The 132,658-nt window shown below is 26.4% G+C and overlaps 5 protein-coding genes across 5 annotated transcripts; 2 read left to right on the plus strand and 3 right to left on the minus strand.

Annotated features, from left to right (window-relative positions):
* Positions 1–1,863: 1,863 nt before the first annotated feature.
* On the plus strand, positions 1,864–4,670 carry LOC145836862 (spermatogenesis-associated protein 17-like). The gene is made up of 3 exons (XM_082944635.1): positions 1,864–1,983; positions 3,467–3,741; positions 4,019–4,670. Exons 1-3 carry the CDS (start codon positions 1,864–1,866, stop codon positions 4,668–4,670), a joined length of 1,047 nt encoding a protein of 348 aa, XP_082800761.1.
* Positions 4,671–23,098: 18,428 nt separating this feature from the next.
* Positions 23,099–32,982, plus strand: LOC145835514 (enoyl-CoA hydratase, mitochondrial-like). Its single transcript, XM_082943156.1, has 8 exons — positions 23,099–23,215; positions 24,864–25,058; positions 26,698–26,825; positions 28,715–28,814; positions 29,814–29,918; positions 30,431–30,550; positions 31,970–32,037; positions 32,770–32,982. Exons 1-8 carry the CDS (start codon positions 23,128–23,130, stop codon positions 32,833–32,835), a joined length of 870 nt encoding a protein of 289 aa, XP_082799282.1. The 5' UTR covers positions 23,099–23,127; the 3' UTR covers positions 32,836–32,982.
* Positions 32,983–36,042: 3,060 nt separating this feature from the next.
* LOC145836863 (decapping and exoribonuclease protein-like) lies at positions 36,043–37,128 on the minus strand. The gene has a single exon (XM_082944636.1). The coding sequence runs from the start codon at positions 37,126–37,128 to the stop codon at positions 36,043–36,045; it is 1,086 nt and encodes a 361-aa protein (XP_082800762.1).
* Positions 37,129–48,681: 11,553 nt separating this feature from the next.
* Positions 48,682–77,711, minus strand: LOC145836864 (origin recognition complex subunit 3-like). The gene is made up of 18 exons (XM_082944637.1): positions 77,679–77,711; positions 74,494–74,607; positions 72,915–73,035; positions 72,253–72,357; positions 70,234–70,370; positions 68,816–68,970; positions 66,430–66,592; positions 65,763–65,906; positions 65,311–65,417; positions 61,212–61,275; positions 60,344–60,460; positions 59,954–60,034; positions 59,385–59,553; positions 57,674–57,759; positions 56,635–56,735; positions 56,042–56,183; positions 55,582–55,770; positions 48,682–48,816 (listed from the first exon to the last, which is right to left on the minus strand). The coding sequence occupies exons 1-18, from the start codon at positions 77,709–77,711 to the stop codon at positions 48,682–48,684; spliced, it is 2,163 nt and encodes a 720-aa protein (XP_082800763.1).
* A 6,031-nt stretch (positions 77,712–83,742) lies between these two features.
* On the minus strand, positions 83,743–103,157 carry LOC145835947 (superkiller complex protein 2-like). The gene is made up of 28 exons (XM_082943718.1): positions 103,103–103,157; positions 102,617–102,839; positions 102,135–102,207; positions 101,318–101,477; positions 100,854–100,919; positions 100,386–100,448; positions 99,388–99,473; positions 98,162–98,350; positions 97,275–97,365; positions 96,878–97,021; positions 96,050–96,192; positions 94,883–95,066; positions 94,387–94,556; positions 94,026–94,111; positions 93,741–93,867; positions 93,258–93,368; positions 92,665–92,776; positions 92,130–92,206; positions 91,174–91,353; positions 90,104–90,207; positions 89,794–89,935; positions 89,377–89,538; positions 89,064–89,176; positions 88,242–88,464; positions 87,004–87,114; positions 86,240–86,467; positions 85,020–85,203; positions 83,743–84,383 (listed from the first exon to the last, which is right to left on the minus strand). The coding sequence occupies exons 1-28, from the start codon at positions 103,125–103,127 to the stop codon at positions 84,223–84,225; spliced, it is 3,738 nt and encodes a 1,245-aa protein (XP_082799844.1). The 5' UTR covers positions 103,128–103,157; the 3' UTR covers positions 83,743–84,222.
* Between the last annotated feature and the right edge of the window lie 29,501 nt (positions 103,158–132,658).

The raw sequence follows: 132,658 nt of genomic DNA on the forward strand, positions 1-132,658 counted from the left end.
CTTATTGTAAAATATCTCGACCAGAAGAGAAAACTTCTTCACTATGACCAACAAGTGTCTAACTTTTTCCCTCCAATAAAAGATTGTGAAAACTGGGAGGAGTAGGAGCTTGGTGAGCCCTTCAAACTGAGCCCTGACTGCAAAGAATCTGCAGAAATTTTTTTTTAAGTATTAGTATTACTAATATTTAGTATTTTAGTAAGTTGATTAATACGGAAATAAATAAAAACACCTTGTCGTACCTCTGCGGGTTATAAAAGTAACACGATGAGTCCTAAACTAGTTACAAAATGATTTTATCGTCATTTACATCCTTTTTTTGTTAGATAATAGTAATTGTTATCAAGCATAAAATTTATAAAACTGTTTGATATTACAAATTAGTTAAGATAATTTTTTTCAATTTGTATCTTTTTTTCAATTTTAGAGTTTTACATTGTTGGACTTGCATTTTGATTAAGCTATTGAGCTATAGCATTTATAGTATTCATTAAGTTAGTTTTCAGTAAGACAACAATTTGAGTTTATATATCTAAACCTTCTACCAACTTAGGACAAAGTTTTGCATTTACTTGATTAACCTATACTTTTTAAACGCAAACGTTTTTTCAAGTGTTAACTGAGTGTGTAAAACTGTAGGAGTTTTTGTTTCTGTTAGGAAATGTGTACTTTTAAGTTTACAATAAAAGTTCTCGACTTATAAATAGGGATAATAATATAAATTCTAACTTTACAATAAAAGTTCTCAACTTAATAACTAAAATAATATCACTTCAAATTTTAAAGTTTTATTATGAAAACAACTTTTCACTCCTTTAAAGAATTTAAACCAGAATTTTAGTTTATCAACGAAGTCTTATTCAAATAGAATGTTAGAAGTCTTAAATAATAATTCTATTTAAATAACATTTTTAATATTATAACTATCAACTGAAGACTTCGTTTAAATTTTTTAAACAAGTGAAACATTTTTTTTTGGTGTTAGTATTTAAAAATTTGTAGTGATATGTGAAAATAGTCAGTCTAACACTTAAACTATTCATCTATCTACTTTTAAAAGGTAGTAAAATTTGCGCTCTAAACAAATATAACAATTAGAAGTTTTTAAAAAACTTGTTTTTAGACAACTGAAGCAAAAATAATACTTTTTATGAAATTAAAAAACTATACAGTTAATTGAAAACTGACATTAAAGCAATTGTAAATATATTTAGCTAAAAGCAGACAATACAACAATTCATTCATTGTAATTTATAAAATTTAAACAGACGAAAGTTGTATGACAATGTAATTAGAATTTATCAAAGAAAAAAAAAATATCTTTAAATAAAAACCGCGGCATTTTTTAGTTAAAAACATACTTTTTAAAAACAAAAAAAAAAAATTTGTGGTAAAAACTTACAGCAAGTTTTTATAAGAAATAATTACTATTTACTAGTGCAATGTATTTGCTTGTTTTATCATATTTTTGGTTTGAATTAGTATTTTTATATTGTTTACTACAACTACTTTTTATGACTGCAAGTCGCGGAAGAAATTTTCTATATAGTGCGGCCCGCAAGCAACTTTTTCTAGAAAAGTTGGTTTGCGACTTATAAAAGGCTGCCAACCCCTGAAAATCAAACACTTACTTTTAACTTAATTTTGTTTAAAACTGACAAATATGTTCAATGCAACTTAAGGTAATACTAAATTATAATTAAACGAATTCCTCAGAGTATGGAAATTAGCTATTGTGACGTAATTATACTTCAAAACTAAATATACTCTAATCATAGTAAAAGATGAATATTTAAAGATGTAGCTGTAACTTTATTTCCAAGTTTTGCACTCAGCAACTGAAATTCAAAAACTTATTTTGTAATGGCAAGGTTATTGAAATTTTTGAACTACAACCACGACATGAGAGAAGTAATTTTTGATCTTACGGCGGCTGCAGAAGAAAACAGAATAAAAGAATACAAATCGGCAGTTATAATTCAGGTTTGATCCCAAATAGCATTAAAAGTTTAACCAAATAAAAGATGGCTATGTTTATCAAAGAGTTTTATATAAAAACAAAATATATCATCGATTTTTTTCTGGAAAATGCTTTTTCATCTGAGACTAGTATGTAGCGTTCTAACTGGTTTTTAATGATAAACACTAAAATATTTAAATAAGTTTTATTTTGAAGAATTAACTTTTTAAGCATCAAATGCATTTTAAAAACCAAATAAAAATACAAGTTATACTTTTTTCTAAAAGCAACTTATCATGTTTTTCAAACATTAACAAAGTTAATTTATTTTACAATCACTACTATTTTAACTTCACAAAACTTATACAAAGTTTAAAAAAAAAACTGGTGACTTTATAACCAGTTATTCAAATTAATTTTAAGTTTTTAATAATTCTTTTTATTATTTGTTATTACAACGCCAACTAGTTTGAAAAAACTTAAGGTACATTTTGATTTCTTCACAAACAGAAAAAAAAAGAATTAGTTTGTTTTAGCAGTAAAGCAACTTCTAAACTTAAGTTAAAAAGTTATGTAATTATTATTTAAAAAATCCACATTTTGATTTCTTAACAAACAGAAAAAAAAAAGAATTAGTTTGTTTTAGCAGTAAAGCAACTTCTAAACTTAAGTTAAAAAGTTATGTAATTATTATTTAAAAAGTTATATTAACAAAATACTTCGTCTTGTAATTTTTTGCATATCATTCGTACTAGTCAACCTAAACACTTCAAAACTAAACCTTTTTAATTCTAAAGGCTATAAAAAAGTAAGATAACTATAAAAATTCGAACCAAAACAGTTTTTGCGTGTGAAAATAGTTTAGTTTATTAATCACGAAAATTTTACAATATTTATATCTAGTGTTTTTTTTTTCCTCGATTTCAATCCACTATTTTATTTTTGTCTTTTTTTATAAATTAATTTCAAAAAAGTATGAACAAAGCGGTTACTTGTAAAATAAACTTCTTTAGAGAAGACTTTATTAGTTGTTATAATAAGCGTTTTTATATTTTTGATCATACAATTAAGCACGTTTGAGCTTATGATATTTTTGAGTTGGGCCCATTATCTTAATGAGATTTTTTCATAACTGCACAGTAAGCACACAAGTGTTAATAAATTTATGGTTATAATAATTTTTAATAACTTTAGGTTTATTCCAAAGCCAAAATAATTGTATTGGAGTAAAATAACTAAGTTTTTTGAACAAGTAGATAAACTAGTAAAATTGTTTTTTAAAAAGTTGCTCTTAAAGTTAATAACTAAGCTACTACTTACATACTAAATACAAACATACATTTTTAGTTTCAACAAAGATAAGCACAATTTAGTACAATAATCAAATGTTTAATATTTTCATAATACAACTACTGACTCTAAAACTTAAAGCTACTAGTAGAAAGTAACCATATGACTATACTTTTTACTAAAAATATCTTACTAAACGGTTGCAAAATTTTTCAGAGCTGGATCAGAGGCGTGCAGACGAGATGCTACCTGAAGCACCTCAGCCAAATGGCGGTGAGAATCCAGAAGAGGTGGCGGGGCTTCATCGCCAGGGCGCGCTACAGGAACCTCGTCGGCACGCTGCACACGAAAATGAGGAAAAAGTTTTACCACGCGATGGCGGTAAGGATACAGCGCGTTTGGCGCGGTTTTTACTCGCGCAAGCACAAGTTCGACTTCTACATCAGGAAGAAGTACTTCAATGCGCTGGAGGTCAAAAATCAAATCATAAGGTATGTACTTTTGCTTAAAATACTATTAAAATATGAAAAGCAAATTTGCTGCAAAATGTGCTAAAAATAGCAATAGTTTATACAAAAATTTCTAGATATTAAAAATGCATACTTTATATTCTTAATTACTGCTGTTTTATGTTGACAAACATTATTACTATTATTTTTACTTTAAAAGCAAGAGTTTACGTTTATTGCTGTTCTAATACATTTTAAATAAAACTCAAAAGTCTCACATGTCAAAAATAAACTTTTCAACAAAAAAATAAACTTACAGATTCGAGCTTGACAACTGGCGGACGCAAATGGACGAGCTGGACAAAGAATTGGCGCGAAAGCGCGAGAAAAAGCAGATGTTCATCGAAGCGCGACGAAAGCACCACCTGCTCTCGACAATCCGACAACCCGGCGTCTACAACTCCCCCTTTCGCCCCAACGACGCCCACAAGCGGATCGAGGGTCGCATGAGGGCGAGCCGACCCAAGAAGGGCGAAAAGTCCCACCGGCCCAAGCTGGACAGGTTCGCGCTCTACGAGACGCCCAAGAAGCCGCCGAAAACGCTGCCGCCGCTGAAGAAGGTGCAGGGGCCGTTCAAGGACCCCGAGGTGGTGCGGCAGCAGCGGTTGAAGGAGATCGACAACCTGATCCAGGGAGAATACCGGTCGGTGGACGAGAAGAGGAAAGTGCTGCTGAGGAGCGAGAGCGCGCAGGTGCTGGCCGGCCCGTGGAAAGTGGACATGGGCGTGGCCAAGGTCAAGTACGAGCTGTACGAGCCGAACTCGCTGACCAACGAGAACTTCGTGGACAAGTGGCGCCACGTGAGCAGGACCCACAGGGACTACAAGCCGGAGAAGTGGCTGGGAAAGAACTTTTTCAACTCGACCAAGCCGGTGGCTATCTTCAGCGAGTTGAACAATCCGTACTCTTAAAAGTCTTTTGAAGTTTGTAGACTGTGTAAAAAATAGTATAGAAAATGTAAAATGGTATTCAAAACCGATATATTGTTGTATTCATTGGGTGAAGGTCTTTTACTAGTTTTTTAATGCTTCTAATCATTTCCTTTTACAAAACTTTAAACTTGTCGAAAATTTGTAGAATTTCAATGAATATTCAACGAAAATGGTAACAAAGTCGTTAAAATACCTTGTCGTTTTATGATACATGATAAATAATAACTGTTAAAATTGTTAATTGCTAGTATAATAAATTTATTAAAGATTTTTTTGTTGTTTAATTTTATTAAAGTTCGTTAAATTTTATGCATAACAGTCATACACTATAGTTTATAGTTATTTTTTGCTTTTAAGAAATTTTACGATGATTTAGACATTAAAATTGCTTACAAAGTTGGTCTTTTAAACATGGATTACAAACATAAAAGTTAATAACAAAGTTTAAGCTAATTTATTTATGTTAAATATTAATATTAAAAGTGTTAATTTTAAACCATCAAAGTGTAACTTAATGCTAAAAATTTAAGAAAATTTAATTTTCCAATAACAAACTAAAAAATAAATAATTTTCAGACTTTTTTCTTTGGTTATTCTTCATACAACGTTTTTATTTTAGCTAAAAGTCATCATTTAAGCTGGGGTTGGCGCAAAAATTCCCCTAAAAACAAACCAAACGTACGATTTGCAGAAGCGGTTTTTCTGTTTTGAAAAATAAAGATCTTACAACATAAATCTCAATCTAAACTATTTTAATTTTACTAAAATGTATAAATCGCACACAGTTTTTTCATTATTTAACTAAACTTGTTTTTTCTAATAAATTAAAAAGTAAACTTGTAGTTTTTTTCTGTAAAGTGCGAAACAGCTAATAAGAAGAATAGACAACAACAAGTCTTCTAACATAACTAACCGAAAAAATGAAGGAGATGATTAGATAAAGTAAAAGTTTTTTAAATGAAGTTTTTTAAAGGCACAGGAGATTAATCAGAATTAAGTATTAAAAAGTATTAAATCAAGGAGTTTTACATAACTTTATAACAGACTATTTAAACTTTTTAAATTCAATACGTTTATTAATAAGAAACTCTCAAACAGTTTAAACGTTTAAAAGTATTTTTGTAACGGGGTTTTATCTCATTAAAATGAATAGTCTTCCAAACATAAAAATAGTTATTGATATCATTAGTCAGAATATTAGTCGGTTGAAAAGCAAATGTTTTTAGTTTTTGTGACAAAAATACTTTGCTAGCTTTTATCTATTTATTTTATTCTCTTTCTATTGGTAACTACTAGATAATATACTTTATTGATAACATTATTAACTAATACTCGTTGTAATGTTTAACACCTAAAAACTATCGTTCATTATCTCTTTTATACTAATTCGAATTTTTAGTTTTGAAAAATGTTTTGCAGTTTTGCTTTAATTTTATAATAAAAAAAGATCATTTAAATATATCATTAACAATATTTTAAATTACTAAATTTTTTATTTACTTACGACATTTCTAGCTAAAAAATACAGTTGTACGAAATGTAATAGTACGCTTTTCAAAACGAAAAGAAAAAAATACTTTATTAATTTATTACAACGGATAAAACATTTTTTCTACCACAAAATAAACTAAAATTTACCCACTGTTAAAAAAACAAGCGTTTGTGAAGTCAGTAAAATGTTAAAATTAGAATAATTTTTTGAGATTTATTAAAAGGGCTTTCAAATTTTTAAACCAGCCGACAAATAAATATCACTAATAAACTTCACTAACAAAAAGAAAAGTGGTAAATTCTAAATTTTAAATGCGTTAAGCAAGTTATAAGCTTCTGCAGGTTATTAAACTTTCAAACCCAAGTAACTATAATAACTTCCTTTGATAAACTTTAAATTCTATAACTTTTTTTGCTACTTTGTTTTATTATATTTTGTCAACGATTAATTTATTTTTTTTGCATAATAATTTGCACCACCATGCATTTCTAATAAAGTCTGATTCTTACACTTGCAATTGAAAGACGATAAAATTGAAAGACGATAAGGTACTTTGGAATCGTGACGCTGTGCCTTGCGACGAACTCATCAAAGACGCTGGCACTACTCATCGGACGCCTCCCGTATCTTCTTCCCATTTCTCTGTTGTACTCCCCTTCGGTCGGCTGCGGGCTTTCAACGTGCACGTGCTTGTGAAACTGGCGAAGCTCCCCGCAGGTGTCCCGGCCATGGACGTCAAGTATGCCTTTTAAACTATGTAGTTTTCATTTGTTCGGACTCTAGCACCTCGTTTACAAAGATGCAGCTCCTAGGAAAAAAGCTCTTCTTCGTTCTGAGTGTGGCCGTAGAAAACTTCCGGGCATTCGGTCTTGTAGGTTCCCTTTTTTATATAAATATCATAAAAAATCACAAGCATTGAGTTTTTTTAAACTTTTATATACTGTTTAAGTAATTTAATGCAGACGATTTGTTATTTAATATACAGTATTTATAGTTTTGTTAAAGTAATTTTATAATAAAGTTAAACTTCCTTTCCCTACCAGCCTTTTTCGGAATTTTTAAAACCGTTTTTCAAAACTTTGCTTATGCATCTTTCTTTGGTGCCGTGAAACGATATTAAGTTGTTTCGTTTTTAATTTGAAGTCTCAACCGGGTTTTTTTTCTAAGACTTTGAAAATTTTGCACCGTAAGCGTTTTTATGAAAGGTTTATCGGATCTGCATTCGTCAAAAAAAACCTTTCACTGTTTTGAATTCGTCTTTATCAAATAAAAGTATTCTGACGTCGTATTTGTAATTTTTGGTTTTGATAATTTCCATTTTTTTTCTTTTTTTTTTGTTCGTTTTATTGCTGAAACACATTTCATGTTGTTTATTAAACTATACAAAAAGATTTTCGGTATCATTCAATTTTAGTTTAGTTGGCTCTATATTGTTTTAGTATGTGAGAATATTAGAGGTTATATATAATTTATACCTAAATAACATTTCATAATATATTCATTTAATACAGATACTATTTACATGACATTTTTTTTTCTTTTTAAATTGGAGGAGTCAGTTATATAACTCAATAATCAATGTTTTCATAATAAATACATTGATTAAACATAACATATTAAACTAAAAGTCTTGATCACAGAACACATCTTAACATACGTACATACTCATTTCATCAATATTTAAAATTATAAAAACAAAATTTTAGAAACTTTTATTTGCAAGATTATAGAAAAATTTAACTTTAGATCATAAGGTGTTGTTCTTAGCTAAAAGTGACAAATTAAAGTACTTTCTTCTACAATTCAGTTTTATTCTTATAACATTTCTGATTAAATTAAACCATTATTTAAAAAAATACTCATTAGTTTTTTGTAGTTTTATCGAAATTGTCAATTTTCGACTTTAAGCAGTTTTCAGTACCACAGTTAAGATGGTAAGAATACTGGTGAGTTATTTTTTTCTGTGTGACATTTTGATAGGATCTTGAAATGTTTTCAACTTAAAATAAACATTCACGAATTAAGTACTAGTGTTAGACTTGTAAAAAAATATTCTCGCCTGGCAACACTAACTTCTATCTTAAAAGTTTGTGTATATTTTTCGAAAAAAAATTTAAATTGTGAATGTTTTATATTTTCATCGGACAAACTTAAGTCTTAAGTGACAAAATTTGCAAAACTAAATTAATTTTTTATGCTATTGTTTTTATACTAAACTATATTTTCCAAAACAGTCTTGCAGATGAACAACCAAAGGAAAAAAACTATCAAATTTAGCTATTAAAAATAACAGCTTAACAATAATCTTTAGATTATTTATAACTTATTAACTTTGTAAAGTTATAGTGCAACCACACTAAAAACCATATTTAGATTAAACCTAAACTTTACTAATACTAAATAATACTTGGGGCTATTCTATAAAACACTAGGCATGACAATGAATGAATATATTAAAGAACAGTTGCAAACACTAACAAATATATAAAGAACATCACAGCTTAGAAAATCTATTAACTTTGGTCAAAAATTTTACACAAGAATTAAATCTAATAGGAATATACTTTAAGAATGTATATAATTAAATAAAGATTTAGCTACTTGAAATTCAGATAAAAAATCAGTTATAAAGCAATAAATATTATTTAAAAAGAACTTTACAATAAACAAAATAATAACAATTAAATTCAGTTCTGGAACTACATCTGGAAGGTCTTAACTAGAATTATTATTTCAAGCTTTAGCCTATTTTTATAAAATCCTTATGTGAATAACTAATTAACTACTAGAAATAAATTTTCGATTTAAAAACTTATTTGTAGTAAATTTAAAAGAAGTATAACCACTTAATTAGATATTTTAAAGTTTCCTTCGCAATACTTAACAAATAAAAAACTGATTTAGAAAAAAAAATACTGTACACGCACAACTTTTTTATTTAATTTTTATATGTAACAACCATTCAAGTCGCTTAACTATTTTGTTTTTGGTAGTAAAATATTTTACAAACTTTTATTCAAAACACCTTTTATTCTAGGCTTTTTACATTGTAGAGAAATTTTTTCTAGCACTTTTATGTCTTGATCTTTTACTAATATTTAATCTAATCTTTTTAATGACACTGATGATTTACTTAACAGTCGTTCAAAAAAGTTAAGATTACTGTAATAAGTAGTTCAACTTTTAATTCCTATTATTTTAGGTACTAAACAAAATTATTGTTGTCTATTAGTGCTTTTAAACTACTGTTGTCTATTTTTGAGTAAACAAGCTACTAAATGTTTTTCATTTTTAATATTTTTCTCTAAATTTCTTAGTTTACAATCCTACAAAATATATAGCAAAACTTTTTTGTGAACATGTTTTTACAGACAAAACAATTTCAAAGTAAAGCTTTTTCTAATTGTTGCTTAAAAATAAAAAGTTTTAACAATCATGTTCAAATTAAATTTAAAAATTAAGCTATAAAAACATTTTAATTTATCATTCAACTGGCTTTAAGCTGTACGGTTTACTTGAAAATTACATAATTAATGTTTAGTCAGTTCGCAAAGGATGAATTATTGAAAATACCAACTTTTTTATGTAACTTATAAACATTAAATGATAAACCATTTTTTAGGCTTTTTTTTTCTCTTCCACTGTAAAATATTATAGTTTTTGCTTTTACATTGAATTTTAATTCTAAATACTCAAATAAAGTATTCGGATGAAGAAATTAACTCTGTTTAAATTCAAAATCTCCTTTGATTTTTTTTGCAATATCAAAAGTTCGTTTTTACTAGAAGTAAATTTTAGCAGCGTAAAATATATTTTCAAAAGTTCATACTTGATAACCAGACAGTTTACAAAAAGTTATGAAGTGTTTAAATAATAAAAAAATACCAGTATTCCTTATCCCCTATAATCGACCTCACAAATTCGAGGATGTGCAATAGTTTTATTTATATACTTATTAAGTTAAGATTTCTCTTACAACTTATTCTTACTCAGGTCATAAAACAAGACTAAACTAAAACTTTAGAGCACTATGATAAAATAAGTTTTTGTCAAGTAAGAAAATTTAATGAAAACAGTTAAAAAACGAACTGATTAAAATAATTTGGTTTTTGTACACGATTTGCAAAACACTTCAACATAATTTTGTAATCAATTAGTTGTCAACAGTAAAATAATGAAACAACATGCGAGTTTTCATTTAAAGTTTGAACAAAATTTAAATAGCTTGCTTTTTTACATAACAATCTATACGTTAAATTCTACAAACGAAAACTGTTAAAACCAATAATCACTCTTCACAACTGTTATCAACTACAAGTCAAAGCTGGTGAGCCAAGTGATTTTCTTCTTTTCCCCTTTGCTTTCCTTCGCATCGGCCACAACCTTCTTCGCGAGCTCGGCGCTGAACTCCTCGACGCGCTTTGTGGCGTGCACGCCTTTTATCCTGCAAACGTTTCTGTTTCCGGCCCGAACGTTCATCGCTTTCAGCACCCCCATCATGTCCGAGTTGCCTTTCACCCCCAAACCGCTGAAGTAGGACGAATCGATCAACCTGGCCAGCAACACAGAGTACTTCCCCACGACCGTCTCCTTGCCGTTGACAGCCTCCAGAAAACCTTTCACCTTATTCTTCCCTTCTTCAATACTCGAGCTTGGATACCCTTTTATCGCCTCCAGCAGTTTCGAGGGTTGCCACCCCAGCAAGTCGCATGTCTGGACGAACAGTGAGGGTAGGGTCAGACCGTAACCAGTCAGCCGCGACGCTCCGAAGATCTCGGCGCTTATCATCGTCGAAGGGACGCTCAGTTGGACCAGGTAGAGAAGGTAAATCTGTTTCCTGGCGCCCGAGTCGCCGTTGATGGCGCTAGCGAGCCGTAAAGTCGCGGATTCGGGGAACAAGTGCACCAGAGCTGGGACCTTGTTCTTTTGAGCCGCGCTCTTCAGATTGTTTCTGACGTAACCGTTGAAGCTGCTCGTGTCCATCTTGCGCAGAAGCGAAATCGTGTTGATGATGGCCAGCACGTAACGTGATAGGTTCTCATCCGTCAAATCATCGAGAACGGGACCGTAATGCTTTGAATCGTAGGAATTAACCTTCCCGTTTAACTCTGCAGGCTCGTATGCTTTTCGGCTGGCCTCTTCGTCTTTGAGTATCTGTTTTGCTCTGACACCGACGGTAGAACTTTCCAAAGTCAAGGAGTAGGCGACCTGAAGAAGGTGCTCCAGAGCGGTTGAAGCTTTCGTTGGGAAAAAAAGAGCTTGAACCGCTTTTTTTGTCTTCGTCATCAGAGACGACCGATCGGTTATTAGTTTGGGAATCGGAAAACTAACGGTCGAGAGATTGAAAACCGTTGGGCCCGAATCTCCAAGATGAGGACGCCGGCCGGAACGATTCGGCTCTTCGGCTTCTCGGACCGTGTGACTGAAATCATACAAACCTAAAGGATCGTCAGGTGAATCGCATAAACCAAGATACATGTCATCCAGACAAAATGGATCAGCAGGCGAATCGTACAATTCATAAGGCCTTTCATCTAGATAAAATAGATCATCAAGTCGGCCGTAAAAACCATAGGGCATGTCATCTAGATAATATGGATCGTCAGCGTAGAATTCCATGATTTATGGTGATTTGCGAGATAAAAGTCAGGTTTCAATCAATTGGTTTATTATACAAGTACTGTTTATAACGCTGAAAAGGGGGATTAAGATTAAGCATTACAAAAAAAACTTTCTTTAATTAATTTAAAAAATAAGTTTTCTATGTTAAAAAAACACAATACCAACTAAAGTTTTAAATGTTCCAAAGTAATCGTTAAGTAATTAAAATTTATTCACTACGCAGCACTGTAGGAAATGTTTACTTTTTTATACTTTACTAGATATTCTTATACACTATGTAATTTACGCAATAGTAATGTAGTATTGAAACTAAACAATTATTTAATTAAACAAGCGTAAAATGTGTCAGTTCATTACTGTAAACATTTCAGCACATACCATTAAGTTTATATTATATAGTTTATATTTTTATTTTACTTGTATATCAATATTCCATATACCAATAACATTAACGATAATTTTAAATCTTAATTGTTAAGACAAAGTTTTCTAAAACATATCTAGCTGCTATGAATTTTTCAATTTACTTAGACTTAAGAAAAATAAAGTCAAAAATTTCAACACAAGTAAGCTGAGTTAAATAAATTTATTTAAACATTGAAACCATTGTATTATTTTTTTCTATTATTTTTACGAACACCAACAATTAAACTTCCTCTTATTCCTAAAAAAAAATGTTAATAAGCATTAAATCAGATAACTGCTACTAAAAATAAATTCAATTTAAACGTCGTTATCTTTTATTAGTACTATTAACGCATGATTTTATTTTCATGTGAGAATGAAGCAAAATTATTCTAAGTACAACTCACTCAGTGTCGAAGTAACACAGATAAATATTTCAAAAGCGCAGAAATGCAGACGTAAGCAACATTATATATAAGAATTTTAAAAAATCAAACGTTGTAGTTAACAAGCATTTTTTTACCACCTATAACAATTCATGAAGTTCTTGAACATAATAAAGTGATTTTTACTTTAACCATCATTTTGTCAAAAAAGAAAGTCCAATCTTAATTTGATCTTTTTTCAACTTAAATACTTATTTTCATATAGTTTATTAAGAAAACACTTGTAAAATTATCTGCAAATAACTTGTGATGTAACAAAAAGAAAAAACTAAAAGGAATTGTACAATTATGTTGAACAAAAATAAAGTGTCAATTTAAGTTTTAAGTGTAGACATATTATAGAAAGATCAAGTTAATAAAAAGTATTTTTTATAGTTTTTACTTGAATATAAAATAATCAATGAAATTTATTAACAACTCATAAAATAAATAAAATACATAAATAAAGTAAAAGTTTGTTAACACTTTAAATCAATAAATACAACTGATTAATAACCAAAGGCAAGCAAAAGCAAACACATTGAAAGTAATCTTAATAATATGAGTATACATCATTTTATCATAAGAAAATGAACAAATTTAAAAAACATATCTCTTTTAATTATAAACTTCCGGAAAACAAAGAGCAGTAACTTAAAACAAATCAACAATAAAGTTAAGTTTTAGTCTTTTAGCTTTTTTTTTGTTATTAACGATATTTACTATCCAAATAAACTATATAAACTATAAAAAGAATTTACTATGTTAAACATTATATTTTCACTAAGTGATCTGCATTTACTACAATATATTACACAAAAATAAAGTTACACCAATCTTCAAGAAAAAAAGGCAAGAAATAATATCTAGTAACTTGTAAAAATGTAAAACTGAAACATTACACTTGGTGTATAATTTATGGTTTTTTACAGTAAATTCTATATTTAAAATAGTATAACATACAAGAAATCATGTAAATACTTGTATTACAAGTATAAAGCTGTTTCAAATATAACTAGCTGCTGTAATGTTTACTAAAAACAGTAAAAGAAAAAAATAGCACAAGTTAGCTCAGTAATTCATAAAAAAATAACTATTCAACAGCAGTAACAATTATCATAAAAAATAGCACAAGTTAGCTCAGTAATTCATAAAAAAATAACTATTCAACAGCAAATTATCTTACTTTCATATAATTTTTTTTAATCTCACTTAAAAACCTTATCAGCGAAGTTAAAACAAAAAATTTTTGTCCTTGTCAAACACGAGATAATTAAATTTTATCCTCCTTTTTTCAAATGACAAGTAATTTTTTGGGCCGATAAAAAACTTTTAAATTGAAATTTTTTCTTTTAAATTATGTGGTTTACCACAACACTTGTGCATAAAAAACTCTTTTATGGAAATACTTAAGTTTTTTTCTTACAATTTTTTATTAAAAGCTTTCCAATAGCAACTGCAGGCAACAAGTTTAAGTTCGTTGAACTTTTAAGAAAATTTAAAATGTTATTACATTCAAACACTTTTAATTTTGTTTGATTTGAAAACTAAATTTAGTTTTAGCTCAACTTTACTTCAACTAAAAAATCTAAAAAAAATTTTCCAAACAGATTTATAAAAAACTTTTAAAGTTATTCGAAACAGTGTTGAAAGTATAACGTACTTGAAACAAACTTGTACAACTTTTGAAAAAAATGTAATAATGTTATAAGGTATTCTTTAACCTTAAGAAATTATATAAGCGATGATTTGAAAATACATTTTTCAAAAATTGCTAAATTATTGCGACTCAATAATAATTAGAATGTGAAACCAAGATGTAGAAAGGTATAAGTAAACTTACGTTGTAAATAAAATCTTTATTATATACAAACAAAAATTACATGCTTAAATATTACTGAAATTTATTATTTATATAAAACTGATTTATTTCAAGTTAAAAACCATCTTGTTTTAGAACTTTTTTTTTGTTGCTAATATATGCATAAAAATTAAAGTATAAATAAAAATTGTAATAACTATATTGCTGTAGCTTTTAAAAACAAAAACAAACAATAAAAAAGCCTTAAAATAAGTTTCGTTAAAAAGTAAAACTAACTTTAAAATGCACCATTTAGTTTTTTCTTTGCATTCATTTTTGATAAAACAAAACAATTTTAAGAAAAATCAAACATATAATGCATCACCGAATAAGAAATAAAAGTTGACCAAAATAATCTTAGATTTTTATCAGTATTTTTGTACTTATACTACTTTCTGAGAAAATAGCAACTGAACTCCCATAACTTTGTTAACGAGCTGTTGAACAAAATACTCTTTTAATGCTTCAGAAACTCAAAACATAAATCTTTTACGAGCAAGCTATAAGTTTAAAAAAATAAAACAACACTTACAAACATATACGTCAGGCAGACTTGTTAAAATGCTAACAGTTACTATGGTAATTCAGCAATGAAGCCTATAAACTTTGGTTTGTTTTAAGTTAGTAATTTCACGCTCAAGTAAACAAAGCAGTGCTTTATAACATGTCTGACGTCAGGTGTAAGCAAGTTAAAATGCTGGTCTGGCATAACAACATAGTCATTTTGGCATGTCTGCTTGTAAGTAATCAGTTTTTATTAATTTCATTGCGAATAAAAACCAATTAAAAGTATTTGAACTTCTTGAAACCTTTAATTAGTTTTAACTTGTACCGGCTCAAAAACAAACTTAATTTCAGCATGAACTTTGTTTAACTTAAATTTGACCAAAATTTTTTTTTCGAGTAGTATCTACTGAAGAACACTTGTCTGCAAACTATTTTTAGAAACAAAGTGATGAAATAAAAAACGTGGATAAAATTTTGTAGGGTGGTTAAACAAAGTTCAAAACAAAATTTGCGTTAAGAACACACTAGATATATTGAGAAAATCTTCCTTAAGTTTAAGTTTATACTTGGTGTCAAAAATCAGAGTAATTAACTTAATATTTATCAGTTACTACATTTCAAACAATTTTGATACATGCAAAAAAAACAAATTGCATGCTTAAATCTATACTTCAACATTCTTTAAACAATTGAAAAATAGAACTGGCAAATTTTTACTACTGCAGGTTGAAAGAAAAACATTACATATTTCAAACTATATATCTTTAATTTATTTTCTTTTCTTATACATTTAGAATCAAAAAGAAATTGTAATATCAATTTTAACATGAAATCTTAAAACCATTTTTTACTTAAAATAATAAATAAAAATTGTAAGTCTTTTACTATCTTTACATATAATATTTACTGAAATAGAATTAAAAAATTGCTAAAAACCTCTTACAATAAACTAAAACAGGAGTACAAACAAATTAATATACATTTCATATTTAAAACAAATTCAAATTATCTTTTTTGTGTAATTGTAACATTATTAAAACATAATATTTTATTTTAGTTGTGTTGAGCTGAGTAAGAATAATTACAAAACATTTTGTTATTTTCATAACTTATATCTTCACTTTTACAGCTACTAAATAAACAAGAAAAACTAAACTAGTATTTTTTTAATTGCAAGAAAACTTACAAACGCTAAACAAGCATAAAAAAGTATTACTTAAAAAAAAGTTAAATATAAATAAAACAACATTGTATTTAAAGGTAACTTTATAATAAACGTTTTTCACCAAAGCTTTGTCACAAACAAATGAGGTAATTTTGTACGTTTCTATAGTTAGCTGCATATTTGTGTTCTTAAGTTAATATAGTTTTATCTTGTGCACCAAACCTGCATTTTACGTAATATTTTTTTAATACTTTGTAATTGTATTCTGTTGTACCAACAGAGAGAAAAAGTTTAAAATCAAACAAAATATTGTGAACAACATAATCACATAAGTTGTATATGTATGTATTATTTTCAGTACTAAACCTTCAGTTTACATTGGTGTAATCTTTAGTTTATGTGTTCTAATAAGTCAACTCAAGAGAGGGACAAAGTTTCAAATCAAATAAGCCAGATTTGACAATATAACCAACACTAAAGACAAAAAAACTCATACAACTTGAAAACTTACACAACATCTTCTGTACCAAACTTTTAGTTTACCTTTTGTTCTTGTCCAAATGTTTGTGCACAAAGTAGAGTCAAAAAATCCAGATTATTATGAGAACATTATGTTATCAATAATGGTTTAGTTTGTTTTAAACTTTGAAACTCTTGTAAGACAAGTTATGAGAATATAAGTACAAAGTATTAAAAGAATATAATGTAAACTGCAGGTTTTGAGCACAAGTAAATAGATAATTATAGGATTTATACTGGTTTTTCTTTTTTGGGTGTCAACTATGATCAATAACAGTTTATGTTATTTGAAACTTTGTCACCCTGTTGAGAGGACTCATGAAAATACAAAGTATTAAAACATATTATGTAAAATCCAGGTTTAGTGTACAAGGTAAAACTATATGAATATGAACATAAGAACACAAACATGCAGCTAACTATAGTTTGATTTTCAAGCCGGCTTACTCCAAAAAAAAATTGAAACAAAACTTCTCTGTTAGAAGGAGTTGATATAAAAAAAAATGTTTTTTATCAAAATTTATCACAAAGATGTCACTTTTTGATTCGTAAAAACAATTCTGAGTGACCAAAATCTTCAACTGTCCTGATTAGTGATGTATTGGATCAAAGTATCTGGATCCAGAAGCATAATTTCTTATGAATTCAGTTTTGGCCGGATCCTAATTTGAAAAACTACCTGGATCTAGTTAGATATTGATTTGAAAAAACATCTGAATCCATTTTGGAAAATAGTATTTGGATTTAATTGAGTTCTAATTTTGAAATATCCGGATTTGATAGATTGCTGAATTTACTTTACCTGTTTTAGTTCTTTACAGTGGTCTGCATAGCTTGGTTGAAAAAAATACATATTTGAGGGGAGGTTTGAGTGACCAAAATGCCTTGACTCATCTTAAGTTTTTTAAAATTGAATTCTTCATCAAAGTTGGTTATTAAATTACAAAATACTGAAACTAAATCTCAATAAGTTATTTAAAATCATTAGAATCCTATCCAAATTTATATTTGTAATACAAGTTTATTAAAGAAAAATCCAATGTTTTTATCATATTTTATAACTTTTACTGAGGATATCAAGGTTATAATTTCATTGCTATTAAGAAAAATCCAGGGAAGTGGGAACCCTATTTATTATTTGTAGTGCTATATTTAGTAATTAATTTAAAAAAAAGTATTTTCTTCTTAGTTCACAGCCTTTTTGGGAAATTTTAAGAAACACTAAGAAATTTTAAAAGTAGTAGTAAAAAAAAAATTAAAATGCTTTTATATGATATTGGCCGACATTTTTAAGATTTAAGTCTTGATATAAAAGACAAAATGCATGAAAGTGTATGGGAAATTTATAAGCCTACAACTGCTATGCAATTTTCAAAAAATCACATCAATTAAAAACCAACAAATAATTAATACAATAACTTTGTAAGATTAAACATGTTTAAAAAATAAAAAGTTTGTTTCATTACCTTAAATTTATTATTCAAAATCAAATATAGGTTTTAAATGTTAAAATTTATTAGAGCTAGAAAATTTACTAATAAGTGTAAAAAAAAAAGTTTTTTTAGGAAAACTACAAAATTGACAAAAAGTAATAGTACAGCTTAGGTTAACAGAAAATAACTAACTACTGAAAACTTAATTACCTTCATCTCAGTTCATTTTGTTTCTCTAAGTTTATCAAAACTTTAAATTAGCCAGAGTTTTTAACTAACTACAAACTAACCTACCTATCAGTAAGACAACCTGTATGTAAAATTTTAAGTATCACAATAACCTCTTTGTTTTTCAAGACAATTGAGTTTTTGGATTTTTTATAGTTTTAATTGAAGCTATGTGCAAAGTTAAGTTTTTAAAGTTTTTCTGGGGTTTATGTGGTAATGTCAGAATTGAAATGGAACTGAAATATCCTAATACCTGCTCTAAATTGCTTGTTTTAGGTAGGATTTTTTTTAAATGCTTAATTTCTTTGTTAATTGGTAATTTAAGGGATCGAAAATTTGTCACATGTAGATATGAAACATTCAATTTTAAAATTATATTATCAATTGAAATACTAAAACATATTTCAATTTAAAATTTAGTTTTTTTTATTTTATCTTTATGTTCACCTGCAAGAATTTAAAATTTTTCCATTACAATCCTATGCTAGCTAGCCACCCTGAAAACTATCAAACTTTTAGTTTAATCTTTAAAATTTAGTAATATTTAAGCATTATAAAATAACTTTATGTAGTTAAGTTATAATGGAGCAAGGGTTTAGATTCTAAACATTTTTAATCAGTCTATGGATAGGAATTTACATGTTGAAATTGTAATGGACGATAAGATTAGTTTTTCTATTCCATAACAGGATGAAACACAAAAAAGTAAATTACATTTTATTGTACAGTATTTATTGGTCTGAAAAGAAACTCATTTGATTTTAATTTAACTGTAATTAAGTCACATAACTTTCTAGAACAAAAGAACTAATTCTATACATTGGGCATTACCCTAAAATAAATTGTGTTTCACCATAAATTTTTTAATAAAACATAAAAAATTAGTAAAACTTAAAATGGTAGAAATAAGAATTAAAGTTTTTTATCTTTTTAACATTACTCGACAAAAGACTTAACACTTAAAGCTTCAATTCGAAAAACTACAACTAGAAAAAAAAATTAATTAAAAATTTCCTTTATTTCGGAAATTATTTCAATCACATTGCGCTATTTTAGTATGTATTGAACTATTAAAAAGTTGTTATGATGCAAAACACAAATAATGAATTTGACTACTACATAATAAATTAAACCTTAGCTATAGAAAAAACTTTTTTCTTGATATTTTATTCAGTTATAGAATTAAAAAAATTTTTTTTGATAAACTATACTGTTTGTTGAACGACAAATAAGCGCTCGAAATATTTGGTCCGATGACCTGGTGCACGAAAAAAGCTTTCAGTTATCTAGTCAAACACCGCTTGGATACCTTTTAATGTCTTGTTGTCCACGACAAATTTAATTAGAATATTCAAAAAACACCAACAAAATATAAACCAATTATAAAAATATTACAAAACGACTACTTCAATTAATTTTATTTCTTATTTATTTTAGAGATTCAAAAAATAAAAATTCAACCTACCACGCAACAGCTGTAAATAAACATCAAGTTTAAAATATGTTGCTATTCTGTCTAATTTTATGTCTATGATACGAGCTATGAAAACTATTTAAATAATTTATTAACCATTTGGTATAATAGTTTTTATTATACAAGCCTTATACTTTTTTACTAGTTAATTTTTTTTACTTGTTTTTAGTGTTTAAATGTAGTTTGTAAACTTTAGCTAAGCTTTAATGTCTTAATAAATGTTAAGTTCGATTTTAAAAGAGTTAGAATTTAAAATTTTGGATAAAATTGATAAGGGGAAGTGCTATAGATGTTACATATATTCTGTTGTATTATTTCTTAACCTCATTTACATGATACGATGACAGGAAAAAATCTAAACTGTCACTATTTTTGCTCGTACTTATACATTCTTATGAGTTTGTTTATTTCTGAATATTATTAAGGGTAGTTTTAAAATCCTACAACTTAATTGCATATTTGCTAAATCAACAAAAATAATATACATTTTATTTATTATACCCTTATTCCTGACCCACTTAACCTAAACATATAACAAATAAATCTAAAAAATAATTAACATTTAAGATTAAATCTAATATAAATAAAAAACTTTTTTTTTCTGACTCGGCAAATGTGCAAATGATTTGCTAGTTTTCAAGCTTCCCTTAATCAACTAGTAGCTACCTGCGTTGCAAACTTGGGAAGTCCCCTTAGATGTAATGCAAAGCAAACATTAAAATTTGTTCAATATTATCACCTTAATTGACTTTGACCCAAAAAATTTATGACCTGTAATAGCATTTATTGTTGCATACTTGCATAAAATAACTGAGTAGGTATGCTTGTAAGTTTTTGAAACAATATATGCTTTTTTGCTAAATTGAATATATTTGTTTCAATTAAACTTGCTTGAGGATTTGAGTTTAAGGATTTACCTTAACTTTATGGTTTTTAATGTCAAGATTTTAATTAACCTTACAAGAGTTTTCTAGATAACAAGCCACTGAGATGTTTTGTGTTTTCAAATGATATTTTTCTTTGCTTTGTTTATTTGTAAGTAAGTCAAAGTTTATCTTTAACGTGAGGTAAAATTAAACATGATGAAACTTGTTTGCATAACTCTCACATAAGGTTTATTGTTTAGTAATAAAAGAGTTAGTGATGATGTTTTCTTAGTTTTAATTTAAAAAAATTTATACTTTTTTTGTTAAGAAAAACCTGGCATTTGAAAGTTTAAAAAATATAAAAAAGTCTTGAATTTTGAACAACTTTGCTTAAAAATAATATAATTTATGATAGATGAAAAATAACATTGCACACAAGATTTAAAATGAAAAAAAAAAAACTGAGTTGTGTAACTAAGTAACCTATTTAAAGTTTAATAGTAAAATTCTAGAATTTATCATATATGTTTAGAAAATCAACAATACAAATCTTGATTAAAAAAAACAAAACTTATAGTGCTAAGTCTACTGCAAATTGTGCTAAGATATTTGTTTAAGTTAATAATTTTAAAGACATCACCCTAATTTAGCTTAATGAACTATGTATTTACCTTTAGAAAAAGAAAAAAATAGTTATGCTTATACTTTTTTTTTGTTTCAATGAATTTTTTCTTTACAAACTAAAACAAAATATGTTTATTTAAAAATGTGCACTGGTTTAAAGACAATTTTGAAAAATAAAAGTTGTTTTGAGGTTTTAATTACAATCAACTCTTGCAAATCTACACACTTATTTGGTTACACACTTTAGAACTCTCAAAAAAGTTTAAAAAATCTTTAATATTAACATTTTTCTGTGTATAGAGTTAGAAATAAATTTAAATTTTTATATATCATTTTAAATGCTAATATAAGAGAAGAAGGATTGTTGATAAAATTGATATTTTTGCATATTTAGTTTGTGCCTTTAATAAAAACCTTCTGAACTCTATGGCTTTGCTCTTTATTTTTTAGATATCTTTTTCCCCCTTTATAACTTTTAATCAAACAAAGTAAAACTTTTAATTTACTGAAAATATTTATGGCATAGAGTTTCATTTCTACTCAATAAATCTCTTATTTTTAGCTAATTTGTTCCTTGCCCAGCTAAAAACAGACTTTTTTTGCATGGTGTTAGGGAAAGATCTTTTTCACTAATACTATGTAATACAAGCTTAATCTTAGGTGGGCAAGGAAACAGTAAAAAAAAAACATTTTGTATACACATTAGAAATTTTTATTAAAATACTTTTCACTTTTATATATAATTTGAATTAAAAATGTTTTTATAAACAAAAAAGTGGAAAAGCCCACAAACTGTATTTAATCAAGTCCATTATAAGAAAACAGCCCAGCCAATGTAGTAGGTATATTACATACCTCTTGTTTAGTTATTTCTCTCATTTATTTACGCTTTTTTGCTTTGGACACAATATGCGTAGACTTGCAAGAGGTGACTGTAATTTAAGCTAGTTTGTAGTCACTCACTGTACTAAGATACTTGAAAAAAACATGGAATAAAGTTTCAAAAAAAAAACAATGGCTACTCGGAGTTGTATGTACTTTATTACTTTATTTAAAGTGAACTGATGCTCTTTTTTTTACATTTCTCTTAATTCAACACTTTTGGTAAATAAAAGTTTATGCATTGCTGCTAGCTTTGCTAAAATATTTATAAAAAAACTGTTTTTTTCACAGCTTAATGTAACAAAAAGTGTGAAAATGTATTTACGTTTCAGCTCTTAGTGATTTAAAAATAAAGTGTAAGTACTTGAAGGCCAAAAGCAGTTGTCTTCTGCATTTAAAATTAGTTGTTCACAGTAGATAAATTAATTTAAACTCAAAAGGTTTAAGTGTCTCGGTAGTTGCATGACAAAAAAACCTTTTTTAATGATGCTGTAAAATGAAGCAAGACTCTGATTTTGCATAAATGTTAAATATTTTAACTTAAAATATATTTTTGTGCATACTAAAATATATTAAATGCACATAATTTTAAAATATTTATTTTTTCTTTTGAAACAAATTCAAGCTCGCTAAAGTCAGTTTTTTTTTTCCTCAAAGAAAGGCAAACCTGATGTAAATACTTTGACCTAGAAGTTTAAAAATATTTAAATAAAAAAAGAGAAACACGTCAGTTAGTAATTATACTAATATCATTAGCCATAAAGTTTTTTTCATAAACTCAGAGTTTTTAATAAAAATTGCAAAACCTTTGAACTTAATAAAGTTTGATAATTGATTAAATAGAACTGTAAATTATTAAACAAAAACTATTTGTGTTAGTTTGAAATATACGACTCATTTATACAGACTTAAGTATTTAGTAGAAATATAGCAATGGCACTGTCTTCAAAATTTGTTTCATCTGGCAGTTTGTTAAGAAACTTCTGCAAAGCAACATGCGGTTCCAGATTCATGTCAAATGGTAAGTTGACTTGATAAGTTTTGAAACAAATATTTTGTTGGGTTGTGTTGTAAGCATTTTTAATACTTAGAAAAAATTTGTAACTAGTTTTGTATTTAAAAACTATAAAATATTTTTTGTATAAAAATATTTTAGTGTTTGCAGATTTTAATTGGTCACACACTTTTAAATTGTTTGTACGAATCCAAACTTGTAAGCTTTAAATCAATATTTATTTTTTTAATGATTAGCTTTATATGTATTTTTTTAATTTCAGTGTCAAAAATAGTTGTGCACTGCTAAAATATTTAGTGTTCTTTTACAAAAGTTGTATAATTTTAGTCTAAGCAATAAAAAAGAAAAATGTTGAAGTTGCTGACACATACGAGAACATCATAGTTGATAATCAATAGAATAATTAAAAATAAATATATATAAATTATTCTAACATACATGAGAACATTATTGTGAATTTGTACATACATCAATAAATACTATATGAGCAAGAAAAATGTTACAAACAATATCTAAAATTGCTGACACATACAAGAACATCATAGTTGGTAATCAATAGAACAATTAAAAATAAATATATATAAATTATTCTAACATACATGAGAACATTATTGTGAATTTGTACATACATCAATAAATACTGTTTGAGCAAGAAAAATGTTGAAAACAATATCAAAAATTGCTGACACATACAAGAACATCATAGTTGATAATCAATAGAACAATTAAAAATAAATAAATATAAATTATTCTAACATACATGAGAACATTATTGTGAATTTGTACATACATCAATAAATACTATTTGAGCAAGAAAAATGTTACAAACAATATCAAAAATTGCTGACACATACGAGAACATCATAGTTGGTAATCAATAGAACAATTGAAAATAAATATATATAATTTATTCTAACATACATGAGAACATTATTGTGAATTTGTACATACATCAATAAATACTATTTGAGCAAGAAAAATGTTACAAACAAGATCAAAAATTGCTGACACATACGAGAACACCATAGTTGATAATCAATAGAACAATTAAAAATAAATATGTATAAATTATTCTAACATACATGAGAACATTATTGTGAATTTGTACACACATCAATAAATACTATTTGAGCAAGAAAAATGTTGACAACAGTATCAAAAATTGCTGACACATACGAGAACATCATAGTTGATAATCAATAGAACATTTAATAATAAATATATATAAATTATTCTAACATACATGAGATCATTATTGTGAATTTGTACATACATCAATAAATACTATTTCAGCAAGAAAAAAAATGTTGAAAATAATATCAAAAATTGCAGACACGTACGAGAACATCATAGTTGATAATCAATAGAACAATTAAAAATAAATATGTATAAATTATTCTACCATACATGAGAACATTATTGTGAATTTGTACATACATCAATAAATACTGTTTAAGCAAGAAAAATGTTGAAAACAATATCAAAAATTGCTGACACATACAAGAACATCATAGTTGATAATCAATAGAACAATTAAAAATAAATATGTATAAATTATTCTAACATACATGAGAACATTATTGTGAATTTGTACATACATTAATAAATACTATTTGAGCAAGAAAAATGTTGAAAACAATATCAAAAATTGCAGACACGTACGAGAACATCATAGTAGAGAAGAAGGGTGCCAACGGTTCAGTTGGATTGATCCAGTTGAACCGTCCCAAGGCGCTCAATGCATTGTGTGATGCTCTCATGAGTGACGTCAACAGCGCTCTTGCCAAGTTTGCTGATGATAAGGACGTCGGTTGCATTGTTCTCACCGGATCACAAAAAGCTTTCGCAGGTTTGTGAAAGTTTGATGTTCAAAAAGTACTAACAAACTGTCAAGTGCTTTAAAATGCTATATGCAGTGCTTTAAAAGTTCTTAAACATGAAAAATAAACTTAATTTTATAGTTTTTAGTATGATTTAACAAAAATTTAGTTCAATTTTTTTTTACTTAAAAATAAATTTATATAACAGTAATATAAAAAGCATGCTAATTATATTTAAAATACATGAAAGTTTCATTGTTCTAATTGGTTCACAAAAAGCTTTTGCAGATATTTTATACTGAAAGTTGTCAATTGATTTTTAAATTTAAACTTTTTTAAATATATAAATACAGCAAGCTCTCACATAAAGTTTTGTTTAGTTGTTAAATTGTCTATTGCTAGATATATATAACAACAGTAATTTGTAGTTTGCTTCTATTCGCTTTTTGATAAATGTAAAATGGTTGCCAAACAATCAGGACACTCTTTATAACTCAGGATATTTTGAAATTTATGAAAATATCAGGATGACATTTGATAACTCAGTATAAATCAGGATACTATAATTTTTTATTGCAACTTAGGCTGACTTAGGATGTTTTGTTTTTTTTAATGAAAAACTAAGAATTTTTTTAAAACTAAAAAGTTCTCAAGACACATTGACACTAAATCTAGAGTGAGATTTATTTGATCTAGTTACAGCATTATGTCATTTAAATAATTAATTTTTTACAAGTGCTTGACCTTTATTAATTTTAAATTTTTTTATTGATTTAACTTTTTTTAGCCTTGCGGGTAGCTGTCTACTACTATTACAAATAAAATTTTAGTTTTTGTTTTAAATATGAAATTAATATTCATTATGATTTGAATTTATGTTAAACAGAAACAGTTAGAGACATATAAAGTTTTACTACTTTTTATATAGTTTTAATAAACTTTTTTACTATAGTTGCTTTTAAAGTATTATAAAATTATATTGTTTTATATGTCCTTAGTTTATAGATAAAGTTATTTGCTGTAACTTATAAATACTTGTTTTAAACAAGCAAAGCTAAAAATAAGTTTCGACTAGTACACTAAATTTTAATTATTTTATTTAAAATAACTGACATGATTACATATTATCAACATTATTTTTTAAAATTTCAAATGAATAAAATGTTTAACAAATTTTTGATGGTCATAGATGTTTTTAATTCAAGTTTAAATTAAAAAATGTGTTTTTAATTCGAAATTTAATCTTCATTGTTAATATAAGTTTAATAGTTAGTTTTAAACTTGAGCATTTTTTAAATAAAAACATTGAGTCCAATTATTTTACAAATACAAGTGTCTGGAAAACTTAAAAAAAAAACTACAGCTTGATTGGAACTAATTATTTGCTTCAGCAAAACAAAGTTTACAACAAAATGTGCTTACAAACGAAAAAAGCTTTGTTTTTTGTCATAACTTGTTTTTTTTATTACAGGCATTAATCAGTAACAGAACCAAATGTGAAACAAACTTAATCAATTAACTTATAAAGTCATTTTTATCAGAAAAATAACAAAGTTTGTAGTATTACTCTTCTTTGTTTATACCTGAGATAATTTAGATATAAAATGTGTAACCAAATAAGGTTTGAAATAACATTTCATAGCTAAAAATCAAATTTATCATTAACAGCCGGAGCAGACATCAAAGAAATGAAGGACAAGACGTTGGTGGATTGCGTTTCAGGAAACTTCCTGGAACATTGGAGCCAGGTGGCTGAAAACAGGAAGCCAATCATCGCTGCTGTTAACGGATACGCCGTTAGTAGTAGAATAAAATAAACATGATTACTTATACTATTTTATTATATTGTTTATTAACCATTGCTACTATTAGTGGTACACTATGAAGTATAAAGGATAATTTTAATAAGTTAATTTTTGATATGTTATTTATATATAAGTTAAATTGTTTTAACATGTACAAACCCCTTTAATCAGTTTTAAACATTATTTCACTCAATTAGCAATTAATCTTAACTGTATCCTCAGTAGTGATCTACCAGATCCTAATCCAAATTCATTTTATAAGTCAAGATCCGGCCGAAATCGGATATTTTTTATTAAAAAAAATCCAGCCGATTCCTAATTCGACCAAAAAAATTTGAAATCCAACCCGATCTTGTTTTTGGATCCGGTAGATCACTAACCCCAGTTATAATCAATGATTTCTGCTGTCAACGGATGTTTTGTAAGTGGTATATTATGAACACTACTTAACTTGATTTTTTTGTAATATACCTTGTTATTGCAAATTAAACCAACTATTTTTTTATTTCTTAACTTTATTTTATGAGCAATGCTTTCAAAATTAAGGTAATTCTTTTATCAAAATAATCTCAATACTCATAAACTGATCAGTATAAGCACAAATAAGAGTAAACTTACAATTAACACTTTTGTTATTAAAATCCTAGTTTACTTGAGTTGGTGCTGCTGTTAAGGGATACGCTGATAGTGGTGTTGTTTATAAGATATTAGTTTAACTTAATTGTTTTTTGCTACTTATAACAACTTTAAAAAATAGTTGCCACTTGATAAAGAAAGTTTTTCATTTTGCCATTTTGCAAAAAAAAAAAGCTATTTTCTTATTCCTGACTACGATGCAGTACATTAGGTATACTATATGGTTTCAACTTTTTTAGAAAAATGTAAAGAAATGTATGTTAAAATTTATGATTGGGAAAACAAGGGGTTACCATGTTAATTTCTCATGTACTATTAAATCTTTGTTTTGAACACACATACTGAAAAGGTATACTCACAATTCCCAACTAGATAAATTCCCACCCGCGCACAACTCACACCTGATTTTTTTTTGTTCTTACTATCACTGTTACCCCTAACCCTTACCCTTGGTCGGATCTGGTGGGGATTGTTTGCGGTTGAGAACTGATCGTGGGTTGGAACTGAGCGGTTCCCACTTGAAAAGTGTATGAAACTTATTTTGATATTTTTTTAAGTACTTTAAAATTACTTCTGATAGCTGCCAAGAATTAAACCTTATCATGAACCAATGGCGAGATGAAAGCATAAAAAAGTAGTTGTTGTGGTTTTTTTATGATAAGCTACTGGGCTCATAACCACTACCACTTTGGTGATTTATTCTGCATCACATTTAGTATTCTAATAATCTTTTAAATAACTAACTTATATATTATTTTAAAAAATATAACATCCAACTTAAATTTTAGTAAAATGCTAGATAAAAATAAAATTAGATCCCAGCTTAAGAAAACTAGTTGTTTATTTTTATTTTAATTATTTTAGTAAAGTTTTTAATTTATTTAGTCTAGTGTGAACATTTTATAACGATTTTTTTGCTTGTGTAGGATACTTGAATTATAACATGATTTTTAAATTACATTAACAGTTAAGGGGAGGTTGTGAACTAGCTATAATACTTTAGAAGATATTTTATTTACCTTGTGATATCGTTTCATTTACGGCTAATTTTGATAAGCTTTATAGGAAGGAAGAAATAAAACTAAACCTAGGAAATTGCTGATCATTTTAATTAATTTTTATTTGTTTTAATAAATAAACAGTTAAGGGGAGGTTGTGAGCTAGCCATCATGTGTGATATCATATACTGAACATATCATTAAGATACTTATATTATTTATTTAAAATTTTGTTTTAATTAACAGTTAGGGGGAGGTTGTGAGCTCGCCATGATGTGTGACATCATTTATGCAGGAGACGGTGCAAAATTCGGTCAACCTGAAATATTGCTTGGAACCATACCTGGTATGTTTTAATTATTGTTATATCAAGACAAAATTTGAAATAGTTCAGTTTAAATTTAACTTAATTGTTTAACACATGGTATGTGTTATTTTGATTAAGTTTGAATGTATTCTGTTGAATGGTTTATAAATGAAAACTGTGTGATTTTTACAGTAATTCTGAAAAAAGTTATAAAATTTTTCTATTATTTTTCTTAAGCAGTTTTTACTGATTAATATAAAGCTTAAAATAGTATTTTTACAGCAATACTTACAAAATTAATTAAAGTAGTGTCTGTTTTAGTTCTCCAGATTTCTAGTTTTAAGTAAATACTTTCAAATCAAACGTATCAACTTTAAAATGTAGTAATACAAGATATTAACAACATTTAAAGCATTGTCAACAGTTTTTTATAGAAACTGTTTTGTAATAAAAAACGCTTAGTCTTAGGTAAGTCCATATTTTTACTTAAAATATATATCTATTTTTCCCACTTATGTATAACACAATTTCACTAATATGCTAGTTAAACGCTTATGAAACAAGTTTTTTAAGTACCATTAATTAGAGTTATTTTAAAATTAGTTCTACTTTTCCAAGAATTACATTAAAAATCTGAAACCTGAAGATCATTCAATAATGAATATTTGTATGATATTTATTTTATATGATCAATATTTTTACTTTTTATCACTATTCACAATTTTACTTCATGAATATTTATTTGACGTCAAAAAGTTAAAAGTACTACTTTCATGCTACGAGGTCTCTTGTATGAAGCCTTATTTTTGTCTAATAAGATGTTTCCATCTTAATATTTATACTAGCTTTAATGTTAATCATTTCTCTAGTATGTAGTTTTTTCTATTTAATAAGATATTTTTATAAAAATATCAATTTTTTTTAATAAACCACAGGAGCGGGTGGTAGCCAGCAATTATTGAGATTTTTATATATTTGATGAATTATTTTACGTTATACTTTTTTATTTATAATATATAAATACATATAATACAACAGGAGCGGGTGGTAGCCAGCGATTGACGAGAGCTGTTGGCAAGTCGCTCGCCATGGAGATGTGCCTCACCGGAAACCAGATCAACGCTAAAACCGCTCTCAGCGCCGGTTACTTTTTATTTTAATTTCATTATTTGCAATAAATATATATGTTTTTTTCTGTATTTTTTTAAATTTTATGATTAGTTATTACTCAACTGGTCAAAAATCAACGTTAAAACCGCTCTCAGCGCTGGCTAGTTGTTTGTTTCATGATATAATTAATTTTACGTAATTGTATAGTGATTCTATGTTTAAGTGTATTGCAGTTTAAGTATGAAGCTTATTTATTTTCTGAGTTATGTTTATAAATGTTTCTTCAAAATATTTGTTACACTTTTTACATTTATACCCCTTGTAAAAAACACATGTTGTTATCACCTTTTTAAAACTAAAAGTTTTGTGGAATTTATAATTTTTGGAAGTATAGGTAACATTTTTTGAGTTTTTTTTAATGTTTTTTAATTTTTTTTTCAGAATTAGTGAGTAAGGTGTTCAGTAACGTATTATGAACAAAAATGATTAATTAAAAAAAATTAAATAGCTTAATTGTTCCTGAATAAAATCTTAATTATTTTCAGGATTGGTGAGTAAGATTTGCCCGAGAGAAGAACTTTTGGATGAGGCGATCAAAACAGCAGAGAAAATTGCCTCAAACTCAAAACTTATTGTCGGACTTTGCAAGGAAGCTGTCAACACTGGTAAGTTTATTTTATTTGTTGTATTTTACAATTTGATAAACAATTTTTTTTAGAGACTCGATTGTAACGATTTAATAATAACAATTTAAGAATTAAACTTTTTTTTGTTTTATAGTGTTTTTATGTCTTTGAAAATTGGAAAGCTGTTGATACTGGAATGTTGATTTTTGTTTTGATAAAACGTTTTCAGACACTCTGTTTTATTTTCCAACAAGTTAAAGAATTAACAGCCTTAAATATTAGAATAATTTTATGTCTCTATAAAACAATAAGTTTAGTTTTAACTTAGAGTTTTGTAGAGAAAATCTTTAGAGTTTGTATATATAGGGGCTAAACTACATTTAGTTTGTTGTAGTGGAAATATATAGTAAGTTGTTTTTACTATTTTAACTGTTTTTTAAACTTTGTTTTTTAAACTTTTTAAGTATGGTACGTTAATTAGATTGAATTTAATTTTGACAAGTAGTTTTTAATATTTTTAGAGACTATATTTTATCTGGAATAAGTTAAGAATATTTTAAATTTTTGAATGTTTTGTATGTTATTAAAAGTTTTATTTTGAGTCCTTATAGTTAACAAAAATTCCACAGTTACATTAAAATAAGATTTGAAAAAGTAATGTATGAAATTTAAATTTGTTTTGCCTCAAAATAACTCACAAAAAGTTTTTTTGCAAAGTTTATAAAAAACTTAACATCCAATTATTTTTTATACTGTTTAAAGGTTACAAATCTAAAAGATCTGATCTTTTGCTACCAGTTTTTATCTGGCATAAAAAAATTAGTATTTTTTAAATACGTTTTTATTTATTCACTGTTGTTTTTACTAATAAAGTTCTTGATTTTCTGTAGCTGCCGAATGTCTTAAGAGTTTATAATTAAAAAAATTCTTCTAATTCATTCGAATTTTAAGGTCAAAGCTTAAATTGTTTTGATTCTGTTCATTTGTTAAATTTATTACAACTTTAAACAAATTCTAATATATTTATTATTTGTTTTATTGCCCATTTACTTACAGGGTTGCCACTTTACCTGGAATCCTGGAAAAACCTGGAATTTTTAAGAATATTAACATGTTCAGTAGTAAAATTTCGGTTTGACCCAAAAAATTTATCATATAGATAAAAAAAAGTTTGTCATCACCAAAAATTTTTTTACTTAAAAAACACATTTTAAGTAGCTTTACAATATCTTTTCAATCTTTTGTACTATTTATACAGTTTCTTACCTTAAATTTAACTTTAAACAAAAAATAGACCCAAAAATGTGTACTTTTAAAAACCTGGAAGAAATTTGAAAAACCTAGAAAAAAATTTGGAAAAACGAGTGGCAACCCTGTTACTTAGTTGTTTTATAAAATGTATTTAAATGTTCTTGTTCAATCAATGATGCATTTGTAAAATATGAATATTATTTTTAGCTTTCGAAACAACGCTGAAAGAGGGAAATCATTTTGAAAAGAAAATATTCCACGCTACTTTTGCTACTGTGAGTTTTATTTGAAATATTTTATTTTATTAGTTGAACAAAAGTTTATTTTATTATTTTAAAACTTTTTAAAATCTTGATAATACTTGCGTAGTTTTTTTGCAATATTTGCTTAGTATTGCAAAACTTTAGGCAAATTGTGTTGAAATATCATCTGTTTATATTTTCTTACTGAATTTATTTAATTAAATGGTGTTAAACTTTTATACAAATTTCTCTTAATATTTTTAATAAATACTTGATATTAGCTGAATATCAGCTGATTAGTTTCAAATGTTAGAAAAATGTTTTAAGAATGCGGTCAACTGTTCTACCAAAAAATTGTTTTAAGCAATTTTTTAGAAATAAATATTTTTGACTTCTTTGTTTTTTATATTAAATATATAAAAATTATATAGCATAAATATAATCAAACACCTGATATCTTTAAAGGTTTAATACGGTATAAACAAAAGTTTTGATATTAATTATAATATATTTTTGCTTACTTATTGTTTTTCGTATCTTACTAAAATGTAACAAAAAAAAAACGAAGAAGCTATAAAAAAAATTTTTATTTACTAGATCAATAAACCTCGGATAACATTTTTTTTTTAATACTAGGCGTTATAATTTTTATAATAAAAAAGGCATACTAAAAGTATTTCTACTTGATATTTAAATAAATCATTCTTAAGTACAAAATTTAAATATTTTTTTGATAAGTTAATTTATTTTTACACTTTTTTGCAGGCTGATAGAAAAGAAGGAATGTCTGCATTCGTTGAAAAAAGAAAGGCAAACTTTACTGACCAATAAATAAACAAAAAGTTAATTATTAATTAGCTTCATCATTGTTGATACTGTTACAATGATGAAATAGCGTTTTTGTATTTATTTCTGTATGAATTATTTTTCCACCCTGTTTTAATTCAAATCTATCTTAGTCAATAAATTAGTTTTAGGTTTGTGATTGGGTTTTTATCGTATTCAAAATTGCAACTTAGCTTAAATTTATAATTACTGTGTTTAGATTTTTTAAAGCTTAAAAAACACAAGATAAGTTCTTGTATTTAATAAAGATTTTGAAATTGTATTCCACAACAGAAAATAATTATTTCTAAAATAAATCAAGTTGAAATATTCTGTCACGCTTTTTTAAGAAAGCATTATAATTAGTAATAAAATATTTTAACTATTTTAATAATATATTCATGCTTATAGTTATTATTAAAACTCTTAAAGCTTAAAACTGACTTTAAAACATTTGTTTAGCTGATTTCATCTAATTTGTCGTAGGGACTACTATTAATACAACTCAAAAGTTTAAAACAGTGTTAATAAATAGTTTCCTTAATAAAGAAAAAAAAAATACTTAAAAAAAACTAAACAGACTTATTAGTAGTGTAATAATAAAATGTCTATTAAACATGATACATTTGAACTGACTACTACTATAAGACTATCTAGATATGAGCTAGATTAAGTTGAAATGTAGTTTCAAAAAAAGTTTTGTCTTTCTTGAGGAAAGGGTGATTAGCTGAAATAATTTTGCCTAGGCCATAACAAAATGAAGTAGTGCTTTACTGGTCATAGTATTTACATATATTTCTTACTTGAAAATATCACTTTTGTGACATAGAGAAATGTTTTCTAAAAATTGAAACACCCGTTAAATTTTCACCTACAAGCTGAAAAAGATCTTTTATTAGGAAAAAATGAACTTGACTCTTCTGAATTAGTAAATTTTAAATGTACGACAAAAAAAATTTTGTTGAAAAGGTCGGCCAGTAACTGGAAATAGAAACACAAAAATACTTGAAAATTAGTGGTCAAAAAGCAAAAAAATCTTAAGCTGCAGAACAAATTTGAAAGTTCTGTGTGTAATTGAAGTCATGCCAGTTGGCGCGAAGAAATTTGTAATATTTTTGCATGTATCAAATTTGGATGTCTTCAGAATAAAAAAAAATCAATTTGAAAATAACCGTGTCAAATTATAAATTTTTGTGTTCTTTTTTTTGTAAATATGTTTTGTTCATTTAGTGTAAATTAATCAGTTTGATAAAGTTTGTATGGATAAGAATTATTTGTATTTTCAAACTTTATTATTAACCTGCTAAATCTTTGAAGATTGTCAAAATCGGCTAACTTAGACAATATTAAAGTATAAGTAAAAATAGCTCTTTGATTTTATAAACTACAAAAACAGCAAAAAAAAGTCTATAATAGTAGTTTTCTAACTTACATACACTGTTTTAGCTGAAGCGATATAACACCTACCCTTTATTTATTTTTTTCTTAAACGTTAGTTTTTAACTATTACTTTATCATTCAATAACTATCAAAACTCTGATTTCTAAATGACCGGACAAGCAAAAGTATGAAATTTTAAGTAAACTATTGTTTCAATAACTGTTATATTTAAGTTTGATTGTAAATAAAAACCCAAGTAGAAATGTGTTAGGTGGTTGTATACATAAGTCATAATAGATCGTCAGTGCTCTAAATAAAAAAGTATTATTTTATTTGAACAATATTTTCTACTTAATGCATTGAGGAGCTTTTTGTGAAAAACTTAGCTGAAAAAAAACATCTGAGTTTTATAAATCTAAACCTTAATTAAAACCGACTCAAAAGTACATAATCAGAAATTTGAAACTATTTAAAACTAAATTCAAACAGACCCTGAAAAAAAGATGGATTGCAAAAGCAAACTTTTCTAAAAATTGTTGTTTTTAGTGATAATAAACTTTCTTAACAAGTGCATATTTGTATCAGTTTTCCTGAATTTTGTAATTATTTTTCGGTTTTCTTGACTTTTCGGCAATCTTAAATTTAGTTTGCTACAATAGTTATCTAAGTTTGAAATTTCCATCTTAAATCGAAAGTGTGATTAAATATGCAATAAAAAAGCATTTGTTATTACTAATTTTTAAAATAAGAGCATAGTTGTGAATTTCAGCTGAAATTAATTTTATATTGTTATGTCTGTATGTTTTCAGAAAAAGAGTGCACCGCGGGTCGTATTACTTGCTATGCGGGCCGGAGTTTGTTGACCACTACGCTAAATCGTTATTTATGCAGATTGTTGTTATTATGAGTAAGAGGTGCAAACACATTTGCTAAAAATTAGCGCGTTGGATGCTGATCATAACATGTTTAGTGTTGTTTTAAAATCTGTGTTTTAACACTTTTTTAAATATTTGTTTGTTTAAAAGCTTCGTTGAAATTAATAAAATCAAGCTTAAAATTCACACAGCTTGACTTTTAACTTAAAAAAAGTCTTTTTTAATGTCATCATATTAATTTGCCTTTAGTTACTACCAAAAAAAACTTCAGTTGAAATTAAATTTTGTTAGCTGATTTTAAAGTATTTTAATTTTTTAAATATGCATATGTGTAAAATTTTTATTAATTTCATAAAAACGACCTCTAAAATCTTCATACTTTAGCTTAAGAAAAACCTAGGGTTAGTGATCATGCTAACAAAATTAAGACTTAAACATTCGCCTACTGTTTAAATATTTATGCTTTTTATTAACATAATATTTTTTGCTTCTTATAAAACATTTCAGACACTTTTTATCTGTTTTAAACAGCTATCATAATTAAAAAAGGTTCAATATACAGAGAATTTAATAAAATGAACGAACTTATAAAAATAAAAAGAATTTTGAACGCAATTTTTAAAGCAATAAAACAATATTGATAAAATTGTATTTGGCTAGCTGTAAATACAAAACTAGTTTAATGAATCAAAATAATTTACAAAAAAAACTATTGTTTGAACATGATTTGTGAAATTTATGAACATAATTAAAGTAAAATAGTATTTATAAGTGTACTTATGAATACTCTTTACTGACTGTAAATATAAAAACGTTATCAGGATTTTTTTGAAGACCAACCAGAAAAACCTCCCTAAATACGTAGCAATCAAATGAACCGTACATTTTTGTTTTTAACAAAAAAACTTTACAATGTTGCCATATTCCTATCAACATTAAGCAGTAAAACGCAAGCAAGTTATTTACTCATTTCGTCAAGGTACCAGCCTGGCAAAAAAGCGTTTGCAGAATTTTTTTCGAGTTTCATTTCAACAAAATCACTTTTAAACTCCCAACTCACCACGCAGCAGGTATCGATCTCGTCAACATTTTCCATCGCCTTCACAATTTCCCATAAAACGTTCCCAGTGAACCGGACGCACTTTGCAGGGCTCCAAGGGAAACCCTCTAAATGCTGCCTAGCTAAACTTGGCAGCTCACCGACTTCGAACTTCTCAAGTGACCTGACCAGTCCCTTTTCGTCTCTGAACCCGCAAACTATAGCTGGTGTTCCGCTCAAATAAGCCTCAAGCCACCAATTTAGCAACTTACTGCGAAAAAAAAGTTGCTCTTGTTTGAAACAAGTCATAATTTTGGTCGTTTTCAACTCGATATGGTTAGCCGGAGAGCCAATAAATCCCTTACCCTTGTCCACACAGTCAATTTGTGTCCCGAAAATTATCGGCAAATTGTCGCCGAATCGGGACGAAATTACAGAAAAATATGCTTCTTTGGTGTTGACCACCCTCTCTTGCCGTTTTTTGACGTCCATTTTCGTGTCGTTGCACGGTGCGGTCACGTACTTTTCAAACTTGAGGCCCCAATATCGGTGCGGTTGGTACTGTAAACAGTCGTTATCAGGCGCATGTATGTCATTCAAGTAAACTACTCCTTTGAATTTCTGCGCTACCAGCACCCATGAATTTCTTGTCTCGTAGTTTGTGCGCATCAGTTTATCTAGACATCTGCGTTTTGTCACTATCTGATTCGTCGAAGGGCTGAATTTGTCTCTGTTCGCCAAAATCCAGTTCAGCATGGTTCGGAGCCGGCCCTTTTGGTTGGGGTCTCTTATTACGAACTGTGTTCGGAAACCGTGATTCAGGTCGAACGGTTCATCGAGGACGATTCGCTTCCAGTCGTTGCGTTTTGTTTTCGGCGGGGCAAAGTAGCTCATCTCCTGGTTGCTGTCCCTGAACCTTTGGTTTTCGTCGGTTGAGAACCTGCCCACTTCAACCGGCTGCTGGTACGTCTGTTTTTTCTCGTTGAGTTCTTTTATGCTGAACATTATTTAAATCTGCGAAAGTATGTGTTGATTTTTAACTCAAAAACAAAAATTTCTTAGCTAAAAATATCAAAAACTTAAAACTTTACAAAATTCCAAAAACAATTAAGCTTGTTCTACATTTTGAACAAACTGTTTGATTCCGGTTCTTTAACTTAGACCATTTTTTTCAAAATGTTGATTTTGGTTATGAGGAGGTGATAAAGTAAATGGGTAATCGACTAGTAAAGAAGCGGTATATAATAAATAATAATATTATTTTTAATTCTACCAAGGAGCTGATTGTGAACCTGCTATTTTAGGAACTATTCAAATTTTACTTCTTTGTTCGATTTTTTATGCTTATTAGTTAGCTTACGCAGTAGTTTATCTAAAAAAATAAAAAATTATTATTAAATTACACAAACAAGAGAGATACCAGTAAATTACTGTATATGTTTAAAAATATAAATAATACCTAGTTTTTGTTTTATGTTTTCTTACCTAGTAATTTTTTTTTAACAAATAGCATTAATTTGTAGAAACATTTTGGGATTGAAAGTATAATGTTTATAAAACATATCTAGCTGCTATAAAATTTTTAATTTATTTAAATTCAAGCAAAAAAAATATGTAAAAGACTTTAATAAAAGTAAGCTTTGTCGAAATGATATTATTTACAAGCTTCAAACCGTAGTTTTACTTTTTTTCAAATTTTTTATAGGCGAGTTTGAAAATGTTATAACTACCAAACATTGTCTTATTTCTTTTTTTTAATTATAAGCTTTAAAAATAAAACTTTTTACCAACAGTAAGTTTAAATTATACTTAAACATCAATATGTTTCATAACTAACAACGATACATGGTTTTTATTTTCATTAGATAACAACAAAGTCGTTTATACGAGTTATCACATGACTCAGTAGTAAATTAACACAGTTTGTTCCTTCAATGCTGTAGAAATACAGACAAAAGTAATACTTAGAACAAGCAACTTACCAGTTTGAAATATTAATATCAAGCTCAAATTTAAATCAAAGAAAAACTATATAATGACTTTACTTGTAAAGCTTTTAAAAAACATAAATTGCAATTAAATTCGAACAATACTTGAATTTTCACAATGTTCACCATCCAAATAAACTGAGCAAAGTAGCAAGTGGTCAACAGAAAATTTTCAATTTGATTATGCATTCACGATAATATATTAGTAGGTAAAAAACAAAAAAAATCTTCAAAAAAAACGATAGAAATGAAAACTAATAACTTTTAAATAATGAAATTGATAAATACTTTATGTTTTTTTTTCAGTAAAATTACTATTATTATTACAAAATATGTAATTCGAGTTATTGTTTGTAGTACTAGTTTAAAGTTTTTCATAATCTATCTAGCTATTGTAGTATTTTTAAACATCAAGAAAAAATTGATAAAAAATCTAATACTAGTAACCTCATTAACTTATTTGTAATAACTAGTACTACATAAACTTACCTTAAACAACATTTTTTTTTCATTTTAAACTACTTATAAAACCTTCACGTTGAAATTGTTATTAGTGTAATGAAAGCTTTTAGTTTTTTTATTTGTCAAATTTGTCCACTTCTTTTTACATTGACAATGGACATGAAATTTTAAAGCTCTAAAACTAGATTTATATGATACAACCATAATAAAACACTTTTACATCTTCCGAGTATTTGTTAAACCACAACAATTACCGTTTCTTTTGTAATTTTGAGAAAACAGAAATCAACTCCCATAACTTTATCAATAAATAATTTCATAGATAACTCTTTCAACATTGCAAAAATACGCAAACTTTTTTCAACATTGCAGAAATACGTAAGTTTGTTTCTTACGTAAGCAAAAAGCTTTTAAACGATAATTTTAAGTATAGAAGTTTAAGTAATTTATTTGCTAACTAAAATCTAAAAGCTTTTGTAACTTTATTTAATTTTTGTTTCAAAAAAACTTTGTTTAGTTTAAATACTTTCAACTTATTTTCAACTCTTTTTAAAAGAACACTTGTGAATTTATGAGCAAACAACTCATAAAACAATTTAATAAAGCCATAATTATTTCTAAGTATCATTTTTTAATAAGTTTGCATAAACGATGTCTTAAGTCATATTTAAATTTGATAAAGCTCAAAAATAATTTGAATGTGAACCAAAAATTTAAAGCACTATTTTTATATAACATTAACTAATTTTTTCTGTAAAACAACTGCTGTTTTTCAGCAAAAATCGTAGCTAACTGGATTTTAACTCACTTTTATCACAAAACAGAAAACCTTAATAAAAGTTGTGTTTAAAAACTTAGATTTTTTAATATATATGCTTAGACTTAACAAAAAGTATAACAACTTTACTTGTTACTTTTAAAAGAGAAAAATTGTAATAATATTTTTGAACTGTATTTTATTAACAACTAATCTACTTCCTTTGAAACAATTAAAAATAAAATACGCATTACATAAATGAAATTCATATTCAATAAAACTTTTTAACCATTTCATTAGTATATGTTGTACTAAAAACACATAATTTTTTTATTACTCAGTCAGAAAACAGCAACTAAACTCCCAACAAGATATTTAATATAAAAAATCTTTCAGTACTTCATAAATTTGACAACCAAGTTAGTTACAATATTTTTACAAGCAAGCTAGTATTTAAAAAATTTAAACCAACTCTTATAAGTAATCAAGTTTGTAACATTTAATTGCAGATAAAAAATTAAACTTCTTAAAATTTTGAATCGATAAAAATGCAAAGTTTAAACTTAACTTGAACTTAAATTTACCTTAAGGTTTAAAATAGGGGTGGGCAACGTTTTTCAATCAACGAGCCGGATCCGGATAAATTAAGTCTTTTGCGGGCCGGAGCATTTCGAACTAGTGATTTACCAGATCCAGTATCTGGATCCAGCCGAAATATGGATTTTTTGATCTGAATCCGACTGGATACTAATTTTAAGTCGAGGTCAGGATCCGGTCGGATTTTAATTTTTTTAAAAGTTTTGGATCCGGCCGGATTCCAATTTTATAGATACAATTGATCACTTTTTTGAATCCTTCAAATTCAGAAAAATTTCTCAAGTCTGACAACTTAAGATGTAGATTGAGACGTGTCAGATGTTTAAATAATGTCTATAAATAGAATTGACATCGTAATTGACAAATATCGTACTTTAAGAAATACTTTGCTTGGGTTAATTTGGCACAAAGATATTCCAACTAAGTTAGAAAAACACAAAATATTAGGACAAAATGGTGTATTTATTGGTATACATTAATTAATAAAGTCATTTTTTAGCATCTTTTTAAAGTCAAATTCTTACAGTTATGTTTTGAAAAAGTATTATAAAACGTTTTATGATACTTTTGTAATATTAACCCTTCGCGGACTTGTCACTTTGCTCGCGGGCCGGATCCCATTAAAGTTAGAAGACGGTCGAGGCCGGTCATTTTCACTCTGCGGCCCGGATCCGGCCCGCGGGCCGTACGTTGCTCACCCCTAGTTTAAAACTTCTCGATTATTCTCTACAGTAAAATTGTAAAATTATTGGCAAACACTTTTTACAACAAAAAAAAAACATAGATAAAACTTGTTTGTTAATAGTTAATTTAAACTTGTTTAAACAAAACATTTAAAATATTTGGATACTTTTCTCTAAGCTTTAAATATTTAGTATGTGATTCCAAAAGTTACAGTATCTAATTTAATAAAACTCGTTAGAATTCTGATTAATGCAAAAAATAACAAAATGCATTCTTAAACTAAATTTCAACATCTGAAAAATAGAGCTTGGAAATCAAAATAAATCAACTGTTTTAATTTTTAAGTTTACAATAATGCTTTTAACGTTATAAATCAAAAATTCTATACTAATCTTCTCTTTTTAATTTCTAAAAAAAAAAAGAAGTTGTAAATTCTAAGATGTAAACTTTGAAGCAACTTTTTACTAAATTAATATAACATAAGTTTTTTGATATATTTGCTTCACAAAAAACGTTTATTGTAAAAACAAAACACAAACAAAAGACTAGCACAATTTTTGCAATAAGCCAAAACAGGAATATAGACTTTACATTGTTTTATATTTAAAACCAATTTAACCTCTTTTTTCTAAAGTAATTCAACGTGTTGTTATTGTAAAACTTTATATACTATTTTAAATCAATATCAAAACCCTTTTGCTTTTTTTCATGACTTATATCATCTGCTATACAGTTACTTGATAACTAAGAAATACAAAGCATTTTTAATGCAATGAAATAAACAAACGTAAACTAAATATAAAAACTGTATTACTTAAGTAGAATAATAAGTGAATAAATAAATGTTGAGTCGGAAATAAATTAACTAAAATTTTAAGACAAGTTATGCATTTTTTTGCTTAGATGCATTCACCAATTTTTCGCCACTTTTAGCGCTATAGAGCAAAACTTTCCAATCGAAACGGGTTCTGACTCTCGTTGAATTTCAGTTACATATTGTTAAATTCAGCATTATTATTCAATACATAACAACATTGTAAACAAATAAAATTAGCCCTAGAAATAATGATTAATGACCTTTATACAAACTTTCAAACAGAAATACAAAATGATTTTTAGTTTACTACCAAGAGCAAATTTCTTACTCTTAGCTTGAAAACAAAAAGTAACCAAAATAAATTTAAAAAAATGTTTACAATTGTAAAATCAAAAAAGGTGTAAAAAAAATTAAAATTTTCAGGTGAGTTTATAAACATAAGATCTATGGACCATTTTATTTATTTGAATTTTTTTAAATTTTAATACTATTAATAAAAATAGAAAATAAAACTGAAATTCAAACGAGAATCACAAATCTTCCAATTTGTGTGAGTGCAACAAAAATTAAAAAAAAAAATTTAAATCAAATATGTATTAACTATAGAATTTTCTAGTGACTTTTAAGCTTCGACAATCATTTTAAATATAATACTTTTGTTTGTTAATATTAAAACTCCAAAATCATTATTTTACGAACTTATAGTATATCAATTGACAATATTAGTAAGATCTTCAGTTATAATACATAACTAAAAATCAAAATAAACTTTTATTGAGAAAGCTTAGCTTAAGTTTACAATTGTAATTAAACGCATATAATCTGGTAAAGTTATAAAAAAACTAATGAATACTAGTAAAAAGCTTAAGGCTACTATTACTAAAACTGTTATACAAACTTGTTTCCAAATTACTTTAAGTAAGTAAAGCTTGTGAGTTAATAAACCAACCGTAAATCAATAAATTTGAAACTTTCTTCTTTGACAAACTGTTCCTAGGTTCTTGGACCAAATATTTTGACGCTTTTCTATTTTTTTTATCGCTCAATAAACAATTGGATGCAAGTTAGAAATGTCGATGTTGAATGAAAAAATAGTATACAACATGAAAATTTATTAAGATATACTAGGATTTTAATAAATAAACTTTTTGTTTTAACAATTTAAAAACATATATTTATTTAACACATAGTATTAGCTTTAAAACATAACCTTTAAGTTAATCAATTCTAAAAATATTTAACTTTATATCTGATATCATAGTTAAACTAATTAACTTGAAAAAAAAAATTACAGTAAATACTTATTACAAAGTTGCCACTCTTTGATCTGTCTTAGGTGACCAAAAACTGTCCTGACTATCCTGAATTTTTCCAGATCCGCAAAAATATTTTTTTTAACTTACAAAATCAATAGAAATTAAATTCATCAACATAACTGTCTATAAACTACCAAAATATTGAAACTAAACCAACTAAGTCTCTTTAAAGGTCTTAGAAAAATATTATAAATAAAATACAATAGTTTACAACAATCAAAAAAAAAAAACTTAAAGTAAAAATATTGATGTAAAGGTACCACCAAGAGCTCATTTAGGGTCACACTAAACTTCAAAAAAAAAAACAAGGAGACTGCTTGAAATTAATTCTATCTACTATAAGGACAATTTTTTTTATCTCTATCTACTACAGTGTTGCCACTTTTTAAATGTCATTCAAAATTTATAAAAAAACTGGTGTGAGACTTTCAAATATTGTAACACTAACATAAGTTTTACTGAAATACTATACTGGCCTGAGTAATCCTGAGTTGAAAAAATCAACTAGCCTGAGTTGACCTGAGATTTACAAATATTTCAAGCTGTCATGAGTTATACCAAGTGTGTGGCAACCTTGCTATTATCTTTATTTTTACCTAAAAGTTTCAAAACGTTTTCAAGTTAGTTAAGTTACTATAAAAAATAAAATTTACTTAACAATTTTGGTGCACAAGACTTTTCTTTTATTTATATACTGTGAACACAACTTTTAGAGTAAGAGAACTACTTACCAAAACTTCTGTTTGCATTCATCTCATTTAATAGCCGCTAAATAAGATATTTGTTAATACCATATTTTAAGTTTAACTTTAAAAATAAAACTTGCTTTCCAATAAGATAACTTTTGTAGTTTTCATTCAAAAAATTACAAAACTTTTTAAACTAAGTACAGGTTCAGAAATTAATCACATAAACACAATAAGACACAACTGAAAAGCTTTTGAAATGATTATAAAAGTCTTAACCTCATAGTTTACAACTCAAAAAATTATAAAAAAATCATCATGAATAACAATATATGATAAGCTTGGTCCATTCATAAGCAGAAAAAAAAAGTAAAATTTAAGAAGATCCACTGCTTTTCAATTGTTTTTACAATTTATATACTTTAATATCTAGAGAAAAGTAATGTTTTTTTTATTAGCTTTAAAAAATAATGTGTAGGTATATTTAAAATAAACACAGGGAAGTGGCAACCTTGTTTCGAATATTTTAAATATTTAACTTTAAAAAATGCACCTTAAATACTGTTATTTCAACAGCTCTTCTAGGAATTACCATTTAATAATAATGATTAAATTTTAAAAACGATGAGAAATAATAAATGAACGCTGGTTGCATTGAGTTTGGAAAACATTTACAAGATTTAAGCCTAAATAGAAAAGTAAAAAATAAATGAATATGTATTGGAAAAATATAAGCCTAAAACTGTTTTGTAACTTTGAAACAAAGTTGATATTGAATGATTTGTTTTCTAACCATTTAACACAGTATCAACATCCAAACTCCTTTCATTTCAGTAGAAATGAAACTTTAGTTCTAAATCCATTTAAATTTGCATAAACAAGTATCCCATTACACTATTACAGGGTATAAAATTATATACTTAATAACATTTCATTACATGTGTACTCATTAATATAAACAGCAGCACACTAACTTGAAAATCTTCATTAATTTTTCTCACAGAATTCTCTAGGATAATACAAATTCTATTAGATTAAATATTGCTGTTTGATACTACGTTCAGCTGTGAAATTTAATAATTGACTGGATTTGTAATAAAAAATAAAAATTTATTATGTTACATGGGTATTACCCTATTATCGTTTATGTTTCACTATAATTTTTTTTAATTATAGAAACAACTGTTGGTAAAACTAAAAATGTAGAAATAAAAAGAAAAATTTTGTAGAGTTTTAACATAACTCGACAAAAACTGATTGCTTAAATTTAAACAAAGTAACAGAATATTGATTATAAAAATACTTGCGTTTGTCATTTTGCAATATAAGTTCGTTTATTTACTCGTATATTAATCATATGAATCATATCATATAAGTCATATCATATGACATTATAAAAGTATGTGTTGAACTTTTAAAATTCATATAGATAAAATTCCATTTTTTTTATTGATAACAAACTAAATTTAAGCTTCAAATAATAGTAAAAAATAATTATTTTTTAATTGCAGATTTTTATGATAGTTTTATTTCAACACTTGTCGTTCAATCAATAAGCACATAAAAGGTACGTAGGTCGTAGACTGAGTATAACTTTACTAGCAAATCAAAAATTTTAATTTTGAAGCATCTTTTTTTTTTCAACACTTAAAGCGTTTTTTTAGTAAACAAGTTTAAAAATATGCTTAGCATTTTCTTTCATTGTACCTTCAAAGTTATCTAAAATTACAATATAATTGTTTATTGAAAAATTACTTTCAAAAAGTTTTGTCCAAGGACCTGGTGTACAAAAAACCTTTCGGTTATCGAGTCATACACCCGAACAGTTTAACGTCATGCCCAGGACAACGAGAAAACAAATCACGATTTTATATCTAAATAATTTGGCAGCGATGTATATCACTGAAAAGTTGAATTATTTACAAACATTTGTTTGTTTTATCTTAAAGTTTTAAAATTCTCGTGTAATTTTTTGAAAAAAAAAAAACTAAAATAACCGGTTTTTAAATTAGGTGATGACTTCACTTACAAAACAATAAGTACGGCTTGTATACTTAAAGATCAGTCTGAGCTGAAAAAAGCTTAGTCAGCAAAAAAAAAAAATTATTTATAACTTTATTTATTTGAACTTTATTTTTTGATTAATTTTTTATACGTTTAGTTAGGGATAAGGGTATAAAAAATAGTGTAAAAAAGGGCTATACAATTATTGACTGAGCTTTTTTCAGTTCAGACTGATCTATAAATATACTTTCTCATTAGGTACGTTACGATAAAACAACAAGTTTAAAATTTGTCATTATTCGACTTAAAATGTATAACTGATGAGTAATATATACCAAGCCTAACCCACCCTACCCCTACTTATAACAAAATAATCGAAAGAAAACTTAATTTAATCGAAATTCAAGTTTAACCAATCAGAAGCGCCTAGAACTTGCAGCTGAATACAAAAGCGAAGACTGGTGCGACCGTAACTATTGAGTGCACTTTCGACATAATCTTGTTGGAGCCACGAGAAGATGAAAGTTTTATTGTCCTAAATTTTTTTATTGATTTTGTGGAACGACAAATATATCATTCAGCTTCAATCAAGAAGGAGAACTGCTATTATTTTAAGAAAATCTACAAAATAATAACTTCTTTCTATTAGTAATAAGTTAAATAACGCGCGTGAAAATCTTATTTAAGAAAAATTTTGGTATTATAGCATAAATCTTTGGAAACTTTTTTTTAAAGTTAGATAATAAAATTTTGTGATGTAAAACAATAATGTTAACAAAATTTAAGTTCTTTTTTTTAGTTTAACAACTGTAATTTTTTATATAAGGATATACAAAATGATTACCGATTCTTAGTTGGAATTTTTTTTTTGTATTATTATTTTGTATTAGTTGGACTATTTTTTATGTACGAAAAAAGTTAGTCTTCATTTAAAAATAGTTATATTTCTAAGAAGAAAAACAAAATGCGGAAGACGTTTGAAAATAAACTATGATTTTGTGAGTTAATAATAAAAAACCAAAATCAAATAGCCACACTACCTTTACATAGTTATTAGTTTAATAAGGACTTCATAATTTTAAAAGGAATTTATTTTAAAACTAAATTTATTTATCGACGTACAAGTGTGGCTTTATTCACGATGTAAATTTTACCGTTTCTACTTAAATTCTTTAGTTTTAAAAAACCATAGCTTCTTTAACTCTACTTGTGAAATAATGTTTTGTACAGAATTTTTAGTTTAATTTGTCTAGTTTTCCAAATTTTATATTTTTTTAGGTTGGAATAGTATGAGTTGTGCTGTAGCATAGATGAAAGTTGTAAATTTTGCAGTAAATATAGCAAATCTGACAAAAAATTAAGAGTTTTCACTTAATATAGCACTCTGCATTTGTCTTCAATTTATTTTTTTAAAAACTAATAAATTATTAAGTTATAAGCTTAATTAATAAGTATTGAAAATTTACTGTTTTTAGTATACTATGGTATGTCTCATCAATCATTAAGAAGTAGTTGTTTAGCTTGTAACCGGACTATTAAAAAGTAATTTTTTTCAAAAGTTTGTTTAATAAGTTTAAATTGATTATAAAAACATTTAAGTTTTTTATTTGACTGATATTAAAAATAATTTGAGTCATCAAAGTGTAGTTATAATATTGGTTATTAAATCAAAAAAATGTTTTAGATTGTTACAAATTAAACTAAACTTTCAAGACAGTGTTAGATATATCTTTCGCAAATTAACAAAACATACATATATTAAAAAATGTTAGTGAACATATATAATAATTCTTTTTTTAAATTTATTCAAAGCCTAATAAAGCCCTATTTTATTCAAACCAGAAAAAAATCCAATAAAAGTGCTTAATAAATAAAGTTATAGCGTATTAATTTTACTTCTAAAAATACAATGAAAATCTATGGCAACAAAACAAATTCATAAGGAAGTCTAGTAAAAATATAAATTAGTTATGTAAAAGAGCTGAGTAATTTTTAATACTTGCGTCTAAACCTTTTTTAACAACTTTCTTTCATAAAAACGAAAACCAAAAACTAGAAGGTTATTTTAAAACTCTAAAAATATTTATATATAATTAAAAAAATCCCTTACCGTTTTCAAAGCCGCAGACAGTGAAATATTGGAGAAAAATTTTTGTGCACTCCGATACTTAACAACTACAAAAAATATATAACAAAGTTTTAAACTTTTTCAGTGTCTTTATATTTAAGTAATTAATGAAAACACTTAATTCATGTTGCTATGTATATCTTTTATAACATAAAAGTTATAATATAACCGTGCTGTATAAAACATTTTTTCACTTCACTAACCTATTTGTGCTAAGTAAAACAATATTTATGCACATACTTTGCACAGGTGCACGCTTTAGTAATTTTTTTTTGTATTTCAATTATTCTTATGATTGAACACTTGAAAAATTGCCTTTTTAAAATGTTCCTTTTTTCTGGTTAGTTTTGAAATCTTAAGCTAGTGAAAATTTCAGTTGAAAATATGTCAAACTTTATTTGCTTTGTCAACACTTTCGTTTAAGAAACTTACAATGCAAATAATTGTAAAGCAACTTTAATTGTGTTTTGTAATAAAAAAAAAAAAAGATGACAAAATCTTTTTATCTGTATGATAGATTTTTCGTGTCAAATCAAAAATTTACTACTTAACATTTCATTACTTAAAAATTGTTTAAAAATTTAAAGTTTTTTTTTTAAATTTCTCAAAATCCAAGTTCCTCTAGGTGTTTTAGCCTAAACTGTCAGATTCCAGGTTTTTTTGCCACCTTGAATATCTTTTTTGAAAAATAATTAAAATTCAATAGCTTTGTTCTAAGCAATTCTAAAAAATTTGGAAAACATTATTATCAATATAAACAAACAAAAGCAAATGTTGTGATTTGTTAATTCAAAAAATGTCACATTATGCCATGTTTTATAACTATCATTTCTAAATAAGTCGCTAAAATTAAATTTTTTTATCATCTTGAATTATTTAGGTTTTTTTTTACATTATTATTACGACAAAGAACTATTACTAAAGTTTTAAATTTCTTTAGAAAAAACAGAAATCATCTTTACAAATGAAAAAAACAGTTTTCGCAAAATAAAATCATTAAATTAATTAAAAATTTAATCTTTTACTAAGTTCAATTTATAGTTTTCATAATCAAGTAGTAGCAATCGAAAACTGCAAAACATTCTAAAAAAGGTAAAATATCAAATAAAACAAATTCTCCTAAAATGAAATGAAGCAGCACAAAGTAGCATAACTGGTTACCAAGTCAACCGTTGCGCATGGTCGATTTTCTTCTTTGTGGGTTTTATGAATCCCATAAACTGAAGTTCTGAAATCGCACTGAAAAACCTTGCCCTGTAAAATTTAGATAAAATTCAAATTACATAATACAACTAGCTATTGAATAACATCGATTGATAGTAATTTACAATAAAAATTAAACTATCTATTTAATACAATTTTATAATTATTGAGATTTTATTCAGTATTTAGTTATGTTTAGTGTAAGTATTTCAAAATATACAATTCAAACAAGTTTTTGTAGTAACGTACTACTTTATGGTAGGCTGGATTTGAGATTGATTTAACAGTTTAGACAGGGGTTTCCCAAACTTTTTTTCACATGGCTCCCTTTAAACAAATTTAAATAAGGTGAGGCCCCCTTCAACAAGACTACTCAAAAACTACCATTAAAAACACCTAAAACTTTTTTTGTTATGCTCTTCATCAGCAACTCCGGAATATCTAGTGTAAGTTACAAATTATGACCTCATGGCCCCTTTACTTCTCATGGCCCCTGAGTATCTGTCATAGCTTCCAAGGGGGCCACTTGGCCTACTTTGGGAAACCCTGGTTTAGACTCACTCTCAAACAACACAATTTCATATTATAATAGTTAACTGTAATTAGAAACGTCAACATTTTTTAACTTCAATACTTTTTAAATTTATTTCAAAACGTTTTTTTATCGTTTTAAGCTGCAAATGTTGTCTACTTCTTCAGTGCTTTATAAAAACAGTAATGTATAAAAAATAAGACTTTTTATTTATATAACTAGTATTATTTGAACATTTCTCTTTGAAATTTACGGTTCGCCTTAAATATTTCTTTTTATAAAATCTGATGTTAATAAAAACAGTTCATCTTATTGTTAAATAAAAAAATTTCCAATTTTTTAATCATTTTAAGCTCAATTATTTTCTTCTTCTTACACTGTTTATACTAGGGGGTATGTTAAAATATTTTATTTTCATTACCTTCTAAAACAGTTTCAAATTGTGTTTAAAGCTCACAAAATTTTTTTGGTTGAGTTGTCTCACTACGAAAGCTAGCCACCAAAGATTTTAGATTGGAGAATTGTCGAAAATTTTTGGGCTAAAATTTGCTGAGTCAGCAATTATTTATTTATTTTATTTTTAACTTTTAACACTAAAACTTAATTTTTTGTTATATTTTCGGGTAAGTTGGGTTAGAGATAAGGGCATAGATTTTAAATAACTATTTTTTATTTATTTTTCAAAAACTTTGCAGACTCAGCATTTTGCAAGTTGGCAATTTTACTTGCAGGTTTTTCAAGCTACCCCTAAAACCCATTGTAGTAATTGTATTTTGTTTCCGTTCTTCAAAGAACTTTCTAATGTAAAACTTACTCTCTATAATGATATGTTTTAAATCTTAAATTTAAAGTGAACAAAAAGCAAATAGAGGTTAGTCAATGCCAATAGTTTGGCAAAACATTAATGTTAACTTAGTTTTTCATTGGGTGTTTTGCTTTGTGTACACAAAGTCATCAAATGCAGTAAAGATAAAACTTAAATCTATTCGTGAGTCTTACAGAGCATTTGTAAAGTTTTCTTACGAGAAAAGGAGTGAAATATATAATACCTGAATGTTTTTTGAGAACCAATGCATACTCCTTTTGACGTCATAGCTAATGTGAAATATTTGGGAAACCTGTAGGGTGTAAAAGTGGTTGATGAAGTTTTATAATTCAAAAATATGTCAGTTTCCACAAACAGGATATTGCTCATCATTTGTTCATAGAAAATGAAAAATATCAAAAGAAAAGTAAAGTTTAAAAATCTTATTGAGCATATGATATGAACACTTTGCCAGCATCTTGTAATACTAACAGACTAGATTCATATGTAGAAGCAATTGTTATTTGCTCAACTACAAATGATGATAAGTGACAACTCAACTATTGTATACTTCAATGATGGATCTTGAATGGGTAGAGTTCGCAATTTTGTGGTTCAATCTGTCACAATTAATGGAAAGCAGCGGACTTTACTAACCATGAGCATTTTTACAAAGTCTCGTGAAAGCTTAGCTGAGTTTGAGAAATCAAAAATAAAAACATTATCAGCTGCCGCAGGCTACAAATATTTTGCAAAAGTTTCTACATGAAAAAGTTAATTCTTTAATCACTGATAGCACCGCCCATAATCTAAAAGTGTTTGACTCTGTTTGTCAAGATCTGGGAGCTGAGCAATCCCCTACCTCTGTGGCCTGTAACATGCATGTGTTAACGATGTTCCAACAAAAAGCTCAAAAAGTATAAGATAATCATCTTACATTGAAGTCAGATTGGCTAAAAAGGCATTCTAACATGAAAACCGAGCTCTTCAATTTTCAGGTTTAAAAGCGCAGGAAGAAACTTGACGTCTGATGAGTATTGAAACCTAATCTCAGACTTAGACAACTTGCAGTCACAAATATCAATTATAATAACACACTTACAAAAAGTTTTTACAGCATTACATCCGGAAAATTTATATAAAAAGCAAACTAATTGAACATGTTTGGGGCCAGGTAGTTACGTTGCTGTATTTTGTATTGACAGGTAAGTATGAAAAGCATTTAGCTAATGTGGTAGAAATTTGCATCAGAAATCACAGCAAAGAAGGTTAGATTTGGATATCTCCTGAAGTGCCTGAAGTTATTGAAATACTAATAGACAAGTATTAGAGCAGGGGTCGGCAGGCAGTTGGTGGTCGCGGGCCAAATTTCAAGTTTACAAAGTCTTCGCGGGCCGCAGTTTTAGTCTTAGTGACATTTGAATAATCTTTTAGTTTTAGTTTTAGTCGCACTAGAGAAAAGTTTTACTTTTATTCACCTTATCATTTTAAATAACTTTTAGCTATACATAGAATGACTATTTACATTAATTTAAATAAAATTAGAATAAAGTTTACGTTGACTAATATACTTAAAAGTTAATAAACTTTGTACTTTCATAAGCACTTACTAAGTTAAATTTAATACTTTTGTAATTTTACATACAATTTAACTCTCTATAAAAACCAAACTTGAATGTAATTTATTAGTAACTTTTATATATTTGTTATATTATCAACCCCATTTTTCATATTTCTAAGAATAAAACTTCAAAAAAAAGTTTTTGCAAGTTAAATAGTTTACATTCATTAAAAAATTTAGTAATTAGTTAATTTAATTAAATTAATACCTGTTTGTATTATAGAAAGCTAGAACAAATTCTTTAATATAATTAATTCTCGAATACTTAAATAAAATATCTTATTAGTATCTAGTCTTTTACATGGTTGTCACTGAAAAAGAAAAATGTCTGAGTTGTATCAAACCAGCCTAAGTTCATTAAAAGTTTAAAAAGTTAGTAAATCGTTGTAAATCAAGCTTAAGTACCTAGTAAAAATATCATCATCATTAAAAAGTACACAAAGTGTAAAAAACAAGAAAAAATTACAATTAGTAAACTACACTACAGTCATAAAAACTATTCTGGGAATTCTAAGATTTATTTTAAGTGTTTGAAATAAAAGTTTCACACACATCTGAGTTTTCAAGCTTTTAAAATAGCCTGTTTGTGTAGCAACTCAGTTAAAACAAAGTTTACAACATAAAGAAATAACGAAACTTATTAACAGTAAACAAATTACATGCCAAAAAAATATAAGTCAGCTGGAATGGGCAATTAACTTTCTTAAACATTTTTAACAAAAGTATAAAACTTAATTGAGTCATTAGCGAAGAGAAAAACCTCTTTTTTATTAAACATTACAGCAATTCTTTATCTGCAATAACAATTTAAAAATATTAGTTGTAAAATTAAAAAGACGAGGAACAAAAAAAAACGTTAGTTAGGAGTTATTGCGAGAAACGATAAAAAAACAAATCACCAAAGTCAGTTCCAACAAAGCACATGATTATCTTCAGTAACTACAGAATTATCAGTAAAAAGTTGTTAAGGCAAGTTATAAAGTAGCAAAATTTATTATTAATAATGAGATACCGTTTATAATTGAAAACTTTTTTAAAGAATTTTTGTTGGCAGTAATGAAAAACTTTTGTATATTTCTTCAATGACAACAAAAAGTCCTATTTAGGAAATGCATTAAGGTTATAAAGTCGCATAAATCAAGTTATGACTTTAATCAATATGTTAAGATGAGAGCACTGAAAGAAAAACTATTGCTCATCTGAGAATTTTTATTAGAGATGTTTTTTAACTTTGACACTTTAGTATAATTTCTTGGTTTAGTTCAACACGAAGCACAACAATCGGTGAAGTTTTACAAGTAAAGGTGCAATGCACCAAAAGTTTTTAGAAGTACAATTCCTTGTTTTATTTCTAGTATAAAGTTTAATTAAAGTTTAAAAAGTGTCTTATAAAGTATATCAATATTAAAAAACACTGTTAAGCTACTTTAGTATATTTTTTTAAAAATAAATGTTTATTTGCTAAATTTTTTGTGTCAAATTGAAATTTCACTACTTTACATGTAAAAATTGTTTGAAACTCCAGGTTTTTTCAAAAATTCTCAAATTCAATTTTTTTTTCCAAATTTTTTAAGCATAAATTTTCAAGTTCATAGCTTAAAACTGAAACTAACACTTTGGGTTGAGCAAAACTTACATCATCAGTTCAATTTGCCACTCTTTTAAGCAAAAAAGCCAGCCTGAATTAACAAAAACATTCCTGATATTTTTGTATACAAAAAACAATTCTAGCCAAAAACTTATAAAATGACTTAGTTGGCCTGAGATTTGAAGTCTTCAAATAGTGATAGTCTGAGTGTGTGTCAATGTTTATAAACTATCCCTAAGTCTAGTTTATATTAGATATGTAGCTCCAAAAAACAGCAAATGTGTGTATTGATATGCAAAGCATAAAAGTTAACTTAGTTTGACAAAATCAATGTTTGAAAAATGAAAATGTATTCCTAACAAAAACTATATTAGTTTATGTCATATATACTGTTTTAATTGTGTCTGTACAAATTTAGATATTACATGTAGAAAAAACAAACTTAGAAAATTATGCATAAACTAAACTTAAACTAACTAAAGTATTTTATAAAAAGTGGTTTAAAATATGAGCATTTTTTTAAGTTGGTGTGCATATAAATTAGTTCAAGTGCAAAGAAAACTTCTAAAAAATTAAAATGCGTCAAAACAAAACTTAAATAAACCTTTTTTTCTTATTACTATGTTATTTTAAATGTTTTTACACTAAAACATAACATTTACAAATAAAAAATATATAAAAGAAACTGAGGTATAAAAAATATTGGAAATAATATCTAAGCTATAAAGAAATGACACTTTAGTTAATTACTGTGCATTACTTTTGTACAAAATGGAAAACATTTGCATTTAGTTTATTTGATAAATAGGTATAATATAACTAACTTATTAAATTCAAGCACTCTGTTTTTAAGACAATTACTTGCTGTTGTAAAATAGAAGTTATTATGAAACTCAGAAAAATATCCTGTTAGAATGCTAATCTGTCTTTTTCACATTTTTAAATTAAAGTAGTAACTTCTTCTAATTATTTTTAAATGTTTTACAGAGACTTAAAACCAAACTAAACAAATTAAATCGAATTACCGAAAAAATTTTTACTTGAAATATATTTTTGCTCAGCGGGCCACTTTTACATGCTCGCGGGCCACAAAATTTTCTTTCGCGGGCCGCATTCCATTCAAAAAAATAACGTGCTCGCGGGCCGCAATTGGCCCGCGGGCCGCAGTTTGCCGACCCCTGTATTAGAGCATTGATGTTTCATACTTTTGTTTAAGTCGAACAAAATGCTGTATAAACAATGAAACTACTATAAGCTTAAACACAGTATTTGAAAAGAAAAATGAACAAGATCAGTTATTGACGTAAACATTTAAAAAACCTTAAACATTGTTAATTTGTTACCTGTCTTTTGCGTATATGTTGCTGACTTTAGACAATTTTTGCCTAATATAAGGAGCCCTGGTGGCTAGCTTTTGAGGTAAGTCAATCCAACCAAACTTTTTTTCTGACTTTTAAACATAATTTACAATGCAAAGAGTAAGTTTTCCTTTAGAAAATTCATTGAAGAATAGAAACAAAATACAATTACTACAGTTGATACTAGGTGTAGCTTGGAAAATCCGCAAATAAAATTGCAAACCTGTAAAATGCTGAGTCAGCAAAGTTTTTTTAAAAATATTAGAACATGATTTTTTAAAGTTTTTTTTTATGTATGCCCTTATACCTAACCAACCTTACCCAAAAATATAACAAAAAATAAGTTTTAGTGTTAAAAGTTAAAAATAACATGATAAAATAGTTTAAAATTTTAGCCCAAAAATTTTCGACAATTCTCCAAACCAAAATCTTTGGTGGCTAGCTTTTGGAGTGAGACAACTCAACCAAATTTTTTTTGTGAGCTTTAAACACAATTTGGAATCGTTTTAAAAGATAACTGAAGTTGTAATCAAAAAAATCAAAAATAGCATACCCCCCTATTTATACTACTTTAGTAAGAAAGTCGTTTTATTTATAAAACAATCAGACTTTGACATTTTCTCTTTGAAATCTGTTATTTTTCAATCCTCAATTTTTCTTTTAGTGTAAACTGTTAAAAAAATAAAGCTCATCTGACTACTCAAATAATAAATATTTAATATTTAAAAGTGTGAGTGAACATTTTTATCAGAAAAAAACCAACTGAACCAGGTGTATTATTAGTTTTTCCAGTCTTTTTAGATTAAAAATACTTTTCTAAATGTCCAACAAAATACATCTGTATCACAATTTTAGTCAACAAACACAACAATGTTTTGAAATATTAACAATATTCTTCATTATAAACAAAACCAACTGGTTTTCCTCTGAAACTTCTTCGTTCTCTTCGTCATCATTATATTCTGACGTCACAATGGCGTGGAAAGCTCTCATCCAATCGTAGATGTTGATGAGTTCGCCCGATTCCAAGTGCAGCTTGTAGACGATCGACAGGTCGGGAAGCTGAGACGAAATCATACTTGACTCGCTCAGTTCTTTCATCTAACAAAATATATATAATGAATTTTTTATTTTAATTAACTTTTAACAGAGTTAATTCTCATTTTTACTTGCGTTAAAAACATATTGAAATATTAAACATTCTTTAGTTTTAATTATAACTTAATTAACTTAATTTTTTTTTTTTTTTAAATAATTAACAAAACTTGTTTGTTTTTCTAAAACTGCTTTGGGTTTTAAAAGTAGTATTTTTCATTAACGAAATAGATCACTTTTAGATAAGTTCTTAAAACAAGCATTTTATTCAAATAACTTTCAAATAGCAGCCGGGGTCTGACAGTGCAGTTTGAATGTTGAGCCTTGGTGAAGCAAGTAATCTTTCTTTTATTGTTTGAGGAGAATCGAAATAAAATACTTCGTACAAAGGCATCGATGTGGGTGGCTTCAAGTTCTCTCTGTAGTAATAAAAGATGTTGATAAATTCAAGTAGTTATTAGTTAAATGATTATAATCGTAGTATTGATCAGGGTTTCCCAAACTTTTTTTTTTCAAAAGGCCCCCATTAGAGAAATTAAAATAGCCATGACTACTCAAAAAACACCTAAGACCTTTTTTTTGCTCTTCAACATACACTCCAGAAAATCTAGCTTAAGTTTCAAATTATGACCTCATGCCCCAACCCCCTTTGGCCCACTTTGGGAAACCCTGGTATAGATTGAAGTCTAGAAGGTTTATTTTTATATAAATTTTAAAAAAACCGATAATTAAAATCCTTTAATTTTTATTTTTTAATATTACATCTAAAGCTACAATTTTTTTATACTAGTAAATTATTATAACGTTTTTAACCTAAATATTATTTCGATTATATTAAAATTAACAAAAATAACAAATATCAAAGCAAACTCGAAATATTGGGTGATAGTGGTGAATATTTCATTCCTGAGTTTTTCGAATCTCGTCAGTTTTTTAGTTGTGGCTCTAACGGCTCGCCTTTCTCTCAATCTCTGTTGATTAAATGAAATAAATAAAGTATTAGTGAAATATTTGGGAAAAAGTAAATATTATACAATAAGACACTATCCCTAAATATCTATTATGAACTTAAGTCTTCAGAACAAAACTAATCATCAAGTTAATTGAAAAAAAAGTATTTAAATCAAAATACAATAAAAAAACATATATACTTTTTATAGATTTGCAAAATAAACATTTTTAAAACAAATAGTATGTAGGTAAAATTAAAAGTAATACAACTCCAGCGCTTTTATAACATTTATACGTTAGGGGTGGGTTTTCAAATAGGAGGTAGACTATAAGTAATAAGAAATTAAACACTGTGCAAATATGACAAACACAATACCAATTAAGTAAAAAATATGTGAATAAGTATAAAGTTGTTATATGAATGAGATTCTGGTAACTAACAAAAATCTTGATAGCAATTATCAAGACAGAAAATATTTTCTTCTTTTATAAAAAATTAACGTTAACTTTGTAATTCTTTTGTTACAATACATTAGTTTTTTTGATAAACTTTATTTTAATTTTAAACTTATGTTTTGTAATTGTTAAGCGTGTTTTACTCTATTTGTATAAACTAACATTTTGAAGTTGATATGTATATTTTACTTTCTTTAAACTTTCATTATGAAATTTGTAAGTCCATTTTATTTAATTTTTCGACTAACACTTTGTAGTTGATATGTATATTTTAAAACATTTAATCACTAAACTAACATTTGGCAATATATTTTACTTTATTTAATTATCCAACTAATATTTTGTAATTGATAAGTATATTTTACTTCATATAATTTCAAGTAACATTTTGTAATTGGTATGTATACTTTATTTCAATTAAACTAACTGTATTTTACTCTATCTACTAAAACTTACATTTTGAAGTTGATATGTGTATTTTACTTTATTTATTTGAACTTACATTCTGCAGTTGATAAGTGTATTTCACTTTGTTTAATTGTTCGACTTGATTGTCTTCGTTTTCATATTCATCACTGTCATAATAATCTGATAAAAATGATTATTTATTTACTCAAAGTTTCAACTATATAGAAAAAAAAAACTTTTAATACCAATGTTCTACAAGGTCACATGACAATTCAAACTCGGACAACTCAAATTCCGACAATTCAAATTTTTGAAAAAATATTTAAAAGACTATATCTCAATAAATGATTTGAATTTGGAAAAAATGAAAAATACATATGTATATCTTATTATTATCTACAAGCAATTTTTTTCTTTTTTTCAAAATCTTGAGGCCATAGGGGGGGGGGGGATAAACCATGTTTTTTACAAGTTGATCTTATTTTATAGAGTTTTTTCTAAGCTTCAAGATGCTTTTAATTGTTTAAAAAAATTCGAATCAATTTTTTGAGATATGACCAGTCAAAGTCGGGCCGCATAATAGGTTCCCTATGGGAAGGGAAAACTAAAACAGCAAAAAAAGACTATTTCATTTAAAATTTATCTCCTCCTACATTTTTCAAGCAATCTTCTTCAAACTTTCACAGTCTAATCTTAATACAATAACAAAAAAACGTTACTTTGGAATTAAAAAAAATTTTGTAAAAATGTTTTTTTTTTTTTTTTTAAATCACTTATTTTTTTTTTTTGTGATAAATTTTTCATTTTTTTGAATTACTAAAATTCTAAAGTAACGTTTTTTTCCTTTTATTATAAGGAACATTTCCTGAAAATTTGAAGAAGATTGCTAGAAAAATGAAGGAGGAGATAGATTTTTAGTGAATTTTAAAATATTCGAGAAAATTGACCCCGAAAAATTTGCGGCCCATACGTTTATAAAGAAAATTTTTTACAAAAAATTAAATATCTCAAAAGTTAAATGATATTTTTGAGTTTTATTAAAACTGGCTTGTAGTTTGTACTTAAAGCTTTCATATAAAAGCCAAAGTTTATTTTTGTAAAAAAAAATGTTGGACCCCCCCTATGGCCTTATATGTTTTTCAATTTTTTTTAAATTAATGAAAATAACTATGTTTTTTACTTTATTTAAACCACGTTTGAAATTATGTTTAATTTTTTTCGAAAAGAAAAAAATGATTTGTAGATATTAATATGACCTGCATATGTAATTTTTATTTTTGACAAATATACATTACTTTTTAATTTGTGGCCGTTTGAATTTTATTTTTCAAGAATTTGAATTGTCGTGCATCCGTTCTACAAGTTGCTAGTTTTATATCTAAAAACACTTTAAAAAATGTCTAAACATTTATCAGTTTGAGAAAACGTTTGATCTAACACCTAAAATTAATAAAACAAACTTAAAGTTTTATAGTATATAAAAAGTGTCCAACAATTGGTATTTTAAGTTTAAACTAATTTTTAAGATCTACATTGAATATACAAATACAAAATTTTTAGGTTTTACAATATTTAATATTTGAGATATCAGTTTGAATGCTGTTATGATAAACATTTAGTGGATTTAAAATATAAAATAATACTTTATCAAACTAAAAAAAAAAAGTTAATCAAAATGTTTTAACGTATATCTACTCTTTACACTACAAAGTTATTTTCAAAACCTATTATTTTAAATAAAACCTATCATTTATTTTATTTCAATAGTTAGTTTATTTACATAAAAAAAACTCTTTAAGTCGTACCTAGATTAGTGTCGTTGGTTAATGTGTCTAAATAGTTGTCGATTTTCATTACCAAGCTTTCCGGAGTGCACACTTCGTTTTCTTCAGATTTCTCAATAAACTCCAGTTCCTTTTCAATCTCTTCGGCTAACGACTCCAACAACTCGATGACTGTTCCTTTGTTGGAGACCTAAAGTTTTTAAAAAAATCGTTTAAAAAATGCCCATAGAGTTGTCTATAAAAGTTTTTAAACCAGAACAATGTAACCTTTTTTGTGCAGAGAAAAATTAGTGTTTTTTAAACATCAAGTATTATAGACCTTAAAACTTTTTTTTATAACTTATTGAAATTTTAAAGTTAACTAAGTTATTCAATAATATAACTTTAAATGTGGTCATTAAGAATTGTTGTAAGTTAAAAAATTGAAGTTTAAATATCACCTAAAAATACAGAGAAGCCTCATTAAACTTAACTTTTAACTGTAAAATTTAAAAGTTAAATAAGTTATTTAACAATATAAATTAAATGGTTATTGTATTATCAGATGTTTCAAAACATTCAGTTTAAAACATTCATGTTTCAAATCCAACCTTTAAATACAGAGATGCCTCCTTGAATGAAGGACAATTTGTCACTGAAGTTTTGTGAACAAGACAGAATATTTCTCGTAACTGAAAAATTAAATTATTACTTTAAAATATTAACTACAAACTTTAACATTTAATTACACAACAAAACCATGAGTTTTGAGTTATATAAAATTAAAGTGTTTTACAAACAACGGTTATTGCTAAAGAATTTTAGTTTTATAAAATACTTAAACGACTGTTACTATTTTACAATAAACTTCGTTCTTTTATATAATTAAAAAAATATTTCATTCATAATTTAACAAAACTTTTTTAAATGCATAACCCCCAACGGTTTATTTTACATATATATATATTTTAATTACTTTAAAATAATTTGATAAAACAAACCTGCTTGCCCATGGGAGCACCTGGTATTTCTTTCACTAGCAGGTGAAGACATTTGAGAAAAAGAAAATATTTTTCGTGGTACCGATATATTTCTTTCACCAACTTTTTTGTTTCTTTCTGTAATTATAGGTTTTGATAAAAACTGAAAAAAGTTTTTAAAAATTTAAAGTTTAGGACTTTTTATTTCACGCACTTATTGTTGAAACTCTATCGTTAAATTAAATGTTACAACTTTAATTCATTTATCATGGGAATAAGGTTGCTATTTAAATTTGAATAGTTTAACTATTTTATTTTTTCTCACCTTAGAAAAACTTTAGAAGAAAAAACTAGAAGAAAGTATTTTAAATTGAGTTGAATAAGTCTAAAATAAAAACTAACTTAACGACCAAGTTGTGAAACTTATTGAGATAAAAACTCAGTCTGTTTTAAGACTGCTTTTTGAACGTAAAAATTTAAACTAAGAATGTTTCTTACTAATATCTTTAATGGAAAGTTTTGCTAACAAAAACCCTGAGTTATAGTCATTGAGACATAACAGGGTTGCCACTGATTTTTGAAAGTACATGTGTTTCGGTCTATTTTTAATTAAATTAAAATTTAAGGTTAAAAACTGTGTTCACTAACACAACAACATTGAAAAGATACTATGAAGCTACTTCAAATATGATTTTTAATAAAACAAATGTTGATGATGACAATTTTTTTTATCTACGTGATAGATATTTCGTGTCAAATCAAAATTTTACTACTTAACATGTAATTTTTTTTTAAATTCCAGGTTTTTTTTTTCAAAATTTCTCAATTTCCATGTTTTGTGGCAACCCTGGTATAAGCAACATTATAACAATTAAAAATATAAACTAACACGAAGCAAGCCGGCTGTAGTGAGTATTTTCTTCGCATCAGACGTATTCATCTTTGCTAGATACCTAATTTTAAAATTTTGTATCATTGTAAAATGCTATATGATGCATATGAGTACAAATGACTGTTTTTTGTAAGTAGGTAACTAAATATTTCACTTTACAAAGTTTTGATTTACACCATATGACATAGTTTTATTAGAGAAGTTTTGTTTAAAAATATAGAAAAATCGAACAAAAAAAAATTAATTTGTAGGAAAATTTAAAAATTGGCAGAACATGATTTCCTTTGAACTTGTTAAAAATTCTGGTATTCTGATTTTATTTAGGGTAGCTGTCAAATTTGAACGAAGGGTCACTTTTGCACAGGGGTCGGCAAACTGCGGCCCGCGGGCCAATTGCGGCCCGCGAAGGGTAAATCTGCGGCCCGCGAGCACGTTATTTTTTTGAATGGAATGCGGCCCGCGAAAGAAAATTTTGTGGCCCGCGAGCATGTAAAAGTGGCCCGCTGAGCAAAAATATATTTCAAGTAAAATTTTTTTCGGTAATTCGATTTAATTTGTTTAGTTTGGTTTTAAGTCTCTGTAAAACATTTAAAAATAATTAGAAGAAGTTACTACTTTAATTTAAAAATGTGAAAAAGACAGATTAGCATTCTAACAGTATATTTTTCTGAGTTTCATAATAACTTCTATTTTACAACAGCAAGTAATTATCTGAAAAAACAGTGCTTGAATTTAATAAGTTAGTTATATTATACCTATTTATCAAATAAACTAAATGCAAATGTTTTCCATTTTGTACAAAAGCAATGCACAGTAATTAAATAAAGTGTCATTTCTTTATAGCTTAGATATTCTTTCCAATATTTTTTACCTAAGTTTCTTTTATATATTTTTTATTTGTAAATGTTATAATTAGTGTAAAAACATTTAAAATAACACAGTAATAAGAAAAAAAGGTTTATTTAAGTTTTGTTTTGACAAATTTTAATTTTTTAGAAGTTTTCTTTGCACTTAAACTAACTTATATGCACACCAACTTAAAAAAATGCTCATATTTTAAACCACTTTTTATAAAATACTTTAGTTAATTTAAGTTTAGTTTTTGCATAACTTTCTAAGTTTGTTTTTTCTACATGTAACATCTAAATTTGTACAGACACAATTAAAACAATATATATGACATAAACTAATATAGTTTTTGTTAGGTATACATTTTCATTTTTCAAACATTGATTTTGTCAAACTAAGTTAACATTTATGCTTTGCATATCAATACACACATTTGCTGTTTTTTGGAGCTACCTATTTAATATAAACTAGACTTAGGGATAGTTTATAATCATTGACACACTCTCAGACTATCACTATTTGAAGACTTCAAATCTCAGGCCAACTAAATCATTTTATAAGTTTTTGGCTAGAATTGTTTTTTGTATTCAAAATATCAGGAATGTTTTTGTTAATTCAGGCTGGCTTTTTTGCTTAAAAGAGTGGCAAATTGAACTGATGATGTAAGTTTTGTTCAACCCAAAGTGTTAGTTTCAGTTATAATATATGTTATAATATATCAAGTTCAAGCTTTGAACTTGAAAATTTATGCTTAAAAATTTTGGAAAAAAACTTGAATTTGAGAATTTTTGAAAAAGTCTAGAGTTTCAAACAATTTTTACATGTAAAGTAGTGAAATTTCGATTTGACACAAAAAATTTAGCAAATAAACATTTCTTTGTTAAAAAATATACTAAAGTAGCTTAACAGTGTTTTTTTAATATTGATATACTTTATAAGACACTTTTTAAACTTTAATTAAACTTTATAGTAAAAATAAAAGAAGGAATTGTACTTCTAATACTTTTGGTGCATTGCACCTTTACTTGTAAAATTTCACCGATTGTTGTGCTTCGTGTTTGCACTAAATGAAGAAATTATACTAAAGTGTCAAAGTTAAAAAACATCTCTAATAAAAATTCTCAGATGAGCTACAGTTTTTCTATCAGTGCTCTCATCTTAACATATTGATTAAAGTCATAATTTGATTTATGCGACTTTATAACCTCAATGCATTTCCTAAATAGGACTTTTTGTTGTCATTGAAGAAATAAACAAAAGTTTTTCATTACTGCCAACAAAAATTCTTTAAAAAATATTTCAATTATAAACGGTATCTCATTATTAATAATAAATTTTGCTACTTTATAACTTGCCTTAACAACTTTTTTCTGATAATTCTGTAGTTACTGAAGATAATCATGTGCTTTGTTGGTACTGACTTTGGTGATTTGTTTTTTTATCGTTTCTCGCAATAACTCCTAACTAACGTTTTTTTTTTTGTTGCTCGTCTTTTATTTTACAACTGATATTTTTATTTCTTTAATGCAGATAAAGAATTGCTGTAATGCTTAATAAAAAAAGAGGTTTTTCCCTTCGCTAATGACTCAATTAAGTTTTATACTTTTGTTAAAAATGTTTAAGAAAGTTAATTGTCCATTCCAGCTGACTTATATATTTTTGGCATGTAATTTGTTTACTGTTAATAAGTTTCGTTATTTTTTTATGTTGTAAACTTTGTTTTAACTGGGTAGCTACACAAACAGGCTATTTTAAAAGCTTGAAAACTCAGATGTGTGTGAAACTTTTATTTCAAACACTTTAAATAAATCTTAGAATTCCCAGAATAGTTTTTATGACTGTAGTGTAGTTTACTAATTGTAGTTTTTTATTTTTTTTTTACACTTTGTGTACTTTTTAATGATGATGATATTTTTACTAGGTACTTAAGCTTGATTTACAACGATTTACTAGCTTTTTAGACTTTTAATGAACTCAGGCTGGTTTGATACAACTCAGACATTTTTGCTTTTTAAGTGACAACCATGTAAAAGACTAGTTACTGATAAGATATTTTATTTAAGTATTCTGAATTAATTATGTTAAAGAATTAGTTCTAGCTTTCTATAATACAAACAGGTATTAATTTTAATAAAAAACTAATTACTAAATTTTTTAATGAATGTAAACTATTTAACACGCAAAAACTTTTTTTTGAAGTTAATATTTTTAGAAATATGAAAAAAGGGGTTGGTAATATAACAAATATATAAAAGTAACTAATAAATTGTCTTTCAAGTTTGGTTTTTATAGAGAGTTAAATTGTATGTAAAATTACAAAAGTATTAAATTTAACTTAGTAAGTGCTTATGAAAGTACATAGTTTATTAACACTTAAGTATTTAGTCAATGTAAGTTTTATTCTAATTTTATTTAACTTAAATAGTCAAATTATGTATAGCTAAAACTTTTCTCTAGTGTGACTAAAACTAAAACCAAAAGATTATTCAAACGTCACTAAAACTAAAACTGCGGCCCGCGAAGACTTTGTAAACTTGAAATTTGGCCCGCGACCACCAACTGCCTGCCGACCCCTGCTTTTGCACAAGCAGACAATTTTGCACAGGTTGAATTTATTTTATAGTTTTTTATTACTTTTATATTTTTAAATATAGTTATTTTTTATACTATCACTGTTACCCCTAACCCTTACCCTCGGTCGGTAGCTTTTTTTCTTTTTTACTAATTTATATTTATTCATATACCTTTTTTTTAATTATTTTTATTATCATTGTTACCCCTAACCCTTGGTAAGTCACTTTTTTTTTTCTTTTTGTTTTTTATTAATTTATCTTTTTCTTTTTTTACTCTGATACGAAAATAAACTTTGGTGCAAAATCGAACCTAGGTACATAATTGTCTTCGTGCAATTTTGTGCCCTGGTGTAATTTTGTCTTTGCGCAATTTAGTCCCCTCGTGCAATTTTATCTTCGTACAATTTTGACCCGTTCCCATTTTTTTAGTGTATCAATTCTAGATTATTACTACGCTTATCTAAAAAATCATGCTTTGCTCATAAATAACACTTCAAGTCTACATTTATACTAAGGTCATATGGAATACAAAATTTAAATGTAGAAAATAAACAAACAGTCAATGATAAAATATAACAAATATGTAAAATTTTTAACAGATTCAAGATGGGTTATTTGTTTGAGCATTACAAAAATACATAAATGTTTAATAATAAAATAATTTATTAATTTACTTTTTAACAGATTCAAGATGTGCCACTTGTTTGAGCTGGTTATTTTTAAGTTGATCAACAGCGAGTAGTGAGCTTTCTACATCCATACAACATAACACGCTCAGTGGCTGAAATAATAATATTTGATGTAAATAGTAATTTGTTACAAGTTCTTTTTTTTTGTAATCCTTGAGAAATGGTTATTTTAAACAGAAATCTACAAATTATTACTATTACTGACTTGTAATTATTCTATAATTAATAAATATTGACCTTTTAGTACAAAACTTTTGTCTACAACGTGTTACTTTTAAGTACCAAAAAAGATAACAAGCTGAGAAAACATTCTTTTTAATTATAAACTAAATATTAATTAACATTTCAAAACAAAACATTAAAAAAATCACAAAAAAAACGAATTAAAAATAGGCACAATCATTCAATCAAAATTCCATATATAAAAAACACCAAACCTGTTTCCTGTAGTGTTCGATGACGCAGAATTTCAGTGATCTGATGAAATTGTTGATTGAGAAGTCGAACCTGAGAAACACGTCTATCAACGTTTGAACGCATCTACCACTCAACTTGAATGGTACTTCCTCTGTTAACAATATCTGAAAATATTTTAAGATAGTAATTAAGTTGTTAAGTATTTGTTGAATATATTTAAATTTAAGAATTAAAGACGATTTACATGAATAAACTCTGACGCTACAAACTTAAAATAGTTGTTATATTAAGTTAAACCAAAAACAAAACATAATTGCAAAATGTTACACATACTTTATATGATGAAATGTTTAAGCAGTTACAGTTATTTATATTACAAATATAAAGCTTAAAAACTAACCTATATAACATACATAATCAATATTATAAACAGTTTAACATAAGCTTAAACTATCTATATACACATTTACATTATACTCCAAATTTTAACTACAAAATTTAAAAATAATATTATTAGTTTTCATTATTATATATATAATATTCTAATTAAATTTTATAATATTTATTTTCTACAACTACTAGTATGTTATACTTTTATAATAGAATAATTATGTAATATATATGATTATTTTCAAAAATTATGAAATAATAATGAAACTACTCATCATACTCATCATAATTTCAAACCTTTTTAAATATAATCGCCAGGTGTCGCGAGGGAGGCGGTGCGTTGAACTTGGTGATGAGGAGCTTCACCACCGTGCTGTGGTCGATCAGGCGTGACGATATTTCTTCCCACGAGGTGGAAACCCCCAGTATGAAAACAAAGTTAACTTTTGACGAGTGAAAGCTGTGAGGAGTTTTGAAAATGTTTAAACTTATTTTTGATGTCTAAAAAGCAAATCATCTAGTTAGTGGGTAGTGTTTAAAGAGAAATTGTTTTAAATTGAAGTTAAGATAAAACTTAGACATTAAAATGTTTAAGATAAACTGACAAAAAACGTTGATTCTATGCAGGTAATAATTTTTAACTTAATACTACGTTTAGAAAAAAAAATTCTTAATGTTAATGACAATTTTTATTCTACTTCTAAATAGCATGGTTGCCACTCAAAAAACTGAGAAGAATTTCCTGACTTTTCCTGACTTTTTCCTGACTTTTTACCAAAGTTTTCCTGACTTTTCTAAATCAAACTCTTAAATTAGACTTATTCCAAAATACATAATCTAACACTTGAAACTATATAAAACTTCCAATCTAACTTTAAAAACAATAGTTTTTTGCTGAATTCTAGAATCAAACTTCCAGTACATCACTTAAACCATCTGTGTATGATTGATGTTTGTAATAAACAGCTCTATCAGCAAAATTCTTGTATTTTTACCTTATAAACACAGCTTGTCTGAAAAACGAAACAATTTTTTAGAAAATCCTAGCATAAATGTATCTAGATAAACAAACGACATATAAGGAACTTTTACAATTAAAACCTTGAATTAATAACGAACTTTCACAACTAAAATCTTAAAACAATAACAAGTTTTTACAGTTGAAACCTTAAAACAATAAATAATACTATTTTTTAGAATTTCCTAGTATAAATGTATCTAAATGAACGAAACAACATATAAGGAACTTATAAAATTGAAACCTTAAATTAAGAAGGAACTTTCACAACTCAAACCTTAAAACAATAACGAACTTTTACAGTTAAAACATAAAAACAATAAAGAAATTAATCAAATACTGTTTTTTTAAATTTATGTACTAAAATTTATTTTCTCCGTTTTTTTATTAGCACTTCAACCTCTTCATCTAATGAAGTCATGGTTTATCTAATTACTCATTTACTCTCTATCAGTAATAAGCTATTTATTTAACTAAAAAAGTAAACTTTAGTCAGATTTAGCATATAAGTTGTAAAATAAATCTAGTAATAAAATTTAGCGTATAAGTTAAAAATATCTAGTAATAAAAAGTATTTACTTAAAACATGTTTTACTTATATAAATTGTTCACTTAGTTTTATAAAATACTACCCAAACTATACAATATAAAATCCTTAAATAAAAAATAAAAAAGAATATAATTAAGTGACTGTAAAAAAAGACATAAAAAAGTAAACTATATATCTGTTGTATAAAATATTTCCTCTTATCATTTAGTATAAAATTTGTAACAAATAAATATACTCTTATTTACTTTAAAAAGTTGAGTTACTCTACAAAAAATAAAAATAATAAGTAAATTTAATCTTGGCATATACCTCTCTTATAACTTATTTAAAAAATTTAAACAAATTTGAAAAAATTATAAAGAGGTAAAGTATACACATTAACTTGTTACATCAAATACTAAACTAACTGGTTAGTTATAAAGAACTCAATTGTTTACTTGGACAAAAAACTCTTTGATTCTAAAATTATGCTAGATAAACTTTTGTGTATATATCACAGTTTCACTATGGAAGTGTCCTTGCTGCAGATCATAAATACTAAAAAGCTTACAAAAACTGCTTGATAAAGTAGGGTAGTTGTTCAATATGTTAATATAAAATTTTTGCAGTATTATAAAGGATATTTTACTAATTTATACCAGCTGAAGGCATTGGAAATAAAACTAAATATTTTTGTAAATTTGTAGGAAAATTTTGGAATTTTTTTCTGACTTTAAAGGACTTTTAATTAACTTTTACCACTTAAAGGCTTTGGAAAACAAGGAATTTTGTAAATTTAAACTGACAACATCTGACTTTTTTTATTTTATTTTATCAAATTTCCTGACTTTTCCTGACTTTTTTCAAAACCCCCCATTTTTTCCTGACTTTTCCTGACTTTTGTAATTTTTTCAAATTTTTCCTGACTTTTCCTGATTTCCTGACTTTTCCTGACCGAGTGGCAACCCTGAAATAGTCCTGTAAAAAATCAATTTATACTTTTATTTCAAATCTGTTTAAGAAAGTAATAATTTTTCAACTTGCATTAAACACAAAACTGAGCACATGCTTTATTTCACAAAAAATTATACTTCAATAAATTTAAAAAACTAATAATATATTTTAAAGAAACAAACCTTGAAGTCAGTATAAAATCATGGAGTAATTCCCTGGAAAACGCTTCTAAATCTTCAAACACCACAACGATGGGAACTTTATTTTTATTCTCATAATTTTTTGAATTGAGTTTCTTTTTCTTGGCTGGCGAGCAACTGCCTTCACGTGAAACGCACTTTACAATTGTTTTTATTTTTGAAAATAGTTACACAATGAGAAAGATAAAACTTTTTTTGTTTACAAATTTTTAATCTTTTTATTTGTATACTATTATCAGTTTTTAAATATACAACAAACTTTTTCAACACTTTAAAAGTAGAAACTGTTTTTTTTTTTTTCTTTTAGGAAGTTTACAATCTCGTTTAACAAATAATTTTAAATATAAATAAATATTCAGTAAAAAAAAAATATTCTTTGACATATTTTAAACAACTAAACTAATAGAAGCAGATGCATGCTTTTTCAAATCAATATAAAAAGTTTAAAATTTTATTAAACAATTAAAATCATCACGACATTGACCACTCTACAACATCTGACATAGTTATCGAGTTTGTTATAATCATACAATATAATATTAAAAAATTTGCTGTATATATATATTAAAATAAACTTACAACAGATGTTCTTGTGCTAAAACTTTATTTCAACTAACGGCGTTTCACTGCTCTCAAATAAATTTAAGAACAGATCTACGGAGTCTCAAAAAGCTCTAAGAATTCTTAGAGCTTTTTGAGACTCCGTAGATCTGTTCTTAAATTTATTTGAGAGCAGTGAAACGCCGTTAGTTGAAATAAAGTTTTAGCACAAGAACATCTGTTGTATACATTCCGATAAGCTTAGCTTATCAGGATCTCCAGGATTTAACGCCTTATAACGTTACATCTTAAAATAAACTTATTAATAAACACATTAACATAGTATATTTTAACATCTGACATGATAATCAAACTAAATATAAAAATTTCAATCATTAATTACATCCGTACTAAATATAGAGTAAGAAACTTTACTTTTAACTTACATTAACATACGATTTTTTAACGTTTGAAATGGCAATCAATTTTATTATTAGTATATTAAGGGCATGGGGGGGGGGGGGGTAAACACCTTTTTTTTGAAATTTGATCTTATTTTATATATTTTTTACTAAGCTACATAATGCTTTTTACAGAACTAAAAAAATCAAATTAATTTTTGAGATATAGCCGGCCAAAGTCGGAGGCAACAATAGGTTCCTTATGGGAGGCGCAAACTAAAACGGCAAAAATAGACTTTTTACTAAATATTAATTAAAACAAACATTTTTTCTTATTCACATTGACATGCCATTCTTCAACTTCTTGCACAGCAATCAATTAAACTATTAACCTTTCAATCACTATTTAGTATTATTACTCTACCAAATATAAAGTAAAAAACAATATTCTTCACTCACATTAACATACCACTCTTCAACGTCCGACATGGTAATCAAGCTTCCCTTCTTCTCAAAACTAACTTTCTGTTCTGCACTTTCTCCTTCCATGAACTTGGCGAGCTGGCAACCCATCGACTTCATCAGTGTTTTCATGTCTACAAAACGCATGTTTATATAAATACAGCAGTATTGATATTGCATTAAACTTAACTTACTTTAACATAAAACCTTTAAACAATTTTTTACAACGTAGGGTCTTTTTTTTTCTGATTTTACTAAAATGTAATGGAACATCACAAATAAGGTGTACTTACCATGAGAAGTTGCTTTTAAGGCCATAGGAGAAGGGGGGAGTAAAACACTTTTTTCCAAAAATTAACTTTGGCTTTTATATGAAAGCTTTAAGTACAAACTACAAGCTAGTTTTTATAGAATTCAAAAATATCATTTAACTTTTGAAATATTTTATTTTTTGTAAAATGTTTCCAATACAAACATATGGACCGCAAATTTTTTGGGGTCAATTTTGGAAATGTTTTAATTCGATAAAAATCTATCTCCTCCTTAATTTTTTAAGCAATCTTCTTCAAATTTTCATGAAATGTTCCTTATATTAGAAGTAAAAAAAAGGTTACTTATGAATTTAAAAAATAATAATAAAATAAAATTATAGAAAAAATTTCAAAAAAAAGTTTTTTTTTTTCAAAAAAAAATATATTTTTACTTAAATTTTTTTAATTCCAAAGTAAGATTTTTTTGTTATCGTATAAAGTTTAGACTGTAAAAGTTTGAAGAAGATTGCTTAAAAAACGTAGGAGGAGGTAGATTTTAAATAAAATAGTCTTTTTTTGCTGTTTTAATTTTCCCTTCCTATAGGAAACCTATTATGCGGCTCGACTTTGACTGGTTATATCTCTAAAAATAATTTGATTTTTTTAAAACGATAAAAAGCATCGTGAAGCTTAGAAAAAACTCTTTAAAATAAGATCAACTTGTAAAAAACATGGCTTCCCCCCCTATGGCCTTAATTATTTTAAGCAGGTTTACTTTTCAGAATTTACTACACAATAAGTTGTACTAAAAGGCTTTTGTTTCAAATAATTAGAAATCACATACTGCTTGCAGCATTATACTTATATAGTATTTCATTCTACTACACTCTAGTATTTTTTAGATCCTCTTTTCACTTAAACTAAAGAAAATAATAATTGTTTTGGTTCTTGGTGAAGGTAAAGAAAAAAAACACTAATGAAAGCAACTAGAATACACATAAGAAACTTTTTATAATACTGGGTGATCAAAATGTTAGGATTTTGATAGTTGAAGAAATACCTAACAATATAACAAGACTCATCATTGTTTCGAAACCCCATTTTTGAGAGTATAAAAATTAAAATTTTTTGATACTTTATAAGATTTTGTTTCAAAAATCAAATAAAAACAATGTATTATCTTTGGAGGTATATTTTATTTCATTTAAATTAGAAGAGCTAAAAATTAAAAAAGGTTACTATTAAAATTACTAATATTTTTAGTATGTCATCAGCAATAAATATACTAAAGTATTTATATAAAAAGTGATTTAGATTGGTTTTCATTTATGAGCCTCAAAAAACTTTCTTTTATTCGCTCAAAAGTCAATTTTTTTTTAGACAGTACGATTTTACTTTTGAAGATATTAGTATTTATTTTTATTTCATCAAAGTTATTTTTCAAGATTATTTGTAAGCTGTGAGTATTTTATAAATAAACTTTAATAAAAGACTTCTTTTGATATCTGCTTAAAACATTTTTTGTTAAATTATTTAATTATAATAAAATACTTTATGACATAGTTCAAAAAATACTTGAAAAATACTATAGTAAAAAATTATTTTTTAATAGTTTAGTACACTAGAAATTATGTGAGAAACTAATTAGTTTAATATTTTAAGTAATATCAAACGAAACTAACTAATGCATTGACGAGAATTCAAACTGACAATATAGGGTGAAATATTGTCACTTGTAAATATTAATAATTAAAACAAAACTAACTAATGCATTGTCGGGAATTCAAACTGACAATGTAGGGTGAAATATTGTCACTTATGTGGTTGGTCAGTGATGTGAACATTTCACCATGGTCTGGCATGTTGACACCTTGATATAAATTAAAACATTAGTTTTTTGTATTTAGGTTATAAATTTATGTTCTTTGACAAAAGTTTACTTTTTTTGTTAACAATAAGAGTATTTCAAAAAACTGACTTTTACATGTTTAACTCTTTATTTGGGTCATAAGTTTAACACCTTAAAAAATAAAATAGATACAAAAAAATTTTAAAAATTATCATGTTATACTATATTGAAAAGAATAGAAGTTTGATATTTTTTCATATTTTTTTTGATTTATAAAAGTTGACATTTACATGTTAAGTTATACAATAGGGTAATAGGGGTACAATTTTTTTAAGTAAACAACATTGACCCATTTTTGAAAGCATAACTATTTGAAAATATAACTATAAAATATTTTGTAGAGTGTACAAATTAAGTTAAATCTAAAATATAGTCAGTTTAGTATAAAGTATTTAATACTGATGCGTGGATAGAAAAATAGTACTTGAAATTTATTTCCTTTTACGTTTTTAAAGGTTTAAAGAGTGTGAAAATGTAGTATAACAATTATTACTTTAATATGAAAAGGTTCTAAATACCTGTAATTATCACTGCTGTTGGTATTTTCGTGTAACACTTATTTTCAAAAGAATTCTTTTTACCTCCCACAAACTCAATAAGTGTCTCAAAAAGATTTTTTAGCAGTTGTTCATGCAGTTTCTGAATTAATTATAAATTTTTTGTAAGCTTCTATAAATTAAAAATAAAGTTAAATATAATAATACAAAAAACAATGTATGAAAAGTGCAAATATTAGAAATACTTCAAATAAACTTTTTCAAATTATCAAAAAAATAAAATCGAACAATAAAATTAGTTCCAAGAGAAAGTTTAAAACTACATGTAAAAGATTTAATAAAATTCGTCCAAAACGTCTATATAACACGTTTCTAAGATGCATAAATAGTATTACAAACCTTTTTAAAGTAAATCAAAAGCATCACATAAATTAACAAAATGAAAAATATTGTCATATTTTATAAGTTTTCAGATGGATACATATTTTGTAATTAAGATGTTTAAGAATTACTGTAGCTCCAAAAATATAATACTGATAATAAATCAAAACTTAGACGAATCAAAATTAACAATAATCAAAACTGAACATATCTTTAATTTTACACCAATATATTAATTAGCTAAAATTATTTTTAAAACACCAATATATCAAATAATCTAAGTATTTCTTAAAAAACTTAACTAAACAATACTAGCAAAAAAGGGTCTAAACTTATTTTTTCTAAACTAATAAATATTTTGAAAAAATTAAAAACAAAGTATCTCATTTCAAAAAATCCATAAGTAAACTAAAACTTTTGAAATTTACAGTGATTCAAAAGTAAATTAAATTGAAAATGGAGATATATTTTTGGTTTAAAAAAAGGAAAAATATTAAAAAAACTAATCATTTTCCAAAATATTGTAATAAATTTGTAAGACTAGTAATTGTTTAAATTTTTTATCTTTTTGTTATTAAAAACTTTTAAAAAAATTTAAAACTAATATTTTTTAATATTTTGTATGAGTACTTAACATTAAGATTACTGTAGTTAAATTGAACTGCAGCTCAGTTCAATTTTATAAATGTTTATACTGGATAAAAATGTTTATATTTATACTTGCCATCCTTTCAGATTTTTCATTGATAATAAAATATTTAAACACAAGGATTTTTTCTTCAGTTACCAGCTTATGTAATCAAATAACTTTTCAGAGTTAAAAAAAAATTTTACTCTCTTTTTTATTGTAAAATATATTTTTCAAAAAGAAAATACTGAAACTTACTTTGTCAAAGAAGTTAAAAAATATTTAGTTTAACTTTTTTATTGACCACAATTCTATATAAAGTTTACTTTTCCACAAGATTGAGATTCATGTATGGAGAATAGTTTTTTTTATATATGAACTACAATATAATTAAATTACAAATATTAAGCAATTTGTCTAAAATAATTCTACATTGTAAATTTTAAAAGTAGTGATTTATATTAAGACTTAGTTAGATTTAGTAAACTTTAATCAGCAATTTTAAATATCTAAAAAAGTAAAACAAATCAACTAGTTTTCAATAACAGCTTTAGATCTGTTGCATCTATAAAAAAATAAATGATTACATACTTTTACAGTGTCATGAATGGTGTCCCAAACAACATTTGCGAGTTCTTTTTGAACAGGCGCCTTTTCATCTTCTATTTTTGTTTTTCTTTTCTTTGCAGGGAAAAAGAAGCAACCCTTAAGTTGTTTTACTTATCAAAAAATACAGTTAATAACTGTTGTAGTAAAATTTCTTTATAAATAAAGTTAAACTAAAACTATAAATTTAACTTCCATCAGTTAAAAAAGAGTTGATCATACCAATTTGATCATCAGACCACAAGCTTCGGTAGACTGAAACCGGTTTTGTCTTGTCTGGACAAGTAGAAGCCTGGATGAAACCGGTCTCAGTCTACTGAAAGCTTGTGGTCTGATGATCGAATTGGTATGATCAACCTTTATGTTAAACTTGAGCTTGTCTCACGGCATACGAAAGTCCAGGCTTCTGTTCTGCAGACTTTTGCCGATGTTTTAGCTGATTTAATCAGTAAAAATGCACACTAAAAAAGTTATTAAAGTTGTGAGTATTTGCATGTGCTTTATTTCTTAGCAACTTTTATTTTCAAAAATTTTAAGTCAATGTACTAAAATGTAAATACTAATTACAGGGTTGCCACTTTTAGAGTAAAAAATACTAGCCTGAATTTTGAAGAAAATATTGACAGGCTAATACAAAAATACAAAAAAATGACAAGCTAAAAATTAGAAAAATTACTAATAACACACTAGTCTGAGTTATCCTGAGTTCATGAGTAACTGTTAGATAAATCAAATTTTATGTTTAGTTAATCATCACTTAAAAGTTAAATTTAAAAACTAATTTAAGAATAAAATCTGTTGAAAAAAAATATTGCAAACACAAAAAGTATTGAAAATAAACATATTAATAATAAGTTCTAGCACTTTAAGAGCTACATTTTGCTAAAAATATTTTACTAGCTAGTTAAAAAAGCAATAATGAGCCATATATATAAAATTCCATACTGTATTAAGCTGCTGTACAATTTGCATATATACTCTTTAAATTTGTAAGGATATTACACTCTTTATTTGGTTTTTAAACTCATAACCTTTATACCAGTATTCTTAGTTATATTTCAAATTAATCTTGTCCATTGTTATACAAACAAAAACTGGTTCAGCACCAAGCAAAAACTAGTTTAATTCAGAGAAAAATCTTGATTAAATTTAAAATTAAAAATAACTACAACCAAAAACTGGTTCAGCACCAAACAATAACCGAAAAAAAAGTTTAATTCAGAAAAAAATGCCATTTAATTTTTTAAACATTGTTTAACTATGATTATCTAGGTTAGGTGAGAATTTGTAATTAACTTAGTAAAAAGAACACTTTTCAACTGATTAACAATATCTTATATAAACATTGAACTTAAAATTACAGTCTAAAGAATTTGCATTGTTGTTTGTTTAAAAACTGAGTGCAATATCAACTAGGACAGAGTTGGTCCAAGTATGGCCAGCAAAGCAAAAATATGTTATTTGCTAGTTACTTAAGAAATTCTAAAATATATTAAAATATAAGGTTTTTTAGAACTTTCAATTATGTGGTAAAGATTTTTTTGTGTATAAAGTAGCCCTTAAGCACTTTTTCTCAAAATCTGCCTATTACTTCTGCTTGCCCATGAACTAGGAGTTTGTCAATAAACTGTATTTACTTAAACAATTTTTTCTATACCAAGTTTTAAGTTATTTGAAATATAAGATTATGAGAAATATCTGATAAAAATACTCAACATGATAAGAGTCTTAATGACATTAAAAACTTAAAAGCTGAGGCTATAAGATCAAAACAACCAAACAAATTTAAAAAAAGATATTTTATAGCTTGAACCACAAAAAATGATCAATAAGTTTTTCATATTATATGTTTGGTCTTGATTCACAAAGCTCATCTATTACAGGTATATTACACTTGTATACTATTAAAATCCACCTGCGTTCAAAATCAACCTGATCAAAATCCACCCCATTATTTTCTATATTTTCTTTATTCAATAATTTATTTTATATATTTTTTGCACTTATTATTTATTTTTCACTATCACTGTACCCCTAATCCTTGACCTTGATCGGTATGGTAGGCAATCCTCAAATTCAGTGGATTTTAATCATGTGGATTTTGAACATGTCCCATTACACTTCAAGTATCTAGAATTGCTAACACAAGATGACTATATTAGAGCAAATATGACCTTAAATGCACCTATGACTTATACAGAAATGCTTCATTTTATAAATTTTTTACAAAACTGCATATTCTGAAACAAATTAATATTTTCAGTAAACTGTTCTCACATTTTGACCATACTGACACTTCTGTTAGCAAGTACAGTGCTTATTCACTTATCCGGACTTCACTTATCTGTACGCTCACTTATCCGGATAGTTTTGGTCAGAAGAAAATTCAAAAATATTTTAATAGTAAACATAAAAATTTATTCAAAAAGTTTTGCAACTTTCTAAATTCCATGAGTTTTCTGCTGAAAAGCGTGGAAAAACTATAAAACAAACGTCTAATATTTCTAATTTTAGTAAAACTTCCAATAAAAGCTAGTTTGTTAGGAGTGATATGTTTCCGTTAAATTGACTTTCAACTTAGTTAAAGTTTTCCGTTTTCTTTTTGTCTGATTTTTTAATTAAAAAAAAGTCTTTCATTTCATTTAAAGAGATAGTTAAGAATATTTTTTGTTTTTAAAGATAAATTTAATCTATATTTTCTCATAAAAAAAAATTAATATTTTTCTAAATTAATAGTTAGGGCACATAGAATTATAATGATGAATTTTACTTGCTTGACCCATAAAAAATGTATATAGTTGCAAAGAGTTAGTAAGTCTAATGTTTTTCTACAGTAGAAAAAATAATATGATTAACCTTAAGTTTAGCTTTTATTATTTATCATTTTATTATATATTACTTATAATAACTATGTATTTGTTTTTACCATAAACTTTTTATATGCATTGCATTATATGCAGCAGTTATATTATTATAAGAAAAAAATGATTTTTTGTAGTTATCCGGACACCTTTACAGAAAAATCTTGCCAATTGTGTCCAGATAAGTGAATAAGCACTGTATAACTATATTTCAATTAATAATTTATCATAACAATTTAGGTATTAAAGGCACATAAAATAATAACAAAACATTTTTACTTTATAATTAAAACATATATTTTAACTCACTTTTGAAATTGAAATTGTGTTTTCATCATCCATGGTTGAAAAACCAAGTTGTTTATAGTAAAAACACTATTATTGTCCTAAATGTGTGCTGCATTTTAAGAATAAAAATTTTTGCCGGCAGAAAATTCCCAAATATGAAAGTAGTATTAATTGCTATTTTGAAACTTGCACAACTGGCTTGCGCAAGTAAAATTTCTAGTAAAATTATTATCAAACTAAGTTTTATAGATGTGTTGAACTGTAATTTTAATTAAAAAATATCTGCATAAAGACTGAAACTGTTATCTTAAGTTTTACCAATTGTAACAGAAGTGTTGTTATATATTTTATGTAGATTGTTTATTGAACGATAAAAATGGCTCAAAAATTTTGGTCATTACAGTTTATTGAACGATAAAAACGCTCTAAATATTTTGTCCTAGGACCTGGTGCACAAAGAATTTTTTAGTTATCGGGTCGCACACCACGGACATCTTTTAACGTACTGTCCAGGACAAAGGACCTAATGTACAAAAACCGACTATTAAATCATAAATCACGGATAGGTAGTTTAATGTCCTTTCTAGGATTAATTAAACTCTAATGTAAGTGTAACAAAAAACTATACAAATTTTAAAACCAATAAAATAATTGACAACTTCAATGCATTAAAATTGTACAACATAATGTTCTTGCAAAAGCAGCTTAACTGATTGAAGAAAAACAAAGTCATAATAAGTTGTTTTGGCAGAATAGGCTTCATTGTTTTAGCAAAACTCGTCAGGATAATGACTCAAAGTACTGACTGCAGCACAAAATTAAATCCTATTGTTAATTAAAACTATTAATTGCCATTCAGACTTCAGAGTTAAATCCTATACAAAACATTATAAAGTATCCATAATGTATTACTCGATAACCGAAAGTTTTTTTGTCTACTAGGTTCTTAGACACTAAATTGTATTTTATAAAATGAATTAATACACTAAAATTTTACATGACAATATTCAAAAAAATCATTTATCCAGCACGGAATACGGCAACCTTTTATGAACTTATGGTTCTAATCTGTTTACTATATAAATTCCTTCTTTGGTCCCAATAAAAAATCATTTTTTGGTCACAGTAGTTTTGCGAAATGTTTTTTTTAAAGTAAAAAAAACTTGAGAAAATGTGTAATGGAAAAAACATAAATAGCTTGCGGTTTACTTAATACTTATAGTTAATTGAACGTCAAAAAAAGACCACGGGTCCTTTTAATGTCTTGCCCACGACAAATATATCAAAATAAGCATGCTTTTAAACTTTTTATAAATTATTTTTAAGTTGCTTTTACGGCTTTTCTTTTTTTAAAGCTAAAAAGCACATAAATTGATTTTTTATTTTCAGTTGCCTAAAAAGTTTGCCGACTCTAGGTCAAGCATCTAACAACGTTTTTAAAGTTATATTAGAAAATACTTTATATATGGCTTTGCTTGTCAAAATAAAAAACATTTAAGTTAGGGTTTCCCAAACATTTTTTTGAAGGGCCCCCTTTAAAGAAATAAAAAAAAATCTATGGCCCTATCGAACAAGATTTCTAAATTACCTTTAAAACGCTAAAGATCTTTTTATTGATTTTCATCATCATTTCCAGAATGTCTAGTGTAAGTTTCAAATAGTGACCTCATGCTACCCCCTCCTTGGTCCGCTAAATTTCTGTAATGGCTTCCAAGAGTTTTGTTTCTTTTATAAAATCATAAGTATCATTAGATAGACACAATCGAGATTATTGTTTGAATTTTTTTTTTGGTGAACAAGTTGTATTGTTATAAATTTTCGAATTATTGTTTAAGCTTAGAAAATGTTTTTTCTAAATATACACTTGAAAACGGTAGTTGTTTTTTACTGTGCTTAGGTTTCTAAAATTTAGCCTATCATACTAATTGAAGTTTAAACCTAATTAGAATTAAGAAAAACTTAAGTTGCTAAAATTTAGCTTATCATACTAATTGAAGTGTAAACCTATTTAAAATTAAGAAAAACTTAGGTTGCAAAATTTAGCTTATCAAACTAATTGAAGTTTAAACCTAGGTTGCAAAATTTAGCTTATCAAACTAATTGAAGTTTAAACCTTAATAGAATTAAGAAAAACTTTGGTTTTGCTAAAATAAATCAAAATGTACTATATACCAGTTCTTCTGAAATGGGGTTCCGCGAAGCCTTTCGAAACTTAAAAAAGAAATTTTCGTCTCGTTGAATTAAAGAAGCAGGTGTTCACTTTTCTTAAAAATGAAGGCTCAGAATTAGTGAAGTTCTTTAAAGATGATGTTTTTTGGCCAGGCTAGCTTATCTTACCGATATTTTGTTTGATATTATGTAAAATTAGAATTAGGAGTTCCGCGGAAAAGTTGAACTTTGGAAAAGGGTTCAGAAGCACTGCTATATACTATGCGAATTTAATATAAAAAAGCATTTTTTTTAATATAGTTATTTGGTGGTGAAATTTTTTAAATATCAAGCAACTAATTTCATGAGAGAAAATTTTAAAATAAAAAGTTCATTTGATGCTTGAGGCAATAGTATTTCAACAATTTATAATAAAAAAATGGTTTACTAAACACTAGTAGTAATTTTAATGATTAAGAAAATTAAAATCATTTTCAGTAAAAATTTATAGTCTAACTTTTGAAAAGTAAAAACAATTGGATTTTAAACTAAATTAATTAATGAGATAAAGTTTCTTCAGAAAAACGCTTCAATACTTTTACAGCTTTATAAGCAAAAAGCTACTTACTTTTTTTTAAAAAGTGAGATAAAATAATTATAAGCTTAATTTGCAAATAGGAAAAATAGTTCCATCGAAAAAATGTTTCAATAACTTTACAGATTTATAGGCAAATAATATTTAAAACTGACTCGTTCTTAATACAGAAATCGTAGAAGTAAGACCAAAAAAATTGCTAAAAATGAAAAGCGTTTATCTTTTTATATTTTTACTTTCCTTGTCAGCAATTGCATCCGCCTTGCCAACCAATCACGTGCTACCAGACCCGGAAGATAGGGACGAGACAAACGTCCGTAACCCCATGCCCGCCCACGAAGTGCTACCCCGCCGCGAGGCCTGGCACAAGATCAAGGTTAGGATCCAGGCGGGACGCAAGACTCCGGTGGACAAGGGAAGATGCGCCCTGTGCTCCTCCTGCTTCAGTAGGCGCACGAAGCAGCACGTGACGGCGTTCAAGCACGAGAGCCACCTAGTGTTCGCATCTAGCGCAGGTGATGAAAAAGACATGCTGGAGTACAGGGTGGTGCTGAATGACAAGGTTTACTTTTCCGCAGTCAAGTATTTTCCGGAGAACACGAATGATGCTATAATGTTTACCATTGAAGAAGGTTTGTTTTGGTTTTAGAGTTGTATAAAACATGATAGTGTTAGTTTAGCTACCATGAGCTCAGTACAAGGCTTGTAGTATTATAATCGTGTAATTTATGTTAAACTTTTTTATAAAAAAATTATTACTTTACTTAGTGCTCAAAAATATTAAACAAGGGTATATAGGTAATTTCATTGTCCTAAATTCAAGTCCGCTTTAATTTAAAATTTAATATTTCTTTAACTAGTTATAATACCACAGTTGCCACACACCCAGCTCACTTAGGTTAACTCAAGTTAATTTAGTATTAAAGAAAAATTCAAGCTACTGAAGCTAGTTTGAAAATTTTTCAGTTGATTTACAAAAAATCAAGGAAACTTAGACTTATTTGCAACCTTTTGCAAAACATAGTCTAGTTTGGAAATTTTTCAGAAATTTCATATTTTCTTATGTCTCAAAAGCTCTTAAATCTTCAAATATAAACTCCATTTGTGTTATCGTTAGTGTTTAATTTCAAATACTAAAAGTTTACTAACAGTATATTTTTTAGTCTTTAGCCATTAAATATATTTTGTAATTTATTTTAGACAATCAGGCTAGTTTTTAAATAATCAATGCTTAAGTCTACATGTATAACAATCTAACTGTATTAGTAAATGTAAATGATGGTTTTATTAAAGTATTTTTTTTTAAATTGTTTAGCTGGCATGTAACATTTTTTAAGTATTTTATAAGCATAAGCTGTTTTTTTTATGTTTTATATTTAAATTTAATACCACAACTGTTTTAGCTGTTAAAAAGTTATTTTTTAATTTGGTTTATCCTTAGTTAGAATTAGTATTTTATAACTTCTATTGAACTTAATCCTTTCTATAAGACTATAAACTTTTCTATATTTTTCTAGCATAAACTATGTTTATGTCGAATTTTTTCTATTGATACTTATAAGTAACTACGGCGGCTTTAAAATAAGTTTCAAGATCAAGTACTACAATAATTACAGTTTTAAAACTATACTTAACTAGATTTTCAATAAAATAGCTCACTTACTTTGATTTTTAAATAAATTCTTTTCAACTTTAATTTCAAAAGTTTTATTGAATATAATTTTGGCTGCCTTAAGTTATAATATATATATAGCTGATGACTCTATTCTATATCCAATATTAAATATACAAGGCATGTGTTTTTTTTTAATTTATTGTTCTCAACTTATTATTTCTTGTAGATCACATTAATATATGGATTGGTTTGCTGGCTTTTTTTAAGTAACATATAGTAGTTAATAGATTACTTTTTTCTAGCCGTTGTTCCAGGTAAGAATTTTTTAAAACAAAGGTTAAGTTTTAAGGTTAGCATTGAAGGTAGCTTGTCTACCAAAAATTAAAAGAATGTTAGAAAAGTTAATTGAAACAAGATCAGACTGTTTTTTCAAAATTATTTATTTCAATATTTTCAAAATGGTTTTGAAAATAATCCCCTAAAATAAAATTTAATTAAGTTTTAAACAAAATCAACTTTTTGTGTACTTTCATTCTTAACTTTATGTTTCTTTCAGTTTAAGTACCTAGAATTTGATGCCTCGGTCCATCGTATTGACAATAAACTTGTAGGGTTAAACTTCATAAAAACTACGAAAATAAAACTTATCGACACAAAAATAACTTTAAATAAATTGAATTTTATAACCAATTGAAGCATAGAACTATATAAAGTTTTAAGTTACGTTAAGTGTTTACATCTTATGAAAATAAACTGACTTTTAAAGTTTTAGTAACGTTTAAAATTTAACTTACTTTATGCTAGCGACGAATTAAATGAACATTTAAGATTAAATTAACATTTTAATAACAACACAGAACAGAATATAAAAAAGTGTAAATTTTCAGTACAATTTATTCAAAAAGTTGCATTTGTTTTTATACTACTACCAGTTATATACTGTGAAAGTTCTAACATAAATTTTACTTTGATTTCATCATAAAAGTAACTTAATAGTTTATGTCAACTGTGTCAAAAAAAAACTTTGTACTTAATTTCTGAATATTAATTGTTTTAAAAAACTAACGAAACTTGACTTATAATTAAAATTGTTTTAAAGTTAAAATTGTGTAACACTAATTGTTTTATATATGTAAAAAAACATAAGTAAATTTTCTAAATTTGCATTTCAAATATTTAAACTAAAACAATCTATGCTAGAAAATTAATTTAGCTAACACCGAAAATATTCTTTTACTTTACTTAAAACAGTAACAAACTATAGAAAAAATACCAACCCAACAAAAAAGTAAATGGAAAATATTAAATGTTTTTAAAATATAAGTTTTAATACAACTAAGTAAATTTACTAAAAATGCTAATTTTAACTATAAAAGTATAGTACTATAAACTAAAAAATAACAAGTGAAATTTTAAATATGCACAGTAAATATAAAAAAAATCTTTATCTAACTCAGAAAGTTACACATAAGTTTCATTACAAACTGATAGATCTACTACTTAATTTTAAATTTAATAAGTTGAAATTTTTTTTGTATGAACTCATGAGATTATATATCAAAATTTCATGCTTCATAGATTATATTGATAAGCTTGAAAAAAGTTTACTTGAGATTATGTCTCAAATTATAAACTCATAAAAAATTTAGTGTGCTTTTGTATATTGAACATAGTTTCATAGAGAACAATCAGTACTTAAATAACTTTATTGTAAGTTGTGAGAGGAATTTAATACATAATTTCTGTTGAGTATATATACTAGTGGGAAAGACAATGTATATATACGTTGAAGAGTGTAGATACATTTTCATTATAAAAAAATTAAACTAAAAATTTTTATGCTAGAAACTTAAATCAGCTGAAACAAAATAGTAGTAGGTTATTTAAATTAAAATAGCACAAAAAAAATTACCAATCAATTAACAATTCTAAACATCTTAAAATAACTTTCAATAAAATTTCTTATTGAGTATTGAGACTAAAAATAATTTAAAACAGTACGGAAAAAATAGAAAAATACTAATAAAATGAGCATTAGATTCAACATCCATGCAACTTCTTATTGAGTGTACTTCTACTTTGATATTTTCATGTAGTTTATTATTGAGTATACAAACTTTTAAAACATTCAAAAAAGGTCATATAATTCTATATAAAATAATTTTGAAATGAGGTGAAAATATTTTCAAATAATATTAAAGAACTTCTTATTGAGTGTAGAGACTGGCGGCAAACACGATGTCACGCTTGATTACTTCGCTGCATTTCTCCATCTTGTCGTACAAACTGTCATCCCCGATCACCCGTGCTGCGTTTCTCACATCCCTGCAAACCTCGTTTAACCGCTGGATCGTTCGCACTATTATGCCTGTGTGGTTTGATATGTTTATTATAAATATAAAAATGTGTTATACCGGAATACTGTCAACAAGTGTTAAAACAATTTAAACTTAGTAAGTTGGCCCTTAGAAACATTTTTTTTAAGTAAGCATTTAAATTAATTAACTATTCTTGTTATGTGTATTTACATTAGTAACAGACAAACATTGATGTTAATTTTTTCTTTCTTAGATATAAAACTTACATTTTTACTTTCAAAGTCAAGAATAGATTTTCTACTAAATTATATTTTCATAAACACAAAACTTTAATCACAATATCAATTTTACAGGACTTAAAATGAATGCTAGTTTTGTTAGTCTTAAGCTAAAACTATTTCAATCTATTTAAGTTATCAAAATAAAACACAAATAACTCCAACTTTTTGGCACGTCGGTTAGTAGGGTAATTTTCTCGAAATAAACAAAAAAAAAAACAATTAACTTAAAAATAATTCCAACCTTCCTGCACATCAGTGATTTAGGTAATAATAAAAACAATAAATAAGTTAAGTAATAAAAATAGTTACAATAGTCCTTGCCTTCCTGCACATCGGTGAGTAGGGTAATTTTCTCATAAAACATAAAATAATAAACACAATATAATAAAATAAAAAATTCCCAACCTTCCTGCACATCGGTGAGTTGTGTTATTTTCTCGAAGCTCGTCCCCATGGCCCACTGGTAAACCACTTCCACCAAGCCGAACTTGAGCTGGTTGGTGAAATCTTCAACCGACACCTCCCTCATCCCGCACAGCTGCTGCGTTTCCGCTATGATCCCGCACCTCGCCTTGATCTGCCCTATTCCCTGATTGATTGAAAAAAAAAATTATTGGCTAACTTCTTTTTACCTAATTCTAATAATAAATGTCATACTAGTAACATGCTAGTATGACTAACATGCTAGTACTAGTAACATACTAGTACTAGTAACATACTAGTAACTTGCCTTGATCTGCCCTATTCCCTGTTTGAAGAAGATTATAAGGAGAATGAGGGAGAAAATAATTGAAATAATTATTACAAGTTTTTTGAATAAATTTAAACAATTTTGCTTCGCATGTTGCCTTTACCTGCTCTAATTTTGCTTAAAGAAGTTTTTGTATTGTTTCAGGTTTTTATCAGAATTATACTTTTTTTACTTTAATGTGTTAATGAATTTAGTACATAGTACCGCAGTACTATTGTATTTTTTACTAGTATTATAGTAAAGTACTGCACCTCGCCTTGATCTGCTCTATTCCCTGTTTGAAGAAGGTTGAAAAATTATTGGCTTACTTCTTTTTACCTAATTTTTATAATAAATCTAATACTAGTAACTGTTATGGTTTAAAAGTTAATTTTATCCCGTACCTTGCCTTGATCTGCTCTATTCCTTGCAAGAAAATATTTAGAAATAAAGTTTACAGCTTGTTTCAAGTTGTTATTGAATTAAAATTTTCTTATGCTATTTTTAAACCAAGTGAAAAGTAGACTACCGTAGTAAATAAGATTACAAGTATTTAAAGAAAGTAAAAATAGAGGTTACTAACTTATTTTACTTTAATCAAAGTAATAGCATGAAGTATACTAGTTAAATAGATAAATACATGAATTATCTATTTTGTCTCTTGTTAAAAAAATATGTTTCTGTAAACATTTAATTGTCGTAACTAAACAAAAAAAATCGAGTTAACATTTTAGCGGATTAGGTATGTTAAAGTTTAAAATGAATTCTAAAAAAAAAATTAAAAATTTTTCAAACAACAACATTGCTCTAATGAAAATAAAACAAATGGTCCAAAATATGCAATTTATATTAATTTTTAATTAAATATTTCAAACTCAACATCCAATCAACAAACCTCCTTGATTGGTTGCGGAATGTTCATTTCCTCAATTGATTGGTCGACCCTCTGCTGGAAGACCACGCAGCTCAGCAGCGCCGCCACGTGGCCGGGCTCCATTTGGGCGAAAGTGTTGTGGAAGACGAGTTCGGTCAACACCAGCTCGTGATTGGCCAGTTCGCACGCCACCCTGCCTTTCAATTGGATGGTTTGTGAGTCGTCGATGTAGTTCAGCTCTTTCAGTACCTGGACAAAATTAAAGAATTTTTTTTAAATGTCATTTAAAACTGTTTAGTTTAAAGAATACTTTTTTTCGTTTTAAGTTTGTGTTATACCTTAGATAAGTTCAAGATATTAAAATATATATCAAGATTGCCCAATTTTTTTATTTCTATAAACTATTTGATTTAGTTTGTTTTTCAGCATCTAGAAAATAAAGACGGGAGGTCTGTAATTAAGAGAGATTAGAAAATAAAAAAAGATTTTAAGTAAAATTTTGTTTGAAGTAGCTAACTTTTTTTAAGTATTTTTTAAATGAAAACATTAAAGTAACTATCTACCTAAAACAAACAATACTTGAATTAAAAAACATACTTAAGTTGATTCAAGACATATCTTAAAATAAAAAATACTTTAATTGTTACATATTTGGTTTTTTTTGTACAAATTTGTGTATTATTTTCAACTTAATTTTTTTCAAGTTAAAGCTGTACAATACTACATTCTTTAAAAAATGTATACAAAAATAATAAAAAAGTATATACACATGCAAAGTAACAAACTTGTACTCTCTGCTGATACTCTGGAAGCAACAAAAGGCTTTCCTCGCTCAACCGGTACCTCAAGTTATCCGCTTCCTCCTCCAGTTTCACCAACTTTGCCACTTCAAAAACCTGAGTTGATAATTAGAATATAATAAGACTTAATTATATGAACCTTTTTCAAATTAAGCTTCACAGACATTAAAATAACATTTTAGTTTCGTTGTTTTAAACCTTAATATACAAGATTGAAGATCTTATTATATATTTTGTTACAGCCGTAAGTCTTATTAAATCAAACAAAACTTTCATAAATAGATTTTAATAATAAATTTTCAATTTTATTAAACAAAACAATGTTTCACTCGTTTTAAGGCGAGATCTTCAGTTGTTTAAAATCTTATTCAAATAGAATAAGTATAAAGTACGCAATAAATAGATTTAGTTGAAAATGGTTTATTTACTTAAAGAATTGAATAAACGAAAGTCTTTACATATCTATAGTTTTTAATTAACGTAGCATGCCATACACTATACAATTCAGCAATTTGGAAACAATTATTAACAAAACTTATTCAAATACAAATTTTAGGTTTTAACATGGATGCGTCGGTACATTAAAAAAAAGTATTAACAAATATAAGTAAATTAACTTTAAATACTTGTAATTTAATAAAAGGTTTCTGAGTACACATGAATAAAATATCAACAAATATCTTAAAAATTATAGAAATTTTATTTTAAACATGGGTTTCTGTGTTCATTTGAATAAATTCTAATCAAACATTAAAAAAAAATAACACTACCTGAAGCTTAAATATTGGTTCCTGGGTACACTTGAAAAAAACATAAAAAAATCTATTAAATCCAAACCTGTAGTTTGAACATTGGTTCCTGGGTGCACTTGAACAAAATATTAATAAATACTAACAGATAAAAATTAATTTAAATTAAACTACCTGAAGCTTAAACATTGGTCCTTGAGTATTTTAGAAAAATATTTAAAAAATATACAAATCCGAACCTGAAGTTTGAACATTGGTTCCTGGGTGCACTTGAACAAAATAATAATAAATACTAACAAATAAAAATTAATTTAATTTAACTACCTGAAGTTTGAACATTGGTTCCTGGGTGCACTTGAACAAAATAATAATAAATATTACAAATAAAATCTAATTTAAACTAAACTACCTGATATTTGAACATTGGTTCTTGAGTATTTTAGAAAAATGTTTTAAAAATATACAAATCCAAACCTGAAGTTTGAACATTGGTTCTTTGGTGCACTTGAACGCCCCTGATTCGATCTGCTTCTCGATAAACTTCATCTTGCAAATCTGGTCCACCACGTCCAAACTGTTCAACTGGAACGCCTTCTTCAAGTCTATTGTGACGTCACACCCGTCTTCAGATGCTTGCTGTATCATCCTTGTGAGCTGGTTAGCTGCCACCACAGTCTCCTTGGCGGGCGGGTTGTCACTGAATGTTGTTTTTAAGTATTTTTACTTATCTATTTAAAGTAACATTTTTTACAAAAATTTCATTTTGTTTTAAGCTTCAATTTTTGCTTATAAAATGTAGTTGTATGTTTTTTTTTATTATAATTTTTGTTAGCTTTAAATGACTAATTCAATTAGCTTTATTAGTTTTTTTTGTTAGGCGGGTTGTCACTGAATAGTGGAAAGTTGCTATGTGTATTTTCATTTAACTATTAAACTAACTTGTTTTAAATTATTTTTAAATTTGTTATAAGCTTTTGACTATTTGTTTTAGTCGTGTCTTTTAAATTTTTTTCATTTTTCAATACTTTATAATAATGTAGATAAAGCATTTATAACTTGAAAACACTTGAACTCAAATAGAAACTTTAAAGCTGTACAAAACGTTTGGTGAAATATTCTTAATTAAACTTTAAAAAAAAATCCTGTAAATAAATAAAACACCAATGTACTAAAACATACAACTTTACAAACTAAATTGTAAAAGTTTGTAAACAGCTTTACAAATTTTGTGTATTAGCTTTTGACACAACTGTTCAAAAGCTAAAATTGTCAAGAGTGTTTAATAATGTAACAAACCGGAATCTGGGTATTTGTCTGTTCTGATGATCTCTGATGATCATATTTGAATCAACTTTCATTGTCTGATTGGTTATATGAACTATCTCACTCACTTCTATTTGTACCACTTCCTATATATTTAAAAAAATTATTACTAGTTTAACTTTAATAAACAAATATAACAGGCTTAATGTCTTTGCGTACAATAAACTATAAAAATTAAAAAGACTAGTTATTTTCAGAGCTTTGAAAATTAACTAAAATAAATAAAGTGTGAACCTAAACAGTCCAATTTATACAACTTTTCACTAAAAAAATAAAATAAACAAACCTGCGTAATTTTTTGATCCGGCACAAAAGCTTTTCTTCCCATGACAATCATCGGATCCCATTCGCAAGCATTCTCACTTTCATCCTGGTCAACCTGATTGTTCTCGTGTGAGACAACCAGGCACGTTATTTTGTCTATCTGGTGGTGCTCTGTCGTTTTTACCTGTATGTTGGAATTAAGGTTGAGTAAAGTTTGAATTTTAATGTTAAGAAATAACAAAAAAAAAAGTGGAAAATCACATAGTTCTGACCTTTATAAAAGAGAGGTCTAAAATAACTCTTACAACAAAAACTTTAAAAACTAATAGTAATAATTTCTTTACAAATACTTTTATGGGCAAAAATAAGTATAAATATTTTAAGATTTTTACATACAGTTTTTTATTCTTGTAATTGAGTTTATATACAAGAATAATACCTTCAAGATAGCAGCCATGTAGTTTTTGTACATCCTAGTTTTTATGATTATAATTCTTCCACATTGCATTACTTCGCTTGCTTTTGAAGTGGTCAATGAATGTTTTATTACTTGCTTCCTTAAGTCCAGAAGCTCCGTACAGCTGACATAGTATGAAAAAATTATTAAAAAGTTTATTGTTTGTTAAACTTAAAAACTTGGCTCTTTATAAATAATTTATAATATCTCTTTTAGGAAACCAGTCATTAACACTACTAAGGAGTGTAATGAATAGAATTCTTAAAACAGCTAGTTATTTTTTACAACAAACCTTTTTATATATTTTTTGTAGTCTAAAAAGTTTGGTAGGTGTTCTGGTAAATCTCCGAGTTTTTCTACTTTTTTCTGAACTTCTTTCAGTTGTTTTTCTTGATCCTTAAGGTAATAAAAAGTTTTACCAAGTTAAATGACAGAAATATTTGTTTAGAAAAATTATGATGGCATAAACATTTCTCTTAAACATTTACTTAATTAATATAAAACTAAACCAACTATGTTTTCGATAAAAAGATGCTACAAAAAGATAATTTTATACAAGCTTAGCTTATGTTGTAAAATATGGCAAATGAAATCAAATAGTCCCATGAAAAATAACATGAAAACGAGTTAAAAGAAATCATCTTAAATAAGGTTTTATTAGTTATTATCTTAAAACCTTGGAATTCTTCAATTCTCTCACAACTTGTAAATTTGTTTGTTAAAATAAAGACAAATTAAGAAAAGGAAAAAAAAAAGTTTATAAAACCTTGGAATCCTTTCTGTTATTGAATTTACTGAAACTCTTTTTCATAACTTATTGTTTAGATCAGTGGTCGTCAAGCTAATCAAATTCTGTGTACACCAAGCTGCAAAAAAATCGATGCACCTCAAGATCTAATTTTAATAAGCGCCGCTAGTGGTGGGACTACGTAAACACTTTTATTAGTGCATTTCTCCTTAAAAGTCATAAATCAGTTTGTATTTACATGCAAACCATTTAACAACTGAAGCTGAAACTTTTTACTTACTCATCTTTTCAATTGACCTCTTTATTTGTTTGACCTTATATTCACAATGATATTTTAGAATTTAGTTATATGGTTTTATCTTACATACTTATTAATTGAACACTTCTCCGCAATTACTACAAAATTCCCAGTTAAGTATTCTTTAAATACTTTATTAAATATTAAGTACATACTTAATCTAACTCTATGTTTTTTTTTATATAATTTAAAAATTTCGTGCACCCCAAAAAAAGTTTCATGTACACTAGTGTGCACCAGTGTAAACCTTGACGACCACTGGTTTAGATTGTTAAAATAAAGACACAAAATAAAAAGTATTGCAATTACTATACACCTTGGAATCCTTCCTGTTGTTGAATTCACTGAAACTCCTCTTCATCACTTCCTCCACCCTCAGTTGCTCCACCCTCAACAGGTTGAGGATCATGGAGTAAGTGAGCCGGAACTGCGAGTTCAGCTTCATCGGGCGTCCGAGCATCATCGCTGTGAGTTCCGATATCTCCGGTACGTCGCCCTAACAGAAGTGTTAATTGTGATGAAAATCTACTAACTATTTAGTATTTGATTAATTTTGAAACTATCAAGCTTTTGAGTTTGGTTTGCATCATCTAATGATGATTTTTTCTTTACTTTTAAATTAGAGATTTGTACATGATTTTGATGAGTTACTTAAAACTAAATTACAAAAAATAAAAACTATCAGTTACTTAAAGATTTTGGTATAGAAGCTATTATTTTATTAAAAATCTTTACACTTCAAATTACTTTTATTTAAAAAAATTTCGCAAAATAAATTAATTTTTAAACTGTCAAAACTTTTGAGTTTGCTTTGCATCATCTAATGATGATTTTTTCTTTACTTTTAAATTAGAGATTTGTACATGATTTTGATGAGTTACTTAAAACTAAATTACAAAAAATAAAAACTATCAGTTACTTAAAGATTTTGGTATAGAAGCTATTATTTTATTAAAAATCTTTACACTTCAAATTACTTTTATTTCAAAAAATTTCGCAAAATAAATTAATTTTTAAACTGTCAAAACTTTTGAGTTTGCTTTGCATCATCTAATGATGATTTTTTCTTTACTTTTAAATTAGAGATTTGTACATGATTTTGATGAGTTACTTAAAACAAAATTACAAAAAATAAAAACTATCAGTTACTTAAAGATTTTGGTATAGAAGCTATTATTTTATTAAAAATCTTTACACTTCAAATTACTTTTATTTCAAAAAATTTCGCAAAATAACTAACTAAATAAAATAAACAATGTGATAAGAATTTACCTGGCAAAGTATTATAACATTTCCGTGAACATCTAAACCTCTTCTACCAGCTCTGCCAGCCATTTGTATGTATTCACCTGGTAATTAATTATTAAAAAAAATTATTTGTATTCATGATAAATTAAATAATTTTTTTAATGTATTCGCCTGGAATTATTAGAAAAACAATTATTTATATTGTCAATAAACAAGCAATAACGATCACGTTTAAACATATCTACCAGATAACATTGGCTGAGTTGTCAAAATAATAAATTCTTTTTTTAATAAAACTTGCAGCATTCTTTTAAAGATTAAATTAAAAATAATTTTAGTTAGTAATATTATTTACAAACATCTTTCATACAACTCAAAATACACTTAAACAATTACAAAACCTAGCAGTAGATTTCTCATTCAAATACCATGGTGCTTATTTGAATTGTCAAACACATTATCTTAAATATAAATTCAAACCTGGCAATAAACTTCTCATTTGCGTATCATCAAGCTTAATCTAATTATTAATATTTTTTATTTCACATATTTTTCAAACCTGGCAATAGATTTCTCATTTGAGTACCATCGTGTTTTCTCAACCTGTCAAATGCCACGCTCCTTGCGGGCATGTTAACTCCCATCGCGAATGTTTCAGTGGCGAATAGTAACTATAAGTGTATAGTTTGTATTATAATGTGAAAAACATATAGAGATATTGTTAGAAAATACGCATTATTAAATTACATTATTTTATTATATATTATATATAAATTAAATTATAATTTGTAAAACCAATTACAGTAAGTTGAAATTTAAATCCTTTTTAAATTGAAACTTTTGAAATATTTTGAAACTGGAATACGTATTTAGTATATTAGATTAAGTAAAAATATTTAACTATAAAAGCAGTCTTACTAGTAATTACAAGTTTTAAAGTCTATTGCAAAATGAAAAAAATTAACAGCTTTATTTTTAGTTAGATTTAGGAAGCACTATGTATTAAAGCAATTCTTAGTGAATATAAAACAATAAAACTGGTATAATATTTACTTAACAATATTTTTAGTATATAATGAATAGCATCATTAAACAAAAAAAACCTTATAACTTTAACAGCAAAACTATGAAAATCAATATATTCAAACTAACTTTTACCAATCCTCTTGCGAATAGCATTTCGACAACTTCCTTCAAAATGGGAAGAACTCCAGAATGGTGAACTGCAATTCCTTTCTTCAGTAGCTCTTGCATTCTTACTACCTATAAATTATGAAATATGGAACTAAAAAATAATACTTGCATATAATGTGTTTAATTAGCGAATTTATGCAGTTGTTGAACTCTCGCTACCCAATTTAACTAAACTTAGTTATATTTTATAATTTATTTTAACGTTGCATAGATGCTTGAGTAGTTCTAGCATTCCCACTACCTAAAATTTTCATTTCTATTTATGTAATTAAAGATATATTTTGTTCAAAAAGTACATTGTAAAACATGTATTACTTTAATTAGAAAAACTTCAACATATTATCAGTTTATAGTTTATATAGGCTTTCAGATAAATTTTTTCAACAAATCTCATTTGAAAACGAATTCAAACAAGATTTAAAATATATAATTTATACAAACTTGAGGCAATTTGCGGTCTTCTTCCTTGAGTTTGTTGACGCACCTGCTGAAGAAGATGTGGATCTCGCTTTTCTCCTGCATCGACGTCAGGTCCAGTGATATCAGTGAATTGGAATTCTCGTCACATCTGAAATAATTACAATATATAATTTGTAGTTGTTTCAGCGAATTTGAATTTCCATCGCATTTAAGAAAGTAAAAAAAAAGTAGTTAATTTTTTGAAACATGTACTTTATTGTAGTAAATTAAACATTATTATTAGTATTTTACATAACATCATCATACCTTTTTTTGGATAGTGTGAAAGCAACTAATGGAAGTTGGTCCAACTTCTTAAGCCGAGTTATCAAAGATAACCACACATTTCTTTCCTGTAAATTTGTTTGAAATATTTTTTCAAAACATTGATATACTTAATAACAAACTTTGAAAAAAATAAAGTTTCAACCTGGAACATTAACTTATGTTTTTTAGAATGCAATCTAAAACTACCATAAAGGTCAAAAAGTTCCGTCTAAACTTTGAAACTTTTGTTAAAGAAAAGTTTATCAAAAAACAAAACAACATTACAAGATTTAATAAACTTAATAGTAGTATTACAACTTAAAGTAGTAAACAAGTCATCACATAAAAAACAAATACTCACAGCTGCAGAAGAAGAGCCACGTCCGGTCTTCTTGCTTCCGAACGATTTTGAAAATTGCGATTTTCTCTTCTCTTTAGCCAGCACCGCCTGCCTGTACCCCTGAACCGACAACTCCCTCTTGCTCGAATCCAAGATGACGAACATCTCGTTCGAAGTCTTGTTGCACTTTCCTTGGATTGAAATTGATGGTAGTTTTGCGTTGAAAATAAAAAAAAAAGGTTTATGTGGAAATTTAATATGAACAAAAACTTGTAAATTTTAAAATATAGTTTTACACAAACATTCAGGTTTTATTTTAATTATTTTCTATACTTTATGTAAAAGACAGTTTTACTTATATTTTATTTTTACTGACTGAAAGATTTATCCGTAATAAACTAATATAATAACGTGTTTTTTTTCTAACTAGTAAAATAATAATACTGTCGTAAAAAATAATAAGTAAACTTAAAAAATATTTAAGGAGCTAAAAAAAAAATAGCTTAAATGTTACTACCAGTGTACAAATGATGCACCAAGGGAACAGGCCTCTTCAGTGTTTTTATGACGTATATTTTCTTGTGTTTGATCTTGCCCACCCAGTTGGCGAACTCCATGTGATTGGGTGTGGTTGCGCTTAACATTACAACGTTGCACCTCTCAGGCAGCATAATCAACACTTCCTCCCATACAACTCCTCTCTGTGTAAAATAAAAAATTAACTAAAGATTTATTTTATTTTAATAATCAACACTTCCTCCCATATATTCCTGTCTGTATGAGTTTTTTTTAAGATACAAAATATAAATAATAATTTTTTAAAACATTTCTTTGACCTACATAGTGTTGCTAACAAACAACTTGTACTAAGGCTTAAAAAATTTCTTATAACCACTTAATAATTAGATTAAAAAATAATAAGTATTTAAAACATCTCTATCTGTATAGTTGAAAAAAAGTTTAAAATTTTTAAATCCTTGTATTACCACAACTTTATCTAAACTTTTGTGGAGCCAGCCCAAAATGACTGTATAATACTAAATTTAAATTGTTTACAAACAATTTCATGGCAAAAGTGACAAAGAAAAAACTAATTTGATAACAAACATATCTTCAACCAATATACAGTTACTAGAGAATATCTAAATTTAAGTAAATTACTGTTATAAGCAACATATATCTATCTTTTTTTAACAAAACACTTGTAAAACCAAACATAGTCAAAATATATAATACTGGTTACGTTTACAAATACTTCTACAGTCAACAACATATACTTTAATATAATTTTTAAATTATTATTTTTTTAAGATTGCAAAAGCTTTAGAAGCAGCAAATTCAATTTCTATTTAAAATAAATCCACTTAATAGTATAACATAAAAAGTTACCGTCGTTTATTTAATGAAAACAAACAATAATAAACTTTAAACTTCATGACTATTATATACTTTAGTATTTCAAAAACTTTCAATTTTTTTTTTCAAATCTCAGCGTTGTTAATGTATTGCATCTCAACTAAAATATTTTGTTTATTAATTTTATTGTTACTTACTTTACCAGGTATCTAAATTTTAACGTTAAATAAGTTTAGTATTTTTTAAACAATACTAGTAAGTATATAATCTAACTTAAAATATTTTCTTTAATAAACAATAATCACATCAAAAATATAAATTCTAAAACCTCAGCGTCATTGATGTAGTGCACTTCGTCAAAAATGACCCATTCCAAGTCTCTTATGACGTCACTGCCGTTGTACAGCATCGACTTCAGTATCTCTGTCGTCATAATCAGGCAGGATGCTTTCGGGTTGAGCTGGATGTCGCCTGTGATTATATCAGGTTTAAATTAAAATTATTTATTAAAAGCTTTCAAAAATATTATATCTATGTTAAAGTATTATCATTTTAATTTATCATTATTCATGATCAAACACGATGATTTCGGATTTAGTTGGATGTGATTGCTATGATTAGTTGATTAAATGTTAACAAATTTTAAAACACATGCAATCATGCATATCAAATTAGATTTTTTGACTGGTTGATTAGGTTAGGGGTTTGCATAACTTGAGTTATTCACTAGCTTCAAAAAATAAAATAATGCCTATGGAATTTTGTTTGTATGGTTATAAATATTCATTGTATATTTAAGGTTAAACATTCTTAGATCTCTACAGTGGTTAACTTAGTTAGTAGCTTATAAAAAACTTTATGATTGTTTTTGAAGTTTAAAAGTATTTGTCCAGTATGCTAATGAATTCTATTTTTTGCTTGTTAGATAGTATACAATAAATTTGTTGTTCATCAATGTTACTATGGTTAAATTGACTCTAGTGACATCAAAAAAATACTAAAAACGTACCTTTGAAACTTTACAAAGATTTTAAAACTATTCAAAAAGTTTTCTTATTCAAAAAATTGTACAGTGAAATAAGCTCTATGCATATTTATTGAAACACAATGGGTTCAACTACACATCATTACAAAATAAAAACATTAATACAAGTACCTGTCACAAGACCGACGTCACTGAAAGTTTTTTTGAAATCTCTGAATTTCTGGTTACTCAGGGCTTTTATGGGTGAAGTGTAGATAACCTTGGTCATATGCTTAAACGCTAGTGCAATCGCGTACTCGGCAACTACTGTTTTACCTGTTCAGTTTTGTTTTTTATAAATCTAATTATTCTTTAATCAAGATAAAGGACAGATTAAAATACATTTACATATACATACGATTAATTTTTATAATTAAACAAATATCTTGTATAAAATCACATCGTATTAGCTAGTTTTTTTAAACAAATAATGAAACTGAAATATAATACACAGTATTAAACACTTTAGAAATATTCTTTTACTTATAATTCTAAAAAAACCTTAATTAAAACAGCTTTCTTAACAAACCAGCAGAAGTATGAGCTGCAACAAATACGCTTTCATTTTTTTCTAATCTCAAAACCGCTTGCTTTTGAAATATGTCCAACTCGAAGGGGTACTGTATTGTATAAGGTTAAATAATTTTAGTTAAATAAAAAAAAATTAACAGAATAATTTCTCTATGAAAATCTGATAAAACTTGCTTGCTTCAAAAACATAATATGTTTAAAAGCTTAAGTTGGATTTTTTACTGTGCAATTGTAATAACAGAAACTTATTTTAGTACAAAAGTCTATCTATATCAGGGTTTCCCAAAGTGGGCCAAGTGGCCCCCTAGGGGGCCATGACAGATACTCAGGGGGCCATGAGCAGCAAAGGGGGAAGAGGGGGGGCCATGAGCAGTAAAGGAGCCACAGGGGGGCCATGAGGCCATAACTTGAAACTTACACTAGATAATATTCTTGAGTTGCAGATGAAGAGCAAAAAAAAAAAAAAAGGTCTTATGTGTATTTTATGGCAGTTTAGATACTTACACTAGATATTCTTGAGTTTCAGATGAAGAGCAAAAAAAAAAAAAAAGGTCTTATGTGTATTTTATCGTAGTTTATGAGTAATCTATATGTTGAAGGGGGCCATTACTTTTTCAAACTCTTTAAAGGGGGCCATTAGCAAAAAAGTTTGGGAAACCCTGATCTATATTATATACCTTTATTTAACATAGTTCTATCAAATTTTAGTTTTACTATGATGCACTTTAAAATACCATGCTGAAAATAAGCAATATATATTGTACACAGAATTAACGTAAATTGAAAAAAATAATGAAACTACTAATACAAATTAGTATTATAAAACTTCTATAAAACTACATGTTTCACAATCATCTCCTTATATATTAAAACAAACACCAAAACCTTTTTGGCCATGTTGGGAACTTTCTGGTGGAAATCGTCGAGTTTCTGCGTGACGTCAACCTCCACCGCCCACTCCTTGACTTCCACCTCCTTCTTCTCATCAGCCTTTGTGACGTCATCAGGGAGAAGATCGTCGACCTGCGCGTCATCTTGCTGCGTATCAGCAACAACTTCTTCTTTGGTGTTTTCCTTTAAAAAAATGAATAACATACTTTTGTAACATTTTTAAAGAATAAAAACTGTTAAAAAATTAGCCATAAGTAATTTTTTAAAGAATTTTAAAGAAGCCATAAAAAAGGTAAATTTTTCTTTTTTTTTTTTGAAATTTGATCTTATTTTATACAGTTTTTACCAAGCTAAAAGATGCTTTTTATTGATTTTGATATTCAAAAAAATTTTTGAGATATAGCTGTTCAAAGTCGGAGGCAACAATAGGATCCTTATGGAAGGCGCAAACTAAAATGGAAAAAATAGACTATTTAACTAAAAATCTATCTTCTCCTACGTTTTTTGAGGAAACTACCTCAAACTTCAGGAAATACTTGGAAAAATCTGTTAGAAAGAATAAAAAAAAAAAAAAAAAAAATCTTATATAAAAAATAAACAAAAAAAAAGTTTTTTTTTTGTTGTAAAATTTTTATTTTACATGTTTTAAAAATTCTGTTTTGACAGAATTTTCTAAACATTGCAAGGAACATTTCCTAAAAATTTGAGGTAGCTATCTCAAAAAACGTAGGAGGAGATAAACTTTTAGTGATTTCTAGTTATTTGCCGTTTTAGTTTGCTCCTCCCATAAGGATCCGTTGCCTCCGACTTTGACCGGCTATATCTCAAAAATTATTTCTAATTTTTAAAATCTGTAAAAAGCATCTTGTAGCTTAGTATAAACTATATAAAATAAGATCAAATTTCAAAAAAATAGGTGTTTACCCCCCCTCCCCCCCTATGCCCTTAATAAAAGAGATTACTTGGTAAAGTAATATATTTGTGGTAAAATAAACTATTGTAAAAATGTTCTATATATTGCTTATTTTGATGTAAATAAATAAAAGTACTTTACATTTAATGGAAAATAGTTTTAAGACTTCTGATTATTTTAGTAAAATAAAGTTATAATTCAGTAAAATTAATAACCTATTTAAAAAATCTAAATAAAATAACACTAATGGTTGTTTAATATAATCTTATAAAAACAACTGATTAAAATAAACAAAAATAATCTTTACTTTTTCATCAGTTTCTGTAACTGCATCAACGTCATCTATTTGAAATTCCGCCAAAATGTCGTCAATATCTCTCACTTTTTCTTCTTCTGAACATATTTAAATTTTTTTTTTTTTAATTCTAAGTTTGATATTAAACTCAATATAAAAAAAGCTAAAATGTTTACATATGCTTTGCTATAGAAAAATTATTCTATCTGATTTTACTATAATACTACTCTTCCGTTGAAGGATCTATCAGTTACAAATAACTTTATTCATTTATAAACTTGTTTATTAAAACCCTTTTTTTTAACTGATAAATATTATTATTTTGATGAAGCTCTGCTCAGTATTACAATAAATTGTGTTATAAAAGATTTAAACATTTATCTGTTTAAGCTTTAAGTTGAGACAGTAGTTGTTTGACTTAAAACAAAAACTAAAAAAAAAAACAGATGGTTGTACAATAAATCCAACTTAAGAGTATTATTTTTTTATGAGTAACTTAAACCTTGATCTGATACGAAATTTCCTTTTAACAAATTTAAGATTTCAAAACATATAACAAAATTTTCAAATGAAGTTGAAATTAAAAATACTAAAAAGAAAATAAGTATCTGAATGTATAACTCAAAGAATATTTTGAACAATCTTTATAAATTTAAAAGGAAAAGAATAGCAAATAAAATACTGAAAATGTAACACACTTCAAAAGCTCCAATTGTGTATAATTATAAAATTCATAAATAAAAATAAAATATGACAATTCATTATTTTTAATTAGTTAAATTGGTTTACTATACTAAAGTTGTTTAAAACTACGTTAAGAATTTTTAATGATGTACTTAGCAGTTAAAGTACTAAGTTTTGATTTTGATTCTTTTTTAGTTCTAAAGGCTTTAAAATTTCTAATTAAACTGTCATTTAGAACTGACGTAAGCTATCTTGAAAATATTTAATTTCAAAGTCAAGTAAGCCGTGTATCAGTATTAAATTTGTAAAGGAAGTAGAAAAGAAACCTTTACTTTCATCTTTATTGAAGTTCACTCCACTTGTAAAACCTGGAGGGCAGGTCAGCAAATCTAAAAAGAAAATGATTATAATTTATACTTTCTAAGTTAAAATTAAAAAAATATTTAGAAAGGTATTATACAGTTTTCAGGTTAGTAATTCTAAAAAAGTTTTGATTATAAATAATAAATTTCAAGATAAAATTGAAGTAAATTGTTGAAAGATGTTATATAGTTTTAAAAGTGACACTGTCGTTAGAACCATACTTTGTTTAAGTTTTTTAACTGGTTGCAGTGTACTATACAATATAAAAAAAAAATGGTTATGTTTCAAACACTTATATAGAGTCATTGATAAAATAGAAAATAAAGTACTTTATCACTTTGAACAAATCAATTAAAAAAACCTTAAAAAAATAAAACATAACCAAAAATTTTAATTGAATATAACTTTTATTAGAACACTGTTTTAAATACTTTCTCCAAGTGAAATATTTTCTGTTTCATCAACAATCACTTTAACTTCATTTTCATTCATTCCACCTAAAAACAACATATAATAAGTAAAAAAATAGGTTACGTTGCAAACCATTTATTACAAACTTAACAATACTAAGTTTTATTTATAAAATGTTACAGTTTATATTTAATTAATATTGGTAGAAAACAATAAACTTAAAAACTATGAAAACCTTTTATTGAAACTCACACAAAATTTATAACTATTTCTCAAACAAGTTTATTTTAAAACTTGGTAAAAAAGTCTTTGTGTTTGCTTTGACAGTGAATTTGTTTATATATTTTAATCATATACTAGATGAAACTTTAAAAGTACATCAAGGTGATGATAAAAAAAAAGGAAAAAAAAAAGTTTATACAGCAAAAAATTGTTTTTAATATCAAACTAAATTTTAAGTTTTATCAAATCTGTTCATAACAACCAGGCCAGAAAGGGAAGTTGGTCTTGTTGCCCCTCAACGATTGGTTGGGTTGGTTAGGAACTCTGGTGAAATTGAGCGAGTTGGAACCTGTCACCTCCGCCATTTCCACTTCCTCTTCGTGGTAACCGGTCATCTCACCCGATATCGGGTCTCTGTCCACCTTCATACATTTGTTGATTGAAGAGTGTTTAATTGGTAATATGTACTTAAGTAAATGTACACCTTCATGCATTTGTTTTGTTATTAATATGAGTTGAATTGGTTTCGATGTGGAAACTTTGTTAACATATAAACTTTTGTTGATCATAAAATGTCTTAAAATAACTAATGAAATATACAAATTTCAGTACAAAGTAAAAACTTTTTAAATTCGAGAATCAGAAATGTTTTTAAAATTTAAACAGCATTTACAGTTTATTTTTATTTACTGTCCACCTACACATTCGTTTTAATTAGTTGAGTTTAGTTGTTATGAGAAGTTATGTTTATAGTTACATAACTTTAAAAAATCTTAACAAACTTTGAACTATAACACACATTATTCATGAACAGCATATGTGTAAGAGTTTACTTTGTTTGAGTAAAAATGCACTTATCAGAGAAAATACAAGACTAAAAATATACAAATACTATTGATAATCATTTAAAACAATTATTTGATAAACAGTGTTTAGCTTTTTGCTTTTGTCAGCATAAATACATCTGATCAAAAAAACTGAAATTTTAACTATGATTAACAACAGATTTGTTTTTATAACTAATTAAAACACTTTAACTTTTAAGAACTTCAAAAAACATATAATTTAAACCAAATTACCTTCAAAGTTGTAGGTAAAGAGCAGGGTTCGTGGCAGTACAAAGAAGAATAATTTATTTCTCTTGGTAAATCCCTGTTTAAATAAAACAACTGTCAAACTTTGCTTTATAAATTAGGTTTCAAATAATATCTCAGTTCCAACCCACAATCAGTTCTCGACCGCGTCAAATTCTCACCCGCACAACTCCCATTCAACCAGATTCAAGAACCGCTTACCACAAAGGGTAAGGGTTAGGGGTAACAATGATTTTAAAGAAAAAAATTGGTGGAAATTGTGCGGGTGGGTATGATCCAGGTGGGAATTGTAGTTATACCATACTTTGAAAACATGAAATTGACAGTGTTTTATTTTTTAAAATCAAAAATTTCTGAAACACTAAAAAAACCTAATTCTTTTTTAATAATAGTATTTTTAATTGTAGTTGATAACTTTGAAAAACATATGCATGCTCTAATAATAACAAAGCATAATAAACTCTTACTTGATAAAATGTTTAGTAGTGTCATTTATGTAAGTGTCATTGGCTTTAAGGAGACTTTCTCTCAATTTTTCCTCAAAACTTTTTTCAATGGGGGGCAAGCCGTAAGGAAACAGCATTGGAGGAACCTTCATTTTTTCATGGTTGGTTGTGAGTTTGCTCGGAACCAGCTCCAGTAAGTTTCCGGGGCCAGTATCCACAAGAGCAAAATTGTACTCCAAGTTTTCTAAAAAAAATTGATTTGATGTATTTATGGAATATAATAGAGTTTGATAAGAAATGTTATAAATTTTTATTATTTAATGAGTCTTCTCAAAGTAAAAAAGTTTAAAGAATTTTTTAACATGTTAAGTTAAGCACGCAAACCATTTGCATATAATTATAGTAGTATTTTTATCAAATATATTATACTTAAAACAAATCCAGTTTCTCTTATTAAAGTCAAGTTTTAAGTGTTTATTTTGATTGCAAAGTGTTTTAGAAACTTACTTTTATTTTTGTTACTTTTCTCCATTTTCTGGATATTCAATTAAAATAAATATCTAAATATAGTACTATTTTTACAAATAATCTTTTAAATTTATATAATTTATAAATAGTGTATTATTTAATCGAATAAATATTCTAAATCTCTTAGTATCAATTAAGTTGTGTGACTTGATGAAAAACTACAAAATATTTTTATTCCTTTTTATATACATGTTTTAAAAGTAGTAAGATCAGCATAAGTTAGTCATAGATAGCTAAGAAACATATAATAAGTAATATAAATAACTTAGTACTTAGTTTTTAAAGAATATAAACATACAACAACATTATAAATTGACATCATCATACTTTTAGGACATTAATTTTATGTAGACATTAAACCTTTAAATAGAATTACATTTTGCAATAAAGAAACTAATAAAAAGAAAGTTTTCTAAAATAAATATACTGAAAAAATTTACTTAGTTTTATAGAAGTATGCCATCCAAACTACTAATTATTAAGGTCATGGTTTTTTTATTTACAAATTAGAAATTTTTGTAAAAGCTTTTTCTCATTAAAACTTTATAAAAAAAAAACACCAGTCTGTAAGATTTAAAACTAGCCTAAACTTATGAAAAAGTTAAATAAAACATAGTATATACTTTACACTAAAAAAACATACTTTTAACTGAGCTAAAATACTGAATTTTATATAAAATATGTAACTATTAATAAAAAAAGCTTAAATCAAAACTTACTAAAAACTAGCCTCAGATTTGGGAAAACAATTCAAACAAGTCTGAGTTTGCCTGAGTCAGCTTAAGTTTAACTAAAATGCTTAAGTAGCCTGACTGTGTTGCCTGTTTATTGTAAATTAGGACATAATTCCCAAGCTTTTCAGGGTATAAACTGAAATACTAAAATTCTTGTTTGAAAAAATTAAAGTTGAGGTTGAATTTAAAGAAATTTTCAAAAAAAAAATTAAAAAAAATATATAATACTAATTTATCTTCAATATCATTTAATATAGTTACAAATATATATAGTAGGTTCCATTAGTATGTTATTTTGATATGTTTTAAAAGTTTACTTGTAGTTGTTTTATTATATCTTAGGAGGGTTTTATTATCCAATATATAGATTGGCATTTAATGGCATTAGTTTTATCTAAATGGTAACAATTTCTGTTAGGTTTTTATAGTTATTTAGATTATGAATAGTTAGTTTGGTAGTGATCATTTCCTTTTATGTTAGAAAAGTTATTAGGGCTGCCACTGTTTAAAATAAATAACCGACCTAAATGACCAAAAACTTGCTTATGTTACACAAAATTAGCCTGAATAGGCCTTAGTACTAATTTATAAAATAACTAAATTTATGAGCTTAAAGCGTAAAAAATACTGTTAATCAAGCTAGAACACTAATTATAATCACTATAGTAAAATTACGTTATATCTTTCTAGTTGATAGTAATTAAAATAAAAAAACTTTAAAATTACAAAAACTAGCCTGGGATTTCCTATTAGTTTAAAATATTTCAAACTAGACTGAGTCATTCTGTACTCTTCTTATAATTTTAATTAGCCTCTCTTACTATGAGTGTGTGGGAAAAATGATACATTGAGATATTGATTAAAATAATTCTATAAAATGGTAAAATTGGCAATAAATTTTTACAGGGTGGCCACTGGTTTCAAAAAAGTTTCTTTGAGATTTTCTGATTTTTTTCCAGAATATTTTGTCTTGTTTAAGAGTAAAATTAAGTTTAAGGTTGAACAATGTACTAAATTTGCTGAAAATATACTTCAATACAGTGCTTATTCACTTATCCAGACACGTTGGGCAAGATTTTTCTGTAAACGTATCCAGATAACTAAAAAAAAATTTTTTTTTCATATATTAATATAACTGCTGCATATAATGCAATGCATAATAAAAGTGTTATGGTAAAAACAAATACATAGTAATTGTAAGTAATATATAATAAAATGATAAATAATAAAAGCTAAACTAAAGGTTAATTAATTTATTTTTTCTAAAGTAGAAAAACATCAGACTTACTAACCCTCTGCAACTATATAAATTTTTTATGGGTTAAGCAAGTAAAATTGATCATTTGTAATTCCACCTGCCCTAACTATTAATTTTAAAAAAATATTAATTTTTGTTTAAGAGAAAATATAAATTAAATTTATCTTTCAAAACAAAAAACAATGTAAACCTATCTCTTTAAATAAAATGAACAACTTTTTTTTAATTAAAAAAACTGACAGAAAGAAAACGGGACACTTTGACTAATTTTAAAGTCACTTTAACAGAAACATATCATACCTAACAAACTAGTTTTAATTAAAAGTTTTACTAAAATTAGAAATAATATACGTTTGTTTTATAGTTTTTCCACGTTTTTCAGCAGAAAACTTATGAAATTTAAAAAGTTGCAAAACTTTTTGAATGAACTTTTGTGTTTACTATAGAAATTTTTTTGAATTTTTTTCTGACCGAAACTTTCAGGATAAGTGAGCGTCCAGATAAGTGAAGTCCGGATAAGTTAATAATCACTGTACTACTTTACACTTGTGTTATAATAAACAAAATTCTAAATAACATTTTTTGTGTTTTTTATTTTTTATTAGACCCTTTTTTACTTAATTGACTAATCTTTTTATATCATTGAATAAATATCAAGTAAGTATAATTTTAGATTTTGTTAGTAAACTACTATACTTTTTAATTTAAATATTTCTTGTGTCTGTTTGCATTGTTTAATTCCTTAACATTTTTTTATTTACAATTACTTTTGTTGTTTAATTTTAATGTAAGATAAAAAAGTAAAAACTTTTTAAATTTATTTTAAAGATTTTCACCGTTTTAATTAAAACTTCTGAGAAATTATTTACAAAATATATTGTATAAAGCTTGATGACAGAAAGGTCTTTCTTGACACAAATCCATTGACCATAGTTGTGAAAGTTCATTTTATTTTCTTTAATTATACTTATAGGTTTAGATGTATAAACAGTTTCAGAAACGGATACTTTAAAACATAAAAAAATATCTTTTGGATGTACATAGATTTAATTTTTATCAAACTTTTTTTAGAATACCTTAAGTTATATTTATAAGTATACTTTTAATTTTAAACTTTTTTTTTTGCAAAATACAATCTTTGTTTTTTTATCCTTAATATTCAAGTTTATTATAAAATCAGGTCCTTATTACATATTTATTAATCTTTTTAAATTCTAATGTGTACATAACAATATTATTTTTCATTTCAATCTTAAATATTTTTTCATTTCAAAAAATTATTATTTACAATATTGCAATAAGAGTTTTTTGTTTTAACTTTGGTTATCTCCCTACTTAAAAACATTTTTAAGGTCTTGTATTAGTTTTAAAGAAAGTATTTAAAACATAACAATTAACAAATAATGTAGTAAATAGTTTAAGAACACAGCTTGTTAAAATTATAAATTTTTAATTTTGAGTAAGAAATTTTTAACTTTTTTTAATCATCTCTTGTCAACAATTTAAAACTTAACAAAAAAAGTATGAGCTTTATCTAAACAAAAGTTGCACAATTATTTATATTCTGAATGACAATTCAAATTCTAAAAATTTTTAACAACTAATATTTACTACTTTTAGTAAACCTTTATTTTTTATCTTCTTTTTCAATAAAAGTCTTATTAAGTAAACGTAAGAGAATTTTTTACTATAATACTTTTGAGAATTTGTTCGCTAAAACATCTTAATGTTTTATGTCAGTTATTTCTAGCATCTGTGTGTTTTAGTTTCTTTATTATCTTCGTATTGTCGAATTAAATTTTTTTTCAAAAGTTATTTAACCTTTATTTTAACTTATCAAAATATCGTTTTTAAAAAACATATGTTATAAACAAATATTTTAACGCTAATTTTGTTCTTTAGCATATGATCAATGTCTAAAGTTAAAACTTTTAGTTTTTAAGTAACTCTTGTGAAAGCATTTTCCTTTAGTTTTCCTTTAAAAGTTTATTTTCTTTGCACGTTAATAGTTATAGAAATAAGTAATACTATAAGTTTGCCTGTTGAAAAAACTATAATTTTATTTTATTCTTCAAAAGTATGTTTGTTAAAATTAATTTCGTTAAATAATGAAATAGGATCTATTTGGACTAGAATTCTTTATTTTATTTATTTACTGACAAGCTCTTTAAGTGAAACTTAGTTTTTCAGATAAAATTTTGATAAATGAATAAAAAAGTAGCAAAAAAATAGAATAAATTTTTTTTTTATGTAACTCATAACACCCTAAGAATATTAAGAATATAGTTGTTGTAGCTTTATTTTATAAAATTTTTAGTGCATCCTAGTTGTTTTGTTTGATCTAAACCACAAAAACAATTTTTTTGTACTTTGAAATTAAATAAAAATATAAATGTTCCGATAAGTTTTTACTACCTGACGCTTTGGTAAACTTTTGTTGTTTTATAAATTTTCTTAGATCAATTTGCATACCGTAAGGTTTAATTCCTTTGCTTTTATTATTCTCATAACACATGTCTTAAATAGCCGTCCCATAGACAAATTTGTTTAATTAAGACAAAGCTTTTTTGATGCAGCTCATCTTAATAGTTTTTAGTGAGGGTACACAAACCTGTTTAATGCCAACAGAAAATTAAAACCACTTTATTGCAATTATTTATATAAAAGTAGTTCTTATATTGCACTTAAGCCCGCTCGGTTAAGATCGCACCAGCGGTTTTTCGCGACCATACCTGCCTGATGAGTCCTAAAAAGGACACAACCGACGTAGTTTGTCTCGGATGCTGTCGTTGTTGGTCGTGCGGTGAAGTTCATTGTGTACTCTATTGTATGGGAAGGAATTATACTATCTTGCTCGATTTATTGTTTTTTTTTTTTCTTTTAGCACCTACATTCTCTAAGTATGTACCTACACAGCAGTATAGTTTAGTATTTTTTTAATAAAAAAGGTACAACTTTATTTCTTTAAAAACTTTTTGACTATTTTTTGACCTCGTGCAAAAGCGTCTTCGTGCAAAAATATTTTAGTGCAAATGTGACCTTTTGTGCAAGAGTTTCCCTCGTGTAAATTTCAATTCTACCCTTGTAAGATATACAATATACATACTTTTTGTAAAAGAAAATTTATTTAATTTAAAATGTTTTTTTTAGAAAAAAAGTGCTATAGGTGTTAATTTTTTTTTAATTCTGTAAAGTCTTACTTATTTATTTTTTTTAAACATTAAATTCTAAACAAGATAAACCTTTTAAATTTTAAGAAACTATAGTGGTTTCACTTAATGTTTTAATTGGTTATTACAGTCTAAACATGCTTTCAATACTTATACTTATGATTGTTGAATCTTGTAATGCTTTTAAATCGTTATGAGTTGTCAATGACTCACTATTCTTGAAAGTACTAGTTACTTTGCTGCATAGTAACTTTATATTGATTCTATTTACTGAGACCTTATTGAGTTTTAACAGTTAAGTTTTTAGATCAATATCAGGTTTGCTGTAAAATTTCTAGTAGGAAAATTTTTATTTAATAGTTGTTTTAATCTCAGGATAAATTTAAAATTTGTTATATGATAAACATTAACACATATTTATTTGATAGTGTTTTACTTGACAGTCTGGCTGCTTTTTAAAGCTACAAAATAATTTTAAATTCAAATATTTATCTGTAAAATTTCTACAAAGTAGATTGAACAGTACTTTATTGAAGCTAATTTTCTATCAATAATTTATTTTATGGAATATAAGTATAATCGCATTTGATGTTATAAAATATGTTCATTTATTAGTATATATATATTTATACAACTGTACTATGAGTTTTGGTTAAATTAGCCTCGAGGATGTTCTAAAGCGAAAATAGATCACATTATTTTATTAACTAATTTATTAATATGATGTACTGTTTTTTGGTGATTACCTAGGATGATTTCGCACCAAAATCAAACTGAAACTATATTATATTCGAAGTCTTTTTTAAGGATGCTAAAAAAGTTTTATGGTAATAATCAATGCTTAAAGCCTAATAATTTTAATTAAGATACTCTGTATCAATTAAGCTATTGAATACATAGAAAGAATTAAATTTAAGGTAAAATATTTAACCAATTTTATTCTACAATATTGTAACCAATATACATTATTGTTTTAATATAATCGCTTTATGTTGTAAAATAAAAGCAATTAAATACCTAATTTCTATTAGTTTATGATAAATAAGTTTGATTTTGTTTCTATATCTATAAAGTATATATATTTACCCTAAAATTATGGTTAAAAAAGACAATGATTGTAATAAAGTTTCAGTTTGATATTGGTGTGACATCATTCTAAGTCATTAGCTATTTTTGTATGTTTTTAGCTCAGCCCTCAGTAAAATGTGGTCTGTTAAGTTATGTTTAATTTTAAGTTCAATAATTTATGAATCTCGTTAGTTGTTAGAAATTTCTTGTTAAAATTATTTTTTACAACTCTCATTTTAAACAAAAAAAATTTTTATCCTTAAAAGACTTTAGAAAAAATATCAATAGTAATTTGATTTTTTTATTAGTCAGGCTTTTTAGTATGATTTATGCACACTTGAATTTTATAACCAATTTTTGTAACATATTTGACTGTTAGTCAAGAAATCTTAATGGATATATTTCCAAAACAAAAACATCCTAATTGTATTGATTGTGTAGGAATCTATTATATATTTTACATGGTTGATATCCACTTTGTTAGGAAAGAGCCAAGAAAGATTATTTTTCTCTAACATAGTTGAAAATCTTCCTAGGTTTCAAGATTAAAAAGTAATGTTATAAATTTGAAAAGTTTTGCTTACACCTAATTTAACTTCTCATAAAATAGGGATTAGTTTGTTTTAGTATGAATAGTTGCTGTATAAAATAATTTATTATTTTAGTTAATAAAATTTACAGACATAAGGTTTTTAAAATAATTAAATTATTTTAATAAAAAGTTATTTAGAAAAACAGTTGATAACAAAAACTTTTTCAGACTGGTTAAGAGTATTAAAAAATCAGTAAAAGTGATTGTAAACAAAGTGTATACATACGTATATATATTTATATAATTCTAAAGTTATTTAATACATTTTAATTTCATTAGTAGATATAACTAAATCTAATCAAAATTTTTAAAAATAGTTATGTTAAGTTGCTACATTTTAAAAAGTATTTTATTATAATCTGACGTACAAAGCGTTTTTAAATTCTAGTTTTTAAAACATATGAGTTTAAAAAGTTAGACCATGTGAATTTTATGAACAAAGCAAACTAATAAAGCAAACATTTAAATTTTTTTTTTAATTTTATACTTTAAAAAATATTCTTTATCAAATTGTAAAACAAATTTGCAAAATTATTCTCTTGATATTAAAAAACAGTTTATATTTTGTAGAAAACCAATTTATAAAACAAGTAGAAAACATGTTTTTAACTTGAAGCTTCTAGCACAAAATTTTTTTTTTTAATTTATCATTTTGAATTTCGGCAAACATCATTAAAATTTATTTATAAATTCAATCTTGTATTTTTTTTACATATCTAATAAATTCATCTTAATACTTTATATTAAAATAAGTTGTGAATTTAGTGTTTGGATATTTTTTAAAGACTGCATATAAAACCTGACATAGCTCTACCTAGTAAAAAAAATATATATTGTTATAAATCTGACATAAACTTTCTGTACATTCTACAATGTGATAGTATACTCCTTTAAGTTTTTATTTCAGTTTTTATAATGACCCCAGATACACTTTACTAAAAATATTAACTATTTCAAATTATTATTTATTTAGTCATTTTTGCACGAGTGACAACTATGCACAAGAAAAAAAAAAATTAATTATACCGACCAAAGGTAACGGTTAGTGGTAAAACTGATAGTGAAAAAATAAATATAACAATTATTCAACACAGGGTGGCCAAAAGACCTGAAATTTGGCAATTTGAATTAAAAATAAAACCGAAAAAACTCGGATTTTGAGAAATTTTGAAAAAAACTGGAATTTAAAAAAAAATCACTAAGAAACTTTGGATTTTAAACAACTTTTACATGTTAAGTAGTAAAAATTCTATTAAACGCTAAGTATCTATCTTAAAGTTTATATTTTTTGCAATTATCTGAAAGTTTTTAAATAAAAAACACATTTAAAGTAGCTTTACAGTATGTTTTCAGCAATTTTATACTATATACTTAAAACAGTTTTTAACCTTAAACTTAAGTTTTAACTAGCAATAAACCCAGAAACGTGTACTTTAAAAATCGTGAAGAATAAAAAAAAAGCCGGAAAAATTTTCTCAAAAATCAGTGGCCACCATGTAAATAATATAATCAATATATAAATTCTAATATACTTTTTTTGAACAGGTTTAATTAACTGAAAATTTACCAGAATGGCACCTACAATAAATTCTACTACTACTACTAGTTAGTTTAGTTTTTCTTAAACAACTAAAAAACGTTATTTTATTAACCTATTAAATTAAAATGTAGTTGTCAACTTAGTTAAGTATTGCCAAAAATTGCTTCATTTTAAGTTTTATTGACTCTTTAAACTAAGCATTTTTTTCAACCAATTTTTTCACTAAAATATTGAAACCAAGGTTCATTATTCTTTTTTAAATTTATTACTTATGAAATTTCGTTTTTAAGTAGTTTTATGGCTTTAATTATTTTAAGCCAGAAAGCTGTTTTTGGTTTTCAATGTTTTTTTCTAAATTTTTTTAACACTTTATTTGAATTAGTAAACATTTTAGTTATATCTCAATATTGTTTGTGGTCTAGGACTAGATGACCGGAAGATTTTTTTGTACACCGTGTCCTTAAACCAAACTTATTAAGCGTTTTTTTTATTGATCATTATACAGTATATATATATGCCGCAGTAGATAATAATTAATTTAAAATTATATAAACACAAAATTCAATGTCTCACAGTGTGTAATACATTTTTAGGAACTTTACCTGAAAGTTTAATATGATTTATTAAATCTAAACTAAGTCTTAAAGTAGGGGTGGGCAACGTACGGCCCGCGGGCCGGATCCGGCCCGCAGAGTGAAAATGACCGGCCCCCAAACCTTTTTTGATTTTAAATGGAATCCGGCCCGCGGACAACATTGATCCGGCCCGCAAGTGGATGATCCGGCCCGCTAAGCATTTTCAAGATTTATATAAAATCCGGCCAGCCAATTTAATTATCACAAAACTTGTACAAAACCTTTTTTGAAGTATTTCATTAAACAAAACTGTAAGACTTTGACCCTGAAAACGTTTGTTAAAATGGTTTATTATTTTGTGGTGATAAAACACTATTTTGTTATAGTATCTTGTTCTGTTTAAGTTAGTTGAAGTAATCCTTTCTCAAATTATCAAAAGCAATTGTTTGCTAAAGTAACTTTGATGATCTTACCTACCATAATGATTTCATAAAACATAGACGTGTAAAAAGTTGTTGTCTTTTCCAGATAAGTATTGAGTTGTTTAAAAGTAAAAAAAAATATCTTATTAAACATCGACAAATTTTCTAAGTCAAACTGCTCAAATTTAGATTTTTTTCAAATGTTTTAAGTTTAGACTACAATTTGCACTTTTTCTGCTATTGTTTTTTTATTAAGGACTTTTTGATTAAATATATGGTTAAGTTTAGTGATGACCAATTGATGACAATAGTTTCACTTGATAATAAGTTTGGTCGTTGTTTTGCAGACTTTTAACAATTAAGTGAAGAATTTGACATTATTTCATCACCGTCGACGTTTGACACCGAAAATGTACTTAGTAATATTGTTAGAACTGTTGAACTTTAATGTGGCAGTACACAAAAAGAAAAGTTCAAAACTGAAAAATTGACAGATTTTATGAATTACTTAACAAGTCGAAGTTTGTTAATTTAAAAAAGATGACAATGAAGTTATTTGTTCTGTTTTGGTCTACATATTTTTGCAAACAAACATTCTTAACCATGTATATAAACAAAAGTAAGCTGCGTTCAAATCTTACTGATACCAATTTGCAGTCATTACTGAGAATATCTACTTCAAATAAACTTCCAGATTTTAAATAACTTTAATGATCCAAAAATGTCTCATTGACTTCTTTTTAGCGTAATTATTCTTGCTAAATTCTTTAAACTTGACAACATTAAAAGTATAATGTGACAGTTTTATGTTTTAGTTTTTCGTTTAGTAATATTTTCACTAGTGAAATCGATCTTAATCTTAAAGTCTATTAAACTAAAAGGTTTGTTATGCTAAAAATACATATTAATTTCTTTTTTGTTTAAATATTTCGTTATTTATGTTAGTAAACTTATTAAAGTATTTTAGGTGCACTGTTTGATAATAATATTTTTAAAGTACAGAATTTGGTTAAATTTCGTAAGTTAATTTAACTATTTGATATTTTGAAAGTAAAAGTGTTAAAATTTCAAGCCAAAGTAATTTGTTATCTAGGCTTAACTGTTTTTTTAAATAAGTTAATAAGAAAATTTGAAATCAAACAAATAATTTTTATTGCTTTTATAAAATTTTTAGATAAATTTTATGTATAATTGATCGAGCTAAAGTTTCTCAACTTCTAAAGATGACCATGGAACTAGTTGTGTTGTTCGATACTTCATACATTTGAAAACAAACATTTCTGACCATAAACATTAACAAGGATAAGCTAACTTCAAACCTAATCGGTGTTTCAGTGCACTTGCAGATTTTCCAAAACTGTCATGCAACTAGATTTAAACAACTCTAATACATAATCAACCTTAAGTGTTTCATCGAGATCTTTTATTTATTTTTTTTTACTTTTTATGGTAAAACTGTTTATTATATCAGAATTATTTTTTGTTTTGTTTCTTTTATACATGCAAAAAAATGTAATGAATCTTCTTTAGCTTAATCAAATCAAATAATAGTAGTTTAATATTGTATTGTTTGTTAATTTTTGAACAAATACTATCAATATAAACTCCAGATAAGGATTTCCAAAATTAATTAATTTCGAATAGTTAGCATTTTTTTTATGTTTTAGCTTAAAATGTTAGGCTCGAGTAACTTTTAGTAACCAAATTATAATTTTTTAGGACTAACTAGTATTAATTCGGTCCAGAGTTATAATATATATAGAATTATGAATACTTAACTAAATTTAACATAAAATTTCATACTTGAGAACCTTGGTAATTAATATATTGATTCAAAATTCTGAAATACCCGATCAATAAGCATCTAACCGGATCCAAATCTTTTTGAAATTAGCTTCCATTCGGATCTAGATCTTTGTCTAAAATTAGTATTTAGCCGGATCCGGATAATATGTTTAAAGTGGGATCCGGATCTAAAAAAAGAATCCAGCTTAATCCAAAAGATCACTAACTTGAAATGATCTGGCCCGCTGAGGACTATATTTTTCTGGATCCGGCCCGACAAATATTTACGTTGCCCACCCCTATCTTAAAGGATATATTTTGAGGCACAATTAATATGCATATTATAAGGGTTAGAATATTGCCAAAACATTAACTATAAATGTTAGCACAAATTAAACCAAAATCTTATGTTTTGTATTTTTCTTGCCAAAACATCGCTTAGAAAGGAACATTTAAGAGTGCTGTGCTAATGAATAACTTATACCTGCAGATTATATATAGAAACCTGTACAAAGTTTACTTAATATAAAATTAAAAAAAAGATAAGCATTAGAAAACAAAAATAAAACATTTTTTAACACAGACTTTTAGCTGAAATTGTTAATCTTAAAACTCGAGGTTTTTTAGTGAATATTTCAACTGCACCGTTTTATCATCAAGTTTTATATTGCAACAAACGTTTTTTAGGTGCTTACGAAGAAACCGCAGGAGACTGGTTGCGTGCATTTTGCATACTTGCCTTCGTCGTGTTTCCATTGCTTTATTTCGCTGCATTTTTGGCAGCTTCAGGTTTGCGAAATTATTTTATTCGAGTAGAATCAACATGTAGTTCTTTAAGATGTTTTATTTTACAACTGAGGTTTGAAGTGCTTTTGTATGTACCAGGGGCGTCGCGTCGGGTGTTGCACTGCCGCAATAGCACCACCTTAAAATTTTGTTAGAAGAAATTAAGTATCTACAACGTTTTAGTTATCTTTTAGAACAAAATCTCTTATAAAAATCCAATTTAAACAACGTCCATTTAGATCAAACACTGCCGCAAACTCTTAGCTGACTGCTGCAAATGAACTCTAAAAAGCAAAATTTCTTCAAGAATTACCGCAAAATCAATATCTTGCAGTAAGTAAGCTAAGTTGAAAATTCCTTAAAACAGTACGGATTTAAGTACCATTCCAAAAGCGATTGTAAACAAAATATGAAAACAAAGCTAAGCAGAGCAGAAGCAACTCAAGCAGAGGCAATTCGAGCAGAGGCAACTCGAGCAGGGGCAATTCTAGCGGAAGCAACTCGAGCAGAGGCAACTCGAGCAGAAGCTACTCGAGCAGAGGCTATTTGAGAAGAAGCAACTTGAGCACCGGCAATTCGAGCAGAGGTAATTCGAGCAGGCATAACTCGAGCAGGTACAACTAGAGTAGGGGCAATTGAAGCACGGGCAAATTGTTTTTTTTTTTTTTGCACCACCTAAGAAAAATACTACGCGACGCCTTTGGTATGTACTATACATACTTTCAAAAATTTATTTTTGTAAATCGCATAAACTAAAGTTGATACTATTTTTTACTTTCTGGTTTTAAAACATTACTTCATGTTGTTTTAACTGTAAAAGGCAATGTCTTTTAAATAAGCGTTAATTTTGAATGATTTTAAAGATAAATTAACTTCTAAAATTAAATTTATTAACAAAAATAACTGAATTTGTTACACAATTGCTAAATTTAAAACCAACTATTTTTTATTAGCACCTATTTAATCTTAAATTATTTACACTTTATAAAAACTTAAGTTTTGAGAAAAATAGAAACAAACGATAACGTTTTTCATAACGAATGTTTAAAAATTTATTTTTAAATTCTTTAAGAAATGTAAAACAACTTGAAGACGGCAATATTTTAACTAGAAGTTTAAATAAAATGCAAAACCGCACCAAATTATTCATCAATAAACTTAAACGAAAGCGCTTAAACAAATCTAGAAATTTTTATAAGTGTTAATATAAAAAAGTTGAGTTGTTTTTAAAACATAAAATTACACCATAGTATTTTGTTAAAAAACATTGCTGTTTACAGTTTAAAGCAAAATAGTTGACATTGAGACTTAGTAAAAATAAAATGATAATTGCGTAAGTAACTGATTAAAGCTCAAAAAACAGAATAGCTCTGTTTGGCTAAAAAACAATTGAAAACTCAGAAACCTATTATTTTTTACCAAATTCCCATTATCTTACTTGTTATTTCTTATTACCGCTTTATAACTAATAATGATACAAGATGTTGTCATTTAAACTATATATTGTCTTTTGCAGCTAAAGAGCAAGAAGCAAAGGAATGTTAATGCGAAATTTGATGACACAAAGAAAATATTTTCATAAAGTTGACTTGATTGAAAAATAAATATAATTTAAGTAAGAACGATTTAACTAAAAACTGTTTTTGTTTAAAATATTTGTTTGTGTTAAAAAGATTTAACTTTAGTTTGTTGACTAGTTATGAGTTTTTTTGTGATAATAAAATTTACACGAAAGCTTAGTAGTTTCAAAACTTATAGAAATATTCAAATTTTTTGCTGTTTAATTTTTTTTTATCTAATCGACAATACATTTAAACTATGCCGAACCTAGCAAGAATTAAAAAATAATAATTGGAAAGGTTCTTAATTTTTAGCGCGTATTTTCACTTTACGTTTTTATTTATGATAAAATATGTTGAAACATCGTTTTTTTTACAACTTGGAACTGACAGTAAAAATAACTTAAACAGTCAAACCATCTTAAAAAAAAAGTGTCTAGCAAATAATTTATTGATAATTTTGCTTTTTTTTTTTTTTTTTTTTGTTTGTGAACAAGCATGTAAAAGCCTGTTTTATGTTTTTTATTAACAAACTTTTTTCAATATCAATTTACAGTTTTGATATTTTAAAAGCAAACAAAGCCGCAGGTATTTTTTCTATTTTTTTGGCGCGATAAGCTTTTTTTTATGTAAACCTGGTCCGTTCCTTACAAAAGGCTACCGAGTCCTTGCAGGTTGCACACCCTTCTAGCTGAGGTTTTAACTTTTATTTGAAAACTTTCTAGTGTTCAGCGCGTTACATTTTTGTTTAGAGGTGCAAAAATTGACAAGTATTTAAGAAAACCTTATTGTGTAACATAAAAATACTACAACTACGTCATTCTTGCAGAAAATTTAAAGCAAAACAATGCTTTTATAGTAAATTATAAGATATCTTCAGTTGCTTAATATATCTTATTTAGATATTCGTTTCTAAATAATTCTTATTAGAATTTATTTAATAAACATTCACACCTTTAATAATTTTTTTTAGTTTACAAATGTTTTATTGTGCACAGTTTTTGAAAAGTTTGAAAGTTACTGTCTTATACAGTTTCAAATACTTAAAAAAAAAGCTATAATTTCTTACTTAAAACTTTTAAAGTAAATAGAATTTATTTACGATAAATATTTAAGTAATTAAGCAACATTGATATTGCAAAAACGTACCAAAAGTCTTACTTTTATGTCAAAAAACGGATCTTTTTAGAGTAATCTGTAAATTTGCTTAAACGAATTACTTTAAGTTTTAAATTGTATTATTGCTTATTTTATTGCAAACGTTGCCCGAACTCGCGCAAATAAAACTAATTCCACATTTCCAAAAACTAAAAAATATTAAACAGTTTAATGTATGATTTAAATTTAAATAGTAAGTTAAAATCAGAAAAAAAATTTTTTAATAATAACTATTAATTTTTGCTATATATTTTGTTGAAGAGTTTGTTTTGTAACAAAATTAAGAGGCTTTTGTAAGTGATAAGCCAAATTTCATCGGCATATTGATTAGTAGGCCGTCGTTAAAATAAGATGATGTTAATTGTTGAACTACTAGGTTTCAGAAAATAATTAAAATAGCGCTTTGCTTAAAAATATACTATTATTAAATTTAAAGTTTAATTGGGAAAACATTAATTATGTTGACGTTTTTAAAATTAAAAACACATTTAGTTGAACAAAAATTGCAGTCAAAAGTTTACAAGCTAAGTCTGTGTTTTTATAGCTTAACTTTATTGATGTTATTGTTATAGGTCAAAAGTATTTTAGCATACTAAAAGCTAATACTTAGATACTTAAAAATCTGATAAGCTTAGAAAACGAAAGATTTTTTTATAAAAACCTCAATTTTTTTAGGCTTGAGTGTTTTAAAAACTGTAAAAAAAAAAACTATAGTGTTTTTATATTTGTAGTATATCTAAGTTTTCAAAATCAGTTTACCTAAAATTCAACAACCATTTTTCAAAAAGCATGCTCAAATATATAATATGAATTACTAGTTAAAATTAATAAAAACTTAGATATTTAAAAAAAAAATTTTAATGTTCAGGGAGATAGTAAATATTCATTGTGATCAAAAAATGTCATCAGTCAGATATGAAAAGAAAAAGTTTCTTGATAAGTCAAAGAAAACTGTTGTTGGCTCTCAATGTTTTACTTGTTATTTACGTTTTAGATTTTACTTGTAATCACATACATATGTAAAAGATGTAAACCTACTTAATATGAAAACATTTTCAACTTAAATCATGTGCTGTACATGCTTTTAAACTAATGTTATTGTATTTGTGTTTTAAATTTTTACACTAATCGATCGACTAAAATACTTTTCATAGAATCAACAAGTTTTTACTAGTTTAACTATTTCATTTACAAATTAGTTTAAATTTTACTATTTACAAAGCTATTTCAAAGCTTGTGTTTAAAGCATACTTTATTAGAGAATTACTAAAATGAAGTTTTTAGCAAATCCAAATTTTTACAAAAAAGGATACTATGAACTGTTTGTGTGATTTATTAAACATAATTATAAACGAAATGTTACGAATGAAACATAAAATTAGAAAAAGAACTAAATTAAGGTAACACTAAACTAAAGCAAAATAAAAGTTTAGCTTTAAATAACAAGGAGTAACTTAAGTATTGACAAAAGAAAAGTTACAAAAGCCACAAACAAAGCTTTTGCTACATTACTAGGCATATCAGGAACAAATGACAAAATGCTAAGAATTGATACGGATAAAATAACTTCGGTTTTAATCCCTTCAATTAAAAGCGACACAACTAAATCTGGGATGAAATGACAAGCATAATGCTGTAAATGGCCTCTAAAATTCATTTTTTTGAAATTAAAAGAGTTTCCTAACAGTTTATACCCAAATTTATTTGAATAATAATAAAAATACCCTGTCATGATGACACTAATGGTAAAAGCTATTGATAAAAAGTAAATTAGATAGCTCTCAGAATAATACCATGTCACATGTACTAGAGTGAAAATTACTGAATATTTAAGCGATGTTAAAAAATCTTTTTTTATAACCTTGTTAAAAAGGCAAACGTTCCATATAAGCAAGAGTAAAAATAATAATGGAACTACGAACACAAATTTTGATGATAACCATGTTGACAAAGGAACAAAGGGATTATTCTCAGGAACAAATTGCTCGGTACCATGCCCTGTTGGTGTGACAAGTTCAACCGCATTTTCAGGAAAAAATTGCTCGGTACCATGCCCTGTTAGTGTCACAACTTCAACCGCATTCTCAGGAACAAATTGCTCGGTACCATGCCCTGTTGGTGTCACAACTTCAACCGCATTTTCAGGAACAAATTGCTCGGTACCATGCCCTGTTGGTGTCACAACTTCAACCGCATTCTCAAAAGAACCTTGTTTAATCATCGTGTTTGTCCGGTTTAAGAATATTTTAATTAATTTTACTGAAAAGTATACTTAATTTAAGCTATTATGATAATACTAGAGAAATATTTATTATTACAATTTTCTAATAACAGGCTCATCAGTTATAAAGTAATTAAATAGTTAGTTAACCTTTAACAAATAATGAATTTTATTTTGAATCTAAAGTTAAGTTTTTTACACGAAATAAACAACATTAAAAATCAAAAGCTTTTATACTAGACTTACTAATAATTAAAACACTATAGTAGCTAAAGTAATCAATCAAGTTTTTTAGCTTTTATTAGCATATTGCTAGTAATTAATTGTAAAACATATGTACTTAATAACTTAATGACATTTCAATAGCTCAAGTTTCAAACGAATATAAATAAAAAACTCAAATCGTTTGTAGTAAACACCTTTACATTTAGATAAAGAAGTTCAGTTATAGCAAAGTATATTTTGACTCTAAAGAAACGCTAAAATCTTCTTAGATTCGTTTTATCACAAGTATTCTGGTAACAAATAAACAAAAAAGACGAATTAAAGCACGGCTAAAAGCTTTAAGTTTTTGAGATTCAATACTTACACGTTTTAGATCAATGCTTTATTTAAAATTTTTATCTGGTAGAAGCAAATTAAAACATACTTTATACATGCTACAGTAAAGCTACTTGTAATATACTGCAGTTCACTGTAACATCTGCAAAGTGCTATGTTTTTTAAAGTGGTAAAAGCTTTGTTTTATCATTGTTTTCTTTCTTTTGATAATTTCAATAATCATATACATGTCATTCTATACATATCAATTTATAGTCAATATTTTGAAGATAAATTTAGGTTTTTATAGGTTCTAACTCAAGATACTATTTTTGATAAGGGAAGTTAAGGGTAGGCGTAAAGTATGCACGAAGGGACATTTTTGCACGAAAACTTTTTTGCTCGAAGTCAATTATGCAAATAGCATATTTGCTTGAAGCAACTTTTGCACAGTTTAAATTTATTTTTTGTTTTGACTATCACTGTTACTATTAACCTTTACCCTTGATCGATAACTTATTTTTCTTTTTTTTATTTGAGTTTTCTTAAATATTAATTCTTTTATTTTGTTATATGTAATTTTTACTTTCGTGCAAAAATGATGCCTCGTGCAAAAACGACTCTCGTGTAAAAGCGTCTACAAGCAAAAATGTCTGAGTATAAAAATTTTCCTTAGTGCATATTGACCTCTCTGCAAAAATGTTTTCGGGCATATTTTACTCGTCCCAACTCCTTAAGCTGTAATTTTGAAATGTTACTTTGAAGACTGTTTTACACAGGAACGGGTCTAAATTGCACGAAGTTACTAAATTGCACGACAATAAAATTGCACAAAGCCAAGTTTGCACGAGGGCACAACAATGAACAAGGAAAAAAAATTTCACGAAGAAGATTTTGCACTAAGGATTAATTTTGTACGAGTTACATCTATGCACGAGGATAAAAAAAGGAGAAAAAAAAAAAACAGAAAAAAAAATTTAATAAAAAAAAACAAATTACTGACTGAGGGTAAGTATTAGGGGTAACAATGATAGTAAAAGAATAACTAAAAAAAAAAAGTCAAAAAACAAAAAAAATTAAATTAAAAAAACAAAATACCGACCGAGGGTAAGGGTAAGGGGTAACAGAGATATAAAAAAAATATTAATAAATTTGTAGAAAAAATTAAAAAAAATAAATAAATAGATAAAAATAACTTACTGACCGAGGGTAAGGGGTAACAGTGGTATTAAAAAAAAATCAATTTTGAAAAAAAAAAAGAAAGTTAACCTGTGCTAAATTGTCTGTGACCCTTCGTGCAAAAGTATCTTCGTGCAATTTTGTGCACTCGTGCAATTTTGTTCGCTCGTGCAATTTAGACAGCTACCCGTTTTACACAATTGTTTAAACTCTAAATTAGCAACAGTACAAAAATCTTAAAAATATATAAGTTTTATATTCTATGTCTACAATAATTTTTTTGTATAATAAGGACATTAATTAGGTACACACTTAGTCTTAAAAAATTATGACAGTTTCTTTAACAAACAAAAACATAAAAAAACATGATCTAAACATGATTAATCCAAATATAATGAAATTATTTTTAGAAAAAAAAACAATTTAAAAATAAACTTAATTAGAACAATTTGCATTTTTAACAAAAATTATTAGATATTTGTAATTATTTTACAACAAAATATCAAATTTGTTGTTTATCATTAAAGTACGCAATTCGAGTTCAAAATAAGAAACCCTTTTTGTCTTGGTTCAAATGCTTACATTATCGATGTTCTTTTTGTATTTATACTAATTATTATATAAAAAAAGTTATTAAACATTTTCGTAATTACTTATCAATAATAAAAGAACATTTTTATAGTAATATGGAAAATATTAGTGTCTAGAAAGTATGTTTCTCGTATAAAACAAACTACTGAACGTTATTGCAATTTGTTTTTTTACTTATCATTGTATCACAAACACTACTTATTAGCAGTGTTGTTATAACATACTGTTATTAAAGGCTTTCGTAAATCTTATGGTTTTAAATAATATACTTTATCATTTTTAGCTTATATATTATTTTTCTTTAAAGTGCTTTAATAAGTATATTTATGATTATGTTGCAATACGGTCATCGTCACAATTATAATTGTATTTATTAGAACGTGTGGTATTAAGACAAGTCTTTATAAAAATGCGTACAGAATTCTGTTTACTGATAAGCTTTTTATAAACGATTATAATAAAAGAAAGTATTAAAATATTTTTGGTAAAAAAAAATATAAGTTTAGTTCATACCCTTCTTTTTATAATATTTTACATATTACTAATAAAATGTTCTTTTATTGCTGATAAGTAATTACGAATAAGTTTGAAAACTTTTTTTTAATCATGATTAGCTTAAATACAAAAAGAACATCGATAATGTAAGTATTTGAACCAAATCATAAAGGATATCTTATTTTAAATTCGAATTGCGTACTTTGATGATAAATAATTAATTTAACCATTTTGTCTTAAAACAATTACAAGCATCTAATCAATTTTATTAAAAATGCGATATGTTCTAATCTAGTTTATTTTATAAAAAAAATTCAAAAAATATTTTTACTATATATGGACTAATCATGTTTCGATCATTTTTTTTTAATGGTTTTGTTTGTCAAAGAAATTGTCATAACATTTTTTTGTTTTAATCATTGCAAAGACTTAGTGTGAACCTAATTAATGTCCCTATTAAACAGAAAAGTTATTGTAGATATAGAATATAAAACTTAAATAGTTTTGAGATTTTTGTACTGTTGCTAGTTTAGAGTTTAAAAAACTGTGTAAAACAATATTTAAAGTAAAATTTCAAAATTACAGCTGAAAATAGTAGGGACGGGTCAAATATGCACAAAAAAACTTTTGCACGAAGGGTCATTTTAGCACGAGAGTAAAAAATATATATAAAATACAAAAAAAAAAAAAAAAAAATTAAAAAAAAATACCGACCGATGGTAAGAGTTAGAGGTAACAGTTATAGTAAAAAAAAATGAAAAAAGTAACAAATAGAAATTATCATTAAACAAGAATAAAAAACAAGAATAGAATTAAATGAATTAAAATAAATCACAAAAGAAGAAAAAATAATCTACCGATCAAGGGTAAAGGTTAATAGTAACAGTGATAGTAATAATTAACATAATAAAAAAATCCAAAAATTAAATAAAAAACACGAAATGAAATTCAACACGTGCAAAAGTGTCCATTCGTGCATACTTGACGCCTACCCAAAAATAGTACCTTGACTTAAATTAAATAACAATCAAAATTTATCTTCAAAATTTTTAACTACTATTTGATATTTATATAATGACTTATAGATGATTATTGATATTATCTAAAAAAACAAAGAAAAAAACCTTTACCACTTTAAAAAACATAGCACTTTACAGATGTTACAGTGAACTGCAGTATATTATAAGTAGCTTTACTGTAGCATGTATAAAGTATATTTTAATTTGCTTCTACCAGATAAAAATTTTAAATAAAGCATTGATCTAAAACGTGTAAGTATTGAATCTCAAAAACTTAAAGCTTTTAGACGTGCTTTAATTCGTCTTTTTGTTTATTTGTTACCAGAATACTTGTGATAAAACGAATCTAAAAAGAATTTAGCGTTTCTTTAGAGTCAAAATATACTTTGCTATAACTGAACTTCTTTATCTAAATGTAAAGGTGTTTACTACAAACGATTTGAGTTTTTTATTTATATTCGTTTGAAACTTGAGCTATTGAAATGTCATTAAGTTATTAAGTACATATGTTTTACAATTAATTACTAGCAATATGCTAATAAAAGCTAAAAAACTTGATTGATTACTTTAGCTACTATAGTGTTTTAATTATTAGTAAGTCTAGTATAAAAGATTTTGATTTTTAATATTGTTTATTTCGTGTAAAAACTTAACTTTAGATTCAAAATAAAATTCATTATTTTTTAAAGGTTAACTAACTATTTAATTACTTTATAACTGATGAGACTGTTATTAGAAAAATGTAATAATAACTTTTTCTCTAGTATTATCGTAATAACTTAAATTAAGTATACTTTTCAGTAAGATTAATAAAAATATTCTTAAACCGGACAACACGATGATTAAACAAGGTTCTTTTGAGAATGCGGTTGAAGTTGTGACACCAACAGGGCATGGTACCGAGCAATTTGTTCCTGAAAATGCGGTTGAAGTTGTGACACCAACAGGGCATGGTACCGAGCAATTTGTTCCTGAGAATGCGGTTGAAGTTGTGACACCAACAGGGCATGGTACCGAGCAATTTGTTCCTGAAAATGCGGTTGAAGTTGTGACACCAACAGGGCATGGTACCGAGCAATTTGTTCCTGAGAATGCGGTTGAAGTTGTGACACCAACAGGGCATGGTACCGAGCAATTTGTTCCTGAAAATGCGGTTGAAGTTGTGACACCAACAGGGCATGGTACCGAGCAATTTGTTCCTGAGAATGCGGTTGAAGTTGTGACACCAACAGGGCATGGTACCGAGCAATTTGTTCCTGAGAATGCGGTTGAAGTTGTGACACCAACAGGGCATGGTACCGAGCAATTTGTTCCTGAGAATGCGGTTGAAGTTGTGACACCAACAGGGCATGGTACCGAGCAATTTGTTCCTGAGAATGCGGTTGAACTTGTGACACCAACAGGGCATGGTACCGAGCAATTTGTTCCTGAGAATAATCCCTTTGTTCCTTTTTCAACATGGTTATCATCAAAATTTTTGTTCGTAGCTCCATTATTATTTTTACTCTTGCTTATATGGAACGTTTGCCTTTTTAACAAGGTTATAAAAAAAGATTTTTTAACATCGCTTAAATATTCAGTAATTTTCACTCTAGTACATGTGACATGGTATTATTCTGAGAGCTATCTAATTTACTTTTTATCAATAGCTTTTACCATTAGTGTCATCATGACAGGGTATTTTTATTATTATTCAAATAAATTTGGGTATAAACTGTTAGGAAACTCTTTTGATTTCAAAAAAATGAATTTTAGAGGCCATTTACAGCATTATGCTTGTCATTTCATCCCAGATTTAGTTATGTCGCTTTTAATTGAAGGGATTAAAACCGAAATTATCTTATCCGTATCAATTCTTAGCATTTTGTCATTTGTTCCTGATATGCCTAGTAATGTAGCAAAAGCTTTGCTTGTGGCTTTTGTAACTTTTCTTTTGTCAATACTTAAGTTACTCCTTGTTATTTAAAGCTAAACTTTTATTTTGATTTTGTTTAGTGTTACCTTAATTTAGTTCTTTTTCGAGTTTTATGTTTCTTTCGTAACATTTCGTTTATATTATATAATTATACTACTGTCTTTTAATTTGAACAAACTAATAAAGATTCGTTACATATTTTTGCACGTATAAAAGAAACCAAACAACAAATAATTATGATATAATAAACAGTTTTACCATAGAAAGTGAAAAAATAAAATTAAAAGATCTCGATGAAACACTTAAGGTTAGTCATATATTACTACAATAGTTTAAATCTATTTGCATGACAGTTTTGGAAAATCTGCAAGTGCACATAAATACCGATTAGGTTTGAAATTAGCTTATCCTTGTTAATGTTTATGGTCGGAAATGTTTGTTCTTAAATGTATGAAGTCTCGAACAAAATAATAGTTTCATGGTCATATTTTGAAGTTGACAAACTTTGCCTCGTTCAATAATACATAAAAATCTATCTTAAAATCTACTAAAAGCAACGAAAATTATATGTTTGATTTAAATTTTCATATCAACATATTTAAAAAACAGTTAAACCTAGATAAAAAACTACTATGGCTAAAAATTCTAGTACTTTTACTTTCAAAATATCAAACATTAATGATCAACTTGTGAAACTTAACTAAATTCTGTACTCTAAAAATAATATTAGCAAACAATTCTTCTAAAATACTTTTATAAAAGTACTAACATAAAATAACGAAATACTAAAATAAAATAGAGACTAATTTATAATTAAACATGATAACCATATTATTTTAATAAACTTTTAGATTAAGATCAGTTTCAGTAATGAAAATAGTACTAAACGAAAAATTAACATATAAAACTGTCATATTATATTTTAAATGTAAGGTTTAAAAGTTTATCAATAATAAATACACTAAAAAGAAGTCAATGAGACATTTGTGGATCATCAAAGTTTTTTACAAGTTGTTTAAAATCTGGAAGTATATTCAAAGTAGATATTCTCAGTAATGACTGCAGATTGGTATCAGTAAGATTTGAACTCAGCTAACTTTTGTTTATATACATGGTTGAGAATGTTTGTTCGCAAATATATGTAGACCCAAACAGAACAAGTAACTTCATTGCCCTCTTTTTTAAATTAACTAGCTTTGGCTTGTTAAGTAGGGCATAAAATCTGTCAAGCTTTTACGGCTTGAATTTTTTTTAGTGTACTGTCACATTGAAGTTTAGCAGTTCTAATTGTCTATTACTAATTGTATTTTCGGTGTCAAACGCCAACTATGATGACACAATATTAAATTCTTCTATTAGTTGCTGAAAGTCTGCAAAACGACGACCAAACTCATTATCAAGTGAAACTATTGTCATCAATTGGTCATCACTAAACTTAACCGTATAATTAATCAAAAAGTCATAAATAAAAAATCAATAGCAGAAAAGAGTGCAAATTGTAGTCTCAACTTAACATATTTTATTAAAATTTAATGTTGAGCAGTTTGACTAAAATTAGTTGTCAATGTTTAAAAATATTTTTTTTATTTTTCTAAACAAGTATAAAAACAACTCACTACACATCTGGATAACACAGCAATTTTTAAGACGTCCATTTTTTATGAAAGTCATTATGGTAGGTAAGATCATCAAAGTTAGTTCAGCAAAAAACTGTTTTTGAATAGTTCGAAAAAGGATTACTTCAACTGACTCGAAACAGAAAAAGATACTTTAACAAAAGGGTGTTTTTATCACCACAAAAATAAAAAGCCAATTTTACAAACGTTTTCATGATCAAAGTCTTACATTTTTGTTTTATTAAAATAATTCTAAAAAGGTTTTGTACAAATTTTGTAATATTTACATTGGTTGGCCGGATTTCATATAAATTTTGAAAATGCATAGCGGGCCGGATCATCTACTCGCGGGCCGGATCCATTTTGTCCGCGGGCCGGATTCCATTTAAATTTAAAAAAGGCTTGGGGGCCGGTAATTTTCACTTCGCGGGCCGGATCCAGCCCGCGAGCCGTACGTTACCCATTGATATTCTAGTATATACATGTCAAACATGATATGTTTAATAACTAAGTAATGAAAAAAATTAGTAGTTTCTAATATACAGTAACAAAAATTGTTATAAACTAAAAAAAATAAATGTTTGAAATTTTCAGAATCAACCTTATTTTGTAAAGAAAAATCCATATCAAAAAAGCTTTAAAGCTTTCAAACTAGTTAAATATATTAGCTTATTAAAAAAGTCTTCAGAAATTAATTCTTGTTTAACTTCATTAAATCTACAATTAAGCAGATAAGTTTTTAAATAAAAAAATTAAGTAGGTTTTAATAACAAAATTGATGTACAAAACTTTTAACGCAGTTTTGCTTTTTTAATACAAGTAAGCAATAACTATTTGTATATTATTTTAGCAGAAAATTTCTAGGGCTAATCAAACAAAAATTGATTGATATTTTGCCTTATTTTTGTCTTTTGTTGTTATGAATCAGTTTATAAACTGAACTAACAGCTAAAATTATTGGGTTAAAGGAAATCAATTAAAATTTATAACCAGTTTAAACGCCCTTAACATTGTGTTTATTCAAGACAGGAGTCGGCATCGGCACTGCATCTGCAAAGTTAATCATTTGACTTTCAAACATAAAAACGCAAGGAAAGCTTTTATTAGAAAACAAAATTATTCTGAAATTACGAAAAGAATTTACCTGTTTAATATTTATCTATAAGCTTTTTTCTAAGTTTTTTTCACAAGTATCTAAACTAAAGCTTTGTTGTTTAGTTTAAGTACTACAGCAGTTCATTCACAGAAGATGAGTATATTACACATATGACATTTTGAACACGCACAATATGCACAACGTACAAAAGTTGAGATACACTGAAACAGTAAGCTAAATAATTTTTTAGCCTAATCTTTTCTAATAACTGATTATTTTATGTAAGTGTCGTTGTTCAGCATGAAAATAATAGTCGAATGAAATTTATATCGAAAATCTCGAAGTTGACAGAGTTGTTACTTAAACATTTATTTTATAACCGGTTTTCACCTAAAGCGATCATAGTTTACAAAACAAAAGTTTTGCTTTTATAATTAAAAAAATGGATTCATCCAGATCCTTGCTGAGATTTTATGATCCAGTTAGTTTGGAAAAATGTTGTTTTCAGCGATCAGCTTCTTTCAGATTTATATACTAGATTACTCTGTTTTGGATGCTTACTATATATAAAATTAGTCAAGCAAAGTTTGTAGTAATCCTAATTACTATTCTATAGTTGGCTCCATATTCAAAGGCAAAGATTCATATTCAACACTATTTGAAATATTTTAATTTCTACTGATAGTATCCTTGTAATATTTCGTACAGCTAATCTAATAAACCTTTTTTCTTTGGATTATAAGTTTAAAAAAATAAAAACAATTATTGACGTCATAATCGGCTGTTTAAGATGAAAATGTTGTATAACCATAATTTATCGTACTCTATTTGAAATATTTCAATTTTTACTGGTAATATCCTTGTAATGTTTCGTACAGCTAATCTAATAAACCTTTTTTCTTTGGATTATAAGTTTCAAAAAATAAAAATTATTGACGTCATAATCGGCTGTTTAAGATGAAAATGTTGTATAACCATAATTTATCGTACTCTATTTGAAATATTTCAATTTTTACTGGTAATATCCTTGTAATATTTCGTACAGCTAATCTAATAAACCTTTTTTCTTTGGATTATAAGTTTCAAAAAATAAAAACAATTATTGACGTCATAATCGGCTGTTTAAGATGAAAATGTTGTATAACCATTATTTATCGTACTCTATTTGAAATATTTCAATTTTTACTAGTAATATCCTTGTAATATTTCGTATAGCTAATCAAATAAACCTTTTTTCTTTGGATTATAAGTTTCAAAAAATAAAAATTATTGACGTCATAATCGGCTGTTTAAGATGAAAATGTTGTATAACCATAATTTATCGTACTCTATTTGAAATATTTCAATTTTTACTGGTAATATCCTTGTAATATTTCGTACAGCTAATCTAATAAACCTTTTTTCTTTGGATTATAAGTTTCAAAAAATAAAAACAATTATTGACGTCATAATCGGCTGTTTAAGATGAAAATGTTGTATAACCATTATTTATCGTACTCTATTTGAAATATTTCAATTTTTACTAGTAATATCCTTGTAATATTTCGTATAGCTAATCAAATAAACCTTTTTTCTTTGGATTATAAGTTTCAAAAAATAAAAACAATTATTGACGTCATAATCGGCTGTTTAAGATGAAAATGTTGTATAACCATTATTTATCGTACTTTATTTGAAATATTTCAATTTTTACTAGTAATATCCTTGTAATATTTCGTATAGCTAATCAACAAAACCTTTTTTCTTTGGATTATAAGTTTCAAAAAATAAAAACAATTATTGACGTCATAATCGGCTGTTTAAGATGAAAATGTTGAATAACCATTGTTTATCGTACTCTATTTGAAATATTTCAATTTTTACTGATAGTATCCTTGTAATATTTCGTACAGCTAATCTAATAAACCTTTTTTCCTTGGATTAATTTATCGTGATCTATTTGAAATATTTCAATTTTTACTGGTAATATCCTTGTAATATTTCGTACAGCTAATCTAATAAACCTTTTTTCCTTGGATTATAAGTTTCAAAAAATAAAAACAACTATTGACGTCATTATCGGCTGTTTAAGATGAAAATGTTGTATAACCATTGTTTATCGTACTCTATTTGAAATATTTCAATTTTTACTGATAGTATCCTTGTAATATTTCGTACAGCTAATCTAATAAACCTTTTTTCTTTGGATTATAAGTTTCAAAAAATAAAAACAATTATTGACGTCATAATCGGCTGTTTAAGATGAAAATGTTGTATAACCATTGTTTATCGTACTCTATTTGAAATATTTCAATTTTTACTGATAGTATCCTTGTAATATTTCGTACAGCTAATCTAATAAACCTTTTTTCTTTGGATTATAAGTTTCAAAAAATAAAAACAATTATTGACGTCATAATCGGCTGTTTAAGATGAAAATGTTGTATAACCATTATTTATCTTACTCTATTTGAAATATTTCAATTTTTACTGGTAATATCCTTGTAATATTTCGTACAGCTAATCTAATAAACCTTTTTTCTTTGGATTATAAGTTTAAAAAAATAAAAATTATTGACGTCATAATCGGCTGTTTAAGATGAAAATGTTGTATAACCATAATTTATCGTACTCTATTTGAAATATTTCAATTTTTACTGGTAATATCCTTGTAATATTTCGTACAGCTAATCTAATAAACCTTTTTTCTTTGGATTATAAGTTTCAAAAAATAAAAACAATTATTGACGTCATAATCGGCTGTTTAAGATGAAAATGTTGTATAACCATTATTTATCGTACTCTATTTAAAATATTTCAATTTTTACTAGTAATATCCTTGTAATATTTCGTATAGCTAATCAAATAAACCTTTTTTCTTTGGATTATAAGTTTCAAAAAATAAAAACAATTATTGACGTCATAATCGGCTGTTTAGTGAAAATGTTATTTAACCATTGTTTATCGTACTCTATTTGAAATATTTCAATTTTTACTGATAGTATTCTTGTAATATTTCGTACAGCTAATCTAATAAACCTTTTTTCCTTGGATTATAAGTTTCAAAAAATAAAAACAATTATTGACGTCATAATCGGCTGTTTAAGATGAAAATGTTGTATAACCATAATTTATCGTACTCTATTTGAAATATTTCAATTTTTACTGGTAATATCCTTGTAATATTTCGTACAGCTAATCTAATAAACCTTTTTTCTTTGGATTATAAGTTTCAAAAAATAAAAACAACTATTGACGTCATTATCGGCTGTTTAAGATGAAAATGTTGTATAACCATTATTTATCGTACTCTACTTGAAATATTTCAATTTTTACTGATAGTATCCTTGTAATATTTCGTACAGCTAATCTAATAAACCTTTTTTCTTTGGATTATAAGTTTCAAAAAATAAAAACAATTATTGACGTCATAATCGGCTGTTTAAGATGAAAATGTTGTATAACCATTGTTTATCGTACTCTATTTGAAATATTTCAATTTTTACTGATAGTATCCTTGTAATATTTCGTACAGCTAATCTAATAAACCTTTTTTCTTTGGATTATAAGTTTAAAAAAATAAAAACAATTATTGACGTCATAATCGGCTGTTTAAGATGAAAATGTTGTATAACCATTATTTATCGTACTCTATTTGAAATATTTCAATTTTTACTGGTAATATCCTTGTAATATTTCGTACAGCTAATCTAATAAATCTTTTTTCTTTGGATTATAAGTTTCAAAAAATAAAAATTATTGACGTCATAATCGGCTGTTTAAGATGAAAATGTTGTATAACCATTGTTTATCGTACTCTATTTGAAATATTTCAATTTTTACTGATAGTATCCTTGTAATATTTCGTACAGCTAATCTAATAAACCTTTTTTCTTTGGATTATAAGTTTCAAAAAATAAAAACAATTATTGACGTCATAATCGGCTGTTTAAGACGAAAATGTTGTATAACCATTGTTTATCGTACACTATTTTAAACATCTCGCTTAAAAGTTTCTAAACTTATTCTTTAATATAACTAACTGATATAAAAGTTTATCACCTTTCTCTTACGAGTTTAGGTTATAGACCAATTTATATTATACGGATTTCCAGGAACTTTAGATATAAACTTAGTTTTAAGGACGGATTTTAAGTCTAAGTAAAAAAAAAATACGGTTGAAACTAGATCCGGTTCCATGTAGTAACATTGGTTTAAAATTATTGAACAAAACTCA

This window comes from Thalia democratica, chromosome 5 (assembly GCF_965202585.1).
Source record: "Thalia democratica chromosome 5, ktThaDemo2.hap1.1, whole genome shotgun sequence".
Lineage (NCBI taxonomy): Eukaryota > Metazoa > Chordata > Thaliacea > Salpida > Salpidae > Thalia > Thalia democratica.

Excerpts from the sequence above, each read along its gene's own strand:
- LOC145836862 (XM_082944635.1), top strand. The coding sequence starts at position 1,864 with ATGGCAAGGTTATTGAAATTTTTGAACTACAACCACGACATGAGAGAA. Across the intron at positions 1,984-3,466 it reads AATCGGCAGTTATAATTCAG|AGCTGGATCAGAGGCGTGCA; the intron begins GTTTGATCCCAA and ends AAAATTTTTCAG. Across the intron at positions 3,742-4,018 it reads GTCAAAAATCAAATCATAAG|ATTCGAGCTTGACAACTGGC; the intron begins GTATGTACTTTT and ends ATAAACTTACAG.
- LOC145835514 (XM_082943156.1), top strand. The coding sequence starts at position 23,128 with ATGGCACTGTCTTCAAAATTTGTTTCATCTGGCAGTTTGTTAAGAAAC. Across the intron at positions 26,826-28,714 it reads CTGCTGTTAACGGATACGCC|TTAGGGGGAGGTTGTGAGCT; the intron begins GTTAGTAGTAGA and ends TTTAATTAACAG. Across the intron at positions 29,919-30,430 it reads TAAAACCGCTCTCAGCGCCG|GATTGGTGAGTAAGATTTGC; the intron begins GTTACTTTTTAT and ends AATTATTTTCAG.
- LOC145836863 (XM_082944636.1), bottom strand. The coding sequence starts at position 37,128 with ATGTTCAGCATAAAAGAACTCAACGAGAAAAAACAGACGTACCAGCAG.
- LOC145836864 (XM_082944637.1), bottom strand. The coding sequence starts at position 77,711 with ATGGATGATGAAAACACAATTTCAATTTCAAAA. Across the intron at positions 61,276-65,310 it reads CATCTTGAATCTGTTAAAAA|GTATCTAGCAAAGATGAATA; the intron begins GTAAATTAATAA and ends TTTTAAAATTAG. Across the intron at positions 59,554-59,953 it reads AGGCATCTCTGTATTTAAAG|GTCTCCAACAAAGGAACAGT; the intron begins GTTGGATTTGAA and ends TAAAAACTTTAG.
- LOC145835947 (XM_082943718.1), bottom strand. The coding sequence starts at position 103,127 with ATGGAGAAAAGTAACAAAAATAAAA. Across the intron at positions 95,067-96,049 it reads ACTACATCAATGACGCTGAG|AGAGGAGTTGTATGGGAGGA; the intron begins GTTTTAGAATTT and ends TATTTTACACAG. Across the intron at positions 84,384-85,019 it reads ACTCACCGATGTGCAGGAAG|GCATAATAGTGCGAACGATC; the intron begins GTTGGGAATTTT and ends CAAACCACACAG.